General features: G+C 38.5%; 2 protein-coding genes across 18 annotated transcripts; both read right to left on the reverse strand.

Moving 5' to 3' along the window:
- Window positions 1-26084: 26084 nt before the first annotated feature.
- ALDH8A1 (aldehyde dehydrogenase 8 family member A1) lies at window positions 26085-37746 on the reverse strand. The gene is made up of 7 exons (XM_074862561.1): window positions 37545-37746; window positions 33310-33457; window positions 32746-32901; window positions 31198-31347; window positions 30284-30540; window positions 28965-29126; window positions 26085-27581 (listed from the first exon to the last, which is right to left on the reverse strand). Exons 1-7 carry the CDS (start codon window positions 37680-37682, stop codon window positions 27129-27131), a joined length of 1464 nt encoding a protein of 487 aa, XP_074718662.1. The 5' UTR covers window positions 37683-37746; the 3' UTR covers window positions 26085-27128.
- Window positions 37747-40074: 2328 nt separating this feature from the next.
- HBS1L (HBS1 like translational GTPase) lies at window positions 40075-101031 on the reverse strand. 17 transcript variants are annotated; one of them, XM_074862566.1, is made up of 21 exons: window positions 100882-101019; window positions 99051-99151; window positions 97948-97992; window positions 97449-97514; window positions 95581-95746; window positions 95339-95476; window positions 92880-93074; window positions 65822-65930; window positions 57670-57926; window positions 57028-57193; window positions 54694-54811; window positions 52679-52825; window positions 51920-51994; window positions 51013-51130; window positions 50764-50832; window positions 47432-47536; window positions 45324-45414; window positions 43612-43720; window positions 42907-43007; window positions 41839-41983; window positions 40075-40738 (listed from the first exon to the last, which is right to left on the reverse strand). In XM_074862566.1, exons 4-21 carry the CDS (start codon window positions 97473-97475, stop codon window positions 40727-40729), a joined length of 2148 nt encoding a protein of 715 aa, XP_074718667.1. In that variant the 5' UTR covers window positions 97476-97514; window positions 97948-97992; window positions 99051-99151; window positions 100882-101019; the 3' UTR covers window positions 40075-40726. The 17 variants fall into 17 exon arrangements, with proteins under 17 accessions (XP_074718667.1, XP_074718666.1, XP_074718665.1 ...); XM_074862565.1 differs by having other exon boundaries at window positions 97948-97999; XM_074862564.1 differs by having other exon boundaries at window positions 97948-98037.
- Between the last annotated feature and the right edge of the window lie 39026 nt (window positions 101032-140057).

The following is a 140057-nucleotide window of genomic DNA, read 5'->3' on the forward strand; positions in this document are numbered from 1 at the left end:
AGCTGTTCATTTTTTTTCTCCTTTTCCGCCACTAACAATGTCATGAGTTAATTTAATTAAACTCAGCCACAGACTGCGTGATGGTGAGATTTCCTGAATAAAATCAAGAGATACTTCTTCATTTGTAGATCTAAATTTTTAAAAAATAAAGATGTGGAATTTAGAGTAGTCAATAATATTCAGAAGGGCTAAAGCAGTACAGTCCCAGTGATTTGAATGGCTTTGCTACTGCTCCACGCTCCTCCAAAATCAGCTTCCACATGTCTCAGGCTCTGCACCCGAAGAGAATGAAAGCATTTGAAATAATGGTCATTAGCTGTCCTTAAATTAAAGAATAACTCTAATCACTGTGCCATGCTGAAGATCAAGAGAGCATGTATGACTCAGATAAGTTCACCTATGTGCTTAGAGACTCAGAAGAGAAGGGGTTTTGTGCTAACAGGTTAGGAAAACAGTATGAAGAACATCCCGAGGGCAAATGATCTAACAATTGTGTCATGACATGTATTTTAGAAAGAAAAAAATATTAACTGCCATGGTGAGCTAAGTGATCATTTAGACAATATTGCAGACAAAGGAACTAGTTCCCTGCTGAGTTTTTAATGACTTGAGAACAAAACAGTCTCCACATAGACACCAGAAGCATTTCAACCCAACAACCCACTCTTGCTGTGTCCACCAGGTTGTGCCCATACTGCCTTTCTAGTTCTGTGTGGAAGTGAAATGCTGACTGTCCTATTTTACCACCTGCCAGTTGGGTTTGCAGAGTGGTTTTAGCACATTCAGACTAGATTCTCTGAGGGGAACTCACTCATCCAAGAGCTGTCCTCCATCCACCTATGCACCAAACTCACCCCAGTCCATAATGGAGAAAATAAGTGTCTAAATCAGTGATTTGTCCTTCAGACAGCATCAAACCATGTATGAGATGGGGATATCAGGGAACCAGATTAAATCTAGTCCAAAGGAAAATACCCAAACCATTAACAATTTTAATATATTAGATGGTGATCCACCTGCCCCAGTCTACTGATCTGCTCCTTTTGCACAGAATTACTTGCTTATGTAAACATGGCCACAGAGACAAAAACATTATTTCTCCAGGTGAAGGTTGTGTGTTAGTAGCCTCATAAGGTCTGTGATTACCATTGGTTTGGGGTTTTTTCCCAATGGTGAATAGAAACTCACTTTTACCTCAATGAAGTGATAATCAATGTTTCTTCTGCCTAGCAGATATATACCTGACCAAGATTCAATAATGTGGACTATTGACTGGACACCAGCTTTTCTAGCAGATACCAGTACTAACAGAGAGCATAATGACAAGGCTGCTGCTTACTCCAGCAATTGAAATGGTTGTTCAGAAGAATTTCTTTGCATTTGATGATCCTATTGCATGATAGATACAACTCAGAAAATACAACACCTTGTGTCACAGATCAGCAGAGAAGAAAGATTCCCACCGTTGAATGATCAAGCCTTCTGTGGGAATGAAAAGATCCTTCAACAAGACTTACAGGCACCAGAGATTAGGTTTAGAGTTCCCCACCCCAGTTTCTACAGGCAGATGTTCAGAAATGTAAACTGCATTTTGGCCTTGGGTATAGCCCTCAGTGTCCCTATTACAAAACCCTAATGCATGCCTCCATTTCAGCTGTCTAGCACTACTATAATTTTATGGCTAAATATGTCTGAGTTTTCTCCCTCAACAATCTGTCTAGAATAACTCTTGCAGTATTGTAAAGTTGGGCCATTTCCGATTCTTGTTTCATCTTGTCCATTTTAGTTGCAGCACTGAATCATATTAACTTCAGACCATGTAACTGATTATCTACATGAAAGGTAAGTAGCCTTACAAGCCATATAATATGGGATCCAAATGGGGTTGCCTAATGCCAAGATACCTTTGCACCAAAGTACCAGGACAGCCCTCCTTGCTGCTGCTTCTCTGCATGTCTCTATCCTCAGTGAGTTCTCCCTGCATCCCAATGTGCTGAAAATGAGTTTATTTTGGAACTGAGCAGAGTCTGCATTCATTGAGCCTGTAGCTCTCCTCCCTCTCTCGCATAAAACATGACAGTTTCACTACCATCATCTATTTCCCCCTATCACTACCCTCAGACTACCTCAGCCCAGGCCCTCTTGGTCATGGGTCTGGAACACAGCTTGAAACAAGCTCTGCACCACTATGGGAAAGCACCATGATGTACCTGCAATAATCACACAGACCTGAAACATGGGTCTGTGCAACACCAGGTGTCTGAACATGTAACCTCTAATAGAACCTATAGCAGATCCAGGGGATGATCAAGGTTTAGTGATCATCAAAAAAGCTTTTCCATGATATCTCTTGGCTGCAGCACTCAGTACTGTCCTGCAAAGCATCATCTATGGGAGCTCCAGGTGAGGATAACATAGGGCACTGCGAGGGCAGACTCCTGCAGCTGCCTTCCCATAGCTGCTGCATGCCAGGCTCCACCTGTGTTTGACCCATTTACAGTTGCCATGGAGAGGCTGAAGCACACAGAAGTATCACATCCCCCAACTGCAATGAGATTTCACAGAAGTAAATAGCTATTTGTGAATTTAAAAGGAAAATACAATAAAATAGTTATGAAAATCTGTCCAGTGACTGCTGGCAAACATGAATTATTTGACAAAGCTAATCGATCAGCCTTCATTATCAGCAGGCTGCAGCTCTAGCCTAACCAACCCCCTTAATAAGAGAGGAAATTGGGCACAGCTGTGGCATCTTTCCTTTTAAGACTTTCACTTTTAAAACTCAAATACTTGTCATCTTAATGGTCTTGCAATACAAAAATGGATTAAAGCAGCATTAAGCCAAGAACCACATTTTCGTGTGCAGTGCAATTTCTCACAGATTTTATAAATAGGATGGTCTCACCTCCAACAATGAGATTTCTGCCCTCTCTAATTGTGCTGCAGCTACAGCAACTACTTAGAACAGCACAATGATAAGACTGATTCTCTGAGATTGCAAAGAGCTCAAACACCCACTCCTTCCAAGTGCTACTGCTTGGCAAGGTTTCTTGAAGAAAGTAACACTAGTATATTAAGGTTCATTGAGCCGATAGGAAACGACCAAAACCTTTTCATTTGGGCTTCAGACCAAAGTAAACATTTTATGTATTTTAATGCTTTTTCATCAGTTTATTCTCTTTTTTCTGCCAAACTGTGAATTTATGGATCCCAACTAGGTATAGAAATGTTAAGCTATTGCAATCAACTCTGTAGTCATGAGACAACCCGATTTTGCAAGCTTGGTGGCTGAAGGTAATTTTGGTCAAGCCTCTGATTAAGGATATTTGCAGCACATAATAGCAATAATTTATTGAAACTACGGCTCAGTGAACAATCCTATCTATACTCATGTGTCAATGGGTGGCTCTCAATTAGCCATTTACGTACACGTAGCTAATCACATCCATTTATTATTATTTTCATTTGTTTTAAGAACTTAGAAGCCTAGCTGGGGACCAGGATACCCAAACATCACCCATATTTGGGGGAGTTTAATCTTAAACTAAACATCCAATCCCACTTTTTTCCACTGAGCTTTCTGAGTCTGTTGCATTGGTGATAGCAGGGAGAGAGAAACAGGCTAAAAGATCAAACTACAAAAATGAAGTCATATAAAGTGTATTATTCTAACCAGAAGGTCCCATGGGCAAATGATTCGGGGCTAGCACTCTTGAAGCTAGAGAGGGAAACTGTGCTAAAGCACATTTTATTAACACAGACGTAGCCTTTTATTTCTTCTACTTTTTTTATTTCCTAGTAAAAAAAAAATGAAAGCAGACAGCTGAAAATAAAGAAGTAGGCAATGTCTTTCATCCATCCTAGAGACAGAAGGAGGTGGCTTGTCCTGCGGTGATGCAGTGCCATCTAGTGATTTCTTCCTTCAAGGAAAAAAGAAAAACCCATTAAATTACATCTCCAGGTTAAAAACCACCTAAATTACACCTCGGGGTAAGGGAGGGAGCCTGGCAGACATCCTGTTCCCATAACAGGGTGCGGGTGTGAACAGGCTTCCCTCTCGCAGGCAATAGCTGCCGGGCAGGTTTGGGTTGAAAGTCACCGCCACCTCCACCACCCTCTGTGGGGATGGGGATGATGGGCACCCAGGACACCACCTCGGTGCCTGGTCCCTGGTCTCCCCATCGGCTCCCCAGCATCAGGCAAGACAGCACATCATGACGCTCCGGTTTTAAGGATCCCCAAGGCCCTTGTGAAAGGCAGCACAGCCTGGGCAGATGTAGCTGAGGTTCACTTAACTGGCACTTTGCTTCCCAGGGTTTAATTAGCTGCTGCTGTGCTAAATAACAGCTCCCAAGAGGCAGCGACACGTCAACGCTGTTACAAGCTGGTGCCTGAGCGAGCCTGAAGGAAAAACTGCAGCTTGGTGTCAGAAGCAGCATGGTCACCCCAAAGCGTTCAAAGGACCCTCTTCCCTCTCCTCCCACCCTCTGCCCCTCAGGCTGTCAGCTACGGTTGAAAATGCAAACTTTTTCAATGAGTGCTGTCCAAGCTCTTACTCTGATTTCTAGATTCCTGGTCCCTTAGTGTTTAATTTGTTCATGTTCTCAGGTTTTCTCTAACCAGTCTCTTTTTTTTTTTTTTTTTAAATAAAGACAGTGACTAAGATATTACTGTATCATTCCAAAGTCCTGGAGAAAAATACCAAATATGGCCAGCTATCCTGATTTTTACCATGAGCTTTGCAATGCTGGAGCTTACCTGTCTCAACTACAAACAGCTAAATATAGCTAAATCCAAAGGATTTATTTCACAGGTGTGAAAAACTACAAAAATGGGAAGGAACAGATTTTTTAAAAAAAGAAAAGTAAAACCAAAATTTCTCAACGCAGACTTCACAAACATACAGTGATCTCTGGATGTTGGCGGTTACTCAAAAGCTGATTTATCCCCGTCCTTGTCAACTGAGGTTCAGGTGTTGGTGTGGGTGCCTTCCAGAAGCCACATGTTCTTACAAGTTCAGTGCTGGGCTGGGTGCCAGGAAATCCACATATTTCTGTTTCTGCTTCCATCTGGCCTGAAGAAACCCATCCCTTTGTATTGCTGTGTAGCTGCCCCAAACCAGGAGACCACTACAGGCTGCACATACAGGTGGGGACTGGGGTGCAGTTGCATGGTCTCAACTTTGGCATGTGACCACCACGTGCGTCCACTGCATTAGCAGGTGCTGATATGGGAGTACTACCTTTCCCTCACCAGTAAATCTGTTTCCTCTTTATTACTTTATTATAACTGAGAGGAAGATGAGTGAGAGGAAGACTAGCCAAACAGCCTGGGAGTTAGGAGTGCCAGATACAGCTCACTGTCTGCCACAGATTGTGGTGACCCTGTGTTTCCCTGGGCATGTGAGGCACAGGGGTGCTGCCTGGCTCCCACATCCAAATGTACTCTCTGGCCATGTCCAGTCCTTACTCTGAGGTATGACCCGGAAGTTACATCATTCCCTTCTGATTCCCCTGACTGTATTCTTCCCCTGTTCCCCATATCCCACAAATAAAGCCCAAGGCACCTAGGAGGCACCAGAGCTAGGAATTGGAGGGCACAAGGCTCTGCCTTTGAGATGGGGGAAGTTAATAATACTGTCTTATTCTGCAGATGGGGAAAATAAGGACCAGAATGAAAAGTCAATCACCCAAAGGAATAAAATAACCAAATAACAATCAAGACCTCAAGGTCCTAAGCCATTTCAAAGGCTGGCAGACAGCTGTGCCTCCCATGGCAAATGAGTAGTTCCACTGGCAAATCCATAGTTACCTGGTATGTATAATATATAGATAACCTGATATACTAGATATATCTAATATATATAAAACAATAGCTTAAGATAAAGTATGAACTTTTAACCAAGGTATTCCTACCTACCTGGAATTCAATAAATAGCAAACTAGACCTTTCTTATGGGTTTCCAGCCATAAATAACAGATGTTGAGGAGAACTGGTTCTGCCAGTCACTGCATTCCATGATGAAGATGTGCTCAGCATGCAACTTGCATGTGAAGGGACACACTGCCATTCTTCGGGAGCCTGGGGCTGCAATAGGGCTGGAGGCCAACAAGAGCCGCACAGGATTGTCCATTTTATTTTTCATCAGTCGTGTTCAATGCACTGTTACAAATAGTACCACCTCTATCACAGCTTGTCTAATAGCACTATAAACCCAAAAATGGGTAACAGAAATTTCCTGACAACTGAACACAAACTGAAAAATCGTGTTTAGAGGAGCATTGTGTCAACAATTTCGTGATTCACACAAAAAAGGATTAATTTTATATTTGGAGATAAATAATCAATGGGAGATCACTAAAATACCGAACATTGAAAAATATATTGCCTTTCAAAACCATTAAGAATATTCAAGAACACAAGTAGTACCATTCATTATCACCTCAATAGCCATGTTTCATATTGAAAGTCAAAGTAATGAACTCAAGCATTACTGGAACTTGCTAATACTCTTTATTGGAGTAAAGGAAGGAAGAAGGACTCCTTATGAACTCAAAGCCTGGATCTGACAAAAATGTTCCAGCAAGGTTGACGCATTTTTTCTGTCTGTGTGAGGACTTCAGGATTAACCCAATACTGGGAAGAAGAGTTTTCCACAGGGACATGATTTTCTCTCTCATCATTGTAAAAAGAGTGCTGGTGAGGAAGGAACATATTTGTGAAAGGATTACCAGTAACTGTTTTTTCCCATATTCTTTCAGTGAGAAATAGCAATATAACCCAGCAGAAATCAAATTGCTGGTGCAGAACCAAATAGGAACTTGTGCACATTTGCGATTGAGCTAGCTTTTCCTCACTGATGTAGAATTTACCTTTTCCCATTGCTAACATTTTTTTCCTTCAACTGGAAATACTTTCCTGAAAACTATAGTTTATATATTGGGCCATAATACCATCATGGCCATACAGAGTCTGATAAGGTCTATTGAAAAGAATGGGGAAAGGGCTTCTCAAATGGTAGATGAGCAGATCCTGAGGGCTTTAATAGGTCAAAACTGATCTTTCTTCAGCACTAACATGTAATTCTCAAATTACATGAGACACAGGAAGTAGTCCCTTGTCCTGTCCTGGCAAGCTCCCACTTGGATACCATAGCCAGAATTAGGTGTCACCTTCATGAAGTATGTGAAGAAATCCAGTAGAAAGCAGTGAACAAGCGAGATCCATAAAGCATGACATACAAGGAAGACTTGCATGGGGTAAAATCATCGAGCAATATATAAAAATCTATTGAAAAGAGAAGTAATAACATCCTCCTGTCCATCATGGATGGGAGGAAGACGTAATGACGTTGATTTGCAGTTAGGAGAATTCAGATTGGATGCTAGCAAAAGGCATTTTAGCAGTACAGGTAGCGACACTAGAATAGAGTGCCTGAGAGGCTGTGGAGTCTCTATCATCAGAGGTCTTTAAGGGCAAATTTAATAAACGTACAGGTATAATTACTCTGGCCTGAAGCAGAAGCAAAGCCTAGGCAAGTTCATGAGGCTCTCCAAGCCCTAATGTTCCATGAGCCTCTGATATTAAAACTCTAGCCTAGAAAAAATGAGCTTCCTTCCAACTGCAAACACAGAATCGAATCACAAGCACAGCCTGATTTCACACACACTAGTGTAAATCAGGAGGTAATAACCTAAGGGTGATGGAATTATGCTGCTGTAAAGTCCAAAAAGATGGCGTTCAAGATCATTAAGCTAGTGGATTTTAATGTAACACAAGGCAATTTCAAGATATTTTTTGTACCCACACTAGTTTCTTTTTTCTGTTCTAGTCTGGGTTTTATAGCAATAAAGATATCATCACCTCATTACCCTGGCACCTGACTAGTGTAGCAAGGTAGAAAAAAAATATTAGCCAGAAAAAATAAGCTGATTTGTTGCCCCTTCACCATGTTTGAAACCCAGTGATGAAAGGTTTAGAGATCAGTACATTCTTTATATAACTCCAATTAATAGACCAACTTCTCTGACTTCTGTAGCTAACAGTTTCACACAACTTTCTTTTTTTAACTGGCTAATTTTGTACATGGTAAGTATTAATTAAAAACAGAACCAAAGGGCCTAGCTAAATCTTTGATCTTCTCTGTGCCCCAGTTTCCCCTGTCTGTAACACAGAGATCGTATTTTTCTCACCCCAGATGTCTGCTCGATGATTAGTTCATTAAGATTTGTAGGGAATTTTGCATATTCCTAAATTATTAAATTAGATCATAACAGATATTCCAACCACCATTTTAGAAATTAATTCCCATTTACCTGATGTTTGATGGAATTCAGAAAATGACTGGGAGATCTGTTTTTTCTTCCAAGAGACACACTGTCAGCGAGTGTGACTGCCCTTGCTGAGATCGGTTAACAAGTCTCCCAGCAGCCTCAGTGGGAATGGGATCAGCTCACACTTCCTCACTTTGTCTCCCAGATGCCTGACTCCTACCGACAAAACCAGTACCTTCCAACAGGTACCTTTACTTCTGTGTTTGCATCCTGTCCCAGGGGAAACGCCTTACCCATCACCTCCCGAAAAGCAGGACTGCCCCTTTGTACACCTGTAGGCAGCTTTCATTGCATACAGGAGCATTTAAATGTCCCTTCTATTTAATGTGAAGGCCAAAGTAGTCAGTACAACATCATTGGTTTTAAGGCAATTTACTTACTGACAAGGACCAGCCTAATATCATCTACTGCTGGGTAGAAATCAGCTCTCTTTGGGGGTAAAGGGGAGGCACGGTCTGCCTAGCTACATGAATGCCACAAAGCATCACATGTAGTATTGATTATATTTAACTCTCCATGTGAGGGCCCTCTTACCCTGGGAGTAACAAGAACATTTTCCTGTTTAACCCACTTCTGAAGATAAATGTTGAATGTGAGTAAACTAAGCAGGAAGAAGACACTCATATGCCAGAAGCTAATAAAGGAAAGTTCATCAGGCTCAGCATGAAGACAAAGCCAAGATAAAGTGAGACACACCTGAAGCTATGGATATCAAAAGCCCAGGCTCAAGGCGTGAACAAATCACCTTAAAACATCTGACCACATGTGAGTAGCCTGCGTACTAGGAAACAGATGTTTGGAAGTGTGAGGCAATGGCCACTAATTCACCAAGGGTATCTGTGACAAAATTTCATCACTTTTAACTGTCAATGTCTTTGAGTCAGGACAGCTTGACGTATCATTGGTGAAGCTATTCACATGTCCACAGCTGAGAGGGTACTGAGCAAGGACAACTTCCACTGAACACTACAGTAACGCTCTTGCTTGAGTAGTACAATAACTTTGCTATTTCTCACATTATTTGGCAATTGTGTCCTATATATCTGCTCTAGCAAAGCTCCTTATTTTCCACTGTTTCTAAATATAATATAATTCTGAAATACACAAGCATTAACTTCAGGTTATTAACTTTGAATGCCAGATTATGTTTTCCATTGTTTATTGCCACAACAGACTTTTAAAGAGGCACCTCCACTCAGCTATATTTAAGATTTTGTCTTCAGGCATAATAGTATCTCTGAGAGTTGCTCAACTCTAATACAATATTTAAGCATATGTTTAAATTCAAGCATGCAAGTTGTCCTCTGAAGTCAGACAATTTTCTTTAAAAATAAATCTGTGGTTAACTCAGTATACAGACTTTTTTTTTTCCCAATACAATATAGCTGCTATGGCAACAATCAGTAGCATAGCACTTGTGGTGAAAGGCAGTGTGTTTTGATAATTAAATGAAGATTCAAACCTTCAGAATGACATTGTTCTACTAGCAGCTAATGTCCCTCCCGTTGGCTCAACAGACCGCAATGAATCTGTATTAGTTCTGATAAGCAGCACCAAGACGACGACTGTACAGCACGCTCTAAAAGACCACTTAGTACTGCAGAATAAACAAGGCATTGACTCCCTGTACAACAGCCCAAAGATGACATTATAGAACCAATATTTAATCTACAAGGAAACTGTTTTGTCTTGGTAAGGAAATATTTTCGTTCACCTCCTTGAAAATTGACACCTAGTAGACTCTATTATGAAAATGCTAATCATGATCAAAGCAGGTATAAGAAGGGATATTAAATCTCTGATCATAAGACCATAGGTTTTATTGTCTGTGCACAATATGCGTCCAATTTCTATCAGAACCTTATAGAACAAAGAACAGATATAGTATCAACTTGTCCACTGAAAGCAGAGAAATATCCCCAGCTAGCCAGAATAAAAAATAGATATGTGAAAAAGAATAAATAAAAAATATCGATGAATACAGAACAGGAAGGGAGAAGTTACTGAAGGTAACAGGGAAGTTTGTACAAATTTCTGAAACTATTTTCAGTGCTGAAAAACCTCAGACCTAAATTGTCTGCTTTTAGGAGATGCTCTCAAGGCTGGTCCTGAACTACCTTCTGGGAATTTTAGGAGGAAAACTCAGTTCCCCAACAGTATCCCCATGACTCAGCTGAAGCCTGGTTGGGCTTTTGCAGCTTCCAGCTATCCCCTCTGACCTTTCAGTGACCATGCCTGGTAGAAAAATGTCAGATGTCTTTCCTTGACATCACTCTAGGATAAACGAGGACCAAGTGTCTTGCTATCACCTGTCACAAAGGAGTACGGGATTTATATGCAATCTGAATACAGGTCGCTACAAAAGACAACAGCAACAGAAACAGCGAAGTCCCAAGGGTGTCTTGGGATCCAGCATGCTCTGCTTCAAAAGTAAAGCACAGGCAAATCCCTGAAATTCAATTCAAATACATCTCTGATAGCAAGAGGCATACACTAAGTCTCCAAAATTTAGCTGAAAAAAAATGGTAGATACTTTCCATAACATATTCCTAAAGGAATCTGTATTTATTCTGACAGTTTTCATGTAAAAGAATGGTCACTTGTTAATAAAAGAAAATAAATATGTAAAAAGACTGAACAGTGTTCATAAGTGCTATCTCACAGTGAATCCAAAAAGCCACGTTAACTCTGCTTAACTAAGCTGGCTCTGAAATGGGAACACATGGGTGGAAAATTCTTTTGGCTCTGCTACCTATTTTTGGACTTCTCAAAAATAGTTTCTCATAAAATCAATCATATCACCTAGATTTTTCCCGTTTTCAGCTGATAAAATGTTTATTGCTTTTCCCCACATACTTCTTTCATACTACTATGCTTCTTCATGTACAGTACCTGAGTTTGCCTTATTTTAAACAAACTGTGTTTTGTAAAAACTGTTTGGTCCAATTCATAATGTTAGAGTCAGGTCTTATACAACTGTATACCCTTCCACTTAAAAGACACTAATTTAAGTCTCAGCATAGCCAGTGGAAGCTGAAAAAAAAAGAATATAATAGGATTATAATCTGCCACGAGATGTGCCTGAACATTTTGACAAACACAGATTCACATCAATTTCAGGCAAATTTTCAAAGATTTGAAGTTTCAAAGTATATCACATCTGGATCTGGTCTAATACCAATCTAAAACCTTAGGGACAAGGGTTCCTCACAGGAGAAACTTTCCTGCTAGTTTTTCAGTGCTTTGTCCTTTTGCTGTTCAGTATTTCAAACTTGCAGAGGCAAAGGTAAAGCAGACAGGAATAACATCACGGTAAAAAGCTGAGAACAAAGGGTTTGAATATCAGAACCAAAATCTGCTTTGAGAGCTTCAGGTGACTACTTTTTTAAAAGTCACACGTTTTTAAAACATTTTAAAAGTCTTTCACTGTCTTTAATACGGGACACACACCCCCGTGATAAAGATCTGTAGGCTCTGAGGTGGAAACCAGTATCTCCTCCTTGTCCAGAGGAATGTTAGAGAATTACTTGCTGGGAAACCATCTTTGGCAGACACATAGGAAAGCCTCAGGAAAACATTCGTCACAAACCCTGGATCTCCTGCTCAAAACGAGGAGGGCCTCCAGCTGTGCACCTTCCACATTTTGAAACGGTTATATGGGATCCAGTATGAGAACTCAACATTCCTTTTTGTTTTGACATTAATCAGCTTTTGCAGAAGTAGCAGAACTGTTTCATCCATTCTCTTTTTCATTTATATAAACATTAGAATTATAAATACATAACCAATCATTCTGTACTTCTGAAACTTAAATTACTACAAGACTGAAATATAACTTCAAACGAGACTGAAAAAAACACCTTATCAAAGGGGGAGCAAAAAACCTGAGAGAACTTTCCTCTCCTAATATAAATGATATGATATGTCAGATAAGTTTTCTATAGCTATCAACAGATTTGATTCAAGAAGATTTCCCTTTGAAGTTCCCCATAAACTTAGTCCTTGCCATGTTTTGTCACAGAGGCTTATAACTATCAGAATATACACTTGCTCTAGCAAAAATCATGAACACACACAACACTGTGAATTATTTTATTGGTAAAATTCTCTGTGGTGCTTGAGAGAAGAGATATCAACCACTCTTAATTCTACAGACTAAGTCAAAATGTTTCTCAAATAAAGAGCAACTGGGCAGAAAGAAAAATTCATTGCTTGGCTCAGAAGTTTGTGAATGCTGAGGAGAGAAGACCTCTGCGAGCAGGGGGAGTTTCTCAGTCTCCTCCCATCCCATCCAAATCAATCAGCACTACAGCTCTACACACCCTTCAGGGCTGTTTTATACTTAATAAAGAATAAAAAATAGCAACTCATACACCCACTCTGCTTTGGGGAAACAAATGTGCTAGTCAACGGAAGATATAAATAATCACACGATGACACAACGAAACGCCTCATCCGGTGGCTGCAGTGCAAACTGCTGTCCACCAGCCAGCAGAGCTGCTGGATGTACTCCATTAATCTCTCTTCCAAAGTGACGGATTCCTATTTTGGGAACTAGCCCAGTTCACTGAGGAGTCATTTTTTCCCCCATCAGCTGAGATCAGTCACCAGTAACTCATCATTTTTGATCCAGCCCGTGTTCTTCACTTGTAACTGAGACTTTCCAGCAATGATAGAGCAGCTGGCCTACAGGAAACAGCTCCAAACTCCCTATTCATAGGCTGGGCAGGGCAGAGGAAGGAGAGAGCAGGCCATCAGATACAGAGTGATAGGAAAAGTGTGACCTTCCTTTCCCTTGATAATGACACCATTTTCTCCCCTCAGTTTTAACCTTTCAAAAACATTCAAGAAGCCATGTGAAAACCCACAGCCCCATGCAATCTAGGCATAGTAACTCAAAATTTTTAGATGCACAGCAAAATCCATAGTGTTGGGCATGGATAAATAGGCCAGAGAAAGTGAATGTGACTCCTCAGTTCTGGGGAAAAGCCAGTCTGGGTTCCTACTCCAACGACTGCGGGCTTTTATTAGATAAGTTGGACAAACTGTCCTGAAAGCAACAAAACAAGAATTTTGTGCACCTAGCTTTCCTGTTCTGCCGTAATTTACCTTTAGGGAATGTATAAAAAATAAAGCTTTATCAAGGACTTTCACGTCCCTTCCCATCCAGCTGCTAATGTGTTTGGCACGAGGCAGTAGTGATGCTTCTAGACACGCACATGAAAGGATCGAGAAACCCAGAACATTTTGATGCTAAATGCAAAGAGGATGGCAGGTTTATGTGGTGGCTAAGCAGGGGCTTGGGAAATTGCAACGTGAGAACTCACTGTCTAAATAGCACTAAAAGTCTTGCCTTGTTCATCTGAAGCCTTTGGTGAATCTGGCTCTATAAGTCTACTCAGTCTCACAAGTGCTTGCAGACACAAGTGACTGGGTGAGGGCATTAAAACAGACTGCAGTGTATTTTTGTCCTGGTAGAATTCCTTCTGAACTACCTCAAGGAATGGGGTCAAAGTGGCAACAAGTGTGAACCAATAAAGCTCTGCCCAAATGTATCACAGAAACACAGAATCATCTAGGTTGGAAAGGACCTTGAAGATCATCTAGTCCAACCATTAACCTAACATTGACAGTTCCCAACTACACCATATCCCTAAGCGTTATGTCGACCCTACTCTTAAACACCTCCAGGGATGGGGACTCCACCACCTCCCTGGGCAGCCCATTCCAACGCCTAACAACCCGTTCTGTAAAGAAATGCTTCCTAATATCCAGTCTAAACCTTCCCTGCTGCAACTTGAGGCCATTACCTCTTGTCCTGTCGCTTATTACTTGGTTAAAGAGGCTCATCCCCAGTTCTCTGCAACCTCCTTTCAGGGAGTTGTAGAGGGCGATGAGGTCTCCCCTCAGCCTCCTCTTCTCCAGACTAAACAACCCCAGTTCCTCAGCCGCTCCTCATACGACATGTGCTCCAGACCCTTCACCAGCTTCGTTGCCCTTCTTTGGACACGCTCGAGTAATTCAATGTCCTTTTTGTAGTGAGGGGCCCAAAACTGAACACAGGAATCGAGGTGCGGCCTCACCAGTGCCGAGTACAGGGGTAAGATCACTTCCCTGTCCCTGCTGGCCACACTATTTCTGATGCAATCCAGGATGCCATTGGCCTTCTTGGCCACCTGGGCACACTGCTGGGTCATGTTCAGCCGGCTGTCAATCAACACCCCCAGGTCCCTCTCTGACTGGCAGCTCTCCAGCCACTCCTCCCCAAGCCTGTAGCGCTGCTGGGGGTTGTTGTGGCCCAAGTGCAGCACCCGGCATTTGGCCTTATTGAAACTCATACAGTTGGCCTTAGCCCATCGCTCCAGCCTGTCCAGATCTCTCTGCAGAGCCTCCCTACCCTCGAGCCGATCAACACTCCCACCCAACTTGGTGTCATCTGCAAACTTACTGAGGGTGCACTCGATCCCCTCGCCTAGATCATCAATAAAGATGTTAAACAGGAGTGGCCCCAAAACCGAACCCTGGGGGACACCATTCGTGACCGGCCGCCAACCAGATTTAACTCCATTCACCACAACTCTTTGGGCCCGGCCATCCAGCCAGTTTTTTACCCAGCAAAGCGTGTGCCCATCCAAGCCGCGAGCAGCCAGTTTTGCCAGGAGAATGCTGTGGGAAATGGTGTCAAAGGCCTTACTGAAGTCAAGGTAAACAACATCCACAGCCTTTCCCTCATCCAATAAGCAGGTCACCCTGTCATAGAAGGAGATCAGGTTTGTCAAGCAGGACCTGCCTTTCATAAACCCATGCTGACTGGGCCTGATCCCCTGGTTGTCCCGCATGTGTTGTGTGATGGTACTCTGGATGAGCTGCTCCATCAGCTTCCCAGGCACCGATGTCAAGCTGACAGGCCTGTGATTTCCCGGATCATCCTTCTGACCCTTCTTATAGATGGGCATCACATTGGCCAGTTTTCAATCTGTCGGGACCTCCCCGGTCAGCCAGGACTGCTGGTAAATGACGGAAAGCGGCTTGGCGAGCACCCCAGCCAGCTCCTTCAGCACCCTCGGGTGTATCCCACCAGGTCCCATAGACTTGTGTATGTCTATGTGATGCAGTAGGTCACTGACTATCTCCTGGATTGCGGGGGGGTCATTCTCCCAGTCTCTGTCTTCTGGCTGAGGAGGCTGGATTCCCTCAATACAACTAGTCTTGTTATTAAAGACTGAGGCAAAGAAGGCATTAAGCACATCAGCCTTCTCCTCATCACTTGTTACCATGTTTCCTCCTGCATCTAGCAGGGGATGGAGGCTCTCCCTGGTCTTTCTTTTGCTGCTGACATACTTATAGAAACATTTCTTGTTGTCCTTGATTGCTGAAGCCAGAGTAATTTCCAGCTGGGCTTTAGACCTCCTGATTTCTGCCCTGCATAGCCTCAGAGCCTCTTTGTAATCACTGCAAGTGGCTAGCCCCTTCTTCCAAAGGCTGTAAACTCTCCTTTTCTCCCTGAGTTCCAGCCAAAGCTCCCTGTTCAGCCAGGGTGGTCTTCTCTTGTCGTCAGCTTCACCAGCTGCAGAACAAACCCCTATCATCCTGAATGTGACTGGAGGTGTACAGGGTCAGAATAATAAAAAAATATAATGGGTTTATAGGGAGGGAACTGGGATATTTATTGCTTTCCAGCTGGCTTACAAGAAAAGAGTGCTCATATGGCAGGCTTGTGCTGTGAGGGTGCTCTTCACTGGGGTGCAAAAAAATTGGGGAGTTTATTTACAGACTCAGTTGCTGTCTCTGACCACTAATAGGAGCAAAAGCAGCATGAAATGAGGTCCAGTCTACTGTGGACAATTGCCAGATAATGGGATTTAAGGAAGAGCACATGTGTTTATGTAGACCCCTCAGTGGTTAACCACTGTATCAAGCAAAAGATATGCTGCCACTTCAGGGGTTAAAACAATTAACCAATTATCAGAAGGGAGATTACAAAGACCCTAGTCCAGTTCTAATGTGCAGGAGTATGTGTGTGTGTAAACACCTCTTCTTCTCACAACATTTTTTGTTGCACTTTCCTGGATACCTCAGCACCAGCCATAAACTGCAGGACCTTTTGTTAACTGGGCTGTTGGTCCAGTCCTGAATCAAGTTAGTTCTGTAGCTCAAAAGCTGGTGCTGCCCAATGCCTTTTTGATGAGCAGCACCAAGTGAATGATTAGATCAAACCCTTAGCAATAACATGGCTGCCAGCGCCGTTTCTGGCAGTTTCTGTAAACACTGAGAATAGTTTCTTCTTTTCCATCCTAGCAGGGAAGAGCAAAGGCCCTCCTGCAGAAGTCATTGCCTTATCTGCCTCCATTTGTGGATGAGCAAATTTACAGCTCTTGGGCTGTTAATTCTACCAGCATTCCCTTCATAACTTCCCTACAGTTTCCTCAGAATTAGGGGTGGTGGAGGAAACTAGTCTGAATAACTGCAATGCAAACATTTTACAGTAGAAAGAAAGCACAGAGAAATAGCACAGAGCCATCATTTTAAATTACACAGAGCAAGAGCAATGCCCCTTTGGAAACTGTAGTTTCAAGGAAATTAGGGTGGTTGTTGAGGAAAGAGTGTGTGACTGCCGGTATTTCTTCTCCAGAAATGAGCCCCTCCTCATTCTTGCACGGCACACTCTGCCTTGCCACCAAGGGACAAAGCACAGCCACTGCTGTGGTCACTCTGTACGAGCAGCTCACAGCCCATTTATCACTGTGAACCCATGGCAGGGAGCTGGAAGTGCCAAAAGGCAGAAATAGCAGCACTCCTTTTGTCACCCAAGGCGGAGTGTGTTTCACACTGCACAATGCAGTGCCAAAAGGTCCATGGATAGGGTGGGGAGATTCCCCTCACCTTTTCACAGGGCTCATCACTTAAGTCTTGACATTTACAAGAAGCATAGGGAAAGGTTTCTCGTTTCCATGTGTGGCAACGTGACTCTCACCTCTCAGTTCAGGACGTGGACTTTTTATTATAAAGATTAGACTGCACTGGACACATCCTGAGGAAAGGGTGCAGTGCCGCTCTGCTTGACTGCTGTCTAGGAACATGAACTGTATTAACCTTCTGGGGGGCTTGTGGAGGGAAAGGGGGAAGATGAGACAGTTGTTGATCCAGGATATACAGTCACCTTTAAACAATACTTTGGTCACAGTCTAATGACTGTCTCTTTACCTTTGCCCCCATCTTACTCTAGTGGAGAATTGTAGCTCTAAGTGGAAAGTTAAGGGCTGGACCTGCAGTTTTAAGCCATGCTCGGTCAAGCTTCCTATTGCGATGACCTGAATCAAAGTGACGAGAACAGGCTGAGTCCTCCCAGCTCTGCAGGCTGGTCTGAGCTCCACAACTATGCTCTCCCACCCAGGACTGCCCCTGGTGGTAGAGATATCCATTTATATTGGAAGAACAACATGCTGCATTCAAAGTCCTCAGAACTAGAGACCGCTTTACTCATTCACACTTCTTCATTAACAAAATATGGACCAGTCTCTACAGAGAAATAGTTACTCCCATTCCTGCTGTTTCAGATGCCAAGTGTTTTGTGTGGGGAGCTGCAGGCTCAGAAATTAGACCTGCAGCTATTCAAAGCATGGCAAATTGTTCAAGGCCACATAGAAAAAGAAAACAGATTTCACATGAGGTTTGTGAAACCCTGGGCAGCTTCCAGTTTAGATAAGACAGCACAACCCTGATTTGACATGCCTAATGCTCATGCTGCTCTGACCATGCAGGGCTTAGTCCATGAATGATCACTGCTTTGAGTGATCACTTTTCTTAATTTTAACTCAGAGAATAGCTAAGTAGTCTGCACATGGAAAAAGAAATAATGCTATGAATTAATCACAAAAATGATCTGACTTGGCTTCAAGGAACAAAGCTCTTGAAAGAGCTAACAAAATGTGACAGCATCCCAATGGCAGCTCCATGTAGTGCAAGTCCAGCCCTCAATGCCTGCTTACTTAAAATGAAATAAGTTAAGCTCCTACACTACTTCATGGCAGTGAAATTCAAACGAAAATTTAGTATGGCTCAAAATATTGCTGTAGATTTGTGATTTTCCTGTCCTGAGCATGGATGAGAGTCAGCAGTCACTTTTTCTTTGTGTACATGACTTGAGTGCTCTCAAAGGCAAAAAGCCAAAACACCTGTAAAACCTTTTTTATTTTTTTCTTTTCTGAGCTTCATCTGAGTCTAGTTCTCACTTATATTCTGGCTTCTTTACATGTATGAATTCACTTGTGGTATAAGTACCACCTGTTGTTACTTCAAGGTTTCTTTATGATTTAGAGGTATATAAATGGATTTACAAGAGTCACCTGCAGTGAAATAAGAACTACCCAGACAGACTGCCTGAATTAAAGCAGTCTGACCTCCCATCTTTCATTCTTACTTTTGCTGCCTCAGCTCTGCTCCAACTCATTCTTAGCAGATACACAGCAGCCAGAGTGTATACCAACTGACACCTTTTTCCTTGAGTTCCAGCAGTGAGCATTTTCCAGGATGCTTGGAGATCACATAAACCACATTACACCTAAAGAAAAGAATATGCAAGAAAATTTCAACCAGGAACCTTCTGCCTCCCTTCTCCAAAGTAACTTTCTTCTCTGGCAAGGTCATTCAGGATATGACAGCATGAGGAAAAAAAACACCCTCAACTCCCTTTTAAGAAAATATCTTGCCAGTATTAGAGTATATTCTGTCCATAATTTGCCTCAGAAGCAAATGAAAAGTGCTTCACACTTCCAGATGTAAGATGTGCCAAGAGGCTTAATTAGGTAAAGTTCATATACTGCTTTGAAGATGGGAAGACCTCTGAATGAAGTGCTAAGAACAGATAACCAAAATTCATCTTTTCTGGTATAAAAACATAAAAAGCAGATTGATGTTGCACAGAAAACGTATGCCAGAAAAATTGTCCAATCATAGGATTATTCATCAGAGTTTTACTTGGAGCCTTAGGGATTGTTTAGAAACTGGTATTTCTAAGCTGTATCTCAGTCAGAGATGTGATTTCACTACCTATTTTTGATAGGCAACTCAAACGGGACATTAGAGTAAATACTGCTAGAACACTATGACATTTTCTTCAACATTCAGGGCTTACAGTTTTGATGTTTAAAATACAGGAGTTTTCAGACAGCTTCCTCAAAAAGTGATCTTTTCTGTGTCTGTCCAAGTACATCGCAGCCCAGCTAAAAATGCTGTTTCTGAAGCACAGTATGCCCATTAAATAATTCACATCACTGATGAACACTGGTGAGAAATGGTATTTAGAATCAAAACAACAAGTGAATCTGAGTGTATGAAAGCTCATTTCCAAATATTAATTAGGAAGGAAGGAAAGATTAAGCTTATTTAAAAATCAGACAGAAATGCACCTCTCGCTGAATTTTGTCCTTGGACAGAACATTATCTTCTTCACATCCAAACTCCACAAACTGCAATAACCTAGCCAAACCTCAGGGAGAATGACTGGAGGACTGACTTTCCTCCCCCAGTGGTGAAAGGCCACATCTCTCAGGCAAAGGAGCACAAGGTGCTTTGGTAAACAAAGTTCTAACCCCATTGGGGAAAAGCGGTATTGATCAGACCCTGAGAGGAAAAGAAAAGAGAATCCTAAGCAGGATGACAGCAAAACCAGGACCAAACCATCGGCTGATGATCAAAAGTAGACACTGGTTTGTATCAGCTAGGAGGAATGTGACCTCCCCTGGACCTCTGTTCTTAAAATAAGGGAATTTTATTATTTAGATGAGTCTATGGTGTTAAGCACTACAAACACATAGCAACTTGTGCTATAAAGAGCTCAGGAATCTGAAAAACTGTTTTTCTTTTAGGCTGCTCATGGAAGGAAACTGAGCAGGAAGGTAAGGTCTCAGACCAGAGTAAGATTTTCTTTGGAAGCACATGGATCAATAGCTCAGCTTGCTCTTCTTACTGGAGCACCACACTATGGAAACTACATATCTGAATAGTTATGCACATACACAAATACACATATTTATTTTTTAAACACAGAGCAAAGGTTTCAAAACATATCACCAACAGACGAAGCAGCCTTCAGCTCCTTGCAGGGGTCAACTGATTTAGAAGAATCTCAGAGTGCTGTAACAGCAAATTTCTCTTTGAATCACCAACAAACTCTTGTGCATGTGGCTGTTGCAGGATGCCAGTTTTCACCCGTCCCATATGACTCAAATCCACAAAGTCCGGAGACACATTTGATGATCAAAAAAACCCTCCACACTGTGTGTTTGAAGAAGCAAAACTGACATCTCTCAAAAAAAATTATTAACTGTAAGAATATAATTATGGACTACAAAAATATCATTTCCATCCTCAAAAGGCTTAGTGCAGTTCTGGGAGATAAAAAGCACAGGAAGAAGCTAATTTCCTAATCAAACTTCTAAGACTATCTTATCACAGCTACTCAATGTCCTCTACGTGGAAAACTGGCTCCAGTATCTCCTTGGAAAAGGGTGACTGAAATACAACCATAAAGCAGGACTGAAATTACCTATTTTCAGCTAACAAGTACTTATGTGAAAACATGGATATTTTAGCCCAGGAATCCCAAACAGAATCCCAGATTGACATTCTGCTATTTCCACCAACAAACATTTTGGTGTTCCTCCTGACAAAATCTTGCATTTTCAGCAGGTAAACACTGTTAATTCACTCAAGCCAAGTAAGTGTATTTTTTAAAAAGTAAGGCAAGATTAGGAAATGTTCCCCTTTTTTTTTTTTAAAAAAAATCAACCCTTGAAAATGCTATTTCACAGATGCAGAATATGTGACTTTTGCCTGACTTCTGTGTTGGGTCAGCCAAACTTGAAGAAAAACAAGAAGTCTCTCTGTAACCGAGGGTAAACCTTCACTTCAGTATGCACTGTTCCCAAAGGAGAAGAAAATTCAATTACTAAAATGAATTATTAATGACAGCATAATATTTTCATTATTAATTCAGGAGCTCAGAGTTAATTGGACAAGTTTAGCATCCTGTGAATGAGTGTGTGTCCTTACTTCTCCACAGTAAATGGTCTATAATTACTTCAATTTTTCTGAAACCAGGAGACAGCTCTTATTAGCATTACTCTAAAAGAAGCCTTTCGCTCTTTTGGGCACTTATATAGGCCCCATCATTATCATATCTGAGCACTCCACATCACCTCTCATACACAGGGAAATGTTCTTATTTCATCTTGTGCATAACTGTGCAAAGGCCCCACACGCCTATAGTGAAGCTGCATGAGTACTTATGCCTCAGTCTCAACCGTGGTTTAGTATCTGTCTCTCACCTACTCATGTCCCAGCAGGTTCACTGGACCAGGCATCCCTGCCCTCACCTGAGCCAAGCTGAGAGGTCCAGCATGTCTTCCCAAAGACCAGGACCAAGACTGAGTGGTCACCACCAGGTGAGAAACCTTGGCCTGATCTACCTGACAGGTCGCAACTCCGCATCTACCCCTTTCCATAAACAGCATGCTTTAAACCACAGGCCGCAGCCCATTCAGGACACTTGTGCTCCCTTCTGTGGGAGCATTTGCATTTTCTAGGAAATTATTAAGGACACCTGATGGCACAGGGAAACACCATAAGCCAGGCTGTGCCACGGTTAACTCGTCACCCAACAGAGAGGACATCTGTCAAACGTGCTCCACCACCTCCTGTGTTTTAGAAGGCAAATCTTGCTCTTCAAAATACCAGCCCAGTAGTGTGCATCTGCCCCTCTGGACTCATCACTGACCCCTGTAATTGCTTCCCCACGTCTGAACACACACACATAGACACATACCACTTGCCTTCATAAAGCAAGTGGTTCTTGGTTCGTAAAGGTTCATCAAAGGATGCCAAAACATATGGTCCAAGTCCCACACTGGGACTTTTTTCAAAATTGGGAATAATTTTCCTCCCTCTATATCCTTTAAAAGAGATCAGAAATAGATGCACAACATGACAGTAATACTACATACAAAGGTAAAGATTATTTGCAGTTTCAGCAGACTTCTGCTTATCCTCTCCAGGATCATGCTGGCTCCCCCATTATTTGCAATGATGTGGCAGAGCTCATGCCAAGTTCTACACTGTGGGTTGGTTTGGCTGAGCTGGTATGCTCACACTGACTGTGCTTTCCCTCATAATCTCCAAATCCTTTTCAACTGCTCCTTTTCAGGAGGCAGCACCATGCACATACAGTTTCTGGATGCATAACTAGCTTTCATCTGCATTAAAATGCATTCAGTTTACCCAGTTACAATACTGCAGGACTTCCCTCTTTTTCTCATTATACACCACTCTTCACCTAGAGTACAAGTGTTACCAACAGGGATTTTATATATTCTAGAACAACGAAGCTAGTGCACTGAGGCCCCCTAAGTACAAGCATCACCCTCCAGGTGCAAAAACAAATGCTTGGAAAGGAGGGGAATAGAATTCAATGAAGAAAATGGCCCAGTCACCAGGATTTCCTGCAACTGTTCTGGGTCTCCTCTATTCATTACATTTAGCTTTCTACAGAATACTTAACTACTAACTAGGCTGAAGACTGAGGCCCAGGTCTTCTTCCAGTCCAGGAAAATTTCATTTTCATTTTTCACACTCTCACCATAAAGAAATTCCATAGGCTTAATAAGAAGCTTGAAGTCAAGTACTTGGACACTTCAGATGGCATCCCTTCTAGAGTCGAGATAGGTGTTGAATTAACATCCTTCCAGACTGAGCAAAAACTTATACCTCAGCCCTGAGGACAAGCCTGACAGGAAAGTCCTCCCAGTTCCCTCAGGATCCCTCCTGCCTTTTTTTTTTTTTTCCTCTTCTTCTTTTGTTGTTGTTGTTGTTAGAGGAAAGACTTAGGGATAAGAGATCTGACTCTACCTATGAAGCTGAAACTTAAGGTATAGCTTTCTGAAGTTTGGCAATTCAAAGCTAAGGTTTGAAAACTAGGCTAGCTTACATTCTAGTTCTGCACATTTAAGTTAGGCATGAAACTTTCTTTGACCCAAAAAGTCAAGTCTGTGTTTGTCCCTGGGAGTTTTACAAATACTTCTTGTTTTGCCTAAGTTACAAATACTGTGAGAATAGGGATGTAGCTTAATTTGAATATAAACATTAGAGATGTGTCAACTCTCCAAAGTACGCCCAGAGTCTCCCTAAGCAAAGCTGCTTTCAAGCATTATACAATAGCTGGATACAGATATAAACATGCTGAGAAAAGATCTGAAATAGAACAAAAGTTACCCTATGCTAATTGAGAGCTGTAAAGTATGACAAATATATTACTATCTACCCATATAAAGTAATCATCTCACACCAGTGAGATAATCTAGTGTTAAACAGAACTGTACTTGCTCCATCTGTAAGAATTAACAGATGGAGCAACTCTTGGGGCTTTATATAACAATAATTAAACAAATCATCACAATGGCCACATGATTTCATGCACAAGCTGGGGCAGTCTACAAAAAAACCAGCTTTGTTGCTGGGTTGGAAAATTCCAGGCCATGTAACCCAGGGAGCTCCATGAGAACCATCAGTCTGATGCCTTGGATCAGCCTGCCTCATCCTCCAGGAGATCCTCTTTGCTGCACACAGGGACTGAGAGCAGAAAATCCAGAAACAAAGCAGCTGCAACAAGTACCTTCATTCTCTGCAGGAAGAAGTTCTTTGACTACTTTGTCTGTAAGATGAGAGACAGTTATCCATGCACATTGCTATACTAGAAGTCAGCCTGAATGAAAAAAATAAGGGAAAGTTCATAGCATTTGGTGTGAAAGAGAATTCAGTGTCCCCACAGGCAGCCCCTGGTACAAGCAGGTAACCTCTGTCATGTCACCTCACAGTCACCATTACCAGCAGATCTCTCATGGGCTAGGACCTGAGGCTGCAGGTGAGCATGTGAAATGCAAGAATTACCCATTACCACCCAGATAACACCCACCCAGCCACCCATGTGTATATATACATATGTGAATCTCTACTCATCTAGAAGGGCAAGAAATAGCAGAATAATCAAGGCACTTCAACTGCACCTTAACTGGAGAAGGAAGGAGTCCATTACAGATGAAAAATGCAGAAAGGGACAGTATTTTCTATCTTCACATGAGCTCTCCCTCCTACCCAAAAGTAAGCAGCAGCAGCAGCACCAGTGGACCTCCCTTATCTCTGAGGTACTGGACACAGCGATGACCAAATGGGGCATCCCAGGAGCTCACCTCTGAGAAACCCCCAGAGTCATGCTGGACACGGAGCCACCATCTCTATACCACTCACCTGGGGTCCTGCAGAGCTCTGTCCCCTCCCCACCTACTGCTCCACCTCTCTATAAAATACCTCAGATATCTTGGGCCAGAAACACGTAGATGACACACAGGTCTTTGTCTCTTGTATGTGAAAAATATACAGAAATCTCCCATCGCAGCTAATGCCAAGCCAAAATCAACACCTGAAAGAAAATTCAGCTCATTAAAACTGAACCTAGACCAGATCCAGGTGGGGGGAAGGAATCCATCCAAATCTACTAATTGTGTAATATCCCATCTGCTGTTGCTGAAAACGCCTGCCCCTCAAACTAATGAAGCATTTCACAGCTTTTGGGTGCTTTTGCTCTTCCAAACAGGATTTGTAAAAAAAAAAAAATAAAATTGGCAGAATGAAACATGCACTGATATAGCTGTTCATTCCCCTCCCAGCAAAAGGATGGGGATAAAAATACAAAGCAGGTGTTCTGCTGCCACCACACGGTCATGAATAGACCCAGACAGAATTTTAAAACAAAACGTGCTTCTTCAAAATACATCAAGTCACTAAGCCTATCATTTTTATATATTTCCTTAACTCATCTCCAGTTGGGGGTACTTGTTCCAAATCCATCAGATGACCAGGTTCCCAGCCTCCCTGGTAGCCCTGCCGTGCAACCAGGTTGGATCCAGAGATTTCAAGGTTCATCACAAACTCGGGCCTCAGCTCTGGAGTACAGGCTCTTTTGAAAAAGTCTTCTGAAAGCGAAAATCAGCTTTTCAGCCAACTCAGGACACATGTATCAAATGCTCCTGGAGAATTAATGACTCTGGAGCGACATCTGGAAAGGGGGAGGTGGGATCCATCCCCCACTTTAAAACCTCTAGAGCAGTCCCTGGCATAACTCATGCAAGGTGAGGACACCACCACCACTATTTATTCCAGTGACTCCTCTCACCAAAAAGCACTTAAAGAGAGAAAAGAGTGCCTTTCTGCAGCTGTAATTTAAAACACCCCATTGGCATTTTTATTTTTACTAAAAAGTACAAATCCACCAGCATTAGCTTGGTCAAACTCTGAAAACAAACAAACAAAAATCCTCTCGGGAAAATATACTCTTGAAAAGTACTATGCAAAAAACCCATCTTAAATAGAAATATCAAAATAAAGGCATAGATTCGAGGCCTAGAGACTCCTCTGGACTGTCTACATCAGTTTTACAAGGTATTACAGCCCTGCATATTATTATGGCTGCTCCATCCCCCAAAAATGTTATAAACTGTACAAAAAATAAAACTGCATTTTCTATTAACCTCAAATCTCTCTCTGTATTTTCTTTTGGGTGTGCAGAAGAGAAGCAGAGTAATTTGCTACTCCATTCTTTCACATCTTACCAGTAATAATTATTCAGCAGCATTTTTATGTTTTAGAGGTCCCCTTTTCCCCCCCCACAGCCCTGAAAAAATACCGCAATGACTCATTAGCTCTTCTCAGAATACAGGCATTTATGAAACTCCATGCAGCTTTGTTTACTGTGAAATTCAGCTCAAAACTTGAAAACAAATCATGAAGGGCTGCTTTAAAAATTTGATAGCGACATAGCCATCTCAGGGAGGGGGAAATGTGTATCCAACTTTATTTCTCTTTTTGTGGAACGTGGACAAGTTTGTGAGATACCTGATTAAAAAAACCAAAACTCTGTAAATGAGTAAAGGAAAGCTGCCAGTGGTTTTACATTTTGGTGACAAATATTTCCAACAGTTAGTTCTCTTAGGAGTCACTTCCAGTCTTTATTAATGAAGAATGACACTGTCTGTGATGTAGCCAAATCTTTGTTCAGGGATGTGAAAAACACCATCACTGAGGCCTAGAAGTGACAAAAGGCTGTAATTTCGAAATAGTTGGAGAACAAGTCTTAGGATGATTCAGCTGCATACCATAATGCAGGTTATAATTAAAACATTTATGAATTTATGTGAGAATTTCATGACCCCATGGTTTAACACTACTTAATAGATTAAAGGTACTGCCTTGGGCATTTAGTGTGCTGTAGCTCAGTCCTTGTCTGATATCAGTGAAGCGCAATATGGATTGTTATGTGGAACATACTGCTTATAGTGGAAACAGGCTGATTCCCATTACAATATCAGTCTCACAGCATGCTCGCCACTTTGTCCCTCAAGGTAATTCACCAGCCACAGGTACAGTCATATATCATCCTTTCTCCAATCTGCCTTAGAGTGATAGATTTTTGAGACAGGAATACTCAGAAACTTTAGGATACATAAGATAAGCAAATAACCTGGCTTGGGTTGGGTTTATTGTGGAGTCTGCACTGATCCCACTTAACACAAGAGACTGAATTCAACACCAGCACTTGGGATGACTATTTTCAGCTGTCATTGATATTACTTGACCAAAGTTCAAGAAAAAGATGGCCACCAGAGCAGCCTGTGTTCCAGAAAGCCATTTACGGTAGCGCAAATTACTGTCATTTATTTTATCCTAAAATACTTCTGTTGACATATGTCAGTGCTTTATTGTGATGGTTTTGACCTCAGTGAAGAACTCATAGGAATCCTTTGCTCCCTCCCTTCCTACACCTGAGGCTTTCATCCCACCAAATGGCAAGTTCAGATCTCTAACAAGCCAGCAGTTGGTCCACACCAACCCAGACTGTAGTCTTTTTGCCACCCGATGAACACGTCCCACATTGCTGGACCACACAGTGGCTGCCAAGCCGTATTTCACGCTGTTGGCTCTTTCAATCACTTCTTCTTCTGTATCAAATGCTACTACACATGTCACAGGACCAAAGATCTCTTCTTGCATGCAACAAGATTCATCCTTGACTTCAGCAATAACTGTGGGCAACATGAAGTAGCCTTTCCTGTTGCCAGCTGGGAGAGCCAAGGAATCCACTCCCTCTCCACAGAGGACTCTGGCTCCTTCAGCTTGGGCTTTCTTCACATAGCTCCTTACCTGGGAAACGAGCAGGAAAACATCACTGCTAAAGGACACCAAATCCTGAGGGTCTGGATCATGCTGCCTTTACTTCCCTCCCTAGCTTTTGTTATGTTTCTGTAAAAGTAAGGCTGGGTATTTCTTGCTGTAAAACAATCTTTCTCTCTCTCCAAACACTTACTAGCCTAACAGGCAACACTGCTGGACCTTCTCGCTAAGTATTCTCAAAAGGGTACGGCCCCTGGTGAAAACACAACTGGTCCTGGAGCCTCCCTCCAGTCCTCCAGGAGCTTGGGCAGTTTGCATTGTATTCCACGCCACAGTTCACTCATTTAGTCGAAGGGATGAATAATATTTTTCTACCTCACAGACAGGCTTATTCAATGTTCACATGCCACTAGGATAATGAAGCCATGAATGCTATAGAAAATCTCATCAATAAATAATTAAAGCTGTTTCCATGGCTGCTGCTAGCATATGCTACTTTGAACACATAGGACATGCTATTGATCTACTTCAGCTGTTCTGAAATCATTGCCTGGTTTCTCTCCCTACAGAAACACCACAGAGATACCACTGGGCTTCTTTCTCTTTTTCTTCTTTTAACCACCTCAGTAGGTTAGACTCGGAAGTCCTCTGTGGTGCCACAGACCGAGGACCTCGGGAAGTGGGTGTTTCTGCCACTCTACTTCTGAACAGGCCTGGAGAGCCTGCTGAGGCATCAGGAAGCATGACAGAGGTTTGGCTTTCTCTCTCACTCTGCGGTTTTCGGTCTGCTTCTTGCTTATGCTGATTGTGTCAGATAGTTTTGGGATGTGAGCATCTGCTCTCCTGAACTCTGACACCAGAAAAATTCATTTCATATAAGCCACTAAAGCAGACTACATTTAACTGTGCACCATCTCAGCTTCCCACTACACATATGCAATTCCAAATTACGGCGAACAGTCCTAGAAAATTGTGTCTTGTACTCCCCAGGATTTGCCAAAGAGTGATATAAAAATAAAACTTTTACCTTGTTAACTACTTTATTAGGCAAATAAGTGATCTCAGCAAACACAATATGAAAATCCATGAAAATGTTGCTGCATTATAAGATCAGTTAGTATAAATTCAGGATTTAGATTTACACATTTTTAATTATTTCACTTCAAATGGGAAATTATTTTTTGTCATTTTAAATTATTTTCCCCATGGAGTTGATTTTTCTGGAGTAATCACATGATCCCAAGCCACAGGCAACAGAAACCTTATCAAAAAGATACCTTATAATGGCTTTGAATCATCATCCCTCAGAGATCATCTTGGAGAGGACATGGTCCTTTCCATACATCTCTGAAATCACCTTTCACAGCCCTCTAAAAAATAAGATGAGATCATGTAAACTGGATGTAACATTACCTTTTCTAAATGCTCTTTACTTATTAGTGCTCCCACGTCGACTGTAGGATCTGAGGGGTTCCCAACCTTCCACTTCTTAGCCTCTGCCACAAACCTCTTCAAAAACTCACTGTATATGCCCCTCTGAACAAAGATCCTGGAGGTGCAGAGACAGATCTCACCCTACCAAAAAGAAACAAACAAGAAAAACAACAATATTAGTTCATATTACATTGTACTACTGATGAGTATTGAGTCACATGTCAGTATGAGACTTGTGTCCCTGCACCTTCAGTAGTGCAAACTACATTCACCAACACTGCAAAGGAGGATTTTTCCCATCTTAAAATGTAAAAAAGAAAGACAAAACAGCAATAACAGGATTGTACAGTCACTTACTAATGCATATAAATTTCATTTTTCCATTGATTACATGTTGTCTTCTCCAACTTTTTCCATAGGAAATGTGATTTCCTGTTCTGAATGATTTCTGTCTTCATTTCCTGATAATCCCTTTCTGATACCAAGCTATTTTTTCTGAACGTTTGCCCTGATACAGTTTCACGGCGTTGGTGATCTCTCCTGAGGGTGGTGATGAGGGAAGAGGAACGTTGACAGAGTCTCCTAATTTAAAATTCAGAAAATCAGCAAGCTTCCTACTTACCTGCAGGGTGGAATTTAGAGCAGTTGCTTTCTGGAAGGGTAAGCAATATATCTATTTTGGGAGGGATAACACCACTGTCCTGGTTTAACCAGGATAGGGTTAAGTTTCCCCAGCAGTGGGGGGGAGCTCTAGCCGGGTTATTCAGATACCATGCGGACGTCACATCCTGGCAGGTCACATTTTCCTGGCGCGGAGCGCGGTGCACTCGTGGTTTTGTACATCGTGCTTCAAACTGCTGTATTTGGTAGCTATTTTGCTCTGTTCATTGCTATCACTATTACTGTTATTGTTGTTGTTGGTTGTGTTGCTATTGCACTGTTGTATTAAACCTTTCCTTATTTCAGTCTTGGGGCTTTGTATTTCACTCCCTTTGTGGGGGAGGGGCAGCGGCCGCGTGGTCTCAGACCCCGGCAGGGGCTAAACCACCACAACCACCTTGTTATTTTCTGATGGAGAGTACTAGGAAAAGCCCTTTATTATTTTGTTTCCCTGCTTATGGAATAATGAAAATTTTTTCATATTTTTCTATTTACAGTTAGCCTACCACACAGAACCTTGAAACAGACTTGACAATTTAGGATTTGGAGCCAAAGGTACAGGCACATGCACACACTCTCAGAAACATGCACACCTCCTGCTGCAAACAGGGTTTATACGCTATGGAGGTGGGAGGCACCTGGTTGGCAAAGCTGGACCTCAGGGTCGTGGGGATGCATTGGGCCAAGTCGGCATCGTCAAAGACGATCGCAGGGTTTTTGCCTCCCAGTTCCAGTGAAAGCCGTTTGCAGTGCGGAGCACTTTTCTCCGTGATCCGCTGGGCCGTCAGCGTGCTTCCCGTGAAGGAGATCAGAGGCACGTCAGGATGGCAGACAAGGGCTTCTCCAGCCTTGGTGCCCATTCCAAACACCACGTTCACCACCCCGTGGGGTACTCCTGATGGGAAGAAAGGCACATGGTCATCATACTCTTTCCCTTGCTCTGCAGGTTTCACTTCACTGTGTTTTGTCTCTGAAGTTAGAAAACTACCAGTAGCTCCAGGGTGACAAAGACTGACTCTTAACTTATGTAGTAGCTGAAATGCATGATGTTTAATAACTCTGGAGGTCATGGGTTAAAGGATAAAACCAATTCTACTGATCAATCAAGCTTGCCTGGCATCCATCATCAGAGACTCAGTTTTCAGTCATTCAGGGAAGAAGCAGCTGTCCTCCCAGTTTTTCTTAATAGTGCACTAAATACAGCCACGACAGCCACCAAGAGCTGATTCTCACTCTCTTACACCCTCATGGTTCCTCTGCTGGCACCTCAGACTTAGGACATCCTTAAGTGGAGTGCAGGAGGGGGAAAGGATGCACTGGAAGACTTTGCATGAGAAGATAGTAGAAAAAACTGGGCAAGAGCTAGGGTGGGGAGATGGGATAGTACGAGGACAGGGAGAGCTTTTTGTTCTCCAGTGCAACATTCAGCTACAGCAAACAGTTTTTCCCAGATTCTTTGAGTACTTTCTGATTTCTGCAACAACAAAAAAAAATGGTGCACAGGCAAGTATTCCCACCCTATTCCCCCTCCCTAGCATGCTATGGGACTCACCCGCTTTCTCCAAGAGTTTGCACATCATCCAAGCTGTGACAGATGTCATTTCACTTGGCTTGGCAACCACAGTATTTCCACATGCAATGGCAGGAGCTATTTTCCAGGTCAACAAATATAGTGGCAAATTCCAGGGACTGATTAAACCAGCTACAGAGCAAAACCACAGAAGACAAGAGTTCATTCTGCTGGGAGATAAGATGTCATTCTCTAACCTCAAGCAGTTATACACCAATTCAGATTTATGAAGGGAACTTGGCTACAGCTTTTACTTCCAGACAATTGTGCAACAGATTTGTGGCTAGAAACATTTCTTAGAGGCAAATAATTTTAAAAGATTTGTGCAAATGATCCTAAAGGTGATCAGCTGAACTCTCTGAATAAGTTTTGGTCCTTCTTTACTGCAGAACCTTACATTCACAGTAAGTGAATTTTCAGTGGTTTACAGAAATATTAATGCAAGGTTAGCCATAACAACTATTGTACATCAACTGGTCTGTGGTAACATTCTGTGTTAGCCAACAGCAAGTTAAGATAATGTGTGTTAGTTCAGACCACTCTTGCTTTCTCTTGCTCTTTAGAGCTTTCTTTCCCCCCAATTTTAATACAAAAAAAGAGCATGCATAACATAGAGTGCATATTTTCCTGAAAAATTTTAGCCTAATTTATGAGTGCCAAAGTTTATCAATGTACAAACTGCTGTTTTCACAAACTGCTGAATGACCAGAATTGTTTCAGTAGTTGCTTTTGGGAATACTTCCACCTTACATATTTATAGGAAATAGTGAAAAACAATCTGTAATTGTTAGGTGTGATTGCTGACAAAAGTCACAGGATTTCTCACTTTTTGATGGAGCAGATGCAGGGAGTGACTTTTCCTTATGAGAGTAATTTTACCAGAAGTACTTATGTTGTCCACTGCTCACAAAAACTTTTAAATGTGTCCTCTAGGTTAGCCAATTTTATTTTTTTAAATATTTCAAGTGTGAATGTGGAACATTCATCCATATTTAGATAAAACACCTAATAATTGAAACATTACAACTCCATTCCTCCTCGAGTCAGCACAGCCACTTTATTTATGAAGCCTTAGCAGCATCTAGGGGCTGAGTTCAGCAACTCCCCAGCTAAAAGCAGTTTAGCCACTCATGCACGTTCCAGTCACAGGCTGAAATGTCACGTTGCAAGCTACTACTGCTTCCCCAAAGGCGAGGAGGATCCAGCTCTCCCTGCAGTGCTTCTGAATGCCTCACTGATCTACAGCAGCAATACTTACCTACACACACAGACACACATGTACAAAACACAAGAGGTATTTTGAGAGTGAGAGCTACCAGGTTAGAACAGATGTTTAAGGCATATAAGTATTCTTTTTACCATGAAGCAGCATGACTGATTTTACACAAAGTTGCTCATGCTTTAGCAGACTGGTTGTGTTTAGCACATGATTCAGAGACAATAAAGGTTTTGAAAAATACTCTTTCTTTGTTGAGTCACTGCTGAGGCAGACACTCTGCCAAGCTTTTCAGCATTTCAGTAACACCATACCGACTCCCACAGGTGCCCTTGAGGTGTAATGCACACAGCCCATAGATGCCATCTCGGTGCACTCTGTTGTGTGATGAAGGATGGAAGAGGCAAAGAATCGGAAGTTGTACACGGCCCGAGGGATGTCCACTGTTCTAGCAAACGTAATAGTTTTTCCTGAAACAAAACCAAGTACAGTGCTCTTATCACAGGCAGAAAATAGCTCATCTAAACACCGCTGTAAACAGTGCTTCAAACTCTGCTCTGAACACTATGGTTTCCGTGGTTTTTGGGACACATCTTTTGTCCTACACCCAAGTAATCCCCTGCACAGTATAACCATAGTCAACAACAGTTCCCCTGTAGTATTGCATTACAAATATCTAATAACTGAAGTCAAAATCAGCAATTCTGAAAAACAGAAATGTCCCAGGAATCCAAAATCAGCAACTTCTACAAAGTTCATGCACATCAACTCCAACTTGCACCAACGGCTCATACCATGCTAAAAATCTGGACCATATCCTCCCATTTCAATATTCAGCATGACACTCTACATTTGAGATCAACAGTTCCAATTTTTACCCTGATCCTTTGACTCTGCTTGTGCAAATGCTTCCAGGTCATGTTCAATCAAGTCTGCTAATTTGTTCAGGATCTGAGATCTTTCCAATGGACTTTTTGAGGACCAAATTGGGAAGGCATTTTTGGCAGCTTTGACAGCAGCTTCCACCTAAAAAACCAAAAGTGGAATGGTGAATATTAATGGAAGGCCTTAGACAGACTATCAAACAATCAGCAGCTGAACTCATATATGAGAGGCTAATAATCCAGATCACATTGTTGGGAAGACTTCAGCTCTACAAAGTTGTGACTACTGATAGCTTCTCCATTTTCATCTTCTCAAGACACTATCCCATAACTCAATAGTTTCTTTTCTTGATACTGTATTTTGCTGTAACTCTTGCTTTTCTCTAAATTCCAGAAACTTGTGGGCAGCCTTCCAGGCCTGGAGGAAATGCCAGACTGGTCAACTGGCACCGCCAAGTGCCACTGGCTGAACGCATGCAGAACCTTGTTTTTCATGGGGGAAAGTGCAAGCATCTCCCAGAGCAAATGCAGCCTCAGTCTAAACATCCAGAGTCCTTGCAACACGGGACTTCAGCCACACCGGGCAACGATGAAAGTAAGGGATTGGGAAAGGAACAAACTGTATTCCCTGCCTCTGCTTTCCTCTTCTCTTTCCCCCAGCTGGTTCAAGCAAAGACTAAGAATATATTTACAGAATAGACAGAGAATTTTTTTGATCTTACCTGATCACAGCTAAAAACTCATTAACGCCCTCACATAAAAAAAAAATTAGCTCCTTTCTAAAACTCTCGGGGTTTAGTCAGTTCTCTCATCAGATACTTAACAAAGTCTACAGATGTGAAAGCTCATTAGATGCACTTCATATACATGCATATCAGTCTTGCCAGTATTTTGCCTGAGATGTATGTAACTACTGCATGGTCCTTCAGCCTGACCTGTCTGAACTGTGGCAGAATACCACCATTTTTCTGAATCAGACTAGGCTTCAAAGGATTAAAATTCACCAGAAAGCACTCTCTTCCATCAACCACTTCCTCTAGGCTCTTAAACGAAAGTTACCTGCATCTATTGATTTATAAGCAGTTCCTTCTTGAAATTGTTTACCAGTCTAAAGATACTTACCAACATCCTTCCATATTTTAATTTACTCCATTTCCCAGTTTTTGCTTCCTATCTATCACTTCTTAATTGCTTCCAATATCTAACGTATGCACCAAGGTGGGCTTTTAGCCAAAGCTGTCTTAGTTGCTTTCCCATCATCTTTGCTCAAAAATTTCTTCAGCTTTTGGAAATCTGCCCAAGTCAATAACTAGGAGGATGCTGATATAATAATAATCAGATAATTCTGACCTCTTCTAATGCTGTCACATTGCTGGTTCCCATGCAGTCACTGAAGACTCCATCAATTCCACAGTTGCGAATTTGTTCCTTCAGATAGTGATGGGTGTTATAAAAACAATCACAAAATAATTTATAGGCACTCCAGGGGCACAAAAATTCAAACAGGTAGAAATCCTAGTTGTTTGTTTGTTTTCTTCCATGCACATCAAAATTTATAGTGTCCCTAAAAATAAGGACCCAAGCTTGAGGGCCAGAACTATACTGGTAGAGAGGCCTGGGTGGGAGTAAACCAACTTGCACAAGGTCACACGGATCACTGGCCAAGTTCAGACTCTTTCAACTGTAGTTCAACAACCTACCACCCAGGTGCCGACAGCAGCAGGCTGGCAGCCACCAAGCAGCTGGAGTAGGGCCAAAGCAGGCCTGGGAAAGGGGAACTGCAGCTTACTGAGCAAGTCAGGTGTGGATGGCACACTACTCTGCAAAGGTTCACCCTCTGTGAAACCATACCACCCTTACAAATTAACTTGTTCTTCCACCCTCCTGTCATTAGGTGCCATTGTGGTGCTGCTTCTCATCTGTCCTCTTCTTTGTGGCCCTTTCCACAGGGTGCTTGCTGCCTGCCTTAAGAGAGGGCTGGTCTGCAGTTAAGGCTATGTGCCTTTTTTAACCCTGGTTTAAAATAAGGAAGATGCTGCATTTTCACAGACAGCAGAAAAGAAAATCAGCAAAGGAAGGAATGAAGTGGCAGTAGATTGATCTAAAAAAATCAAGAGGAAAAGAAGGGGAAAGATTTGTACAGTAGTAAGAGTGTGTCAAACAGTTCCTTAGTTTGACTAGCAAAAAGCAGCAAAGAAAGTCAAGTCACAAAGAAAACATGCATAAGAATTCAACTATGAATTCATGTGTCTGAAACACTTCCTTCTGCTTTTCTCTTTCTGCACAAGACAGAGAAAGAACACACAATCCAGAACTATCCTAAAGGGTTGACAGGAAAATCCCCCAAACTGCCCTCAGGACGTGATGTTTGGTTTCCCAGTGGATGATGCACAAGATCAAGGTCCTTTAGAGAGAGATCATTTTAGAGGAGATATTTGACAGGACTAATTAGCCCTCACCAGCCTGTCTTTTGGAGATACAGGGCACCTGTTCAGCCTGCTTTGGTACTGCTATCTGGAATTTAAGTCATCTAGCTAAGGGACAAATTAACCCCTGAAAAAACATTTGATATTTTTGGCAGAAACTGGATGAAATAGCCCCTTTAGCTGACCTGGTGTTAAATTCCAGGGTCAGCAACTGATTCACTGTATGTCTCTGTTCTGCCTTCTAACCCTCCATTAAAATTAACCAAGAAAAAAATCCAACAGAACATTAAGCCTTACTAGAAACTAGCATCTTGAGTTCTTTGTTGAGCCTGGGCCTAGAAACTTATTTTGAAGTCTCCGGATAGCCTCTAAGTAGTATGTGATTGCACTTTCTCCTACAGCATATTCCCTCAGTCACTAGAGGATGACAGCTCTGCAGAGCCTGACCCTCTTGTATAGTTGTCTAAAGGCAGCAGTAAAGCACTCACTGACTTTACGGCTGTTTTAACAGGGTTCCTACTGCTACACGCAACCACTAACTCAGAAAACTGAAAGAGAAAAGCCATTTCTCTTAATATACATTTGAACTATAGCTCCAGAATGGCCAGAGCAGCCTATTTTTGTTAGGCTGCTCTAGCATTCTGACATCTCTCTGGTTTTAGTGATTTTGCAAATGAGTGAACGGGAAGATTTGCACCTGCACATCAAAGAGAAGTCTCTTCAGGCATAATTAGGGTTGGAATGAACTTACACAGATGTATTCTAGCAAACCCAACCTGGTACTCTTTAACCCTTGGTCATCAGCATCTAGCAAATATTTACCCAGTTGAAACTACAGTGCAAAGGTTTCTGCTGACAGAAGCAAAGAGAAAAGATGTCAACAGAACTGAAATGCAAGTGAAGAGAACCGCTACACAGAGCAGTGGTTTGTTTAAAAAATGTTTTGAAAATATCGTACGCTACTTGTCAATATTTTCTAAGCCCTTCGCATTATGCAAGCTTTTCCAGTCATTTCTCTCTTCAGTAAATCTGAAACACTGTTGGACACACACTCGTAGGTCCTTTATAAAGTAGCATCAATAAAACTGCAGCTCCCCAGACGAATGCCACACTGCCCATCTACACCTGAACACATATAAGCTACCAGGGGACATTCATCCCACTAGAGAACACGGAACGAGGAAACATTACAGCAATGCAGAGGACAGGCAACATTATAAAGAAACATACACGCATCGCAGCCACTTCATACCCTCCACTTAATATTCAACTGCTAATATCAAAACCAGAGAGGTCTGGAAGCTTTTTACCATACTTCAGGGAAGATCCAGCAAGCCAAAAATCCTTTTAAATGACAACTGCAAATCATCAAGACACTCGGGAAGAACACATTTAATTGTATATGGTGCCTTTAAGTTTATTCATATAAGAGATCAATAAACTCTCTTCTCTCTTCCAGATTGTTTATACTCACTGTCAGTCTAAGTGCTATTGTTAACTTATGTACAAGACATCTTCCATGTGAGCTGAAGGAGCTTCCCTAAAGTAACTGAAACTTTGTTGATTTACACCAGCCTAGGATCCAGCCTGTAACTTTCTAACAGCAAAATGTAAAAAAATAACAATATTCTCTGCCACAGCAATAGATTACACAGTGCTACAATACAATCAAGACCCTACCCACTTAAGCATTAAAGTCTTCAGTGTTTTTCTGTTCTCCCACCTTCAGCCTCTCCCACTCAAAATATTACTTATATGCATATTTAACTTTTTCACTTCTTTGTACATTTGGATACTACTCACCTCTTCTTTGCCGCTGTCTGGCACCCTGCAATAGACATCCCCAGTGGATGGATTATAGGAGTCTATGTAGGAGGAACAAGGAACAAAATTGCCAGCTATAAAGTTTTCCAGCACTAAGACAGCCTTTGAGTGAGCCATTGTTTGCTGCTTTCTTCATCTGTGATTTTTTCCCTACAGGGTATCAATTTAGATTAGTAGGTCTGTATGTATTTGCACAGTGAATCTGAACTCCTCCCCCTCTCTCTCCATCTTCCGTGCACCGCTCCTGAGTGGGAATGAACCCTGGCAACAGCAGCAGAAGAGAGGAAAGCAGGTAAGAAATTACTACTTCTATGACACTTGGGTCTCTTCTAGGAGTTGAAGGAGGGAGGCAGGATCAGCTAAGATGCTGGAAAACAGCTCCTCTCTGTCTACAGGAAATAAAATACTAAAGGGGAGAAAAAGAATGGTTTGATAGGGAAATTTCTCACTGTATCAGCTTTTCAAACTCAAGTCTGAAGAAAGACATTTTGCAACAACTACACAAAATAATTCAAGACCTAAATACCTAGCCAGGGACCTGCTCCTCACCATCAGTACACAGAGAGAAAAGACACAGACTAGTATGTCTGCAGCTCATGTTTACTGCTTTCATCAATACTTTCCCTTGTAATTGCAAAAAAAAAAAAAAAATCATTCTGCCAAAACAGAAGATTTTAAACATAAGAAACTACCTTTTTTTCCACCAACATCCCCAAACATTAAACAATACAAGCAGCCGAGTGGCCCTTCAATTCAAAACAGTTGAGAAGCACGATCCTACCTGGTACACTCTGTGGTAGGTTGTCAAAAATCTAGTTTTTAAAAAAGAAGCAGGACACCAGCTTTCATGATTTCCCTTCCATAGATATTCCAGTGGAAGCTACCTTACTACAAAGAAGGCTGTTACATATACTCAGATTTTTCTTTAACTTCCCAAGAACCTGCAGTGCCCAATAACAGCTGTCTAAGAGACATTTTTCTCCAAGAGAGAATGCTTACATTATCAAATTGCTTTAAGATTGCATGACACCTTCTTGCAGTCCAGAGATATTCAAAACACTACATCCATATTAGAGAGCAGTATGTTGTCATCATGAGATTGTGAATATCTCAATCAGCAGTTTAGAACGTTTTTGCACCTTAGACCATTGCCAAGCTATCAAGTTTCTTGTGGATCAACAGGCAAACATATTTTGATCAAATAATGGTGGTAGGTTTTTGTTGCACAACAACAGATCATTTATGCATTAACCAACTAGTTGGTGCCTCTGGGCAGAGTTCAGTTCAGTGCTGGAACTGGATTAGGTAATACCTCTGGCTCTCCCAAGCTACAGACTGGGAAAGCATGCAGTAGCTTTTCTGTAGTCACAGAATACTGAGTCTCAAAATTTAATGCCACCATGTGTGAGAAGGGTTATCAGAGGCTCATTCCATTATCACACTTCCTTGTCCACAAACAGCAAGGGATTTACTGAAGTCTTAAAACTAATGACACATTCTTCTGCCTGTAGCACTTCAGCTGTACCCTGACTTAAAAACAACCTAAACATTTTCAAGGTTTAAAGGCAAGCGGAACACGTTCAATGCAAGAGCTTGGCAGTACAAACGTCTGGAATTCAACAAGTGCACTGAGACCTTCACGGCTGTTGATAACTCATAAGCTTCGGTTTTGGCAATAACAGATTTCAGATATTTCAGATCCATAAGATTTTACAAAAGTCATTTCCATATAAAGCATTACTGATACTTCTACAAATGTGCATGCAGTCAACCATTTATCTATGTGGTCAAGTGCAGGTATATGCTGAATTGGGGCTAAAGCAGGTAAGTGTAAAGAAAAGTTACCTACCAAAAAAAGCAGGTGAGAAGAGTAGGTATGGACCATAGAAAACTTTGAACTAAATAATCATATACTTTTTGTGTTCTTCACTACACAGGACACAGATTTACTTTGGTTAACTCCAGTGACTGATGCTCTGGAGCAAATAGTTTAGTTCCTTCCCCACACTACTAATTTGAGTCAAACTAGAGTCATCTCCACCCCATGCTCATGTACAGGTCCTGAAATACCTGAGGTCCTCTCACACTTCCTATTGAAAAAAAAATCATCCAAGTTGTAGTAAAGCGTGTCTGTCCTGACCTTAAGCTGGAGGAGGCAGAAGGACCCTCTTTTCAGTTGGGAGGTTTCACCTGCCCTATTACTGAATAGCGGAAAGGAGGAACTGGCTTGAGTAAGCAGAACAATCCAGCTTTAGCATACATCCCAAGACTAAACTGCCAGCTTCTGGTCAAAAGAGCACCAAGTCTGGATGAAAGAGTTGTATATGCGCAGCAGCTGCGCCAAGTAACATGAGAAAAACGGAAATTATTTCCACAGAAAGATATGTCGCATGCCAGTTTCGCATTTTAACTCATAAGTTTACTCTGAAACTTTTGAGTTATGGAAAGTAAAGAATGATTTGACACAATCTAGAAGTGTTTAAATAACAGAAGATGAAGGAGACAAAAATTATGCTCAGACAAAGTTATTTTATTATCCTTACAGTTTAAAAAATAAAATTAGCCAATGTTGGCACAGCTTCCACTACACAGCAAAAGAAAACTTTTTTTAAATAAATGTTGGGACAGGGAAAACAATCCTGGGATAATACTACATGCCATTCTCTTAAAACCGAAGTAAATAGTTCTTTTTTTCCCTGAATATGCATTCAACTCAAACCTAAAAATATATTAGACCAATAAAGTTACTTTACTGAATTAATGTGCAGCAAAAAAGCAAATCAAAGAAAATATGTAAACAATTTATGTCTGGAAGTAAGAAGTTTGTTTCATGATGATTCATCATCTTTTTCTCTAATTCAACTTTCTAAGATTTTTCCCTCAAGCTCTCTAAGGGCTAAATTCCACATGGAGAAACACAGGAGATTCTTGAGATCAAGAAGTGTAATGTTTGCAGTTCCTTGTCAGTTGGCATCTTGTTCTGCAGTGGGGGAGACTGATGAAGGGCTCCCCAGATGTCTCACACAATTTAACTTTTGCCATCATCATCTTCTCCCCAATTAATTGCACTTGTTCCTTCAACTGAAGTAACTGGATTCCTAAACAGAAGTTTGGATATCTGATTGCATTTTGGTTGGACGGTAGAAGTTCTCGCACCACTGTCATTCTTTAATCTAAAAATATAAGCAAATGGCAAAAACCCTATGGTGAAAAATGAAGTACTCAATGTAAAATGATTACTGCTTTTTTCAACATGATATAGTTAGCTGGAAAAAATAATTCCTTTTGCTCTGAAATTCTCCGGAACACAATGACAAGTACCAAAATAGTAATTCCCAAATAACAATCAAAGAGTTACTTAGTCCCCAATTCTACAAACAACAGGCATCATAGATCTAAACAGGACCCCATTCACTTCAAGTTAAATTTAATGAAAAATGGGTGCAAGATTAAAGCCCTAATTCTGGATCCTACTTAAGACCAGACAGATTGTTAAGAGCATTAAAACTCCATAAGGCCCAGAACCTCTGACAGACTGATTGCATCATTCCTACACACAGAGGGAGAAGCCAGAAATTCTCACGCTCTAGTTCCAAGTTTTGACATTAAATGACACAGCTTTAAGTCTCAGTACCAGAACTTGGTTAATGCAACTACACTGCTCTCCCTCAGACCTAGAATTAGAACTTAAATTCTAATCCAAAATCATAGCAAGATTTTTCAAAGCGACAGAGACACATTCATATTTTTTTTCCATAATAGAAGGCAAAACATTTATATTTACCCCCACAGCCTTTGCTTCCTCTCACTTACACAGGATCAAAAAATGTATGTAGGTATCGGTAAGAATCAAATCTACAATTGTCTTTAATGCTAACAGAAAAATATCTGGGACCCAAACTACTCACAGTAAAAATGGCCAACACTTCTTATTTACAAACTACTTCCAGTATATTTATACAGGCAATTCAATTTCAGAAAGATTCACGTATGTTAAAATAGCGAAGGATTATTTTTTTAACTCGAGAGAGGGGGGGAAAATGCACAACATTCAAAAATTCTAAATAGAGTAATTTTTGCTCCTAATAAATTGAACAGAACCATGGCAAGTTTTCCTCACATCTTGCTGAAGCACTGTCTCTTTTATAGCAGAATAAATTCACTTTCTAGGCCAAAGGGTGTAAAACAGGTCTTAACCATAAAAACTAAATGCTATGTGAAAGTTAACACGGTTCCTTTACAGTATAGAAAGTCCATTACAAAAATGCTGTACCTCTGTGACAACTCCTGCAGCAATAGTGGAACCACTGTAGCGTAACATAAATCTCCCAAGCTCTTTAAAATCTTTATACAACTCTAAAGCAACAGGTCTTTGAGTCTGTAGTTCTATTAGAGCATTCTGCCCTTTAGTCAAGAACCTGCAGGTAAACAAGGAGAAAATCCTATTATAAATATATGCATGCACAAATGAAAAAGAGATAACAGTAAGTAAATGGAAAAAATCAACGTAAAAAGACAAAAGTACAATGGTCAAGACTGATTTCAAGTATGGTCCAAGCCACCAGACTGAAAACTCACTTGCCTGGAGCATGTCTCAAAAAGGGCATGAGTTCTCTTAAAACATGTCTATCAACACAACCACAACATCTATCAAATTGTTTTGAAGTTAATTATCTCATTAATACCTGTTTTTTCATGTCTAGTAGAAATCAAGTCTTGTTTCAAACCCAATGACTAAAGAGCCAATTCATTGCTCTATAGAACTCATGACTTTTCTTCCTATTACCTTTCAGCAACAGTTTCAGCCATGCAATTTCTGGAAAAGGATTATTCTGATAACACTGTATGTATCAAATAGCATTTCTACCCAAATCCAGCTTTAAATAACTAGAAGGATGTTCCCATAGTTTAACTTCCATGGGAAGACTCCCCAAATCTCTTTTTCTCTGACCCACTCTCTAGTTGAGTTTATTTTAGACAGTAACCCATCTCCAGAATTATACCAAGGATCTCATGCTACTACAGGAAGAGAAGAGATAACGTTAAAAAAAAAAAAAAATCTTTTAAGTGCAGGACTGGTGATCTAGGATTCACTCGCAATTTTGCAAGTGACCTTAGGCAAGTCATTTTACTTCTCAGTAAAATCCGCATTTATCAAGTGGGCATGAGGTTTTTGACTTTGTAGAGCACTCTGAAATCTAAACATGAAACCAACTAAAACAATGAATGCATATTCTTAGAAACACATTATTGCTTCATAACAGAACCTGCTTGATATACTGTATATTAATCAAAAGTCAGCCCATTTCTTGAGTAATTATTAACTATTCAAAACACTTACTTAGGTTTTTTCTTTGTCACTTCACCAGTGCTTTTGTGCAGGACACTCAACAGTCTTCTGATAGTAGCAGGTTCACTTACAGTTTGATAGTGTAAGAGCACCTAAAAATATTTGTTTCAGTTATTAAACATAACAATAATCAGAAATCCTAGGTGTTAATACTTGAAAACATCAATTTCTTTTCAGACTGATTTTTTAAACAAATACTTATAAATCTTCTCTCACAGGAGTCTACTTCACATTTATTGTTTTTAGTTCCTAAACTTCGTGGTCTCTACAGATACGTCACAAAGGCCATGTATTAATTCATCATAAATACATTTTTCATTCTTAAGTGTTTTGATTTTGCCACTTCAGTGCAGTTCTGTAGCATGAACTGATACTTTATTTATTTTAAAAGGCATCTTGCAACTAAGCGCATCATTATACTCCTACAAAGCATGAGCTTTCTAAAGGACAGCCTAGCCTGACTGTGGTGGAACTCATGTTCTCTGAAATGGCTCAGCTATGTATTAAAAGCCAGTAAGAATATGCAAAAGCAGCCACAATAGCCCCTTACACATCCTCTTCAAATTACAGAAGAATCAGTCTGGAGAGACAGAACCATTTCTGGACGCTAAACACCTCTCATATTCATGAGGCTGAACAGGGAGAGGAAAAGATCCGAGCAACCTGTAGTGAACACAAACTTTCACAGAGACTTACAGGAAATCCTTTAGTGATTGGAACCTCAATATTGAAGACGAGAACCCGAGCTCTGAAACGAGTGCAAACTTTAATGGGTTCCTTGGGATCACAAAATACACAGCCAACACTACAAGAGAGGAGAACAAAAGAAACTGATATATATCTTGACATACAAATGTTAATCACTGCACTGGAAAAAGATAAATATTTAAGAGAAGCAAAGCAAAGACAACACCACTTTAATATAATCATGTGGGGGAAACCAGGAACACCGTATTAAAGCCAGTAACAAAATTAATTCCTAGACAATGACTATGGTATTTTGTGGGTATGCATGAAGAAGTCTGTCTAGTTCAGTGAACAACTACGTCCATTGCTAATCAGTTTCTAAAAATGTCACTGTTTCCTGTGCGTAGGTACTTTGAAGAATTAAGACTTTCATTCAGAAATTAATTGTTCCAGATCAAGACCATAAAATACTGCAGGGTGCCCAAAACTGCAGTGCTGCTGCCTGCAAGTCAACTATTTTGCAGATAAAGGGACATCATGATCAGGACTCTCAAAACTTAAGCTCTCAGCAGCACTCATTTAAAAAAAAGCTCTACATGGAGTCACAAGAAAGCTGCTGTTCATTACAAGTCAAGAGGGTAGACAAGACACAGCTTTTTCACAGTGGCTAGTTTTACCCCTCTAAAATGAAAGGAAAATTAATCCCACCCAGCAAAACATGACTGAAGAGAAGAAACAGCATGACTAAACATATACACCATATGTAATCAAATTTCATCAGTATCAAAAGGACTTAAAACTTCATACCCTTCCTTGACAAATCTAACATATCTCCAAAAGATTTATAACAGCAAGGTAACAAATTGACTCAAGCCATCATTCAACAAGTAGAACAAGACTTCCCCCCCTCCACCTCCATTTACCACAGAAAATCACACCCCATTATGAAATGGCAATACTGAAAAGCCTGTACCTTTCCCCTAAAAGCAGAGCATAAATTTGCAAAGCTATCAATGCAAGGAGTTTTCAAACAGTAACTTGAACATCTGCTGTCTGAAGTCCAACTGGAATGTAAAAAAGCTGAACAAATAATAGTTCCAATTTTCTGAACTGAACGACAACTGACACTTCCCTAAAAAGCTTGAGGCTAACATTTAGCATGAAACCTATAGACTGATACAGACACAAAAAGATCTGCTGTGTCTCACTGAATGTATCTGACCCTGCAAAAAAAGGGTCAGCAAAACATTTACCAAAACAAGTGTTACAAGCAGCTAAATGTGTTGAATTAACAGCTTCCATCAATTCCACTCGTCCAGATTTACTTATTGGTATGCAATGGCAGTTGTTTGGATCTGTTTTGTTAGAATGACTTATGATTCAATAAGCTCTTCAATAATATTTTATTTAGCAATAAGGATTTACTTAATTCAGCAATTAAAATGTCCAAGGACAAGTCTTAAGGAAAAAGGCTTTGAAGGTTACCAGTGTCAGCACTAGGGCAAAGTATGAAAGCTATTCTTCTGAGGTTGCCGTTGTACATGTAGCAGATGTTTCCAACGTTTGTACATGCAAGCCAGGTGATATGCATCACTTTGGTTTTAAATATCCTGGTAGCCACATCATTCTTCAAGTAAACCGCTGAATTGTTAAGTGTATTAGTTATAAAGCTTTTCATTAAAAACAAACCGTTACTTAGACTGAAACCCAGTTTTGCTCACTTGATTTTGATGATATCCATGCCGGTCAAAGTGAGACTAACGTGATCTCCTGCTGCAGCCCAATCAACTGGTTCATCGTGCAGTGTGATTCCTGGAAATGAGTAAGAACAGAACCTCACAGTGAAGTACCTAGGTTCTGAGCTACAAACAAACAGCTCTGCTTGGGCCATTTGTGCTTCATCAACCATTACTCATCAATTTTCAGTATGAATGGGTTGAGAGTAAAAGCTTTTTAACTGAGAAGACTGAGGAAGCCTTTTTCCCCCCGTCTTGTTGAGGACTCACTGTTCTCTCACCCCACCCTGCACAATAACATGGCTTTATTTAAGCCAGAGGAAGGGACCTGGCACTTGTCATACTGTGCAATGACGCAGTCCTGAAAATGCCGTAGTACTAATATCTCCATATCTGCCCCACCCATCCTTTGAGGCACACGCACACCCTAGACCGCATCTTTCATATACTTTAATGGTACTATGTCAACTTTCATTTACCTTAAGTGGGTTTGCTGACTCTTTCATAAAAAAGCGTAACCAATGCCTTTCGTTCACAACATCGCATCTATTAGAAAGCATCTTTAAAAGTAATTTTATTCTGATTTTGGTGTATTTTAATCACTTTAAAAGATAACCTGGCTGGTGGGTGAGGACAAAACTAATTGTTCCTGACCTAACATTCTGAGGTTTCTGGTAGACAAGAAGAAGCAAAGAAAAAACCCTACTTTACTTTATAAATACTGCATACATTTACAGGATCTAGTTCTATTTTGCTACAGATTGTATTTATTGATTTGCAAATCTGTTCCCAAAACCACTTGTCAAAAACACGCCAGAAAGCATCATTCAACTACAAGCATGTTAAGTACTGTTTTTTAAGCAGTGTTGATAATTATTTCACATATACGTGTCATTCTCACGGAATAAATGAAACCCAGCCTCTTGAAATGAAAAACTGGAATCCTAATGTGCACACTACCTTTAGTAAATTTTGTATGATAAATTATCTCTTCTTTACACTAAATATAAATAGTACCTGCTTAATGAACTAATATGCCCAACGTTCACCTGCATTTCAGCCATACGAGAGGGAGTACAAAAGAAAAATCATAAAATTGTACCACTGGGGACACTCAGACAAAAATACATCTGTTTCCATGCTACTTCCTCCACTCCCAAAACAGAGGAGTGACTACAGTGGTCTGATACCCATATTCATCCATGTTATTGTAACATTCCTGTGCACACGAACAATGTACATACAACCCCATAAACAGACACATTGAAGAGCTTCCCAAATTAGTACTGAATGAGCTGGGTCTGGAACAGAACAGAACAGTCAAACCAGTTCACTGCTGAATTCAGGCTAAACAGATACAGAAACTTATTCACTTATTTTGAGGGTTTAATTTTTTATTCATTGGTCAATGTAGAAAATCACAATTTTATCTTTGTTTGCATATGACACAAAACCAACTCTGCAGTACAAGACAGCAAGCTTAATCAGGAAACTGCAATGTCTTGACTTAGTGATTCCTCTTTTCAGAAATCAAATGTATTGAAATTTAAATCCAATTTTCTTCTCATTTGTAGTTGCTCATGATAATTACATCTTGAAAGTTTGTACATTATGAAAGGATCAGTGACAAATCTCATGAACATGAAACAGCAGAGACTTAATTCTCAATCTTTTTCATAGCTAATTCATAAGATTAATTTCTAAAGGTTGTTCAACATCCTCACACTTCCTAATAGCAGTAACATTCCACAGCAAAGCTGAATAATAATGAGTCCTGTACTGCATATTTTTTTACAGACATTGCTGGAACTCAAGTATTTTTACAGGTTCTTCATAAAGCAATGTCAAAAGTCATGAGGCTGTAACATCTGGAATATCTGATATGGTAAAAAAAGGTAAAAAAAAACATGCAAGATCTCACATACTCTTCATAGACATATTTATACAGACACAGTCACATCTAAAGAAATTCGTTTTATGCTTTCACATTTTATGTTTGACAGTTAGTATCAGTTTGACAGTCTGTTACCATTTCAGTAACTGCTTCTAGCCCAGTATTGACCTGAAAGTAAACACGCTTCTGAAGACTGTACCTTTTGCAGTGCAAGTTTCATTGGGAGGCATTGCCAGAAGTCGTTCTCCAACTTGAATATAGCCTGCTTCTATTTTACCAGTCACACAAAATCCGGATCCTTGGTCTGTAGTAAAGACAGTAATAATTTCCAAAAAACTTCATAATAAGGTCAATTTCCCATCATAAGTTAACCCTTCAGCAATGCATAGATAAGTTTTTAATATCATAGAGGTTTTTTTCCCCCCTCAGTAGTATTCAGTACTTGCAAGTTAGCCAGCTGTGTATCATAATGAAAATGAAACATTAAATTCAAAACTTCTACATCTTAAGTTTTTCAGAACTAAGGGAGAAATACCCTTCTTTAAACAAATGCAGGTACCTGAAGAAATATTTTTTATTTTTCAATATTAGATTAAGCTCCTTAATTTCTAGCAATTTTATTTAATTCAGCACTTTCTCACTACAGTTACAGATAACAAAAACTACAGACCTCTCAAGAATTCTCATGCACACAGGTTCAAATTCCTACGCCATTTACTGTCTAACTGACTCAGAATCCTACATGCTCTGTCTGCATATTACTTTTACTCCTGGCAAGTCAAAGTTGATTCATCACTATTTAATATGAGGAACTATTATAATTGTGGATGACTTAAGTATTTCTAAATAAAAGATCTGCAAAGTTTTTCTTCTTCAATGTCCTTATACTCTGTTCATTATTTGAATATGTCAGTTATTTTCAATAGATGTGCTACATGTGCATATTTATGCACCTTAAGAAATGCCTCGTCTCCTTAGCATGTTTGCAGCTGTGTTTAAAAAGAATCCTCTGAAGTGATTCTACAATATTTTCAGTATCCATACAAACAACAAATATACCTTTTGCTGAACATCAGAATTCAGTGATAAGCAAGAATCTTGGTATTTTGTGTGTCACATTAGATTAAAAGCTTAATTTAAAGCTGAATTCAAAAGACCAAGTTGACCTCAAATATTGAGGTCACATACTACCAACTTGCTATTTTGCATTCATCACCATTATTGATGAATGCTTCCATCTATCTAGCTGGAAAAATATTACCAGTATGCCTGCAAGCTAATTTTCCTCTATTCATTCCAGCAAATGAGATGAATGCAGTCAATTAACAGATGCCATCAGATGGCAAAAGAACAGAAAACTGGAGAAGCACATACTTGCTAGAAAAGGCATCCCAAAGTCATGGTACAAATACCACCTCAGTATAGTACACAAAAGAACATGAAGCTGGCTCTGCAAGCACTTGCAGGCAATCAGAAACATGAACTGGTTCCAGCTTCCCAACCACTCCCAAGCACAGTCAAGAACCATTTTTCTTTTTTTAGAAATCACCAGCTCTGGCTTGGTAAACCAGTGTGGCATTTGAAGCTTCATCATCTCACATGCTGATTGCTTCCTGCAAAGTATCAAGTTCCTTCAGCTCCCCAGGAAATCAACACAAATACAAAATGGATAGTGGGTGACAGAATCAGGGCATAAAAAATGGCCTGATTTCTGTGTATCATGGTATTCGGGTTCTGTCAGGACATGTTCTTTGTCCTCAGGATTTGGCTGCTGGACAAGGCTTTTCTAAAAGTCAGGTCAAGTCATACCCTAGACAGCATTATAATATGGCAAGAGGGGACTGATGCAGCAGTGAAGGAATTTACCTGATCCTCTTGGATCAGGAGATAGTTTGCCTGGAGAGAATAGGAGGGCTATGGAAGGCAACAGCTAATATCAAGCTGAGGTAGATGAATCATATGTGTGGGTAACCTTAATAAAGAAAGGGGTTTTCCAAACTATGTAAGAGTACACTCAGCACTCTCACTTTTTTACACATTTCTATGGACAGCTCCTCCTGAGCATGCACAGGCACTGGAACAGAGCCGAAAACAACTGTTGCTTCATGTACTTGTACCTGCAGCTACTTCCTCTCGTGACATCCAAGTTAATTAAGTTTTGAGATCACAAGATAAGAAAAAAAAATAGTCTAAAAAACACCTAAAAGGCCACATTTAATGATAAACTCTGTATATGTAAATTGAGTCCCTTCCAAAAGCAATTTTTTTTGCATACTTTAGCAAAAAGTCAGACTTTTCCACAGAACAGATTTAGTCAAAATTGCTCATTTTGTGACACTTAGCTCAACACAAAAATGATTATTGCAACAAAAAAGTCGTGATAATATTTTGAAAGATCTCAATCAATAATCCTAACACATTTTCCCACAGCTCACAAAATTAAAAAAAACCCAACATACAGTGACAGCCTATATGATGAAACTAGTGGTAACACACAAGGGTAAATTCTCATGCAAGGTTTCAATATTTAACATTACGGCTTCGGTACGTTAAATCAGCTAACCCAGGGCATGTACAGCATCCAGTGTTTTCTCTAAGACCCACATGAAAATTGCACAAAACTTATTTTTCCAATTACAATCAGTATTTTGATCTGGTTTATTCGTATTTCCCCTATAAACACCCTATATAAAAAGTAAAATTTCTTTTAAGATATGAATTTCAATAATAATATTTGATTACAAATATTTACATTTCAAATCATGCTGTCATCTAGTTAGCAACATTTTTCAAGGGACCTACAGGACGTTTCAAATGGGATGAGTGTTGCAAACCTTATTTCTTCTAATTTAACTGTAAATATAAATGCATTTAACTGAAAAAAGCATCAGCTTTATCATGAAAACCTTAAGGGCTCAAGGCAGTCTATTTTCTCCAGACAATGGTAATAAGAACTGGTTATAGCTACTTGCTGTCCATATCTCTTTTAGCGTTAGGGAACAGCTAGCTGCCTTGCATTAAATCCTTGGCTGGTTATAACAGTCTCACCATCACCAACCTTTTCTTCCACCTCACCCCACAAATTTTTGTACAAAAATGAAGGAATTTATCATTATTTACAGCTACAACAGCTAACATGAAAGAAACAAGTCAAGCTTTTTTTAAAATCTAGCAGTGGAATGTAAAAGAATCCAAAGTCACATTTGTAAAATTTTGAGAAACATTGATTTAGGCAACAAGAACAAGTTTGGGAAAGAGAAACTCCCAAATTCTGTCCCACAGAACCATCAACTCATTAGCCAATTAGCTGGTCATGCAGATTTTATTCCTCAATCTCTTTTCCAGTGTGTTTCTCTTTCAGCAGTACTATCGAAAATTTGACAAAGAACAGTGCTTGAAAACTTACTATTCCTGTTCAAGACTACTGATACACATAAAGCTCCTACTTTAAACATTATTTTTACATAATTTTTCAACACTTGTGTTAAATATCAGTGAAATGATGGTAAAAATATTATAAAAACAACCAACCTTTAAAAACATCAGCAACACACAACCTAAATGGTTTATCCACTGATCTCTGTGGTGGCTTGAAAGAATCTGCAAATAAATTGATAAGACTTCTTAGGGTTTCTGTAGTCAATAACTGTCTCAACAACTCCCACTTAAGGATAAATCAACTATATTGCATTCCAAAGACTCTGTCCCACATTTCCCCCAAAATAAAAGTTTTGACATGCACAGGATAATTAGTTTTTAAATGAGGAAAATTGTACTCACCAATTTGCTCTAATAAACACTTTCCTTTGTACCACTGTGTGAGGTCACTTGACTGACTCCTTGTGACCAGATTGTCACCACCAAGGCCACTTGTTGGGATATAAGCCACATCTGAATCCTAATTAAGAAAACAAACAGAATTTAAGCATACATTAACAGGAACTTCTAGCAGAAGCAAGAAGTGAATTTTTTCAATATTACGCATCTAAGCTATAAAAGAACAGTTGGCACATTCGTATTCCCCCTGGAGAAGTCAGATTACTTGGTGGATCCTCTTCCTTTCTGTTTACCTCTTGCCTGATTCACAGTGCTCCAACAGAGTTGAAGATATTTAAACATGATGATAGCAACATTAACAACTAGAATCTGAGTTCAGATAAGAAACTCCAATTCCACATCTGACAGGCAAAACTGGTTTGAATTACTGGTTTATGCACAGGGATTTCAGGAAGGCCACAGCCATTCTAAATGGATAGTAGTTGGAACTGAGGAACCGTGAAAAGAACAGTCAAGAATGGCAAATGGAGAGTGTTCTTATGAGTTCATAATCCATGCTGACACCCGCTCTGGTATAAAACTCTCTACTGTCATTCATGTAATCCTGAGCATTAAAACAGACAATTCTTGGTCTGTTCTGCTCTGTAGAGAACAATCTCAAGAAACTATAAATGAGGCAAGTGCCCCAAAGATCCAACAAATCTAAACAAAGATCATGACAGAAAGAGTATTAAATAACTGACTAACCTTAGGGGCTCAGTGTACACCCCACCAGTAAGAAAAAAGATCTGCTATACTATGTGCATGTAGTAGTAGCAGGAAAGTGACACAAAATAATCTGACCATAAGAAAAGTTCATCCTACCCAAATGCCTGAACAAAGCAACAAAGACCTCAGAAATTTACTTTACCTTAAAGCCAGCTTGTTTAAGAAATTGGCCGAGCTTACTTATAATTTCCTGAAATCTTTCCTGTTGCCAATTGACCTAAAATAGAAAACAGATTATGATAATAAAATTGTAGATTTTTAATCACGAGTAGAACATACAGCTGCGTGTCATCAACTCTGTAGTACTAGTAGGTGTTCTTCACACACAGCACTCAATGAATTTGTAAATATGAGATTTCCAGGTGGGTTCATAGTTGAATACACAAGAACATACACATTAACAATTACTGATAGCAAACAACACACCACTTGACTTGCAAGCCCCTTTAGTTTGATTTGTCCTTGAACAGCACCTTTTTTTTCCTTTTTTTAAGTTTACACAAAATTCAGATTCAGCAAGAACATATACAACACAGTAATAATCTAAAACACAACTAGTAATATTTAACACACTCTACAGGTTTAAATAAAGCTCTTAATGTCTTGACCTGAATGACCACCAAGATGCTCTTTCAGATGCCACTGGGTTAACTGCTTATGTGAGATTTTCAGAAGTACAAGACAGACCCCTACTCATTTTAGCACCAAAACTATCCTTCTGTGTTTTGAAAATACACCCATAAATAAAAAGTAATGTAAAGTCTAAACAAAAGAGACAGAACTGAGAATCAAAGAAAGAAACAATGCTTTATTATTAGTTTCACAATATTAATCCTTAAACTTAGGGTCCACAATCCTAGATGGAAGCCCTTCAATTAAATGAAAAAAATTAAGCATGTACCTGGTCCATTTTATTGACTGCAACAGCTAACTGTGTCACTCCAAGAGAGCGCACTAATAATCCATGTTCTCGAGTCTGTCCACCCGTCTCAAACCCTGCTTCAAACTCTCCTCTGCTAGCATCCACAACCAAAATAGCCACATCAGCCTAGATTAAAAAAAAAAATACAATCAGTAGTTGTTAAGAGATGGAAATAATCTGGGTGACTGTCTATCAGCAACATTTCACACAAAATGTACTTTACATGAGAGGAATACTAATGTACTTCAAATGTAATTGAAACTGCTCAGTCCTATCTCTGTCATGCCCATTTTGGTGAGATATTATGGCATTATGTCATCTCATGTCATAAACCACCATTTGCTGTTAAACATGAGCCAACTCTTGGTTTTGGGAACGTGTCCTCTTCAAACTACCCACTACGGATATGTTGCACAGACCTCAACTGAACAAAAGCACCCCATGCTCCAGAAGCTTAAGAACGGGTGTGAGCTCAACATCCAGTTCTCCCTGACTCATTCTGGATATCTTCATAGTGAGAGGCTGCAAAAATTACAGATAAATCGCCTCATTATACAACTGGGACAACCAGTTGACTGTATGTTGGATGTGGATGCTTCACAGTCCACTCACACTGGAGCATGCCAAAATCACAAGGTGGAAAAGACGAGGTATCCTATTTTATCATCTAGGCAAACTCTGTCACAGCATTAAAAGCAAATATGTATTACACAGTCTACAGCACTGTATAAAAGTCAGCATGTAAGCATAGGGAAAAGATTTTGCTGGTAACCTTAAATGCTGCTAATATTTCTCCTACTTTTCCTGCTTTGGTAAGTAACAGCCAGTTACCAAGCAATAGCAACAGATGTGAACAATAAAGGTACTGCTGTCAAGAGGCAGGTGTAAGACAATTTCATAGGTCTGATAAGATGGACATAGTGGAAAGAGAGGAGAAAAGGGGGTACTTTCTCCCTTTCCTTACAGGCTTATGCTTCAGGATGCCTGGAGAAGGATCAGAGACAGCACATTGTCCTGGCCCTGAATTCCTCTTGCCTTGTCCTAGGCATGAAATCCCCACAGCTGATATAGAGATGGCACAAGTGTGAGAACAGGAAAAGGACGAGGGATGAATTTCCCCACAGCTCTCAGCCTCGTAAGTGCTTTGTGGTGAACTTCTCCCTTAAAAAAAGGACATCCTGCATTTTCTAAATTATAAAAACTGTACCTCAGGACTTACGTGAATTAATCATATGTATCAAAAGCCAGATCCTGGCCCTGATAAGGTTGATTTGCATTTTGCTTAACAGCAGTTGGGGATTCACCTAACAGAATTCTCCATGATAAAAAAGCATCAGAGTATCAGTCTTGTAACCACATGTTTTTCTTCCCTCCCCTCTGATTTTTATTTCCATAAATTAAATAATTAACCTATAGGAGAATGGTAAGTCCCATACTGAATTCAGTGAGTAGTGCCCAATACTTCCGACTTTACCTACTGTTCCTAAAGCAACTGGCATGTAGTCTCTGCAAATGTCCTACTGATCACACTGATGCATTCTGCATAAACTTTGTTAGCTATGTTGTTTTCTCATCCCATATAAAAGACAGTGTTAAATAGAAGAATGCCTTTTGTTTGACTTCTCCAAATCTTTTTTTTTAATCTCAAAACCACTTAAAATCTTTACCTACAAGACCATTTTCACAGAACTTCTTGTTGACATATGCCACGTTTGAATAGCTTTCAAACCCAACGTTCATTTTATCAAACTACAACTTAGTATTCAAATTAATTCCCTAATAAAACTCTCCTCCAAAAAGTTATGTCCAAAGAAAAGGAACTGCCTTTAAAGTTAAACAAATTCTTTTTTAAGTTTAGAAAACTCATGAAAACTTCAAAGATACCTTAGCACCATCAATGATTCTATTTCATCTCAGATTTTAAAAGAAAACCAATTCAAGAAAAAGTTGTAAGTAATAATGCTATTCGAAAAAGAGTTTTAGACCATCTCTACCTGTGCAGCTCCTGTGATCATATTTGGAATGAAGTCCTTGTGGCCTGGAGCATCCATCAATGTAATTACTTTAGTCTTTGTCTCGAATTTGGTCATACCCACATCCATTGTCACTCCCCTTAAAACAAAGCACAAATGTAATGCATCATTAAAACTTCTTTGAAAGCTTCATAGAGATATAAAGTAAGCTATTAAAAACACAATCATGAAATTATACACTCCATAGCTTTCATTTGATTTAGTCTGCTTTGCCAGTAAGCAGACCTCTAGAGCTCCCTTTCAGTAACTCTAGTCATGAAGAAACACCCAGAACTCACAGTACTAACTCCATGCACCCATAGACTATGTCCCAACAAGCACAATGAGAACATGAAAATGGTGCTGTGTATTTAAATCATTAGTAATTGTACTTTTAATACTTAGCTCTTCAGAAAAAGGCATCACAGAGTAACAGAAACATAGCCAAGAATGAAAAAAATAGAAGGTATGGGATTGTAAGGAATACAGTTACATATTTGCAAAGATTCACATGCAGAACTACTAATTATCAAGGAGGGATCGCAGCACTTTGACTCAGTTCCACTAATTACATGTTCTACACAGCACATAGGATAGGATTCATCTGATGAAATGCAAACACCTATCATGCACGTGACAGATATCTGGGTTAGTCATCTGCATTTTCCTTTATAGATGATGAAGACAGGCACTTTCGAGGGACAAAACTTCTCATGTTAGTACAGATACTTAAAATATACTACGTCCAATGACAAAAAAACCACAGCAAAATAACCCCACCCAAAACCCCAGACATTTACAGACGGCTCCAGAAAGTTTTTCTTTAAAAATACAAAACTCAAAGAGAAAACAGAATCAATCAAAAATACCAATTCAGAAAACTTTTCCCTTAATAATTACAATTTATCTTCTGAAGAGAAGCCTGGTACCTAAATGCACAACTGTTGGACACTAAAAGAAATCATAGGTCAAGGGATATTACTTTTAAGGCTCATGACCATTTTTCCACGAACTTTACTTTCTGTTAACATTTTACTCTTTGCAGGCAATAAATACTTGTCTCTATTTCCAGTTTCACATGTTAATTACCTCCTATCAAGGGTAGCTTGTGTTAGTAAAATAACATACTTAATGTGGTGTTTAATTACTCTACTACAGAGCTGTGAAAGGAATGGATCTTCAAAGTTTGTCTGTTTTACACCCAGCTACATCTACAGGAATTAAGAAAAAGACCCTTCCCCCCATCAGCTTTTCCTCTTTTACATCCTTAGACTATAATGTAATGACAACACTACCATTACAGTATCATCAGCCTTAACTGATGTAAGGCTACTTCTAAAATTTGTGTTTGGTCACTTCGGGATTGTTTACCCCTTGCCCGTACCTGCACACTGCCTCCTCCCCACCCCGCAGTTTTGTATGTGCACTTCATAAATTAAAGGACTCACATACACAGAAGTTTAGCCATATACAGGGCCACTGCAAAAGTGTATTTGCCTTTAAAAAATAACAGTTACACATTCAATAGGGACTGCCTTACTCCATGTTCTTCAGCATCAGTTTACATCGTGAAGGTTACCTTTCTAACCAGAAGAGCTTACGTGCTACAAAACCATGGGCGACGAGTGATTGTAAAAATATAAACACATAAGAAAATGCCTTTTTAAATTATTTTGTGAACACAAATATCATGTCTTTAACTTCCCATATAGTTCTAAAAGTTCTCACAGATTTTGTTTTTAAAATTAGCTTCATTGCTTCCCTATTAGATACTTTTTCAATATCATAAAATTTCAAATTTTGTATTTCAAGTTAATAAATTGAAGGCAGTTTATAAAGAATACAATTTATTAATTTAATTTATAGATTTTATATTTGATGTAATGTAAGTCACATGTGATGAACTGACATTTCACTGCTAATCCTGATACCCTTTCATAGAAAAATTTAACCTAGAACTTTTCCATACAATGATAACCAAACTGAGAGAAATTTGGCAGCAATAAACCAGTAAGACAGCTTCAAGTGAACTAACTCAGCTACTAGAAGCATTCCACACTAGTCCTACACTGCACTCCACAGCACAGAATCACGTGAAGAAATACTCAACTTCTCATTCACATTTCTTATGACCAAATGAGGATATTATGTTTTCTTTTGATAATATGTACTTATATAGACAAATAAAAATATTTGGTAACAAATATTAAGTAAATACTTCTAAACATTTTAGTAGCATTATTAGCGGATTGGTATTTCCTAACAAATGCTGGTCTTTCAGGAAAAAAGGTAATTCCCATTAAGAGATATTTCTACCTTTCTCTTTCTTCACCAGTTTCATCCAAGACCCATGCATAAGCAAACGAAGCTTTGCCAGCCTTCTTAGATTCCTGTTCATATTTGTGCATAGTTCTCTTGTTCACATTTCCCAAAAGGTAGAGCAGATGACCCATTAAAGTACTTTTACCTGCATCAACATGTCCTATGGAGGGAAATAAATACATAAATTTTATTAATTTACACATTTTAAATATAGTACAAGAAGAAATATAATAAAACATATGAAAATCACATGCACTAATAATGCTTATGCAATCCACAGAAATTCACAATCCTGCAAAATAAGAGGTACAGAGAGACAGTTTATTGAAACAGTCAGCACAACAGCCATACAGCACCTCAAAATTCACACTAAAAAGAACACACTGCAAGAATGAATCCAAAACAAAGTACTTTCAGCTTCCTTTTGACAGTATAGTAAAATCAACCTCACTGTTCTAGTCAAGGACATCTGAATGTACTTCATCCAATGAATAACAGTCAAACAGATGCAACTAAAAACAGTGTAAGATTTTCCTTCCCTGGAGAGAGGACAGTTTTGCTTCTTTATCACTTCTAGATTCAATCAACAAGGTTTTAACCTCTCTGTTTGTCAAAAATGTAATTTTTCAGTATTACCTATTACCACCAAATTAAGCAGCTGCTTTCCTCCTTGTCTCTTCTCCAACTCTGCTTTCACATCTATTTGTGGTTTCGTCTTGCTTGACTTTTTTACTGGAGTAGGCACCGTACTCTGCTCTTCCAAAACCTGCACTGCTTGAGGTGAAAGAGTAGATTTTGAGACTGCCTCAAGTACCCCAGAAGCCACACTGGCATCTTCCGTTAACAGTCCTTTCTGAGGTGTGTTAGCATGGCCATTTTCTTCAGCAATCACACTAGGGAAAAGAAGAAAACACAAGGAATGCAAATGACAAAGAAGCTGTGGAAATACAGGAGAGAAATTGAGTTTTCCCTTTGCTATCACATAAACCCCAGACAAAGAGTATGTGATAAGCCCATTAAGGTGGAAGTGATAAGCAGCTGGATACAAACTGCACAGATACCAGCTCTGAACATCCTGTCTGAAAAGCACTGTATACAAAAGCAAGATAAGAAATAATCTTTAAAATACATGAAACGGAAACAAAAGCTTCCCGCAGCCACTTCTTTTAACAGAGAGGGAAAGGACAGTTGTTCAGAACAACTACAGAGAGAGAGCTAGTCATCTCTGAAGTAAGAGCCCAAGCCAACTTTGAAGCATCAATCCTAAAACAACTTCCACATACACTACAGGTACTGAAGCTGAACGTAGCTATGTTCTATTGTGAGAACAGCAATACAGCACAAAGAGTAGATACTAAGAATATCTGAGCTGCAATTTAAGGTGCAATGCTTACACAGAGCCATAACAGATGAGTTACATTTATCAATACTGAGAAAATTTGTTTTATGCATAAAATAAGGCATCTATGACTAAGGAGATCTGGATTCCCCAACTCCCCTTCTCTAACACCCTGGTCTCCCACAGATCACCACACTAACCCTAACAGTAAATAATCCTAAATATATTATTCTCTTACACTCACTCTTTTTGTCTCTGATTTGTAAATGAGGCTATTTTCCCAATTTACACAAGAGTTCTGAGAATATACAATATGATTCTTCAACTGTTATGGCAAAGATGACCACTAAAAACAAACATGAAGTAACATCTTCAAGAGAGCAAAAGCTTTCTTGCTGCCTGACAGAGCTCCATGGTGAGGCATTAATGTAAGCAGCAAGACAGGAACAGAAGCAGTTAATACAGGTGTGACAACATTATATCATGGCACACTCCAATATACAAATCACTGACCATTACGGTATATTGAAAATACCTACAAAATACTGTATTTTTAGCCAAGCAGAAGAGGCTTCTTCCCCTGGAAGCCTAAAAATCCTTTCTAATGCAGTACCATCATGCTGCGGGCTGCTTTCTATGGAACAGATTCATTCAGGCTCTCAGACTCAAGTGTCTCCACAACCAGTGTGAATTTTTCATTCTCCACTTTCTGTTTACGTACCACAATTAACTTCCCAGTTTTCCTCTTTTTAACTTCTATAAACAAAACTGCTTATTTCAGTACTTCAGTATCGCACATCATGACATCTCTGCTTTTATTTGACATTACTTCTCATTTTCTGTCTGCATAGGAGATTTGCATTGCATTAGTCCCTTTCCATTACATATATCTCAGGAAACAATATAGTCCAAGCATGTTAGTCTACTGAACAAAGCCGTTCAAGAGTTATGATCTAAAAAATATATAGGAAATGTTCAGACTGAATGCAAAATTAGCCTCTCACTACAGCACTAAGCAACACGGGACATTTTATAGATCTCCCTTTCCCCCCTCAGTTTCAGAACCCACCTATGTAATCAGTACTGCAGCAGACTGATTTTGACACCTTTTTCATAAGGCCCAAAGCCAAGTTTTTCTCCTAATTATGAGACCCCAAAGCAGAAATGTGAGCACTCTTTTTTTTTTTTTTTTTTTTTTTTCTCTCTCTCCCCTGGCTACAGCTCCACAGTTCAAGGCCAGGGTCTTGCATCAAGGCTGGATACACAAGCACATTTCTCAAATTAGCTAAGCAAAGACCTTAGTTTATGCCAGCTATGTCAGTTGCAGGGGCACAGATGGTACTTGTGCTTCTGCATAATGGATAGACAATTGTGTTTAAAGTCTATTCACAAGAACTATAAAAATATTCTCAACCACTTGAAGGAGAAGGACAAGTTTATATCAAACTACTGTCTTAGGTCACACCATCATGACATTTTAGATTTGACAATATGAAACCAGCTGTACTGTATGTCCCAGTATAGCCTTAGACAAGCTCCAGTATATAACATTGTATCTTGGCAAGCTATAAGAACCCTCTACAAGAAGATACACTCGATTCCCTAAATTCCAAAAATTAGCGTGTCATCATTGCTTTAGATGTAGCTATGGAGAAAGGTGATTACACATGAACTATTCCACAGAAAAACAGTCACTACAGTTATTTGTGCTTTCTTTTACTGGAGAAGATAAGTGCATTTCTATAAGGCTGAAGACTCTTAATTTTTAAAATTCCTTAAATAGTACATTAAGTTCAAGCTGAAAATCTACTTTGGAATGGCACAACAATGATGTTCTCCAATGTCTCTTCAGGAAAATTTTACTTCATAAAAATTGACTGAAAACAATCAAGTTGCTAGAAGGTAATACAGAGAATTGTGGTGACAAATTTTTCTACATGTTTTAATAATGTATTTAAAATTATTTGAATGATATAAAGTACACTGGATCATTTTTGCCTGAATCATATATTAAGAGAGCCTCATATTTACAATTAATTTGCACTGGACATCTTTCATCAAGATTAAGACTTTCTTCCATCTTCTTCCATTTTTTCAGATAAACTTCAGTTCAGCATCAGTATAACATTTAGCACTTTCACACTGAAGTACTATGACTAGTGCCAATATGTAAAGGTCACATTGTGATGCAAATATGGTATTTTATATTGGTATTAAGTTTTCTTCCTTGAAATCCTAATACTTGAAGTTCTGGAGAGAAGTATTTGATAAGAAGCCATATCAAACCAGCCTTTTCAGTTGGCAATAGTTTTATCTCTTTTTCAATGTCTGCATTTCTTCCCAAACCAAATTTTCAAAAATGAAAAAAATTAAAAGGAAGATATTTAGATGAAGCTGCAAGTAATGTGACCCAAAAATATAACTCTCATGTTTTTGTATGGTTTTCCAAAATATATTCAAAGACTGTCACAGCAAGCCTATTAAAAGACAAAAATGTATTTTGAAAGACAGATTATTTGTAAACTTCTAAATTCTATTTTGTTTAGCTAAGTAATAGGTTTTTTTCTAATCCCAGGTGCTGAGATCTTCTCGCAGTCCAAAGCCTCTGTCAGTAAGGATTCCAAAAAACAGGATGGATGCCGAGTGTAGAATTCAAACTAATTACAGCACCTGAAAGAATCATGGTTATTGTCAGATACAATAACCACTCTCTTAATTCTATCTTTTATTGTGACTACCACTACTTAAGGCTGCCAAAAAGTTTTTGTTTTGGGTGGTGCAAAGAAGTGCTAGATAGGAGTGAAACAATGAGTGAAACATGACTCCAGCCACCCTAACATCAGGCCTTGCTACTTTTTCATGGGTGCAATATTTGAACAGTCAGTACATTGCTCCATTTAGAGTTTTACAGGTTTCAGATACTACCATGTTATGGAAACCTGAAAACAATCTGTGCCATGATAAACTAAGACTTGCCATTTCAGAGAAGAAACATCAGAATGCAGAGAGTATATGATCTACATACAGAGCATCTCTGATGAGATAATTCAGCTTTTTGCTGACTGATGCCAGGGAAAGGGAGAGCGAGTTTATTGCTAGGTACCTAACGAGGAAGACGGGCAGATGAAATGTGCAATTCCAGTGGAATCCCACTCATGGGAACTTCCATCCCATTGAATTTCATGAAGAGAGATGCAGCAATAAGACCCTGACAGTTAGTTATTCCTCATGGCAACCAGATGAGTAGTTTATTGAAAGCCTGGTAGCAGCTCAGAAAAATGTCTAGGAGCTTCAACTCTAACAGTCAATGAAAAAATGAATGCCATTGAAAATGTTTTTCAGTAAGCCTTTTCCACTGAGATTTTTCAAAATTATTGAATTGAAAATTTCTGTCAGAAGACAGAGCGTACAGGATAACATACTACTACCTAGTACGTCACTAGTGCAGGCAGTCAACTGCATTAGCAAGCATCTTCGGTAACAAAGTTCCAACTTGGTTTGAGTTGTGCTGAATCACCGGATCAAGAAAAAATTTGTATTTGGAGAAAGAGCACTTCCTAACCAATTGTTTGCATTTTCATATGAGAACCTGATAGAACTACCAGGAGCGGTCTCAGTTTGCCAACATCTGAGCCTGTATGCCACATGACTGCTAGCTGCTAAGGTGAAGCCATTGATTAAACAACTCATGACATCTTTGAAATGACAGAACCATTATGCACCTTGTATGTGCACTAAGGTCATGTACTCAAGAAAGCTTGAACACCAGCAATTCAGGCACAAATGTCTAAAGAGCTTACCACAGCTTTCTGTTAGGAAATCCGCAGACATACAAAAGCCTGACAAGGACCAACATTTAGTCAAAATTAAAACTGCCAGGCCAGAAACTTCCTATGTTGTCTTGCCAATAAGGACCACAAGAGTAAACTGAGTAAAATGTCATGGTTACATCACTGTTTTCTGGGGAAAATTAAGAAACACAACATAGGTTGTTGTAAGACATGTCAGAAGACATTCAATCTCACACAACTGTTGAAAGGTTCACACTGGTATGCATTCAAAGAACCACCTGAAAGCTTATCTGCTGAAGATTAACTCTGCATAATTTAACTTTTAAACATTATTTTCAATTTTCTAGTCTGGATGCTTAGTGAATTATTTTTATACAAACGACTCTTTCGGAGTACTTACAGTCATTACAGGAATGTCTACATTTATTTCCCCTTTCAAAATTATTAATTACACAACATTGGTCAGGCTGGTTAAAATAATCAGCCTTTTTTACTAACTTCTTCTGGCTTCCTTCATGACTTAAGAGGAAGAAAAAGCCTGGTAAACAGTTTTGCTAAAGCATCAGAAAAACAGTTTATCAGAAGTGAGCAAACTCCATTTTCTGTAGATAATCCCACTAAGAATACCCAGCAACAAAGGCAACCGATGCTTAAAGCAATTCATGACTTCTAATAATCCATTCATTTTAAATGAGATTCATTTATTATTATGAGGTTATACCTCATAACAAGACTAAATCATAAAGACTGAAAAGCTAGTCAAAAAATTATTACTTTTGTTAATGCTAGGCCACTGGTTTTAAAAACACGGTTCATGAATTACCTTTAAGGTCCCATAAAAGGTGACAACAAAAAGTAGTTCATACTTACTATACAATCACATTCTAATGGTGTATGCACTAACACCATACAAATATTTGGGGGTGAAAGTAGGGGGCACAGTTACAGGTATTTTAGAATCCAAACTGCTATGAATAATATATAACACTGTGCTTTTGGTCAGTGATATAAACCATGTGCTTAAAAATCTGTGTTATTATAAACCCTCTGCAGTACATTTATCAATGCAACAATAACACAAAAAGGGTCTGAAGAGAGCCAAAAAACCCAGCCTTTCTTAGGTGTTTATTAACACAGATTCATTCTGCTCCCTGACAACTCACCCTTATGCTGTGAATAATCCAGAAGATAACTGCAGAAGAAAAAACCCAGCTCTGATACTCATGGAGTTGAGGCAGGGGTTTATGTTTTGCTTTGTTTTTCAAGTTTAGAAATGGATGTGTACAAAGTCATGACAAGCTTGCAAGACAATGTTAGTGCTTCAGCTAACTACAATATATTTAGCAGAGACATTGCACAGAGACTGCAGAAAGAAGCTTAGTCAAGGTCCAACTGTTAGGAAAAAAATCAGGAGAGCAAATGCCACCATCCTACAGCAGAGAAGGAAAAATATGATGCAAATACGGTCAAGGCCTCCTCCCCCATTCTTCCTGTCAAGGTCCTAGTGCCTTGGCAGCTCCTCCACAGTGGTCTGTAGGACCAAAGAAGGAGGCGATCACTGACTCCTTGAAGCAGGGGTCTTTAAACATGCAGATAACTTCACAGCTTAAATTGAGCTTTCTTCCATATTTATGGATTGGTTGTGCTCCAAATCTCATGCTCTTTTACAAATTGCTCCAGTTCTTACTATTCCTCTCACTTAAAGCTAAATGCCTACTGTGCATCTAGTTTTTACAGCAAAAGAGGTTTGTTCTTGATTAGTATTTCAGCAGTACCATGAAATAAGTGAGGTGAATTAAAAACATCTTCACAATATTGAGGATTTATCTAAAGGTATTTCCAGAAGGTCCTGAAGGCTTAATTTTTGTGTGTCACAAAAATAGTATGTCACTAAACTGGAAGCAAGCATGATACAAGCTCTTCCAGGGTCCCTGAAGAGAAGCAGACTGGCTGAGAACCATGTTAGAGCCAACCATCTTTCCTCAGAGACTGAATCATCACTAGCCTATCCAGGAATTACTCCACTCTACAGATGAGGAAACATTCTTCTTATCTCTTCCTTCCCTACAGAGCAGGCACACATACCCAAGGTGTGGCAGCAGCTGCTAAATAAGCATCAGAGATACAAAATTCTGTATTTGCTCTTTTTTATAAACCAACATTTTAAATAGTCGTTATTACAGATACAAAATTCAATCACTATTATCCAGGACTAGCTGGAAGATCTTTTTCACTCAAGATTCCTTTCTTTTTATAAATTTATATCCAAATTAATTTAATCCACGAAAGTCCCCACGAAAAACTCCAGCTTATAAGTGTAGTAGAAACACCGGAGATGAAGGTGCCATGATATTGACAGGAATTTCGTGATCAAGTCCAGTTGTCACTCCAAGTCACTGATTAGTAGAGGCCAGGGGGGGGAAAAAAAAAGTTCCCTTTTATATATTGCAAATCTCAAACAGCACAGAAAGAGGATTTTGAAAGGCCCAGAAATTTTTCATGTAGAGCTTATTGCATCTAAGCAGCTGAAAGTCATGTGTCATAGCAATCACATTTAGCAGTACAAAGGGAATAACAACATCAACTTCACACTTTGTATTAAAAGTGCTTAAGAGGCTAAGTAGATGTAACTGCTTGTTTTCCACTCAGTTATCAAACATGCACAAGATACTGTAAAATAAAGACCATGCCGCACTCTTACTCCCAAAAATGCTTTCCAGATCAGAACTACAAACACTGCAGTATGAGGTGAGGATGTTGGTACTGTTATGCTTCAGGAAAACTTTTTTCCTTAGGATGAACTACGGAATTTCTTGCCACAGATTAGGTGGCTATTACAAGATTGGGTTCAAAAACAAAATAAACACATCCAAGTAGGAAAAATCCATTAACCATTCTTAATAGAAACAGCCTAATCAAAAAAAAAAAAAAAAATGGTGTGGAGCCACTGAGCACTGTATGTAATGGCATTCTACAGACTGTATTCCCAACATGCATGCCCTTTCCTTATATATTTCTTTAAGTATTCACTGCTGGCTACTGTTGTAGCTAGACTCTGATCCAGATGTCTGTTTTCATGCTCTCACAAGACATCCCCCCAAGATTTCCAAGTCAGGATAAAATTAGAACTACTGCTCAACCACTCTAATTTAGCTAAAGCATAAGGAGGACCAATTTCTTCTCTACAACAGTTGTACCCTGGACACCTGTTAAAGTTAATAAAAGCTGCAGAGGAAGGCAAACTTTAGCTGTAAGTGATTGTTCTCCCCATAAATTATTCTTAAATGAATTACTTCCTTTGAAGAACTCGCAATTACAGTTAAGATTTATTGATTTCATAATTCCACTTAGAGAACTAAATTTAAAATAAACGAACCTCAAGAAAGTTCAGTATTCTATGAAGCGGATGTTTAAATAATCTGACTAGCCGATATCTCTGCACTATTCATAGTGAAAGGATTTGTTAAACTCAAAACGTGAGGTACTATCTTCTGAAAGTAATTCTGAGTCAAACAAGAAGCTGAGATGGTTAGTTCTGAAGAGTGACACTAAAAACTGCTGTAAAAAATAGAAAAAAAGAAGAAGAAAACTTGCTACAGGTGCATCAGTCTGAAAGAAGAGCCGCTGATGTACCTTGATGTGCGAGGGCTTGGCTTACCATGGAACTTCAAATCCCATAGACTGTTTCTTTCCAGAGACTGTCATTTTGGTAATTTTTGGCACAATTTCAGATTCCATTCTGGCTGACTGGCAATCCCTTGTTTTTCCTAGTAATAGACAAAAAGTAAGTTTGAACTTAAGGTTGTGACTAACAGGCGTTAAAGTTTAACAAGTTACATTACTTCTCTTCAACCCAAAGATACCAGTCTGTGATGATGAATTCTCACACTTCAGTGTCTTACTTGCATATATTACATATTTATTCAAAATAACCTGCAAACAGTTGCATTGTGAAAATCTCATCTGTATCTCCAAGCATTCACATGACACCTATACCATTCAAGAGCTTTACTTGCAGCAGTTCTGCAGGATATCAGAAGCATTTCATACAGTATGAGGATGAAAAAACACTCTGCAGCTGCTCACTAGCTGATTAAGTTAATTCTTATTTAGAGTTTTTCTTCTGCCTTAACATTGTGGAGCCTCCAGGCTGTTGTAAGGTAAAAAAATGTCTACCTCAGGTACTGCAAGCAGCAGCACAAGCTATGTGTGGGCTACCAGGCCTTCCCTGAAATGTGGAAACAGAGTTGCCTTGTACTGAATTACACTGAAGCACCCAAGCAATACCCAAAAGTTAGCTAATTTAAAGGTTATTTAGAAATAATTACCAGAGTTGAGTAACTTAATTACTTCAAAGGTATCAATTTTTACCATAACTTAAATGAAAACACAATTACAGTAAGGTTCATTCTTAATTTTGTGAAACTACAGTTTCACAACTACTAGCACTACAGTGCTATTGGTTTCTTATCAAGCTGTAAAAAAAAAAAAAAAAAATTGCTCTGGGGAGGGGAAGTTTAAACTCTTTTTTTCCACAATTCCTCCTTTAATATGTTAAGATTCCTTCTGTCTTCAAGGAAATAGGCTTCCAGCTTTACAGCATGAGTGACAGTGGCTGTACCTTGTGTTCTAAAGAATGTTATACACACAGGAAAGTAAAACAATAACCTGAATTCAGAATTAAGCTGCAAGTTTTAAACAATCTTCATCTACACATGTATCTGAAAACTAGAAAAATGCCACTACTCTTCCAGTAATAGACCCACTGGGATAGAGTCAAGTGAATACTTACTTTGAATAAACAGTTAATATTTTAACTATTTTAGATTACTACTGTAATCTGAACTGTTGGGAGTCATTTGGTCCTACTCATTTAAGTTAACTCTTTACTGTGTTCTAAAGTACGATGGGTACACCTTTAAAACCACAGAATCATATTGCTTCGCAGGTTATATATAAAGCTGCGGTCAAGGCTGCTGAAGATTTCAGGTAAGGAAACAGAATACCACAGACATGTCTATAATAGACAGCATACCAAAAAAAGCTGTTGTGCAACTTTTTCTAAACAATCACACTATAGATTGAGACATTCTTATTTAACTGATGACTTGGTCTTCATCTCCCTCACTTTATTATCTGCTGATATTCATTTTATTTATATGCCACCTGGAAATCTCTGGAAGAAGTAGACTGTATGTGTATTATTAATAGTTGCGTACCAAGTACACTGTAAATAAGGAAAAACAGTAAAACAAATAAAGGCAACAGCATAAATCACGGTTTACAATAATCACAAATTATGTAACTGACAAACAAATAGTAGAGATTCAGAATATAAAATTATCACATCACTGGACAAGGACTACTAGTTAAGCACAAAGATTTTTGTTTCATCTTCAAGCTCCTACATAGATCACCTACAGAATTTTTTAAATATGTACTAAATCACCTGAGTTACAGTAAAAATTACATTACTTTTGTTGCCAACTTGGTATATTTTTTTCCACTTCAATTCTAACATTTTTCAAGCAGCCATCACTTTCAACTGCCATTCAAACATGAATGCTTTACATGTCATTTGAAAGCTGAATTACAGTTAATTCTCAGAAAACACCATGTTTGAAATCTTGGTCCTAGGAACTAATAATTACAAAAAACACAATTAAATTGAAATGAGATTAATTGAAATAAACCAAGACAAAAATTCATATCATAACTTGAGAATAACTTGCAATCTGTTAGCAATATTTGCTACATATGATCCAAAATCAAAAGTCAAAGGTTTTACAAAATACATCTTCTCTAATCAATTTAGAAATTAAGCTTCACTCTGTATAAATACTGTTGGGGTGTTCAACACTGATCCAAAATTAAATGTACAAGGAGACAAAATACATTCAACAAATCAAGTATTCGACACAGAAAACAGAAATTTAAGATTAGAGATTAGGAAACACTAAAAGTTGAAAGAAGATATAAAAATAATATTACAAAGAGCAAGAGAAATAAAATAATGGTCCAGCAACAGCACTGACAGTTTGCATGGGTTTTTTCCTTTCTTTATTTATTTTTATAAAGCACCAATACTTCAGCACACGTGGAATGAGGAAGCAGACCGGGATCATATAAAGACAAACCAAACCATAGAAGATAATCCTGGAATGGTGGCATTCAAATAGATGCAGACAACATAAGAATTATTAGCAACTCTACTGACAGAATCAACAAATATCAGTTTCTGACTTCAATGTTTTTATAACCAAGTACAATAAAATCAAGCAGCACATTTGAGATAAGGACCAAGTCTGGTTTTTGTGCACTGTGGGCATCATTAAGGATTAGTAATTATGGGCTTCATTACAAAGGACACAAGGGTGGGGAAAGGAGTATACTTTACTATCTAATCTATAGGGCACCAGAGAAAACTGCATGATAAATTCTTATCTGCTTTAGCAGGCAAAGCAAAACCTATTCAGCACTTAACAGATCGTATGCAAATCCTTAAACTACACCTTGGAACTAAAAGGAAGTCAATGCACAATGCTGATACAATTTTTAAAACACTTCTTAATCAACAAGCAGAGTATCCTATGGCAACTGAAGTACACTACAAACCTGGAAAAAGCATAGGAGCAGTAATCCCAATCTGATTAGGGCAAGAGCAACTGTCAGGAAAATTGGGAAAGGGAAAGTATATAAAGGATATATAAGTTTTTGTCAAGAAAGGCATTGGACACTCTTAAACACAACTTAAGTAATTCAATGACAATACGTTTCCTAAATCAAGAGTACACATAAAATAAAAACAAAGAAACGTCTTTCAAACTCTTCAAGCCCCAATACCTCCTTGCTACATTTCATTACTCTAGCCTTGCAAAAAAGTAAAAATAAGAGCGGATCACATGCAAGTAAATGCACCAATCAGTCAATGGTGTCAACTGCAGAGCAAGAGATTTTACTGAAGAGGACAGTCCATAAAAATTCTGGCAATTCAGTAAAGAAATTTTCCCTCCAGGAAAACAGAAAGTATACATTCATAAATTATAAAAATGTAAAGGCTTGTCAGCATGATAGTTCTCACAATTCAGAATCTTTAAAAAACAAAACTTCTAGCCAATCTTAAGCAAACTAATTTTCAGACAGATATTTGGTATTTAAACTGCACTGACATCAGAGTACCTTAGTGTACTGTAGTTACAAGTCAAATATTATTCCAGAACAAAATATGTACTGATGCACCTTGTCTCACTGTTAAATTAGGATAAGCCTAATACCAAAGGAAACACACAGACCTGCACTGACATTACTCCAGTACAACTATGTCAGTGTGTGACAGCTTGACAACCAAAGCTCTCTTCCCCTTTACTATTCTTCTCTTTGCTTTTACCTTTCCTGTGACTGTCACTTGGTCTTCTGACTTAAGAGCATTTTCATATAGTCAAAAAGTATTACTAATGATGCCTGCTATAGCTTCAAAATTATAAAAAGTACGAGCCCAAAATCTGATGGCACAATAAAGTACTTGCAGACTGATGAACAGGACACAGACATATATATGCAGGAAGCAAGTAAAACATAGGGACAGTCTCTAAAAATTAAAACTCTCTCTGGGTGTTCAAGCTGGAATAGCAGAAGTGTATGGATATAGTTAGCCATCTTCCTTTAGTGTAAGCAACTCCCTAGATTTTGGATTTCCTTTGTAAAAATGGTTCTAAGGAGTACCTGTAAAAAGATTTAAACAAACAAATCAAAATACTATTTTGGCTTCTTTATCACACATAACAGACTTGAGAAGTTCTTTTTTTGTTTGTTTGTACACTTACATTGAAAGTAACAGGAAGATAAAAATTGATCTTTTCTCTAATTCTGTTGGACATATGGAAGTTATGTTTCAGTACCTGAGAGACTTAAGTGTCAGTCTACTCTGTTCCCAGGTAGTTTAGAGGTGCATAAAAACAACAGGAGTCTGTTAAATAACCACCATTTCAAGAAAGACATGTTGATACCAAGTGAAGTAGAGATACTGGCATATTTGGAGAAACGCATACTAGCACTGAGTATTTAAATCCACACTGCTTCATACCTTTTCAACAAGAGAAACAAAATGCCATCATTTTCGATTCTTATACACAGAGGCTTCTCCTCCCAATTTGTCTTCGCCTCATCAAATTGTATAATGGCACTGAAACTTTAAGCTCAACTACACCATGCACAGAGAAGCCCGCTTCTAGTAAGATGAAACAGAATTTTTAATACACCTGAACTCAGCTTGAAAAACAATAAAGGAAGAATGTCAACATTTAAACATGTCTTGAATCTATGCCTTTTTAGATGGCAATCCCATTTAAATAAATCCATGCCTACACACAAAACAACTACTAGTAGTGTATCAGCACTGGCAAAGGAATGCACCTCCAAGGGAATTATGTGCTAATTAACTCTGACCAGACTGCAGTTTCTTTTTCTTTAAAGCTTTAAGTCATTTACATGCTTTTGAAATTTTGACTTGGTTTATACTGATTCTTCTATTTTCAAAAGTGGTATGAGCACTTAAAGAAGGTGGCTGCATACTATTTCAATTTTAATGGGGCAGGGGAGCCTAGACACTATTGACACTTCATAGACAGAATTAATTCACTTAGTCCTGTCTAAACCAGCGCTGCCATGGAAAAATATACACGCAACACCATGCCTTCTGATCTAGAAGATACAGTTTGCAACCCCTGCTCTGCTACAGTCTTTCTATACAACCACAAACAAGCCACTTACACCTTTGTCTACTGATTATATGGCAACAGCCACCAATTGCATGAAAGAAAAAAGACAGTGCACTGGTTTTGTGCTGGTTTTGAGCACCATGTCATGAGCTTCTTCCAAATATGTTTCGTGAGTCACTGATTAAAAAAAATATTTTTTGCATACACTACTGGCAGTGCAACTATTGAGTGTATTAGTAACAACAGAAGCACAGACACAACAGAGTTCTGTCTGACAAGCAGATTTAATAACTGAGGCCTCCATCAAGACAATACTTCCTTTCCTATATACTGTGCTATGATTTAAAACTAATTTTAAGGCCCTACAATTGTGAAAACATTGCATATACGGACTACACATGAGAACCAGATGCAGAGATGCCAGCCTGATTACATACAATTTCATGCTCAAAAGCAAGTATCACCCGTTTGCCCACATGTATGTGAGTTCACATTAACAACTAATACAACCATCCATCACTGTAACCAGCTATTTCAAAATTTTATTGTAATATAGCCCAGCTGACAAATTTCAAACTGTTTATATACTTCTATTTATGCCATAAACCTCACAAGCTTCTAGCCTTTAACTGAAACCTTTAATTTGCCTTAAAAACAGTAAAGTGTATTTTTCTCCCTTCAAACTTCACAGCAAATAGGAAAAATAATAACATAAGGAAACGTAAAAATTTGTCAAATTAAACAGATAAACTACTGAAAATAATATTTTTCTAATTCAACTGAATTATTTGACACTCATAAATTCTACAAAATGCTGTAGGACATGGTGGCAACCTGCAGCACAGTTTAGTTAAGTTTGCTATAGAGCATGATGATCTCCAGTGGCAGTGGTACTGAGTATTAGTATTACCAATACATCACAGCACTGGGAATAATATCAGAAGTCCAGGACTCTCAACCATGTCCTACCAGTACTTAACATGACTACTGAACTTGGAACATCCCAGATTTCCTAAATTTACACAGTTCGCTAATCTTTAAAACATTCTGCCTGCATCTAATTTGCCATGCACTCATCCCTATAGCCCATCATTCAAATTTCTTTGGATGTAACAGTTTAGTGACAAAGTCTGCTGCATGTGTGAGAAGTAATTACAACACACAGGAATGCTTTCTTATGCAAATATATAAAGCAATATAGGATAATTGCTAAAGGAAAAGTTAAATGATTTAGAAAAGTCTCTCCCACTCTTCTACGATCCTAGAAACATCAGCAGCCCTTCAAGGAGCACCTCTGATAGCAAAGAAACACCACCTAGCTCTAATAAAACTGTCACATGTGAAAAAATTTCAAATTAAATATTACTTTAGTATTTAAATTATACCAGTTCAAAATACCCATTTTTAGAAAAACGCATGACATTATACTACTATGAACTGCAATATACAAATGGATGCTACCGAACATCCACAGCACTTGTCAAAATAATGCAACAGTCCAAACTAATAGAAAAGGCAACTTGCTAAGTCACCCCCAGTGCTGAGACACAGCCATTCTAAAGATACTACAGAAAACAATTCTCCAAACAAGAGCACTGAACTTTTTCTTTTTAAAAGAAAGGTTATTTCCTAATAGAAACCACAGTCAGGGGTTTTCCAGGTAACTTTGTCTTGTTGTTATAACTATTACCTTCTTCTGCAAAGTTTCAGACGGTGAATATGACTTTTTTTTTTCATGAAACTGGGAATAGGCATTTTCACTGAAAAATGCTGAAAATAAAAATGTCTACTTGCTCCTGACTACAAGAATTCTTTGTTTTGTTTTTAAGGTTTGATACAGCGGGAGGGAGGAGGGATAGAGCATGCTATTCAGTGATATTCCTAAGTATCTCCAATATGGGGCAGTTCTCTGTGGCCCACAACACACAAACAGCACAGTAACTTGCTACCCCAGGACTGAAGTTCCAGAAACAGTTTGCTTCATTACATGCAGCTGCAACAACTTGATGTGCAGTAGGCACAGTCAGAAGGGCTGGCAGCCTCGCCTGTTAGTTAGCTGTCACTTCTCATTGCTCAGGCTTTACTTTCGATACTTTTACCAAGTTGAACTCTTTAGTCTGAAAATTTGTTCAAGTGAGGTACCTGCCTGGGGCTGGCTGGCTGTTTTTTTTCCCCTCCAGACAGGGAGGGCAAAAAACAGTCCAGGAAACTAGAAGAGATCAGACAGAACCTCTTATTTTCAAAAATGGCACCTGAAGAAAATATTATTTGCATAATCCTTCAAGTGATCTTTTCACCTTCTGAAAATCCACTCAATTCGGTCTTAGAAAACAGTTTGCACTGGCTCTTATGGCTTAAGTTTTAACAACTAAAGCCTCAAAACACTTTTTCAGCATTCAATATGTAGATGCTGTTGGTATTTTTGACCATGCTGGACTTGGTTGTGTCATCTGAGAGCAACTCCTACCTCTCCTATGGTCTCTGAGGTTTTCTACCACATCAGTAAACTGGAGGTGTGAATCTGCCCCAGATAATCATAAAAAGTAAACAAAACTGGGGGGCAAGAGAAAACAACAACAGTATACGGACCACTGGCAAGCAGAAAGACAAGCAGATTATCAAGGACAGACAAGGACTACAAGAATGAAAAATCAGTACAGCAGAGAAAATTAAATGAGAGCTACAGCGACCATGAAAAAATTGACATTAGTTAACAACTGAACTTCGGGAAAAACTGCATGTAATTAGAGAAAGTAAGAGGCCCCGTACTCAGTGACAAGTTACATGCAGAGCTAAACATGAACAAAGGAAGCAGAAGATCAGAACTGAAGATGAACACAAACTACGGGTGGAAAAAAGTGAACGTGGAAAATAATCATGGCCAATGACTGGAAAATAGGTAGGAAACTGGGAACAGCTAGATAAGGGGTTTGAAATCATGAAGTGAAAAAAATGGAACTGCAATGAAAAATTTGGAATGACATGAGGAAATGTTGTGTTTAGGGCACAAACAGGAATTAAGCAAAAAAATCTGAACATTACTAAATAAATTAGAGGATGAGAAGGCCACAGACTCTGACATTAGATCAAGTTGAAGTGAATGGGGTGGTATGTGTTGTAACAAGGCAGTAACATTTTCTTCCCTGTCTGGAACTTAGCCAAAATTTCTGGACTGTCACCATTTCTCTTGCCATCAACATTTCCTCCCCGCCTGAAGCCAAATGATACAGAATACCGCAGTCAGCTACTGCTGCATTTTCTTGCTCTCCTTACCAAAAACACAGAGCTTCCCAAGGAACTTTTCTGGCCATCAGGACTTATTCAAATTACATGTATTCAAATACTCAAACAGCACAAAATTAATGTTACCTATTAAAGCTATTTCTTCTCTGTGACTATTGCAATCATTTCATTGAATGGTGTTCATTTAATTTAGAATGTCTGATGTACCACACAAACCTTATGTCTCTGAGAATGATATAACATACATTTTTATATAAAACTTTTTACTGACCTCTATTACAACTGTGAGCATTCAGCGTTTTAGCAAATTAAACTCGTATGTCTCAATATCTGGATGCTTAATATGACATTCCAATCAGCATCTATCTCCAAGAAGTTATGTTTAAGCCACACATGTCAACAAGGAACGCATAGCTCAGCTCTGTATGTAGACCATTGGTATGGTCTTTCCAGAAACACAGATAATTGGTCTGCTTTACATTCACAGTTAATATATTAGGGGAAAGAAAGGCACTGCCACTGGAGTAAAACTCTCAAGATTTCCAGTTTCACTAAGTCAACACCTCCTGCGTAAAAGAACAGAGATTTGCTGCACAGAAAAGGCAGATGGGGGAGGGGGGTGTCTGTTTTCTTCTAGAGTCTACACAAACATCAGCTGCCTGCTTTTGATGTTTCTGATACGTAAACATGTAAAGGTCCAATAGGAATTCACAACAATAAAACCAGCTGCTTTCTCATCCGTCAAGTTTTCAAAAGAATGTCCCTGCGGTATTTCTCATACCTACTGCTTATAGATAAATGGACTAAAATCCAGTCCTTCACATAATCGTAACTCAGTACAACTCATCCTGTAACTACTGAAACCTTATTTGTGGGAGGTGTATTGCTTTGCACTCTAGCAATGCCAACGATGCCCCTTCTCAATCCGTAACTGAAGCTACGATCTGCTGTAAAAATAATTTATTAGCCATTTGCAGTTGTTCTGTAACAGCACCTTTACTCTCCCACATATACACAGCCATAAGTCGTTGGTGGTGTTTTCTAATTCAACGAATTTTTCTTAAATGACTGTGAATTGTCTTTCACTGAGATTTAGAAAAAGCTCGGTCTGATATTTCTGAAGTGCAACTTCCTACCATAAATGGTCATGTAAAGAGCAGAGTCAGCACTATGGGCAGGATAACCCTAAAAAGATATCCCCTTTAGCCAGCCACTTAGTTGAAGAGAACACAAAGAGTCCATGCAAATTACAAGCATTTCTGTTAAAACCCTGGCCCAAAATGAGTATGCAAAACTGAAAGTACAGTATGTACGTTCTCTTACAATTATATTGAATTTCCAAAAATAACAGACAGCAATTTCAGGTTTAATTCTTAACTAATATTAGAATGCCAGAGGATGGTGCTATTTCCCTGAACATCATCCAGGTAATTCAGAAACAACAGCATGTCTTTTACACACTGACATTATCTACACAAGTATGTTCCTGTTAATTGTCCTACAGGAGTACAAGGCATTCTACAAAAGAAAGCTTTCCTGATCCACAACTTCTATTTATGCACCAAAGTTACTTCAGTATGAAACAGAAGTTTAAATATAAGAATAATAGTGAACAAGAAAGGCATACCGGCAAACTGATAGTATATAGAAAGTAAAATCATCTTACATCTGTTCAACTCCTCCACAACCATTCTGCAAACTTTCTCCAGAAACTTAATGAGGTGGCCTTTTACGGTTGCAGAGAAAAAAACGTATTTATTAGTCCTGCATAATTAAGTATGCTGAAGCTGCAAGAATTTTCAGCATAAGTTCCAGAAAACTGTATTCTACAAACTCTTAGCGTAGTGAGAACTTCAAGGTAAGATTAGCTAAAACCTTATATAATTTAATTTAGGTTATCTGAATTCTTAACTATCCCACTCTGCTGATGACATTACAACCACAATAGACCCTGACTGGGCCAGGGAGCTGACATATCTGTGGGAGAATTAACCAATTTTTTTCTTAAAAGTCAGTCAAATTTGCAAGTTGTTACTTGTCCATGAATTCACTTCTTTTATTTCTTTGCAAAGTTAGCTGTGTTACACTTACTTTATGACCCTCCATGATTTCAGGGATGGCAGTGCAGATTGCAATGTCACACCATAGCACATTTCAGAGGGGAAGATTTGTGGCTTCAGAGGACCAAAAGAATAACCTAATCATTTATCAAAAATTTATCAGCTATTGAAAAAAGCAGGACTTATGTGAGACATGATTTCAAAGAATCAAAAACGTTCAACAGATTGAGTACTATTTAAAAGAAAAAAAAAAATCAACATCCAGCAGTAGAGCAATTATTGAAAACACTAGCTATACATACACCCACCCCCCCTTACTGTAAATTTAAATACAAATGCATTTAATAACAAAAAATAGACATTATTCATGAGTACAAGGGACACAGACTCACTGACTGACACTGACTTTTGCATTTCTGCTTGCAAGATTATGGTAATTAAATAGCAAATCCTCAGAGAGGTCCCCTTTTAATTTGTGCTTCTTTCCTTAAAAAAACAAAAGATAGACATACTTTACTTACATATTTTACAAAAAGTCAGCCAAAGACTCCAATTTTGAAAGCTTTACCTATAATGAAGATGAAAGGAAATGACAGTATGCATTAGAATTTCATTAAAGGTAAAGGCAGTAGGAATGGTGGTATGGGATTGCCAACAGAAATGGGACTGAAAAGATGGAAGCACATTATGTGGAACAGTTCGTATTTCAGGGGTTTTTACTTTGCATAGTGACAAAAACTGACTTCTTGATCATCCTCGCCATGCCTACCGCCTCCTACTCAATAGAGATGGAGACATCTTCCCAAGCCAGTAGTCAGGGGATTTCTCTGGGATCTGGTAAAACAGGGTACGAAGTCCTTATTATAACTGACACAAACTGTAAATTACATCATTCACAGCACAGTAAATGTTCAGACTCTTGACAGTTTTCTGGTTGCCTTTTTTTTTTTTTTTTTTTTGCACTTTGGCATGCTACAATCTTCCAATTAAATGTTATTTTGCTATAGACACCTAATCAGCTTTGGGCGTGAGCCTCAGTTGAAAAACAACCATCTTTGTGTGGGATGCTAGTTAAATGCTAAATGCTAGTTAAATAGTTAAATGGTAAATGCTAGTTAAATTCTACAGTCCATAACCATAGTGGTGACTTGAACTCAACAAGAAATGCTTTTAGTACATTGATCTGCTTCCAAGAGGACAGAAAACTATTACTGAAGAAAGAGATACTAAGGTACAAGGACAAATAAAGTTACAGAACTTTTTCTACATAAACCATAAATATTCTTATAAAAAACAACATACCAAGGAGTACAGCAACTGTCTATACTGAAAACTGCAGTTAGACACAAGAACACAAAGTCGTTGCCAATAAAAAAACCTGTAATATGGTGAAAACTATTTTGCTATTATAAATCCCAAAATAAAAATCACTGAAAGATATTATTTTGACCAAAGAAATTAGACACAGTCATTTTCCAAATTGTCACAGAACAATGTTTAGTGCTTGTGTTTCTTGACCATGAGCGATTCTAATAAATCAAGGAAACTGACAAGGAAAAAGCTGACAGTATTCACCAGAATGGAAATAATGATGCTGGAAGGCAGGCTCCAATGAAGATGAAACCAATAAAACACAAGACTGATATTCTACAAGCTTGCCTGCTTTGCAGAAACAATTGTGTTCTATGCAAGGCCTCCAGCTCAGTGAATAAGCAACGCCTTTTAGTCTGGTTGGAAAAAAGCTTCTGAAGAAACAATAAGCTGTGAAATAGGAACTAGCATGTTACACTTAATAGGCGCTCTCACTTTTTAAAGTAGTTTAGCAGAACAGTGCCTGCCCATGCGCCCCCAAGACAATGGGAACTTTTTTCAGAGCAAGTATCTCTAGCTGTGCACATGGATGCCTTCACTTAAGTAACCACTGTAAATAAATTTTTTTAAAGAAAAAAAACAAGATGTCTGCTCACATGAACCAATAATACAGCTGATGGAATGATGCAGAAGGCACCTCTGACAGCTGATAAACCCGAACTATAGAAGTACTTCCAGACCTAGCACCTGATAAACCCCTGATTACGACAGACCTGGATTAAAAGATAGAGGATAGAGTGGAAGATACGGTATTTTACAGGGTTTTACAAAACAACATAGCTCAAAAGGTAACGTAACTTGAAAATCCTACATCTATTCCAACTAGGCTCTTGATATCCAAAACTTAAGAAGCTACGGTAAATGTACAGCCTTGTAAAAAGTTAAATGATACATTCACTGAGTTTACTTTGAAAAGCTGTGAATCTTAAATAGATTAATACATACATTTAAAAGCCACCTGAACAATTACTTTGAAGAGAAAAACGTTAAACATGTTCAGCTTTTTCTCATTTTTAATATATCAGAAGGAATAAATGTTAAGAAAGGACAAGTTGGAAACAAAGGCATTAAAAATGCATTGTTCTCCTTTGCACATGTAAATTAGGTAAAGTTAAACATTTCACCAATCTGTTCAAAGGAAATTTGCTGAGTGAACATATACCTTTCATAGTACTTGTTTTACTAGGACTAAATGTAAAATAATGAAGTAAAACACATACAATTAACAAAACCAAGCAAAATAATTAACAAGGTGCTGGTTTTCCTTTGGTTTTTTTTTCCTCCATATTAGAGCCTAATATTTATCAGGTACCTGTTCTTCTCCTCCTTAACTATTCCAAGAGTACAGATTAAGTGATGATGTTTTATGCCATTAGATCAATCTTCCATTATTCATCAACTACTAAATATTAACTAGCTTTTTAAAAAAATTTAACTGCAGGATCACAATTCTGCAGTAGAAATTTCAGAAAAGCTACTTAAACTTTTTCTTATATCCAATTCAGCTTAAGACAATTAAAAAGAAATGAGATTTAGAAATTATTTCTATGCAGATGGGACACTTTAAGTATTCTGTTAAGTATTATTAAGTATTTAACATTAATTTTTAAAAGATAACACCAGGAGAAAACACTCAAAATTTCCTCCCTCTAGCTAAATTTTGTTTTCAATGTGTTCGCACATCATGAAATGAGGCTTAAAGTCTAGTCATGGTCTTATCTACCAGTTCTTGGTACTATGTCCATAACAATGGGGTATATGAAGATGTGTTATTCCATATGTGACTCCTCTCTACTGGAAAAGACCCTGACTGGTCATAATCATTCTAGAGAACCAGCGTTTTATTCTGCCTTACTACTGGGATTCAAAGCTCAGTTTTTCTGATATAGCTAGCTACATCACCACTAGCAGCTCTTGCTGGTACACCTTCCAGATACTCCTGTTCTTAAGCACTTTTTTCTATATGTACCTCCTAAACTATAGCAACTCCTGCCATTTGGAAAAAAGTATACAATCTCAGTTTTGTCCTCACGGCTACACAGATTGAAGTTCAATAGATCACAGACAAACCTACTTAACAGCAGTTGTCTTTTAACAAAAGACAAAGAATAACTAAATAAATCCACAGGAGAGGATGACCACATTCTCAAAGTATGGCTTGAGATGCAAGCTGCTAAGATAAAGCAGTTTGAAACTACCAAGGCATACTTTACTGCCACAAAATTTTCTTCTAGTTCGTTTCTGCCAGATTTTCTGTTTGTCCTCTCTGTAATATCAACAGGCATCAACATCTACTTCAACATCTCCTTTAATTCTAAAACAGAATTAGTTTGCCACACTGCTATTTTGCCCCGTTCATATATACAGTACATTTGAGGGAGGGCAAAAATGCAGAGGAAGCAATGGCTATTAAAAAATATAAAGAATATGAAGAAATAAAAGCTTTAATGTTCTTTGTTATTTAGATGTGTACTGGCAACACATTTACAGACGAAGAATCTTTGAAACCTAGGTGTGAAACTGCTAAAGATCTCTGAATCTAACTTGCAAAACAAACTCAAGCTGCATCAATGCAGTAGGCTGATCACCTATTTAATCTGCAGTCCAGATCTTCCACAGTATTAAAAACAACCTATTAGCAGAAAAAAAGGCAAACGAGTTCACACATCTATTACTACAATTTTATAGATAAATCTTTAGCTATCTGAAAAGCCACGAAAGCAATTATCCTGTACCACCACTGTACACCACACTGTACAAACACTTGGCTACAACAGATTAGACACCAGAAACATATCGTTCCACAAGAAACACATTATGAATGCTACCACTAACAATGGACATTATTTGGTATTTAGTTAATCTAACATTAATTAGACGATTAAGCAGACAGTAGGGTTTTCAGTCACTCACTGATATAAAATCCTAGTATAAAGTTCTAATCGTATTTATCTGGGAAACCATTGCAAGGAGAAGTGCAGATAGTGGCCAAACAGAAGCAAGCTAGCTAAAAGTAAGCTACTTGACATACATAGAAACATACATTTGAGAAGTACAAAATACATTATTAAATCTGTTCTGCATTAAAATCTAGAAGTCTATAAAAATTGCCCCACCCTTCAGCATAAGAAATGTATTCACTTAACATAGTTAAGTTCTCCTTTTCTAATTGCAACGTGGTTTACATTATCTGCGTTACTCATCTACACTTGCATTATTTATATATATTATTACCCTGAAAATTTCTTCATTCCACATTTTCCTATGAACTCCTCTGGCACCAGCCAAACATATCTGAATTCCAGAGTTATCAAAGACAAACTTGTTTAAGTCTAGAAAAAATGGAGACTGAACATTGCCATAATCTGAATAAGGGAGACCTGTATTTGGAAAATAACAACCTATGTATAGATGTGATGTGAAACATAGCACTGGAGGCTCTATTCTTCATTATCAAAATCATTCAGACACACAAACTGATTTATAAAAGGCTACGTATCCGAGTTTAGAAGAAAAACTGAATACAGTAGAATATATCCTGTGGTTTTAAATAAGCTTTGCAAGATTTATCAGATGCAGATGAATACCAGGAAAAGTTGATTTGCCAGTCTGAAGCAGTGCATTTCACCCTATTGTGACTTTAGAGAGGAACCTGCATGGACTCAAGTGCATTGCTTAATGTTTTTCTCTTCCTTGAAAGAGTAGTTAGACACTTCACATTTACAGCACTACCTGCAAGCACACCGATAGCATCCACAACTACAATCTGAATCGCATTTTTGCCTTCAAAAATGTTTATTTAAAATCTTTCAGTGGCACTTTGCCTCTTTTTTTCAATTTAAGCATAGCACTTGGTATATAGGCAGTTTCACCATCTTGCCTAGTTGACAAGCAAAGTTAGTCATTTTCCTGTTTATGTGGGTCAGCAATAGGGAAGAGGAAAACCTTAAAAATAGGAAAATGTGATTCTAAAACCACAAAAAGTGGTAACAAGGACTCAAACAAGGAGTACCCAAAACAACTTCAACTCATATTTTGGAATTAATTAGATACAAAATTTCCATTTAGGCTGAGTTTTTATATGCAGTAAAAATATGGAAGAACTACTGAAGCATCAACCACTCAAAGCTCTTTCATGTCTCTGCCAACTGGGCATCACAGCTTCTGCAGACTCAGGTATTTTCCATATTAAAGTTACCCAGTTTCCCAAGCTTCTGGCATTTTAAGCACGGATTTCTACCAGGGATTCTGACAACAGACTCAAGAGTAAGCTGAGACGATGAAAACCAGACAATATTTTGTCACCCAAGAACAAACCAGTTCAGGTAGAGGCACACAAGAACTGAGTGGGTGGCATTTCTGTTGGTATGTACGTGGTACAAATACACTAGACTATGTAACTAATGTTTTATAGCAATATTGAATCACAGAGAATAGAAGGAATGTTTGATACACATCCAGAAGACAGTACAGAGGTAAAATAGGTATTGATAAGAAATTTTACAGGGAAAGAACAATAGTATTTGTAGTGAAAGACACCCAGCATAAACAGACATTGTAAAGTAATTCTGGGTTTTAAGCTTGCATTTTTACACCTTCCTGGCTTTTACCTTTTAACTTCACTTCTGATTTTTCACACATGCTTCCTATTAGCATTCAAGCTCCTTTTCATCAGTAATTGATATTTTTTAAACTGTTTCTTTTGCTCCGATAATTTTGGATTTGATATGCCTACACTTTTAATGTTTAGATGTCTTACTAAGTTTCTAGAGCTGAAATGCATTGGTTTACAACTGCAAAATACTACTGTCTGAGTCTTGTCAACAGCCTTCCTTTGAGTACTCAAGTGCAAACTTAGGTAACACTTACAACGTTTAAACTGATATGCAACAGCACTACAGCAGCAAACATTCATCCCTAAAACTTAACAGGATTTTAAAAAAATGTGACTCCAACCATACCTTCCTGGCACTCCAGCAATCACATCTGAGAACTTAGTAAATTCTTCACTTTACCTTCTCAAGACATGGAGAAAATCAACTGATTGTTGATCTTTACCATGACCTGAAAGTGACTGAGATAGAAGTCCACTCTAAGAACAAGCGAAGCTACTGTTTCCCCAGATCTCTGGTTCTTCTGGAATGCCGAAGTTCTAAAAAGGACAGAACCATTTTTACTTTTACCTAACCTCTTGTAGCTTCCAAGCAAAACACCCCACTTTATGATATAGTCAACTACGAAAACGATTGACTTTGTGTTGGTTTACATTTTGTCCAAAAAAAAAAAAAGTTAATCAAACTAGTGTTAAAGGACCATAAAAGAAAACTCAGAAAAAACCTGGAGTGTCACTTTTTCCAGTGTAGGTGTACAGTATGTATGAGGAGAATCTTAAAAAGGTATCTCAAAGGATTTTAAAAAGCTTTTCATTGCTGGTGACACATTTTTCCCTGAAATAAGCCACTTCCTTTCTAAAACCCACACAGTACCTCAGAGTCAAGATTCAGTAACTTCTCGAAGTCTGTGTATATATTTTTCTTACACAAAACACGGAAGTCTTAAATTCTCATTACTTTCCATGATTTAAGACAGAACTATATTATCAGTCATGTCAGATTTCAAACATTTTCATTCAGTAAAGAACATATTCTCTTTGTCACAGACTGAACGCATGCCATATCTGAGGATCATTAAGTACAACAGGCTCTTATCACTATCGCAGGCATTTGTTACCGAAAAGTTAGCACAGCCAATTGAAGTTGGGGACAAAAATTTCTTCTGAGCTACCTGGGTATAAATAACTGATTTTCAAATGTGTGAAATCAAAGCATTAGAGCCTCGAGTATGATAAATGGAAGTAAAACCTGAAGGGACTCTAAGCTAATGAAAATATATTGTACATCACCATTAAACTTCAGAATGTTTGCTCCTTCAGGATTTCTTTGGAATTCTCCCTATAAATAAAATGCAAAAGCATCAGTTTGTTTGCTTTTTCATTGAAGACTCCCAACTTCACTTGCCCATTAACCACAAGCAGAAGTGACAAAAGTTACAGGTTAAAGCACAATAATCTGCATTCTGATACTTTGCACTAGTAAGCAACTGCTATCAGTGTTCATCTGTAGTCTAAAAAGAGGACAAATAAGTATTTGTCCATGGACTGAGAAATGCCCATCATTCTGAACCAAAACCAAACCTTGCTGCATTCAACTGAGTGAAAAGAAGCAGCTAATTAGATTGTCACATTGTGGTGACATTTGTAGGATTTTTGTTTATTTATTACTGGTGTAAAACAAAAGTGAAGGAAAGTATTTATACAGGAGAGGCAAAAAGAGGCAAAAAGAGCTCTAGAAAATGGAAAGATAAACATTAACAAAATGCAAGTTAAGCACCTCCTAATTTTACTTGTGACTTGTATTCTTGAAACTGCCCACGCTGTCTTAATAGCTACATCAAAAACTTGAATACATTAAGTATTAATAAAAAACATAAATTAAAAAAAATGCCAGTGAAGAAATACCTGCATCTCTATTAACAGCTGCAAGCAGAGTAGTATAGTCCAATATTTAGAAAACTAGACTTAAGCTTGAGACCTGTGCTCTATTCCTATATTATCTGGCATATCATGAGTAAGGTTTTTCAACTTCCTGTGCCTTACTTTCAATTTTGACTCTTTACTATGAAGCTCATTTCTTATTAAATATTTATAATATAGCCCTATAAAGACCCTGTTCTTGGTATTATTCCTGAGAAATGACCATAAACCAAAATAGCCAGTGCCCCCACAAAGATGGCTCTACTACAGGAAGGAATTAATTAAAAAAAAGACTAGATGCCTTGCTACCCCAAACAACAATCAAACTAAACATGCTCAGGTCACAGTAGTTTTTATTTCCTGCAAGGACTGCACATTTCCAGACATCTGACCTCCTTCCTGCTCATGCATCACTAAAATCAAAAATCTTAAGTGTCATAAAGTGGTTAACAATTCCGTTAATGGTGCCTGAAATGGAATAGAATCTAGCTCACTCACCAGTATCTGTATTTGTTCTGCAATACTAACACGGACAAAAATTAGTTTAGCCAGAAAAAGCAAGTACAAATGAAACAAATATGCACAGAATGCACATCCTTTTGACTAAGAAGGGTACATTTTAACATAAACATATTTTAGAAATTTGAACTTTAAGAAAGGTTTCTCAGAGAACCCATAAATACGAGCTAAATTTCATCAAACAAAAATCTTTGCTTCTCTTGACTGCAGTAAAAGGAAACAATACAACAGTGCATTTCAAAGTGGAATTTCTGAACATCACTAATACCCACTGCTGAAACAGAAGCAAAGGACACCTGAGAAATGCTACATTTGTCAGGAACATATGTCACCAGTTAAGAAGTAATTTCTGTTAAGATTTCTTACTCTGATTTTATGAACAAAAATATTCAAAATAGCCAGTTGAAACATTAAAATAATGTCCATCTTCATCAGTTATTACCTCCATATGTTGACATGATCATGAATAAATACTTCACAGGCAACTCTTCTCTAAAATCTCCATATTCTCATTATAAAAAGAGTAAGACAGTTTTCACTATGTCTTCATAAATCTGAAATTCTTAACAAATTGCTCATGAGTTCTCTTTCATTTTCAACAGTGAAAACTACAACCTTTTACAGGTTCTAGTCATCTTCTGGTCATTTTCTTACCAGAAAGTTGTAGAGAAGGGCAATAGGTTATTTTCTAAAGGAATCCTACCAACACTAAACACCCAAATCAATTATTTGACCAACAAACCACTGACATACCTCAGAAGCCACCAACAATTGTTTTTAATGAGTCATTTTTAAGTATGCAACATAATGTGTCCACAAACAAGATAAAGAACACTTCCACGACAACATAAGACACCAGAAACTCATGAACCATTTCATAAAAATTGTTCATGTCAACAGTCACCTGAAATCACAAACTGCAATTACGTTTTACTTTCAGTAAAAATGTTTACTTTTGATAAAAATGTATACTTCACAAGCAGTCTGCATAAAGGAGCCACTGGCTGTATAGTACAGCAATACTGAAAGAGGGACCCATTCCCTCTGAACTGCATTAAGAGAGCAATTTGGGAAGAGCTTGCTTCAATAAATAAATAAATAAACAAACAAACAAATAAATATATCACTATTGGCTTTGATTTTTGTTTCATCACATTGTTTTCTACTGCAGACTAAACACATCAGTTTCACAAAAAAAGTTTCTCTTACTTTCCCACAGAAAATCCTGTAAGGTCAAAACCATTAGCACACACAAGTATCGATAACTTGGACTAATGATATTTCCTCATCATCTAAATAGCTGTTTGGACACAGTGAATCAAACATAAGATCTACTTAAGAGTTTATCAGCTGTCTACACTTCACACAAACCAAAAAAGGATGTAAGTTATGCATAAAAATTCAACTCAATTTTCAAAGAAACAGAAAAGCAGCGAAGCATCCCCTTTCAGCACTTCAGGAAGCTTATTTTTACTGCCTGAACTACAATGTGATTAAATTCTTGCTTTGTTTTTTTTTCCCAACCACAATTCATAATCAGCATTTAATACAAAAATGTTTTAACAACTCTAAAAAGCTGAGCACTTTAGATTTTAAAGAGATATGAATGATTGTGTGTATAACCCTAAACTACTGTCCTTGTATAAAGGTAAATTACTGCCTTTGTATAAAGGCACTGTAATAAACTATATACATTTCATAAAGACAACCTATATCCTATCTTCATACAAACCTTTTGTATAGCTATTCATTTTTGCAGTAGCAGTAGTTACTCTTTAACTTTCTGCATAATTGTAGATTTTCAGAAATTGTTGATTACTGAAAAACGTGTTTGAGTGACATGATTAAAGGAAATAGGGAAAAACAAAATGGCAAACACTACCTCACTGCACCAGTTAGTCTCTTAGAAATAAGATTCTGAAATACTATTGTGCAACAGTTCCAGAAACTCATGTAGCTCACTGTCTGAAGCTTAAGATCATGAGAATTGTCCGAATAATTCAATGAGAAATTATTCATACAGTTATTTCTGAAAAAAAAGTAAAAACCAGGTATGTGAAGTTTTAATCCCATGGGTTTTTTTTTTAAATTTCAAGCTTATGCTCCTAACATTCTATACTTTTCTCAAAACAAAAGTGTTTTCTGTTGTAATTAAAAACCAGCTAAATATAATTATGTTAAATCGCATCTCAAAGGGTACACAAAGCATCAATCATTTTTGATATTCCAGTGGGGGTTGTTATTTTCCTACTCTTCTCATACTTTTCACTTTCAATTTGCCCTGGTTTTCCAAAACAAATTCAGATAGAAATCAACTAGAAAAAAGAAACCTAAAAGAGAAAAATGGAACAGATATTTAGAGACATTTTAAGAATGTTGATTTTAAGAAATGAACTGCAGTAGCTCTAATTGCTACTGCAACAAAGAGCTTAAGAACTAACTTTAGACAGTTGTTTTTTTCTTATTTCACTGATAACCTTTCCACTTTAAGATCCAAATAAGGTTTAAAAAAATACTATCAAAATGATCTAAAGAAAAATTTACGAACTCATTTCTAACTGAAAGCAAACTGGAGCCTCAATATGGTATCTGAAGATGCACGACTTGATGACAATTTTTACCTTACTTTCTCCAAATGAATCTTCCATGGAAAGAAGCATGACCATGCAAACCTAGACAAGAACTGGAGCCTGTTTCCACAATAGATACAATCATTATAGAACATTCAATCACAACTCTATTTCTATCAGGTAAGTTAACAAAAAACTGTAATTAAGTCAGTCCTTTAAGAATACGCATTTTATTTAGGTACAGAAAGCAATGTCCACAAGTCAATTTTGTATTAAAAATATTCAACAGCCACTTAAAAATTACATACAAAATAAATTTAATGTACAAAATACCTTAGTAGTATACAGTCTGAATACCAGAAGTAGTATGTCTATGTAGTTTAATGTTATCTTTATGTCCATATGCAAACACAGACACAAGTACTTTGCAATCTTAATATGTGAGTTCCAAAACAACACAGTTGACCTGTATTACACAAAGATCCACACTAACAGCAAAATGGGGGGAAAAGGTTATATACATACATCAATAAAATAAGCTCAGTGTTAAGCATAAAATAGACATATTTAGTTAACAAGAATTCTAACATTCATTAGGCAGAAACGCTTCAGTGCAAAGGCCAAACACAGACTTGTTATACCAAAATGCCATATACCATAATATCACGCAGTATTCTAAGACAATTAAACCTGTCACTGATGATACAAACCCGGTTTTCAGTAAGAAAATTAAGGAATAATTACGGAAATTATTAAAATACCTGTTACATTTAAAAAGCAAATATAGTAACACATTACCTTTTGTTTATAAAAGCAAAACTGTAAAATCTTCCAAGCATAGAAATAAATAATCTCTGCTGAAAATTAATTGTAATTAAGGTTTATCCACCACTTACACACCTTCTGCAGTGTTCAGCCTGCAGGTTTGTGCTAATTCAAGGCTGACTTCAGGATTCTGGATTGCAAACTGAAGAAAAATGCCTCCCCCACCCCTTATACACTGAACATCATGTACCGCTTCTTCAAGACTGCTAACAACACTGAGACAAATGTAAATGAAAAAGTATTTTAAAATCTAGCTACCTAACAAGACCCAAAGTTGTTTACTAAGTTATCAATCCCACAGTAAGATCCACGATAAACGTATAATGCTGATGCCCTTTGGCTTCAGTCACTTGTTCAAACTTTAATCAGCATGAAACCTATGGCAAAACTGAGCTCCAAGTACTACACATTGCCACCTACTATTTGCACATGCTTTCTAATGGAATCCATAGGACATATGTTTAGGCGTATGTCCAGTTCAGGCTCCAAAATTACTAAAAATGCTAAGAAGTTCTATGCAAAAAAAAAAAAAAAAAAAAGAAAAAGAGCAGCCAAGGGAATGAGAAAACAGATTAAAACCAATGAACAGTTCAACAAGAATAAGAGAAAAGATTTAGAGGGGAAAATGAAGGTATTCAATGAAAATTTAAAATACCCACACGTATTAGAAATCTCTACCTACATTAACTAGGACTGCAAGAGTATTTGGAACATAAGAAAGCAAAACCACCTAAAAATATACCAGGCATGACAATGCCAAACTTTGCACTAATATTTTACTTCTAAAACTTAGAATTTCTCTACTAGAAGAACACACACAACTTTGGAAAAACTGAACTTTAATTATAAACTCTCCAAATAGGACATTTTATCTCAGTGGGAAAAACAGACTTGGACTTCTAAGTAGTGGGAAGTTAGTATTTGGACTAACTACAGAGAAACTGATCACTGAAAAGCATTTTGTATTGTTCAAAAAGCAGAATTTGTTATTAAGACTAACTAAGAAAACAACCAGTATACAAACAGTATCAGCCAGACTTCTACAGGAACTCTTCTGCGAAAACAAATCAATTATGCTCCTGCTCATGAACTTATCAGATCATAGTATGTACACTGGATTGTATTATTTACACTTTAAGGCACTCAAAATAGGTAAGGATACAGATGGCTAGATTAACATGTCAACTAGAACATAAACACTGCAGCACTGTCATTATATAAAACTTTTATTAGTAAGGGTAAGAAACATTCATTTCATTCAAGAAGTCAGAGGTCACACTGCTCATAGTCCTAAATAACATCAACTAGACAAACAAGCAAAATATACAGAACATGAAATTTGTACCTGAGAGCACTGGAACATGTTTTATTTTTATTTAGAAATAAAATTGTAGTGCAACCTGAAGACAGGAATAAACCTAAAGGTTTTATCTTCTTTTTGATGTCACATGCTCAACAAAAATTAGATTAAAACTAGATGAAAATCATATCTACTGTTCCATACTAGCTGCCAAGTTTAGCATGAGTAAGTGTATGGCAGTATATGAACAAATATATTTTTCAAGTTGCAGCAGTACCTTTATTGCACTTATTGCTGTTCAGGATCTAAAATACTGACACTGGAAATATATTAAAAGTAGTAACTTGTGCTAAAAGGTAAGTTGAAACATACATGCAGTTACTGATTTGACTAACAGTGGCACTAGAATCTGGTAATTATCAGCTAAAAAAATAAGTCCAGAATGTCCTGTCCAATCTTCTGTCTAAAGATTCAAAGTAACAGCAATGGGTGCAAACAGTAAAAGAGAATATATTTCCATTACTAAAGGAAGCTTTCTTCAAAACAGACAAGAGACAGACACAAACAGCACTTACGCTTTGCCTGAATTTTTTTTTCCATTGAGCAAAGACTCTCATGCTAAAGTTGAAACAATTGTTATTCCAATACTTTTCTGAAAGACTTGAAAATAAACCATAGAATCCTAGTGAAACTTCTCATGAAATACATGCAACATGTATAAACGTACAAAACAGCTGGTTTAAAATTCTGAATATCACATTTTGACAGCTGATGGGGGGGGCAATTTTAATTGCTTGCTCCCCTACAAATTTGGTCCTATGAAAAACTATACATGTCCTAACCCAACAAAAACTGTCAAAACCTGAAGTTAGTGAGGCTCTTGAAAACTAAAGGTATTTCTGTTGTAATCAATATAAAGATAGAAGAGAATAATGACATTGACTGTCAATATCAATTACAAGACTGGCAGTTTAATACCATACCTTATCAGAAAATCTAACTTTAAGAACATTTAATAAAACAGTCATAATATAAACTGAGGTTCCTGTTACCCAAACTATACACCATATAGCAAAACTAAATTATTTTACAGAATAATAGTTCAGTGTTCTTCCCAATGAATTGTACCTTCAACACGTAGGGAGATGTTTCAAGAAGTCTAATGGTGTTTACAGAATTTTGTACATGCAATATCTATATACTAAAGTTCAAGACTTTTCAAAAGTTAAAAATGTTAAATTGTCAGTGAAAATTAGGCAAAAATATTCAGTGCAACAGCTTAGAAGTTCACATACAAATTTGTTACCAAACAATGAGAACTGCAGTATGTCAATTAAAAAAATAAAAAAATTCAATTCTGGATTATAAATAGGTCCTATATATGATTTTTTTCTTTAATATACCAAGATATAAACATCGATTCCCCCCTCCCACACACTACTCTCTTGTAAAAGCTCTTTTTTGGTTAGCTTTCACAATGTCATCAGGAGATGCTGATTTGAAGTCAAATGGTGTTATGGCTATTATAGGACCAGTTTCCTTGGGTTTTATGTCTTGTACTTGTCTACTGTATAGGAAAGCTTTATGTATACCAATTGTGCGCCGCTTATAACCTTTTGGAGGATAACGGAGACACAAGGTTAAAGCAAAAGCTGAAGGTCTTGCACGCAGTGCCTTCATCCATGAAAGGGACAAATCCTGCCTCTTAGGAGTAAGCCCTCTTTTAGTTTTTTTATTTGTTTTGGCAAAACCAGAACATTTTCCTTGTTTTTCTTTTAAAGGTTTAGTTTCAGGGCTTAAGATATTCAACTGTCCTACCTCATTTTGTCCTGCAGATACATCTGCATTTTTCACAAGGACACTTAAATCAATGCTGGTTCTTTTAGAGGGTCTCAGTTCAGTTACACTGAGCATGGGGAAGTCCGTACTTTGTTGAGTTTTATCTATTTCAATAGTCTCTGCTATTAAATCCGAGAGTGATAAATTCTCAACCTCCTTTAGTGGAGAAACTTTAGAGAGGGCTAGAGAAGACAAAGATCCTGTTAGCTCTGGCATCCCACCTGAAGTTTGGGGTTGACCTACTAGTTTTGATAATGGTGAGGTTCCCAATTTCATACCAGTGAGACTTGCTGTTGACTGGGTGTAAAGATCAGCCAAAGAATAAGAGTGGCTAGCACTTCTTTCCTGGTGTTCCTGAAGTAAGTCAGCCAGCGATGTACTTCCAGACCTTAACACTGGCAAAGTAGCCACGTCTGAAGAGAGGCTTTCTTGTTTTCTACTTTGCACAAGTGAAGAAAAATTTTCAAGTTCATTCTTTCTATTTACAGTATGACTAACTTCATTATCAAGAGCCAATTTTCCTAAAGCACTTGTTAAACATGGAGGACTGTAAACATTTGCATTACTATTACACTCAGAAGTATTTGAGGAAACAAGAGGAATGCTGTCTTCAGGACCCAGAGAATCACAAACCACATTCTGCATCAGCAAGGATTTCAAGTCCTGTGTTTCCTTGCATTCCAACTTCTTAAAGGAAGAATTTCCAGATGGGTTACTTCCTATGCTAAAGTAAGTATCATCACTGTCAGGAATCAAACTTACTGCATTAGCACTTTCTGGTAGTTGACTCTCTGCCTGTTTATTCACAGGTTCACAAAACGATCCTTTACACAAATCATCACTGAAAGAAGATGACAGAACAAGTGAAGAGGATTTCAATCCTTTCCTTTCAGATGAAGGTATATTGGATTTTTCAGCATTGAGTAGCATTTTGTCATTTGTAATTAAAGAGTAACAAGCTGAACCACTTTTGGCTGTAAAGTTTCCAAACCCAGGTTTGCTGGCATCAGCAACATTTTCTACTGCACAAGAGAAACTGTCTGTATCAACACACATTTCTGGACAACAAAGTAAGTCTCCTTACCTTACAATAGCCAGTAATTTTCAGATGGAAGCGCAGTCACAATGAAATATCCAATTTTTTTAAAGTTGACAGCAGCAACAAAAAAATCAAGAAGAAACATGAAAAGGCATTTAATTACTAAGTGTTATCCAAAATATGCAATGTTACAATTAAACTACAGGTACCTACTGAAATACCTAGGAAACTTTAAGAATCGGGAAAGAATGCCAGTAAAGATTACAAAGAGTTAAGAGTAAATCAAAATAAGAAAGTTAGTGTACAGACACTACCAAAAAAAGGGAGGTATTGGGCATGGGAGATGACAGTTCACCAAAGAAATAATGGAAGTACATAAAACTTAAAGATGTTGTCCAACTTCTAGGACATGTATTCATTCAGTTAAGTCATATATTAGAAATCAGAAATTTACTGTGAACTGCAGGTGGCTGCAGGTTGAATTTAAGCTGACACTAAGGTTTTATTTTGACTTCTAGCTCAACAAAAGCTACTGTTTCCTTTAAATGTTTATAGAGCACAGAAATAGAAAAGTTGGTCTTTTTTGATTTTCTAATAAATGACTAATGCAGTAACAAGCATTTTCACAGCTTGTAAAGCCAAAATTAAACTGTACATAGAAATGAATCATCTTGAATATAAACAATTAAATAGAAGTATACCTTTTGTCGTCTTTCCTACAATCACAGCATCCTCGTTCCTGGTCTTCACATTTTGCTTACTGCCTTGTGAAAGCACAAGATCCAAAGCCTTCTGTGCATCAAATTTACTATCCAGTACTGCTTGCACCATTGTTTGCTCTGGTACAGATTCTGCCAAAACTTCTCTCATTTGATCAAGGCATGAATTAAGACGGGCTAAAAGAGACATATTACTGTTATAAGCTGCACAAAAAAATGTCTTAAGTGGCCTAACCACTAGTACCACACATCTGATTAACAACAACAGGAGAAAAGCATCACAGTGAGAGATAAAACCTTTAGAAATTAATTTCAATCTCACTTATTGCCATGATAAACTTTGCCCCCAAATCCTGCAGAATATTTGACTAATTTCAGATATTGCTATAAGGAACATAACACTGACTACTATTTATTAGTCTATAAAGTCTCAGTGAAATACTCTGATGTTGTAAAATTAACTATCTTTACTGCAGAAGAGAAATACAAATAATCACCTTAAAATTATCCAAAGTAATTTAGTAAGTCAACATGGAATCCCACTGAACAGCACATTTTAATTGTTTACAGATGCTACACCCTTCTGCTGTTTAAGTGTTTACACCCAAAGTAAAACAGCATTTTCGGGGGACTCAGGCCTTAACAATTGAAAACTCTGGATCAACACACCAGGTTTGAAACTATCTGCAATCTTTACCTTTCCTAAAACTATAATACATTTTTTGGCTTATAAAATCAATTTTCTTTGGAGCATATTTCTGCAACTAGTATATGCCTTGACTAAGATAAGTTTCTTAAGTCTTGACTTAACACACAAGAGACTGAAAATTCACCAGGCTGCCACTCACTGGAAGTAGTGTGCTGATCAGACATACAAACACAAGAGACCAGAAGAAAGTCTTCCTGAGTACCACAGTTCCTGCCTGTTCAGATTTTAGAAAACAGGCACTGAACAACAGGAAGGCTACTACAGATTCTTTATTTGAACATGTCCTCAAAGATGGTGATGTTTAAAGAACTTTGCTAAGGGAATTCAACACCACAGAATTACAACTTCCTCAAGGTTACTTAAATCCACTCCCTCGACCCGTAATCCAAACAGCAAGTCAATGTTCCCCAGACATTTGCTCTGCAAAACAAGCACTGGCAGAGCCCTGCACAATGTGTTGGTTGGCCATTTTATTATCCAACACTCAACACAGACAATCTTGCCAAACTCTTTGCAGCCAGATTGACTGCAATCAGTAATTTCTTATTAATGTCTAACATAGCACACACTATCAAGCATAACTAGTCTTGTGGTACCACTGCTGTTTGGTTATTTCTAGGCTTCTTTTCCATCATTTTTTAGTCCGGAATATTACTTTCCTTCTTGTTCCAATATCAATTCTTAACTGATGGAGTCTGTCAAAAGCATTGTGAAAAGCCAGCGTATTGTATTGTCTAGATCACCTGTATCCACATACTGGATAATTCTTTCAAATTTCCCTCTACACCATTACTTCCTGTTGTAAAAACACGTATATTACACCCCAATTTATTATATTTACCCATATGTCTATGCATTAGCATAGCTTCTACCAATTTACTTGACATGGAATCTAGATTGCTTCTGTTCTATCTATTGCTTCTGAATTTTCTGCAACTTGTTTTAAATACCAAGTATCATTCATGCATTTTATTGTCTATTCATTCACCAACACACTTTACTCTGAGCTTATCAACATTTTAAAAACAAACTTTATTATTTCCAAAACATTAAAAACTAGGTTACCTATTAATACTTAGGAAGGAGACTTGTGAACCTTTTTCAAACAAGTTTAAAAAAAAAAAGCAAATATTTTTTCCCTAACCACTCAGCTCAGAACTTGGCTTGTAATGTGGAATTCACAGCTGCAGGATTGAAACCAGTCTAATGAATTCAAAACAGGATAAGAGAAGATTGTAGAGGACACAGGTATCTAAATATATTAGCTACTGTTTCAAGGAAATGCATGACTGAAAACCTTTCAAATACTGCTAATTGCCATATTTTGGAATGCAATACAAGCAGAAGATCATTCTACAAATACTATGTTCCTAATACTCTTCCCTAAGCATCCATTTGCTAAGTCAAGACCATGAGCTACATAGATGCTTGGCCTGAGCCAGTACAGCTGTTCTTATGTCTGAATTTAATACCAAATCTCATTATTTCTAATGAGAAACTAAGAACATATTTCAGTGTATGCAACCAAGTTATACAAGCAGTACACAAAAGGTAGTTACAAACTTGAAAAATCACCACTGAAGCTATGCTCACAAAGGATGTTGTTCTACAACAAGATTACAAAATTGTGAGCAGTGTCAGTCAAGTAACAAATATTAATTTAAGACAATTTTAGAAAGTCCTTAATTTATAAAAGAGATTGTTCTGAGAATTATTTATTTTCTATAATTACCTCTATCAACTTCAGTCAACTGATGATTGGATGTAAAATAATCAGCAGTATCATCTGTACCTTCATAGCCATATTCTTCTTCTAATGGCTGAGCAAATGTTGCTGGCTTGTCTCGTCTGGAGTAGATAAACTGAGCTGCTGCATTAGGTAAAAAGCAAAGTATTAAAAAAAAAGTCAAATCTTTTTTTTCTCCTTTAAAAACAAAACATCTCTACAGGGAAAAAAAAAGTTAGGATGCTTACCTGTTGCAGTGGTTTCGGGGCAGGGGGAATGGGACACTACTGTATAATGACTACTACCTGAAGACTGCACAGAAAAAGCATACAGCATGCTAGAATATAAGTAAGTCCTCATCACAATGAAACCACAGGCTGGGCAACATCCTTGTATCCATGTAATGCAACAATTCTGCAAAGTGTAGTATTCAAACAAAAGAATATACTCCAGGTCTGAAAAACAGTATTTTCTACACCAAATTACCATCTACAGCCTAATGTCTCCAGAACCTTACTCCACAATTATATTTTTTTTACCTCAGTTACAAGTAAAAAAAAAAAAATAGCATGAAAATAATGTTGTTTTGACAGTATGGCACTGTCAAACTACTGGTAACAGTTTAATGCAGTTGAACACATTCTTTTCTACTTGGAATTTCATTAGAAATACAGCCCATGAGTTAAGAATGTATATTCACAGAAAACTTTAAAAAAGTGCAAAATTCCACTCTGATTGAGCAACACATTAAGACATACATAGATAAAACTTCTTGCTGAACATGAGCCCCAGTCATTACATACTCTCAGAAACGTACCAAGTATAATCTAAACAAATTTCCTTATGCTAAGTAATATTCTCCCCAGCTCTAAAAGCATATGTATATCCAGAAGTTAAGTAGCATAGCCTTAGCAACTGTTTCCTAAATGCATACCATTTCATATTCAATCACCATAACTTGAAGCAACTATTAAAAGATTGCTATACAATCTAGATCAGATTATTTTATAAATGAAGCTTACGTAAAAAGAATTCTTAGGAAAATTACTGGGCACAAACAAGAATTAGTTTTTCAATTTAGCAGTTTATACTTGATTAAAAAGTAAACACGTTGCATATTTTTATCACAAAACACAAGGCTACCTAAGGCTACCTCTTAGAAAAGTCTGAAAAATTCTAGGAATTAAACTTAGAAACCAAATGCAAGACAATAGGAATTTAAATCAGGGAATGTGACTACAAATAATAAAAATACACACCTAGATTTGCTTATCTAAAATCAACAGTATGACAGAGGAACAGATTTTTAAAGACCTAATTAACTCAAGTACCTGTGGCCAGAGGTCACAGACTGCATCACAGTCGCAGCGGATTTAGATCCAGCCTAGTTACCTGCAGTAGCACAGCTTCACATCAACATCAGCCATACTGTTTTCAAGGCCTGCTAAACTCTAGAAACACTTCCACCAAATCTGGGGAAACCCTGAACTAGTAATCTTGCCAGAGATTTGACTGGAGAACACAACCTAATGGTTCTACAGTTGGGTTGAATTCAGCTGGACTGAGCCACTCCAATTACATCTCACTTGAGCACACAGCATCACTATTTTTATATCTAGTTTGCAACATTACAAATGGCAGAAGGCTTATTATTAACTCCACATGATCTTACATAGGAACAGAAGTCAGCGAGGACCAGTGCTGCATCCCACAGTAAGACACCCTGCCCAACATTTACTCAAGGTTGTGTAAAAGACATCAACTACCAGGTGCAGAATCACAACTGTTAAGACCAGCTAGATCCTACTAAGAATTTTAAAACGCACCAAATGTTTCAAGACTATCAACACATTCCCATAAACCAGATGTTTACATTATCAAGTACATTCTGACCATCCAAGACAATATACTTGTACGACTGAAGATGTGCCCAGTTGTCTAATATGACTTCCAAAAGTACAACAATGCCTAACACTATTTAACCAAATTTAACAGGATTATGGTCACTAGGCACTTTTCAAAAGTTTCACTAGCTTTTAAATATTGTTTTATTCTAGAAATAAGTATCAGACTAGGAATCAATGGACAATGCTTGTATGTAACCATGTGAACTAACCTGTTGAAGGAGAAATGCAATAATCATCTTCTACTGATTGGCCATACACATCATCATCTTCAAAATCTAAGAAGCAGAAACAGTAAGATTAGTCTGCATAGTTTCTAAATACTTAATATTATAATGCAAACGGTAGTTTTTACACAAGGTTTTAAGAAACTATGCATCTCTAGTATTCCAGAAGTGCAGTTAAATACTGTTTATTTACCTAGGTAAGAAATTCTAAGTTACAGTAATAGAATTTTAACATTTAATACTCTATTCATGAGAAGAGCTGAAAACTTTCAAGAGCTGCCATGCTTCACACCTCCTCCTTCAGCATCTCCTTTGGAAGGCTGCCCCCACAGTCCAAACTCAACTGTCTACAGTTCCACAAATCTTTACCCCTGGCACTTCTCTCCATATTTCTGCTTGACCTCTCAACAGTCTCAACCACAGACAGTTCAATTACAATCTCTGCTCCAACAACTCAGGATCAGCATTTCTACTCCATACCTACCTACTTCACAGCTCTCTTCTCTGGTCTGTCCTCACGGCCATCTACCTTTCAACTCAAGTTCAGCAAAGAAAAAACACAATTCACAATTCCCTTTGAATACACAAAATTGTTTCAGCCATAAAGCAAGAATCTTATATAGCTACTTAAACACAGCCATATACTTTCCCCAATAAAACAAAGGTATCAGGAAGCAGTTATCAGAAAACACAGAAAGTAAATTATCCCCCCCAAATCCTAGCATTACGTAAATCTTGAAAATAAATTTGTAATTTTCACTAATAATGAAATACATGGAAAAAGTAATTAAGTATTTTTAAAGATGTTATTGCATACACTCGGCAGTTTCATAAATAATACGTATTGTTCATTGTTTTAAAAGAGGGAGAGATAAAAAGTAGCTAACAGCTAAAAAAAAAAATCTAAACTCTGGTGTCAACTTACAGGCCACAGAACTGGGACACTACAAACACTGTATCCATCTATAAAAGGCTTAGAATTTGGGGCATGAAAGGTTCATTTATCTCTCAACATGGAATAAGAAAATTGAAGTAAACTCAACTCTATAATTTTCAAACTGTAATTCTCAAAAAAAATGCCAACCAAAAGCAGTAGCTAAAAGGGCTGGCAGAAGTGTATGAAGTTTAGTGAAAGACCCAGGAAGCTACTTTGGAAATTAACTATCATGGAATAAAGAAAACATATTATTGTCTTGTTCTGATTGTTTGTCTTTAAAAATTAAAGAGCATATTGTCATCTACTTTTTGATGATGTTGGAAAGAACTCACTGTCTCCTGGTTCCATGCTAGGACCAACTAATCTATAAGTCTAGAGAAGAGATAGACTTTTTTTTCAAGGTAAGAACATCTTTTTGTAGTTTGACCAATACTTGGAGAGCGTCAAGGAGAACTCCTAGATGACTTCTGTGAATGGTTAACATTCACAGTTAGTAGTAAAACCAAGGTGAGTCTTCTCAGTGTGCTTTACTTGAATAACTTGTGTATCCCATACTGGTTTAATTTCTAAACTAAGAAAAAGACACCTCAGTGAGATGGCTCAGCTTGCACTGACCATAAAAATAATTATTAAAAAATGACAGAAATTACAGAGAACAGAGTGGAAGTCACAGCTGTTGATACTGTAGAATACTTCTGAATCATCAACATGCTCTCAGCTGGAATATCATATTCAGTGCTGATCACAATACCTCAAAAAGGAGAGAGCAGAAATAGAATATGGTCAAATAAAGGCCACATGATCTAAGGCCTCAGAAGCATTCCTAGGAAAGTAGACCAAAAAATACTACAAATATTTATTTTTGAAAGGAGACAAATAATTGGGCTAGACAAAGCACTACAGAATCCTAAGTGGCATAAAAAGAACATATGGCTTTATATTAAATAAAGAAGACACAGAAGTGTACTTCATTTGGGTCAGAAATGATTATACGCAACTACAAAAGTAGTATACAGTGTAAGTATAAAGACTACACGTATACACACTTCTAATTAAACCTGATGTGTAATGCAACAGTAAAGTTTCAAATAACAATAGGAACTTGAGCCTCATATGGCTACAGCAAATTACTATGTATCTCAGCAACCTTATTAGGAGATTCTGAGTGTACAAACACTGAAATGAATTCTACAGATTGGGCACCCAACTTCACCGACAACAGATTCAGTTGAAATCAACATTTCAACCAATCCGTGGTGAAGAAAATCTCTTGAGGATGAAAGAATCAAGCAGTCTAAGCCCCAATCCAGATTAAGATTTTGCCCGTATTAGGTAAATTTGCACTAGTAAAACCTGCAAGGTAGGCCACACAGATGTCACAGCTCACATGGATTCACATGACTTCCCCAAGAATTCCAAGATCACAGTGGAGAACCCAATTTGTTCTGCTATAATACATATACACATTACATCTGTCCACTCAACAGCAAAAGACCAGAGGCAGGCAGAAGTATTTCTTGCAGTTTTTGTATATAATCTGACAGCTTGAGCAAACAAGAATAGCTGCTCCCATACCAAGGGGCTCTTTAAAATACTAATATCAATTAGAAGTGTGCCCATTTTTCCACAGCCCAAGCCAACACAAACAAAGCCATTTAGAAAAAAAGAGTGCAATTTACAGTTTGCCTAAGTTAATGGAACAGGGCACAAAGAAAACTGCAGCACTGCAGGTACGAGCCAAGTTCTTACATAAGAGCTCGTTCATTCCATGCAAGCTTAAGTCAAATAGAACAGAAAGATGTCTGAAAAACAGGTTCTTCCTTAGATGCTCAACTCCATCTCCAAGAACTACACTTCTTCTCCAAGGAACGGCCGTTGCCTCTCATCTATTATTATGGCTGAACATCAGCAACAATTTGCTAGAGCTAAGAGTGGGAACACAAACTTCTCGGCTTTACAAAACTAAAAAAGGGCGGGTTCAATTGTACTGAGGTTGGTTTTCAAGCCTGAAAAGCGGTCAACTTCGGCAACTTAAGGCAGCGCAGGTAACCCCTTCCGTGACCTGGCCTGCTTGCCAGGGCCGCGCTTTCCCCGTGGGGAAGCTCCGGGGAGCCCCCGGTAGCAGAAGGTGGCCCTGAGGGGCGGCGGCAGCGCGGCCACGTGTGCCCGACCCACCACTCGGGCGGGAAATGGGGGGGCGGGGCGAGGCCTCGCACGGAGCCTCGGCCAACCCCGCGGAGGGGAGGGGGATGCTTCTCCCCTCCCACCGCCCTTGACAGCCCCCCGCGCCCTCCCCTCCACCCGCTTGGGCCCGGGCACACTCTCCCCCCCGCGGGCACCGCCGCGCACCCCTGCGGGGCGGAAGGACCCGCCGAGAGAAGGGGCGCAGGCCGGTAAAGGGAGGGTGCGGAGGGGCCGGCGGTTGATGCGGCGTCTGAGGCGGCCCCCGCAGCTCTGCCGCCGGTTCCTGCTCGCCACTACCTTCGTCGTAGTTATAGCCACGGACGTTCCTGTGCCGGGACATGATGGCGGCGGCGGCCGCCTCGCTCGCCCGCGGTGACGCTGGCGCGGCGGACCTAGGGCGCCATGTTGGTGTCCGGTGGGGCCTGGCGGAATCCCCCTGCGCAGGCGCACAGGGCACCTTCCCGCCCTCGTTGCGCTGTTGCGCATGCGCGGCGTCTCCCGCCTCGCCCGGCCGCTTCCTGGTCGGCCGGTCGCGCGGGGCGAGGGGGGGTGCGGTCCTTGCGCCGCTCGCGCTCCGCCCCTGCACGGGACGGTTGCCACGTCAGCGGCGCGCGCTAGCCTCGCGCCGCGTGGCCGGGCTCGGCTGAGCGGCCGGGGAGGCCGTGGCCCGCCCACCCCCCGCCGGGGCTGCGCCCCTCACCGCGCCCTCGGCCTCCTCAGAGACGGTGAGGGAAGGGCGGCTACGGCGCCGCGCCCTGGGAGGTCTCTGCGCGCAGCCTCCGGTGGTGGCGTCGTGCTCAGCCCATCGCAGAGCAGGCCCGGCTCCGTCTGGCCTAGCCTGACCCGTCCCGGGGTAACACTGGAACGCTTCACCTGCCCCCCGGCGGGGAAGCACCCCCGTCTTTGCGATGCTGCAGCCGACACTGAGCGTGCCGGCATCCAACCCCCCTGCTTCTGATGCAGCCGTGAGGCTGATCCTACAGTCGGGTGCAAGCTTGGTGCTTGTAACCATCATTGCTACGTCATTATTCACACCTCAAACTTAAAATACAAGTGCTGCAACCATATGTGCCCATATGGAAGCAAACATATTTGAGCTTATTAAAAGCAGTGACATCACTGATGATGACATAACATTTGGGGTTGGCCTAAATTCATTGAAGGGTATGCTTATGTAAACACACTTTAAAAATACCATTTTTCAATTGGTGTACCACCCCAGGAGCAGAGGTTGAAAGGCTTTGAAATGAACTTTTTTTGAAATGGTTTTTCTCAGTTCTGGGTCTTGAAACAGCTCAAGTTGACCTGGTTTGTGGGTGACTAGTAGCCACTACAATCCAGTGACTGACTAGTGGCCTGGATTAAATGAGCTGGCTCTAGGTAAATGCAAACTGTTAATTAGTATTGCTACTGGCAGTGTTAAGCAGCAAAATGTCAAAGCATTAAGCTCCACAGAGGTCCTGATCTGACTTCGTTGGCACATTGCTGGAGGCACCATCTAAAACTGAGTTTCAGCCTGCAAGTGCTGCTGCAGTGCCAAGGGACCAGGTAATCAAGGAATGTCCCTACAGCTGCCCGTTGCTGGGTCAGAGAGAGAAGGGCAAGCAGAGAAGACTGGAAGCTTCGGTGGTGGAGGGAGATGGGAGCAAAATCCCAGTTCACAGGCGCTACCAGTGCTCCCTGCTGAGCTCCAGCTCTGACAGACTCAGCTACTTCTACATCCTCCAGCCCAGCTGCTCCCCAGATACCTGCATTCATCTACATGCAGCTCCTCAGGAGCTGCCAGGCAGACAATCCCATTAGTATTTCTCAAGTCAGATGTCTCCATCTTCAAGACCTTTAATACTTTCTTTACCATCTTTTTACCCAGTCTTGAGAACACCAGAAATCCAGCCTCTTCCAGCCACCTGCATGCTCCAGGTGTCCTCCAATATCCCACCGCGTAGCCACACATCCCTACAGACACAAACACGCATACCCAGGTTTTGTAACTGCCACCTAACTATTGTCTCATCCTGGCCCACGTGCCAAAACTCTCACTATCTGCAACTCCACATCCTTCCTGGTCACTGCTGGAGGCAGGGTGTGTTAAACATAAGCCAGTTTGTGTTCATATACAAATTGTATGCAAATGTGCAGATTGTTCCCTTATGTTATTTGCATATTTCTAACTAATTTGTAAAGAACAGCACATGCAGCTGCACAAACTTAGGATCTATATAGTATCTTTCATACAGTTCTAATTTTAAAATAGAATTGGAAACAAAGATTTCTAATTAATGCTGGTGTCCTGTTGACCTTTAGTGACCCAAATGTTCTGTACAGCAGAGGTTTGACAGAAGTTGTGTTCCTCCTTATCTGTCCCAATCTCTTGATATGGGTCAAAGATACAAAAGTGAAGAATTGCTATCATACATTATGATTTAATATTATACGTCCAGGGTGACACACTTCTAAATTCAAAACCTGATTCCAGCATGTGCTATCTGAGCTTTTGATGAAGTAACATAAGATACTGTAGCACTACAACCCTCACAGTGTTCTGCCAGTCTGTCTCCCAACAGCTTTACTTTGGAAATGGTACTCTTTCCAGCCTCCAAATTACTTAGATCCCATTTTTCAAATGTTAAAAACTCCAGTAAATCTTAATCATGTAAATTTAACATTTTTTTCCTTCAAGTAGTGACATTTCTTGTTTCACACCTGACAATCCTATTGCAAAGATGTTTCTTTCATCCTTCCTATTCATGCTTTTTACACAAACCACCAAACGCTTATCAATAATTTTTCATGTTTGAATTTTATGTTCACATTTACTATGTTATCGCTCTTGATTTTCAGTGACGGTGGCCTCCACAGATATGACCCACATTTCATTTGCTTGATAGTCAGATGTAGTGTTTTCAAGATTTAAAAATTAGTATTTAAAAGAAGAAAATAAATAATAGTTATAAAAATATAAAGATGATCTAAGCCCAGTATAGGAGGTGATAAACTATGTAGCCTTTCCATGGCATTAACTGTGAACTTGGAAGGCTGCTATTTTTCTTCATTTAAAGTGTAGTAGGTTATATAATGTGAAGACCTGAGGGAAAAAAAAAAAAAAAGAGCAATTTCACACAGAAGCACAATTATCTCATTTTACAGCAGTATCTTCAAATAAAGTCATAAATACACTGTGATCATCCCTTGCCTTTCCTTAACTCTGAGACCTATGTAAATGTTTTAGGGAAAGGTGTTCAAGAAATAATAAGCTTTAGTCCTCAAGCCCCAGCTATACCTCAGTGCTATTTGATAGTGAATACAAGGTTCATGAAAAGTATTTGTCTGATAGCAAAGCAGCCTATAACTAAACATTATTCCTTCAGCAGCAATTAAAGCACCATGAGAGAACCTCACCAGTCTGGAACCTCATCAGCCTGTCTCTAGCAGCTCTGACCAAGCAATGACTAACATGTCACTTCTGGTAAACACTATGAGCATTCATGTCCTTCCTGCCCACTGAGATTATATATTACTTTAAGACATGTGCATTAAGAAGTGAACTGACACCACCCGTCTCAGTCCAGATGGCAGCCCTACTGGTAATCCAGTTTTTCTCAGCAGTCTCCGGGGCACTCCCAGTCCCAGCACTACCAATTTTTTTTGTAACAGTAAGAATCAATTAATAAAATATTCAATAATTTCTTTTAGCTAAGCAGAAAGTCTTTTGAATGATGTTATTTCTTCTTAAAGTGAAGTTATCCAGCTTTTTAGTAGTTTTAAAGTTCTTAGTTAAAAAACATTCAGTCTATTTCAATATTCTTTCCTTTTAAACCAAAGCTAAGCAAGACCTGGTCTGGGAAAAAGTAGCATAATTCCAGATGTTATACCACACAATGCAGTGTGGGTGTTAAGTTTTAAAATATAGATATTATCAATGTCACTAAGCACTATTCCAACTGATAAATGATCTCACTAGATCAAAAGAACTGCAGCCAATAAATACATGTCTGGTTTTGTTTAAAATGACACCATCTAGATCAGAAGCTGATTTAAGAGTCAGAAAGCAAAGAGTATTAATAAATGATCATTTTGTACATATGGTAAATAGCAAGTGTCCCCAATTTTCCACAGTACGAATGAGCCTGTTAAATATATTTATTATTTCTTTGAGAATGGATCAGTCTGCAGAACAAGCTTTGCATGTGAGTTAGTGATTTATGTTAGTTGACACCTTATACAATTTCAACAGGATCTAGCTAAGTTAGATAGCAACTGATGGCAAATGGTAATGTAATAGCAATTTGATCTGGAAAAGCTGCCTATTTGGACGGTTTAACAGAGAATCATAGAATCATTTAGGTTGGAGAAGACCTTCAAGATTATCGAGTCTAACTGTAAACCTAACACTGCCAAGTCCACCACATTCGTGCTCCTCACAAGTATGTACACTTACTGTTACAATAAAGAAATACTTCTGTGACTTCAGCTATGTCTATACTTCCCAAAACACTTTGGGCTCAATCCCCCATTCCCCTGTCATCCTGCTGCCTCCCTGCTGACTCTCAGACTGCTTCCCACCTGCAGTGACCCAAACGTTGGCCCAGAAAGGGAAGTTCAGTCTCTGCAAGGAGGGAACCGCCTTGAACCACATGGCTGCGAGAGCAAGAGTTCAAATCCAAGCAGGGTTGCCAAGAGCATGTTAGCTATAGCCACTGTGAAGCACTCACTGAAAATCCCTAATCACTTGTTTTTACCACTGAGTGCAAATAAAAAAAATAAGATATGATTACAACAGAGTGGCATTCACTTCTACTTGGTCTATGAAGTATGTCGTTGATACAGAGTGAGATAAGTGGTGAGAATCACCAGGGGCATGGGAAATTTCTTACATGAAGAAAGATTAAAAGGATTAAGAATTTGTCTTACAGAGGAGATGTATAAAATGGGACATGACCGAAGCATATACTAGGGGATGTCTCAGAAATGCCATTGTTTTTTTTCCCTCATAGTAAAAGAGAAAATTCTGTGAGATTGAAAGAAGGCAAATTTTAAACTGGTAAAAGTAAAGAATTTTCATTCAGCACAGAATTAGACTCTAAAATTCACTGCTGGAAGAAATAATCATGGCCAAAAACTTAGCAGGATTCAAACAGTTTAGAAATTTGTGTAGATGACAAGAATACTTAAACATGATCACAGTAAATATATAAAATCTATATAAAAGTTCTGCAAGGTATGGAAATCTTCATGTTAGTGATTCAATCTACTTTTAATTGTTACAGGTGACTGACAGGATAAATTATTGGGAGCTACAGACAAAAGGAAGAGACAAAACAGAAGGCTGTCATTATGACTTGGTTGAATATGATGCACATGTCTGCGCTAAAGCGTATTATAATGACTCACATATATATGTAGTGGCAGCATTCTGTTGTATGTGATTGTACACACCAATTTAGCAAGCACTTTTAAAAGTTTGTCATGGATCCTGGCTACTACCATAAACTGTGTCTTCACCAATACGTCTGTGGTGAGGTATGTTTATTGAATATAAGGATGCAGTCAAGCTTCCAGTAGCACCAGCAGGATCTTTTTCTATTGCCTTGGTAGGAAAAAAGATTCTGGGAAATATCTTTTAAGAAACATTACACAAGCATCCACAGGTGCAAATCAAAGCAGGATGAATACAGTTTGAAAAGTCTCTCGCTTTTCTGGATAAAGTAATTTGTGATAAAAATCTGAACGGGACATTCCACTACTGATCTCTTCACATAGACCTTAAATGAAAAACAAATGCTGACACATGTATGCTTGTGGGAGGCATGGTTATGGTTGGTTTGTTGGGAAGGCAGCTTGCTAAACTCTAAGCATTATCTTAGAATTATTCTGATTTTGGTTTTACATTTTTGGGACCTGTCTTCAGCAAACCCAATTGTGTATGCTGGGCAGAAAAGATGGAATATGTTGTTAAGAAAACTCCATATGCTAGTCTCTCAGAGACCTACTTTTTGCCCTTTCTGGTTACTGACCTAAAAAACCCCAAACTGTCCTAGAGGGGGACGGGGGGGAATTACCTAAGACATGGAAAACACAACAAAGACTTCCAGCAGAAGAATAAATTCAGACTTCCAGAAGACATCCAGAAGAATTAGCATTTGATATTAATGTATTAATTGAGGCTATGGCAAACTCAGTGAGTATGTATCCATTTTATTTGAAGTGCAGACTCACACATGGGCTCTGGGCAAGTCTTGGGGTATCCTGAAAGAGAAATCTCAGCTACATGGTGTTTGCTAGGCTCATTTCGAGCACAGCCTTACTGGGGGTGTGCAGAGTCTGCTGCCCTCTGTACTACTGAGCATGGAGCATTGCCATGCATCCACGTTGCAAGGCTGTGCAGCCATCTGTGGTCTGCAGGCAGCCTGAGATTCGGTTACCTTTATGTGATGCAGAAGGGGCAAACTACAGGCATCCTAATGGCAGGGATAGCATGGCCACTGAGTCAGGAAAACCCTCTGTACTCACCTCTCTTGGAAATCTGCTACCTGCAGGGTTTTCCTGAATCATATTCCTTTACACATGAGACTCAGAACTGAATCTGTAAAATTGGGATATGTCAGGCTGAAAAGAGATACATGGTATTATTAAGTGTGACAGGGAGCATCTTTAGGTGAATAAGAAATGTGGCTTCATTCAGACTGATACTATACTTTGGTCTTTGACTAAAGTCTTTGTTTTCTTCCCCCCCAAATTCTCATGGAGTAATTCTTCATGAAATTTTCAAGGCCCTCTTTATCTCTCAATCAATTCTTATGTACTGCAGACTGAAGAATCCCATAGCAGGGATTGCTAATTCATCCTGCAATCACAGGAAATAATGCACTTCAGATGTTCTTTTATTTTGCTTTTCTTGCTTTGTCATCTGGTTATGTTTTCTGTATCCTAGAGTCAAATGTAGTCCTGAAGCATTAAGCGGTGACACTAGCAGGGAATGGAAACTTGGCCTAATCTTTCACATTAATATCCTTTTAGTTCGGTTTTGTTTACCTTATCTGATAACCAGGAACTACTTAATGAGATGCTCATTTACTATCTAGTTTGCTTCACATGTATAAAATTCTATCACTCACTATTGGAACAAATGTCTTATCTTCCATGAGCTAATCTTGTATGGCAGATGCACTGTCTTAAATGTATAAATCTACTTGAAAACCAATCTGATAAAATTTTATGCCTGCAAAATGATGATTCACTTATATCAATGTACTTGTCACTCAGACCTTTAAAAAATACATATAATACCACGGAGTTGGGTGGGTGCTGAAAATATGCAAGACCTTGATAATAGGAAAACATTAGCCACAAAGTGTAAAGGAGAAACACCAATTAAAGAAACCCCAATACCAGTCCAAAGTTCCCTAGTGTGTACACCATATATTACAAAAAAGAACATGTCAGCTTTTGGTCTTAGGGTGCTGCAGCAGCAACCTCGTGGGTGATGGCAGGATTTCAGTTTAACTGGAGATATCTTACTCATCTCCCCAATTCTTGTATCTGCACTGTTTATAAAAACAAACATGGTTTAGGCCTTATGAATCAAATAGTTTAATACTAGTGTCAAAAGCCTAATTGATGTAGCTGTTCTATTTAAACATTATGCTACCTCAAAAGTATCTCCTTCTGAAAAGATTATTGTCTCACTTTCTAAGCTCTCTCTGAGGACAGGTTAACTACATAAAATTTTGCTTAATATGCTTAAAATTGTAATTGTTTTATGTGATCTTGTTGCTGATTGGAGGTGTGGTGAACTTTCATCTTTGCACTGAAGTCCACCTATCTTTCATGTTTGTATCCATGCAATGAATTCCCCAAAAGACACAACAATGTTGCAGTGTAAGACAAATTTGTTTAGCACTAAAGTAATTTTTCCCAAATCATGCATGGACACAATGGCAAGAAATGGTTCTTTCTGTCCCTCTGCTGTGGATAAAATAATTTCCCACAAGACTTCATACTGAATCTGGTATACCTTGCACCACTCATTCCTGCAGACAACCCCTGAAGAGGCTAACACATCTGACTTACAATATTAACTACATCATCTTTGAATGGAACAAATCCCTGCAGCAACAAAGTCTTTCTTTGCTCTGTACTCATGGAAATTAAAAAATAACTTCATTTTACTTCTGCATCAGTAATCTGGATGGGGTTTTTTGCAAAATTCTACAGAAGCAAGGCTTACGGAAAAGCAGTTTTCATACATTCCTTCAATCTTAGTAAAATTCAGTGACAAGATACAAGAGACAGCCTCAAATTAGTGCTCCCTCAGACAGAAGAACATCTAAAATTGAACTGTTACATGTTCTGTGTATATGCAGAATTTCACATTAGCCATAGTATGGGCCCAAAGATGGTGTCACAGAGATACATATAGAGACAGCTCTGGTTACTGCTGTGAAGTAGTAGTAGTAGAAGTTGGGGAACAACAGATACAGTGCAGAAGAGTCCGGGTTTCATCCCTTCGCTGTGTGTGGAACAGCTTGTTTTATCTGGCAAAACTATTTCTGGACTCTGAAGTATTTAATAGAAATAGTCACAGTCTATTCACATTACTTAGGTTGATGGTAGGATATTCAGGAGTTAATGAAATTACTTCTATTCAGTGTTTAATAATTGATACTCAGCAGTATTAAGAGTGGATGGAATCAAGTCAGTATAATTTATTTGACAAGGCATGTATAAGTGACTTCAATTAAATTTAATCAGGAATGAATTTTACCCCATAGCAATAAATTTTAGTATTTATTTGCCATTCAGAAACCTTATTCTGGCAGAACATTAGATAGATGCATCAGTGCTTTGCTGGATTTTATAAATTTGAGATTGTAATTTACAGCTATGATGCAATGCCAGCACTCTGTATTGGTCACTTAACTTTGTTAAAAGGAAGTTTAGAATGATTGGAAATGTTACAAGCAGGATCAGTAAGTACATTATTTGCAATAGAAACAAAAAATATTCTTACTTCATTCTAACTCAGCTGTGCTCATGTGGAAATCCACATTTCATTCTCAATAAATGCTACAGCAGAATTCTACTAATACTCCCCAACTAAAAGATTCTGGTAATCTTTTTACAGAAATTCATTTGGGGCCTGATCCAAATCTCATGCAAGTCAACAGAGATAATTGCATTTGCTTTCCTGAATCAATTTGACGCTAACCAGACCAACAAAACATATAAAGGAGAGGATTTTGGTAGAACAAAACTGCAAAATTGTACATCGAGTTCCAGTGGAGTAAATTGTTTTAGAGAGACACCGTATTACTGCTAGAGGAACCATGAGCTGAGCAACAAAAGATAATAATAGGTATAGAAAATTTCTTATCTGTGTTCTCAGGCAGTGAGAAAATGTCAATGGATGTTATCTGTGAAAACAGAAGATTGAGTAGAAAAAAAAAAAAAAAAAAGTGAAACATAGCAAAGAGGAGGCAATTAACCAAGGATGCCCCTTTGAGCCTGAGGAGGTGGGAGAAGAGCACTGGCACCAGTCAGTCCTGAGCCATTATTTGTCCAAAAGGGAAGGCATCAAGTGAGTCCTGCTAAGGACCGAGAAACCCAGCTGGATCCCTTGACTCCTGGTTGTAGGTGCCCCTGGGGGTAGCTTTAGTCAGGGGAAATAACCTTGTGTTGTGCTGCTTGGTAAAGTTTGCATTTGAGATAATAAGTTGTGCCTGAGGGAAGGGCCTTAAAGAGGCTTGGGTGTGGTACCGGATTTTTCTCCCTGGCTGGTGAGGGAGCCTGCCAGTTTACAAAAATATATGGGTTTAGCAAATACTGTGTACTTGTACGAGACTTCCTTCACCTTAGAATAAAGGCATGATGCTTTCCAGTATTTTAAATCAGACTTGACACATTATCTTTGAGTGCATATCAAGAAAAATGATCACCTCTCAAAAGAAGAAGAAAAAGAGATTGTTTGTGATCCGTTGATTTGAATTTTCTTAAAAAAACTTTCTGTGTGCTGAAAGGTAACTATTCCTCAACCAGAAACAATGCTTGTCTCAGGTTATAAACTCTTTGGAAAAGGATCATCTTTCTTTTTTCTGTATTTTTACCCTACTGGGTACAGCATGGTTCTTCTCCATGACTGACACACAAGAGTAATGGTAATAAAACATTGGTATCTCAAAGATGGATATAAACACATATATATTTATGACCAATCAAAAGATCATCAATATATTGAAAGTCATTTGTAATCTTAGAGCAGTTTTGCATTTGTACAAGTTACATGACTTCTGTAGGCTCCTGAAATAAATTAACACTGTTCAAATAATTTCTTGAATGTGCAGATACATTTAATGTGGCTGCACGTTAAATTTGCAGGATTTAAAACTTCCACTTCATAACCTGGATGCAACTACCATACCTTTTTAAAGAAAATTTGGTTCAGGTATAGACCCAAAGGAACCGATTTTCCTGTCTTTTACATCATGCACTCATTCTGAGAAGAATCCTAAGCTACGCGTGAAATAGTATTACCAACATACGTTACAGAAGCCCTAATTCGTCACATCAGTTCCAAGCTTTCAAGGCACAAAATGAGCTCTTGAAATCTTTTGGGGATGTTATTCTATTGAAAATAACCAGGGGAAAATCAAACAAATGAGAATGGAGAGCAAAGATTTAGCCACAAGAAAGATGCATACATGAAGAAAGGAAAATAATAATTGAGGGAAGTCAAAATGGTTGCATCTGTTTCCTTCAGTAAGGGCAAAATCTGTAAAACTAGGTCTACATTCAGTTTCGCCCAAACACATTGCTAGTCTTTATGCTATCCTGTCTCTCTGGAAGCTAAAGCTGTCTCTTACAGTGCTTTATATCAGTAGCAAAAAGTAAAACACAGACTTTAGATATAGTTTAAATGTGATCTTTTTGCATCAGCAGCTTTGAGAAGAAAGTTACACTCGTTTTAGCTGGTGAATGGATGAACATGTTGCTTTGATGTAACAAGTTTTATTCAATAAGAATGCTCAAACAATCTGTTCAAGTTATAAGCAATATGATTATTTATAGTCTGAGCCTAATACAGACCTAACATGCTTAACTGTGTGAACAGTAAATACTTCGTGAGGGTAAGAAAGTGAAAAAAGTGCTGTTTGCAAGCACTGCCACATGGTGTACAGCATTTGCTGAGAATGATAAGGCAACATCTCCTCCAGATCCCCACAGGATGTGTATTCTTGTTATTTCAGGGTCTCTTCCAAATTTATTTGACATTATTGTAAGATTCACATAAAATTCAATGGATTTTGGTCCTTAGCTTGTCATGTAAAATACTGGCTCAATACATAGTTTATTTTTGGAGAGGTGAAATAAAACCTTCCTATTCCCACACCCTGAATAAGTACTTTCACCCTGTTTAAGATCATTCCAAAAATAACAGGAAGCAGGCAGGTAATAGGTACGATCTGGGCTAACATTATAATTGCAGCCCCAGGGAAGGAGGCAATAATGGATTCTTCTATACCCATTTTCCTCATGACCGAATATTCAAGGAAAAGGGACATTTGTAATAATGAAGATTCCAAATCTTTAAATAATCACCTTCTAAAAGCCCACTAATTTAATCATTACTTAAAAATCAATCATTTCTACCAGTTCTGTGCAGTACTTATGTAGTTGTTTACTATTTACTCTGTTTCCCTTCTTAACTTGAGGGATAAATGTCTAAAGAAAAACGAAGTACAGAGAAACTTTTATAACCACGGCTTAGCAGATATGTGGAGAAAAGTGTGTTCTTCAAAACTGAGATCTCAGTTGTCAGAGTGTGCAAATATTAGTTTGTAATTACTCTTTATTAGGCTTTCTGCTGGTAGGAGTTAGGGGTCCTCTGTGGGGGCTGGGAAGGCATAAGCAGCAAGGGAATCAGGACCGCTGTGCTCGTTCTGGGGAACACATTGTACCTCCATCCATCCATCCATCCATCCATCCATCCATCCATCCATCCATCCTCTGTGAGTATAACCAGCTACAGGTACATTCCCAAATATTGCAGAGCTCTCATATTAACAGTGTTTGTGCCTTCAGCTGGTGATTTCCTGCTGTTTGCGAGTGACCTTGGCTTCACCCTTAATGACTGTGGTGAGCCCCAGCTCCAATGTTACCTGTTTGTAGTTCAGCGGCTTCTCATGAACTAAACTTAGCCCAGAAAGCCAGGAAGTGAGGCCAGCACCCAGCCTTTCAAGTGGTGAGGTGATTGGAGGTAGAACAACAGTGCTGCTGTGACTCACTGGCAGGAGATTCAGACAGGATCACGGGAAGAAGCAAGGGTCAGACACTGGCCTTCAGGTGTCTGTCTGTCTGGGGTGGGGGAACAGACATGACTGATCTGCAGGCAGCTGTGTAAGACCATTGTCTTAATGGTGCAATCAAGACTTATGACAGTCTCTTCTAATAAAGGATTATAGCTAAGCCACCATCAATCAAAAAAAAAAAAAAAATAGCTATATGCCAGAAACTTTTTTTTCGTTGTTTGATTCATGGACGTGAGAATTCACGTAACAATGTTTCTCAAAGAGTGTCCCCATTCATTAGTGTAGATTTGTTCTACTGAGCACCAAGTGGTTGGTTATGCAATTTTAGTGTGACAATTCCTGTGGGATTTGTATACCATCAACAATAAAGGCTCTATACTCATCAAATACATGGCCTGCAGATCAGAGAATATGTTTCAGCCCTCACTTCACACTATCTTGCTAAACTTGTCTGGGCTGAGGAAACTTGTTTTTGCTCTTCCCTGTGGGCCTCCCACTAAGAAACAAAAATGAGATGATTTCAGTATTTCCAACTCTGCTCTCACAACCCACCTGATTCTGAAAAATCAAAACATGTCCCCTCAAAAATTTGCAAAGCAAAAAACAGTGATCTCCACAAAAGCAAGAAAACATTTACAAAAAGATGAATGAAACCTCTGGTCTGTGTGCAAAAGACAAAAAGTAATCTATCAAGAATAATACGTGTGATTTGACTAGAAATATTCCACTTCATTATGCTTCATTCAACAGCCAGTGAAGACTGCGAGGCTTTTCCTGGTAACACCAGTGAGAGCTGGAAGACAATACTTTATGTTCATTTATGACCCACATGCAGGTTCCTGCTGATTTTCTACTTAGCTCCCACATTCAGTAATAATGGAACTACCTTTCACCTGGAAGCAGCTATCATCTTCATGCAAATTAAACTTACCTGTACATGGTTTCTCTGCAAGTTTGTTGTTCCTTTCTGGCAAACTTTGTTTTCTGTCTTGTCCAGGAATACTGATCATTTTATAGATTATAAATCAAGAAGTGAATGATGTTATCACATAATCTGTCCTCCTACATAAACTATCTGAATCAATTCTTATTTGAATTGGTGCATGGATTTCAGATGTATTGTTTTATCCTGGTCTCATGAGTAAATGCTTCAAACTCAGGAAAAAAAAGAAATCGAGACCTGCATCTAGAAAACCCTGACCATTCTGTTCTGCTTCCCTTTCTACAACTGGTCTTTTAGGCTACATTTATACTTCTAAGTAAAACAGAATGGAGACTGTGCTTTGGCCCAGAAGACACATGACATGGCTTGAATCCAGGTCCACAAATCCCCACCACCCCACCCCAAACAGATTCATTTTATTCAGACCTCCTAATGGGAAAGGTTCATGTAACACACTGTCCACTTAGCAACACCCACATGTTTTCCAGGGTAGTAGTGCTAGCTGGCGAGGACCAAAGTTATGCTTGCAAGTGTGCTAAAACTGTAGAAGTATCAGCAACCGCAGAAGGGTGCATAAGTATGAGCTCTGACCCTGTTTTATTTGCAAGTGTAAGAAAAGCTCAGTGACCTTTATCTAAGTTTGCAGTCATTCTCTTAGGTTTCTCCATCTGCAATTTACTTCTCTGTCATTTACACAACACTCCCTGTGTACTCCCTTCATTCCTCCCTTCTATTTGGCTTGAGTACTGTGTATCTAATAAACTTATCTAGTATATCCGACCACAGTCTGGGGGCCTCAGAATCTCCAAGATGTGTACTCTTACAGTTTAAACTTGCATCCCAGTTCTTGCCTATTTTATTTCCTGTTTCCCCAGGTAAATATGTGATGTGGTAGCTATCCTTAAAAGCAGGCTGACAGCCAGCTGAGCTGACTGTATGTGCTGAGGAAATGGACAGGTGTTGTCCATCCTGATTGACGGTAGGTTGGGTTTACTCCAAATGAAAACAATGTGTGAGGAAACAGTCACAGCTTTGATGCATACAATTGTGAGATAGTGGTAAATGTAATAACATGACAATGTACCACTTTGAAGATTGAGAATCCTGAGCATTTATGGGAAGATGAATGATTCTGAAGGAGACAAACTGATCACAACTCTATACAGTTGTCTTCTGAAGCTGTCTTAAAATCAACCTTATTTTTGGACTGTGAAGGGGGAAATAAAGATTTACTATGTAGACGACCTTTCAGTATGAATTCGAGTATAGTGTTAATTTTTATGGCATTGAATTTTCTCCATTCATTCAGGTGGGCAGATGGGAACATCCATTATTCCCATTCATGTGGAGGGAATAATAGAAAATATTTGAAAATTGTATTTAGTCATCCAAGCATCTTTTGGGGTTTGTCATTATTTTTCATGGTTTGTGGGTCTTTTTGGCAGTACCTTTCTTTCAAAAAGCATCATACCCTCTAGTAAAAAGTAATGATGTGAGAGAAGACCCAGCCCTGCAGGCTGAGGTACTTGGACATTGAGAGATACTTACAGATACCATCCTAGTTTTATCTAGCTCTGGGGAGGAAAGAGGGAGTCCTTGACTTTTGTTGCCCAATCATAATTCTGTCATGGTGGTGGTGAGTTTTCTTCTCAGGTAGGCAGGAGATCTCACTTCCTTCTTCACTCAAGATGGCTGAAGACAGGGAACGAAGTTTTAGGAAAGAAGATGCTCACAGTACTTGAATAAGGAGCAGCTCAAAGCAAAAAGACCTTCTGTCAATACAGCTGCTACTGGGATCCCAAGGTAGGATGGGAATGTGGTACAGTTTGGTGCTGTATTTTTTTGGGAGAGAGCTAAGGAGGAGGGGTCATGACATGTGAGGATATCACTAGGGCCTCAGATTACCTTAATGGAGGTAATTGACTTCAGTGCTTAAAATGTGTTCCTTTTTTCTGGCTAGTGACTAACTTCTTTAAAGACAGCTAATTTTCTTTTCAGTGTTCTACACTGGACCTCTGACACTCATGCAAAATCAGATGTGATTCACGTTACTTTTGAGACTACTTCAAACACAGACGCAGGTGGCATCACGATTGTGTTGGATGTCACCCTCTGCAAGATATGCCTTTCTCAAAACCACAGTCTGCCTTTGTGGTTGTTGTTTTAGAAGAGCCCTTCAGCTGGTGTTATCACATGATGACACAAAGTGTGGGAAATGAGACAGTCAACAGGTGCTAAGAGACCTTGAATATTAGAAGCAAGAAAAAAAAGAAAGAAAAAGAGACTAAAGTTAGATCAAGGCGATACAAAAACACAAGAAGTTTTGAAAATTATTTTCAAGGTAAAAAGAACCAAAGCCAAGAGAATTACAGGTCATTCTGGCTAGACCAGAGGAAACACTATGCGAGAACAATGTATTTATAGCACATATCTTCATGTGGTTATAAGATTACCCTACTCTATTACATCAGACTTTCTCTTGGGCTAAGTAGAAAAAAACTTATTTACTGCTCTTTATTTGGAAGATTTTGCTTGCAACAGTAAAGCCATGGAACACTTTGTTGTTTTAGTTGTTGCTTTTTCAGTGAAAACTTAGTTTCAGGACATGGGTTCCAGGGCAACCATAGGGTCTGGGGCAAACTCAGTCCTAGAGCTGTTGAAAAGTTAGGGTAGATACTGTGTCAAATGTCACAAATTTTCTCTTTGATTTTTAGCTTGATTTCCTAAGGAAATGAGGATTTGATTATGCTATCTGTCCAGAAGTCTGTCTATCTCTTCCTTTGTATGTCTCACACCCCATACCTTCTGATTTCACTGGCCAGTTTCTAGAAATTTCAAAGTGTGTCAAGTATCTCAATGATAATTATGATCCTAAGTGTTTCTTGGAATTCAACTCCTAGGCAGAATACCATCCCACATTAATGCTGCAGTAGAGTGAAAGGAAGGAGAAGTCAGCAGATACAAAAAATATTTGCCTCATTGGCCAATGAACCTGCATATAGTGGCCGGCCACCAAGCACATTAATATCTCTGGGTTAGTCACAATATCAACATCTGCTTCGCACTGGACATGTTGAAGGAATTATTGTTGAGCAGAGGGAGTTGTGGTGGAAATGGTTAAGGGACAAAGGATTAAAATCTGTAGGAAGACAACAATTCCCTTTGGTTATGGAACCACCTATTAATTACACATACAAAACCTCTCTGCAATCAGAAATATTTAGCATGCAGTAGGCTATTCAGTAAGCATATGCATGAAGAAGTACCCCCAATGCATCCTTAAATGCAATTAAATATGTGTACAAAATACCTAAGGAATATGTTGATATGTTTATGCATCAACTCTAAACATTCAAATGCTTACTTGCATATACAAATGCAATGTACAATTACAGGACTTGTAATATAGGCACCCAGAAAATTTGATTATCATTTTAGTTTGATTAGCATTATCAATTTGCTCCAGACTATTGACAAAAATCTCAAGTCCTATTAAAAAATAATAACTGTCCTGGAAGTATTTTAATATAGTGCATATGTATTTACCAAAGTAAGACTTTCAAAATTCAGGTCAAAAGATCAAAATTGAACATAATTAATTGTAAGAATATATTTTTCAAAGCAAAGACTGATAATGAAAGGTATCTTCTGAAACAAAGGCTGAAACAAACTTTCAGTTCAAGACATTGTTTTTTCATTGCTATCTCCAGTGGGGCACATGGTCCATCGTGGCTTCTCTGCCAACTCATTTTTTAATGAGTCAGCAGGGGATCAAAAGTCTGTCTAACAACAGAAAAGAGATAACACATCCGTAGACCACACTGTTTCATACGTGTCTCCACAGCTTTATTCTAACATGTCAGAAGAGGAGAATCAAAATGACTGCTTCCTCAAGCTGAGCCACATGCCACTCTGTGCAAGCCTTGGTGAGACGGACAAAAGGCCAACACTGTCTGTAAACAAGACTGACATTAACAAGGGCAGTGGGCAGTCACCTTGGTCACTGCTGCAGGTTAGCCCATGCTCCTGGCCGTTCTACCCAGCAGAGATGCTGTGGTGCCTCAGGAGCTGTTCCCCAAGATGTGCTTATTCCACCTACAGCAAACCCTTGGATTTCACTCCAAGAATGCCAGGAGGGAGAAGCGTGGGGGCAACTACTGGCAAAACTGCATTACAGCTTTAATCTTATTGTTTTTAAATTGAACCTGCATAAAGGATCAGGTCCTCTATCTAAAACACTGTATTGTACTGATGAATATTTCTCCCAGATCAACAAACCAGCAATGAATTACTCTAAACTGAAGTCATTACCTTAAAATTAACCAATAATTAATTTATTTAAAAATATCTAGAGCAACTTTAAAAAAAAATATATTTTAATTTCTAAAGAAATGTTCAGAGAAATTCTCTGGCCCTTTTATTATATATGTTCACATCTTCCAGATGTGACTGCAGGTATAAGGAATAACATTGATAGATCACATTTATTAAGTACAATTCTGCACCAATAGTTAAAATAATGAAAAATTCCAAAGATAAGCATGTCATGTACAATACAGAAAAGAAGATTAAAAAACAAACCAAATGAAAAATCATCTTTAAAATCAGCAGCAAGACTCTTCCCCAGAGACTGAGTACAGTCAAAATAAAATATTCTACTGAATAATTAACAGGTGTTATTGAAAATCGGGTGGAGTGGTTTTAGGCTTATATCCTGAAGGAAGTAGCATGGTACCACACTAAATCATGCATTACAGTAAAATGAAATCCTACCCACCTAGCTGCTGTTGAACCTCTAAGAACTGCTATTGCACAGGTGGTTAATAATGCCAGAGCTAAGAAGGAAGTCTGGAGCACAACTGCATCCTTCTGCTTAAAAGAGTTTTAGCATTGCTCCAGCAATGTTATAGGTGGAAATGTCAACAAATAATATTGCTGCTACACTCTACATGGGAATCCAGATCCAAAGCTCAGTGAAGTCAAATGTGAGTGGGCTTCAGAGAGCATTGGATTAGGTCCAGGTTGCATGAGGCAGAGAAGCTTCACTCAGGGCCTGGGAAGGGAAGAAGCCCCTAACAACCCATCCTATAGCAAGCAGCAAGAGAGTGCTTCTTGGATCCCTACACACAGATTTCTCTCTCAGAACACTGTAATCCAAAAGCGAGTTCAGCTCTTTTTGTTGTGACTATTCAAAACTTGTAATACCTGAACTGAAAGGGGTACAGAACATAGTGTTGCATGATTAGTTGTCTGACAGACTGAACCATATGTGCTCACAGTATGGACTGCTGTAGGAGACTAAATACAAAGTAATATCCTAAATAACTGAAAATAAAAAAAGAAACACCCAAAGGTATTCTCTGAGAAAAGTACCTGCTTGACATATGAAAACTCTGACCACAGTATGAGTCACTGCAAGTGACTTCTGATGATTCACTGCCATTTTTTAAAACTCTGATAACAATCTCTGGTTGTTTCCAAAAACTTTTTTTTTTTTCAAACAAATGACTTGGGCAGCTTTTCATATCAAAAGCCTTCAATTTAGTTTTCTTCTTTTTAAGCCTCTAAACAGCCATAGTAGTGGGCTGTAGTAGATTAAGATTGCTTATATTTCTTGCTCCTCGTATCTTGTAAGGCCATTTCTAGTGCAGAACATCAAGATCTTGACTGATCCATCTCAGACTGTAAATTACTTGTAATTCCGGTGGTGGTGGTGATCTCCCAGGAACTGGACCAAAGGAACAGATCTCATACTAGTAGACCACTGGAATGACACCAGATTACATCTCTTGGTTACTAATATGGCCTCTGAGTAGTGACTCGTGCCTTACTTATGCAGGAATGTTTAGTCACTTGCTTACACCAGTATCATTGTTCAGATAAAAATAGCTCAGTGGAAGTTCTGTCAGGTATGAGAACGTTCCTCCCAGTCAAGCATGAATCCCTTTCCAAATGACATAACATAAACTGTAAAAAAGATGTTTTTCCATACCAGAAAGGGACAGTTGTAGGTTGTTTGAGTCTAGCTAAATCAAAGTAATTTGACACAGTCAGCAGTGCCCATGTGGACAGAATTTAGCAGTGAAAAATTCATCTCTGTAATTACTAGTCCTCTTGACAGCCCCCACAGTCTTCTGTCCTAAACCTTTTCTTTCCTCACTTGATCTGAATTTAGGCATAGTAAAAAAATGTCCCAGCAATCTCAAGGTATCCAGACAAATTTTGCAGGCAACATTTTTGAAAATTGACATTATACAGTTTTAGAATAGCTTTGAATAGTTTTGGAAAGTCATTCAAGTTTCATCTCTTTGCAGAGAAATTATTTGAATAATATAAATGATACACTTCCTAGTTCAGACCACAGGAAGAATTTTTTCAGTCTGTTCATTCTGCATCTTATTACACATAGGTAATATGAAAATTTTGGATGGGGAACACCAATAGTCAGATAATTCTTCCAGTACTTCTGCTCTGAATTTTTATTCTACTCCAAGGCATACATCAGTGACTGCAACCATATGGGGGAAAAAAAAGCTGGTCTTGATTTATTTGTTGCTTGTATCATTGATGACCGTGTGAACACTCATAGTCCATTTCAGTACAATACCAAAGAGGCTATTTACTAACTAAACCACTCTGAGCCTGGTTTGAGCTAATCTGTTTGACTTCGTAAAGGAATGCTTATTTATTTAGTTACCGAGTCTCAGCTGGAAATCACAGCTAAGAGTAAATTTTTCCTAAGTTATTTATTAGAAAAATATGGCAGAAATACGATCAGATTATAGGAATGCAAGAGTAGACTGTAAAAATGTTCATACTGGGTCAGACCCAGAACTGATCTGGCTCAGTATTCAACATCTGCAATGGGCCACTAGCAAAATTGCTAAGGGGAGGATATAAGGAACAAGGCCAAGTACTGAGTGATGGTGGTACGTATCAGCAGTCAATAATCAGCAGTTCACAGGTCTCTCAATCTGAAACCTCCTGATTGACCCATCCTATGCTGATTTGACTCATCTCTTTTAATTAATCTATACTTTGGCCTTCTTGCTATCCTATGGCACTGGTTTTGCCACAATACGCTTGGACATCACATAGAAAAAATATTCTCCTTCTCTTAAGCCTACCATCTGGTCATTTTATGGAGTGGCTCAAGTCCCTACATTGTAAGAAATAGAAGCAGAAGAAAAGAAAAGCTTTTATTAAATGTAAAACCAATTTATTATGACATATTTAATGTATTAGGCATTATTGTTTATTTATAAATCAATATAATTGTGCAAGTCCTTACTGAATTTTCCATTTGTTTTTAATGCATGTAGACCTGGCAGTTTATGCCATTTCAGTTACAGTATGGAGATCAACGCTTTTCTGATTCCTATGGGGACATCTGTTCATTAGCACACAGGGTGGCCAATATTGCTTTAGGTAAAGATCAGCTAGTTCCTCTGTTCTACACACTTGGGAAGAATAGCGTTGCTTATAAAATGTAACAAATGTTTCCTGGACTCTAGCCAATATATTTTTGATCCTTTCTTGATCTTCATTTTCACTAATCCCTTTCTTTTTGTATTCTTGCCTTTTGTGGACATGCCAAAATTCTGTCAGTCTTGTTTCCTCTTTCAAAAAACGTATTTTTGTTAAGTTGAATTAAGCATTCTACCCTGTTGCCAAGAGCAAATTAAGTTCCCCCCACGCTGAAATCAAATTTCGTAAAGTGTCCGGGCAATTAGCTCTAATATGTGGTTGCTGTAACTCTTAATTTTCCCCTTTCAGGGGTTTTCTTTTTTCTCTGTCTTTGTTTCTGAACAGCAGACGTGAGATTCCTTCTCTTCCCTCTGTTTGTGGCCTTTTAGTTCCCCAGCATCCAGCAACCATCCACTGATACTTAGCCAAACCTCATTTTTAATCTATAACCCAAAGGCATTTGAAGTAACAAATTGTTCATTCTTCAACCAGAAAGCTGAGCTGGTGGACCAGCCTGCTGGAACTGGAACAAAACTTGAAGAACAGACTTCTGAAGAGCTCTCCCAAGCACCACATTTAAGCACATCATATGCACACCAAGAGATTTCCCATGATGACTGAAAACTGGCACAGCTCACGCACATAACTCAACAACAGAAGTCTTTTACATCAGAAGTTATTTTCTGTGCATTTGTTGTCAGCGGTTTGATTCCAACAGGTTCAAGGAGGACAAATATGAGCACATAAATATTCAAAGTAGATGGGAAAGGAAAGGCCCCATTTCAGAAACATCACAACAAAATCCTGCTTGGTGTTATATTGTGGCATGGCCCAACTCGAGCTTAGCCTTCTAGCAATGCTTTAGCATTCTCACATCCACATTAGCCTACTGTAGGCTTTCCTCTCCAGGCTGCCTTCAGAGAAGGTTTTTCCTTATGCCATTCCCTTTGTATTGATGCAAAGGCAGGATGCATAAGACAAGGAATAAGACTTCTCTCTTGCTAGCCATACCAAGCACTCTGTCATGAGGAAGGATGTAATCAGAGCCAAGAAAGCAGTTGCTTCAGTTCCAATAAAAAGTCATCTTATATAAAAAAAAAACCTGGATAGTTTCCCAATGTCAAGTAGATTAGGATCAGCTAATTTGTTCATAAGGAATTTGACAGTTTGAACATTACTCAGTCAGCCACCGTCACTCTCTTTCCATTACATCCCCATTTATTTTGGCAGACCTAAATAGTCCACATGATAAAGCTGTGTTATAGTAATAGCCATCGTGCTATTTTAAACATAACACTAGAAGTCAGAGAAAAGCTTCTTGGACTCCAGAGGATATCTATATATATATCTACAAATTGGCCAGCCACACAGCAAACGCTCTAATGAAACAATGATTGATTTTAACACATTAAACCTTCAATTACATTAAATACTCCTTTGTTCAAAAAAATTACTTCTATCCACAGGTGCATGCAGAAGTGTTTTCCTGCCTCCCATACTGCCCATCACTGATTGCCAATCCCTGTCAATGTAATACTCCTTTCAGCCCAAGATGTGAGTACGTTTTGCTGTTCCTGTCCTCCCCCTTTTCATTCCTACTCACCCCTGCAACACTCTTTAGTCTACCTCTTCCCTAATTTAATTTTCTGTTAACCCTGTGATTCAGAAGGGAGGTGCAGATGAGAGTCAGATGTTTAGCCCTCATTGACATTCACTGGGGACTAAGCATTAACTGCCCTTCAGTGTTAGTCTCTATTTCAAGTTAAGGTGGCCAGCATCCAGAAATTCATAGCTAGTCTTTGACCTGGCCTGTATGATACCCATCTATTGCAGCCAATTCTCCTGCTCCTTCAGGCCACTTAAAATAATTTGCATGTGGCCAAGGGCAAGAAGCTCAGTAGGTATCTCCAGAGAACAGGCAGAAGGATGCTGGGGGACGATGTGACAGGTGCAAAGTGAAGCATCTTTTTCTTCAGCTGTCCCACCACTGCCCCATGGAATGGGTGGGAAGGGGCTTGGAGCTAGGTCATGAGGCAGCTCGTGTCTGAACCTCCTCTCCTTTTTACTCTAGACATCCTGGAGCACTTAACAATTAAAACCCCAGCACAGACTCATATCACTTGATCTCACCATAGCAGCCACATGTGACCTGCTCCCAATTTCATGCAGTACAGTAATGACATTAGCCACCTTTCTCTGTTGTAATCAGCTCCAGAACTGCAGTGCCTACACTCATAGTGCCTCTAAGAAAAGGCTGGGATGTCTGAAGGCAAGTCTGATAGCTTGTGGATTCCCACAAAGCCTGAAGTTTCACAGTAACAGTCTGTTCCCCATTTTCACCCTCCTTCTCTATTTCATGAGCCACCCCCTACTCCTCTCTCTTCATCTTTTCATTTTTCATCTGGCAGACCTGATTCATGCTCTATTCTATCCCACATGCTTCAGCTTCTTAATCCTCCTTGATCCTCACCCCGATAAGACTGACTTCTTTATTATTAGTGTTATCAAAAGGATGAATTAAAACTAATGCAAGACTTGTAATTCAGCTGCATTGTTGAAGTGAGAAGTCAAGCCAGTCAAAACAGCAAATGAAACATGCTCAAAGGCATATCACAGCAGCTTTTAAAAGAAAACACAGCCTCTTTAGAAAAGAGAAAGGTGCATGAATATACAAGGGACAATAAGTATTCACAGAAGCTATTTATGAAGTATATATGATACTTTTCAAACATTTTAGGTCAGTTACGTGATCAGCATAACCCATCTTATGATATAGCTATGGTATTCCTATGTCAAACCTACAATATAATCCTCTATAGAAAAGAAATGTATTTTTAATATTGTAATCTTAACGCTATTTTCCTAATAACATCAGTCACTATTTTTTCTATAATTTCCTTATATTAAAAGACAAAGGCTAAAGATAGAAGTGTTTTATTCAATATCTTTGAGTTAGTTCATAATGCCATATAATATACAGCTACTGATTTTCAGCTTTAAGTGAAATGAAAAGGTCACTTCCTTTTTGAATAATGATTGGAGCCTGTTTCCCATTCACTTTAATTCTCATTGCTTTTGAAAATTTATTTTCCAAGTTAAGTAGTACTTAAACTTGTATTTCCTGGCCTTTAGGTTAGGATTTCCACTGCTACAGCAAACACTCTTGAAAGGCATATTATTTTATAAGCATTATTTCCAAGCATGATCAAGTGGGGACAAATCAGAAAACCTCAGATAGAAAACAGATTTAAATTATCATGGGGCATGAAAGGCAAGAAAAAAGTAGCTATGAATGTATCAGAAAGAAGAGGAAAACAATGTATAGATCCATTGCATAGTGTAGGAAGAAAGTAAGCATGGCTTTACATACACAAAAACACAAAAAAAACATTTCAATCAGCCACTTAGAAGAAAATATATTTTAACAAGGACAGAAAAGTATGAGACAGAGCACAGAAAAAGCAGATTAAAGAATATATTTAGATAAATGAGTTATGTTCTAGCCAGCAGAACTAGATGAAATTTATTCTAGGCAAAACTAGCAAAACTTGGAAGCAGCCAAACTAGCTGATTTTGGAACCAACCAGGATACTTTCCCAAATATTAGGATTGCCTGTAGGAACCTGGGGAGGACAAAGGAGGCTCCAGAAAACAAGAAAGGGGAGAAGCCTTTTAAAGAGGGAGAAAGGAAGATGTGAAGATGCCAAGCATCATGAACTAATCAGCCTATAAAAATCCTGGAACGAACTACTGAACAATCCATGTCAAGTGCCTTAAAGATAATAAAAGGATAAAAACAGGCAACAAGGGTGTGCCGACAATAGCTCACTTCAAACCAAACTAATTTATTTGATAGGTAATAGACGTAGCACAGAAGGAAGAAGCAGAAGATAGGCTATATTTCAACTCCAGTAAAGCTTTGTCCACATGGTGTTCTAAGAGGGAAGCAGAATCTTGATATAGTCACCATCAGGTAGATAAGGTTGGCTGAAAAAATTGGTTTCAAATCTACGTATCAACGATTCCCCACCAAACAATGAAAGTATCTCAAGTGGATGCGATTCTGCCATGGGTCTTCTGAATCCAGTTATATTTAATGTTTCTGTAATGACTTGCACAGTACAATAGAAATCATACTTTAAAAACTCGTGGTCAGCCACAAATACTTTGGTGAAAAGGATCACAGTTTGCACCAATCTTTTTAAATGGGAAGAATGGTCTAAATTTAGTGCACTGAAAATCGAAGAAGAACCCACATAATGCTGTACAGGAGCAGAACACCTCAAACACAAAAGGAGGAACAGTCTGGGCAGTGTGGCAGACCAGCAACTGGAGTGCCTCAGAAACTGGGTGAGAGACAACAATATCACATGCCTAGGGAAAAAAGCAAATATTGGTTTATTCTGTAATGGAGAGATTTCTGATGGTTCCCTCCCTATCTGTGCTGATACTATGGGCCCCCAAAAGTATCCTGGTCACATCCATATTGCATACTAGACGTACTCTGCTTCTCAATCCTCTTGCAAACCCTGGGAGCCATCCTGGTTCTCCTGTCAAATAAGATGTTGAAGGATGTTGCTTGTGCTGAGGAGTTTTGAAGAGGCATGTGGTATTGTGAAGTTGATAAATGGATCTATGGATCTGACTCAAAGATCACTTCAGTTAATACAAGTGATAATGGTATTAATTATAAAGATTAAATAAAGTCTTTTGGACAGACTCTGGAAGACTTTACTTACTTTCCTAGTGGAGTGACTGAAGTATTTCAAGAACAGGTAGGACAATCTGACAATTACACTTGTTTTTACTTTAGTGGTGATAGTCTTTGGGGATGGCTCCACACTTCCATCATTAATTTCTACTCAGGTAATTTAAAAACAGTAGTCCAGATGCTCAGTAAGGGAAAATTGGCTATAGTTCCACTTGGAAAAAGTAAGTTTGCCTTATTTATTTATCTTATTTATTTATTTGGGTCGTGGATCTGGCCCCAACTGTTCAAACCAGTCTGTATTATGTGAATTTCTGAGTTTTATAGAAGTCTCTTAAAAAAGAAAAAAATATATATATGTTTCTGGTTTATATGTCATCTTTTATTGAAAAAAAAATATTAATCAATAATTAATCAATAGAGTTGGGTTTGCTTTTGTTTTTGCCAAACATTGGTATATATCACATACTTAGGCCTTTATATCATAGGCCAACAACCACTGAAGTCAAGCTTAGGGGGAGGATTTCCTTTAGGGGGAGGATTTCCTTTAGTCACTGAATCATACCTATACATTTTGTTAACTTGAGTCAAATCACCTTTAGTTCTCCATCTCTTTATTTGACTATCACAGACTGCACGAAGAAAAGACTAGGCTTATTCACAGGCATCAAGGCACAAGAAGGTTTGATCCAACACAGTGAACTAAAATGGCAAGCACAAAGATTCTGTATCAAAGACTCAAAAGCCTGCTCAGGCAAAACACCATCCCTGCATCTTAGCTGAGTACAAGAGTTTCCCAAACAGCAAGATACTGGCTTTAAGTAAAAGGGCAGATCAGCTGAATCTTAAAAATTAGTGTCATGCTATTTGGCCCAAAGCCTGGACAACTGAACAAAATAAAGGAACCTAGATTATCTTCCAGGTTAGCTGGCTGAGTGTTGTGGGGACTCTGTGGATATTGCTTCAGAAAATGTCAATTATTTTTCATAGCAACCACAGCCTGTAGATGCAAGAACAGGATAAAAGGGAGGAAAAAGAAAGAAATATTTACAGTTGATCTTTTTTTCACCTAGCTCTCACACACAGACATGATTCATTTTTACCAACAGGGAAACTAAAGGCATCCTTTTCATGAGTCAGACTCTTTTTTTCTTGTGGAATTATCTGTTTTCAATGTTTTGTTTCTTGATTTTGCTTTTAATTCCCTGTGACAGAGATAAGCTTAGCAGTAAAAAGATGACCACCAAATGGGCTTTCTCCTCATCCTTCTTTCTTAGTATTTTTGAACTAAGTTGCAGTTCAGGACTTCTTGTCGCTAATAACAGTCTGGAGTGAGCGGTTCAGGTCAGTCTTAAACTTAAGTGCCTAAAGTTATGGAAGCTAACAAACACACATCTTTTTCATCTTTGGCCAAGAGATAGAAAACCTCATCAAAGCAGGTTGTATTCCATAGACAGACAAGTAGATTAAGGACTTACCTTTACTCCTTACAGTTTGAAGATCTTGATCAGCTTTTCTGAAAAAAAAAACAAACCACTCAACAAATTTTATACATACAAACTTAAATTTCACAATTTAGCACTGATGTAACTCATCTGGGCCTCCAAAATCACACCAGAAATTAATCAGCCATACAGAGGTAAGGCTGAAAGGGCTCAGAAGTATTCACTGACTTTGCATGCTTCTGTTTACGGTTGTCTGGCTTTAAACACTTACCAGCAGGTGTCTAAATTAGGCTACCTAAAAAAAGAAGAACCCAAAATGTGGGGGACTTTTTAGAAAAGATTTCCGCAAGTGACTTGTTCAAGGATTTTGAGTGAGCCAGTGCTCAATTCAGAAAAGGCAACCAAGGACCCAATCCAAAATGGACTGAAGGACACAGTTGGCTTGTATGACTCTCACGTCTCTGTAAGTGGCAATCAGAACGTACGCCAGATTGTGTAGTATAATGCATATGTTACAGGGTTCTGAGGCAGAGAGGTGATCATTTTCATACTGAAACTATATATTGCTTTTCTATGCACCTGGCTAGATACTTGGTATACAGACCTTGTCTTCTCTAAAAAGGAGAAGAAAAAAAAAAGTAAGTGAAGGGTGGTTTTAATTCAGTTCATTCATGATCTATGCTACAATCCTGAAACCAAGGGAAAAACAATCTTTAATCTTTCTCAGCTAGTCAAGGAGTGCCCAAGAAACCTACTATAATCATTTTGACTGGTATTTAAAAAGTACGCCTAGCTTTTTTGAGTTTTCTTGGACTTTCTGGAACTAAAAACAAATCTGGAAAATCAGTGTCACTTGGATACCAGCCATTCAAGTATTCTGATGCCAGATTTCTACCTCAGTTTTCATCTCCCTCAAAGACTTATCGCATAAGATTTAAAAACTCAAAACATCTTAACCTTTTTTTTTAATATTTACAGCTTTATTAAAATCCTTAGCTCCCCCTCACTGGCTAACAGGGCTTAAAAACTCCAGTTGTTTCATCTTCCTCAAGATTTTATCAAAGATTCAACATGGCTTGAAATGCATCCCTTTTCTTAATAAAAGAAAGGCTGTATTTGGTTGTTTTTTTTTTTTAAAGTTACCACCAGGAGAGTCAGAGAATGAAAATAAAAGATTTTAACAATACAGACAGAAAAACAGTTTTGGAAAGTTAGATTAACCACCTGACAGTGGCAGAGTGCAAACAGAGGTGAGAAAGGAGGTCAAATGTACATCAGTTAAATACAGCTGTGAGAAAGTAGGTCTGGAGAAGAGACGACTTAAGAAAAAACAGGGAAATATAGAAGTCTGTAAGACAGTGAAAAGAGACTGCTAAGTTCCCATCCTTCCCCAGCCATCTTGTTGGAAAAACAGGACAGTATTGGCCCGCTTTTTAGTAAAGGAAATTGGGGCAGATTAACAGGTTTTCTGATTCTTTTCCACAAAGGTTTAAGTAGAGGAAGGAAAATTCAAGGACCTTGGTCATTACATGTATTTAACTAAGCACAGAATTCAGCCTAACATTTATGTGTGTAAGAGAGAATTTTTTTTTTCTTTTCATGAAATCTTTACTCAAACAAGATAATACCTGACTTACAACCACAGGGTGAAATCCAGTACCTACACACAGGATGGGTAGAAGAGCACTGACATCCTCATTCCTGGGTGGGGACCTGAGCTACGGAGCATTTGAAGATTAGGTACAAAAGGGACCAGTTGAGCATCTCCGCACTTAATTCCCACTCTGTCTACATTAGCAAGTAGACCAGCTCCACAGGCATGGATTCGCTGCATACCATGGTTGATGTTGAGGACCCCATGTCCACCTGCTGAGCATTTCAGGAGTTTTTAACTATGACTAGCTATGGTCTGGCACCTCAAAAGTGTGACCATAATCTAGGGTGAAGACACTGCCTGTCCCCTTGCCTGGGACCCAGCCGGCTGGGCTAGCAGCAGGTGAGCCTGTCAGCCAGGCCCCGTCCCCAGCAGGAGGTAGGTGGAGAAGTGCCAAGGCTTTTTGGCCAGGCAAGCTCAGGCATGAGCCAGGCACTGAGCTGTTCAGTCATGTCCATGTTGAGGCATTTCTTACACAGGCAGAGAGAAACAAAAGCTTAGGGGCCTGATGAATTCCAGGCCACGACCAGCAGTGGTTTCAGGACTGTGTTTTTTGCTGCCTAAGTAACATTTTAGGGACCTGTATAGCACTTTAAGTAATTTGCCTGAAGCCACCATAGCCATTTGTGGCAAAACAGGAAAATACACTCTCATCCCCAGAGGCTCTGGCTAACACCATAACCGCACCAGTGTCCTTCCTCTTTTCTCCTTCCTCCTGGCTGGTCAGAATCAGCTTAAATTCACATAACAGCAACATTTTTTGATCACAGAGAGATAGGACCTTGAGAGGCATTGCAATAAGACAGCTCTTCCTGAAAGGGAGACACTTCGGTCACAAAAGAAAAGTCCATGTGGCACATAACAAGCTGCCCAGAGCAGCCCACAGTGGTCTATCAAATATGAAATGGTTGTGGCAGTATGAAGTGAGAGAAAGTTGTGGAGATACAAGAGTAAAGGAGTTGAAGAGGTAAAAGGAAAAGCTAAGAAAGATACATATTTATTCAAAAGAAAATCAAGTTGCTAGCTATCATTCTATTTCACTCAATGGCAAAATTTCCACCAACTTCAACAAGACAACTGGCTGACGAGCCACATACGTGACTGAAGAAAGTGGGCCACAGATGTGCAACTTAGAATTGTCATTCCTTGTGAGATGCCAACATTTTCCTTCATTACAAATCAGCAGAAAAATTTAAATATTAGATTTTTTTTTTCAAATTGAAACATTCTGTGAGTATTTGTTTTGATAAGTCACAGCATTTATTTTAGGCCTTGAGATTTTCACTAATGCTACAATAGAAAAAGCTACAATAGGAAGTATGGAATGCCCTGCATATTTAGTACATCAATATATTGAATATGAAAATTGAAATGATAGACCATTTTTTGTAATTTCTTTCAAAAGTATTACAAAAATCAGTACATTCACATGAAATCATTTTATTTAATTGAACAAGCACTTCAAGATTTCCACCTAACTTTCTGTTCATTACATTTTACTGGCTGTACTTGCATGAACAGGAATTTTAATCTCAAAACATAAAGCTTGAATTTTCAAAACTCAGGCAAGTTACCATGCTCAAAATCTTGCTTCTCCTGATGGAGCCTTGCCAATTAGTTTTAATGAAACTGTGATAGCACCTATTACCTTTCACAAGCTTTGGATCAGGCCTCTGGTGAAAAATCTTTAATTATATCTTTCATCACAGTAAAAATCTATAGAGATGGAAATTAATCAAAAATAATTAATAGATATTTTTCTCAAGGCTTGTTCTAACTTGTTTAGTTCACTTCAGTCAAGTATTTCATTTGTAATACTTTATTTATTGGGTGTTAAAATGGTGAAAAACAATAATAATTAAAATTAATGGAATATTTCTTTCTGTATTTATAATAAGCTTTTCAACAATTCACATTTTTCTAATTACAGTGCCAGAAGAATGTGCTGTATATTTTCATTGCACATGCAGAAGTAGCAATGTGTACACGTGAATTGCTACCAAATATTCTGATGTATACTTTTTCTTGTGGTATGTGTGCAAAATTAAGACAAGGTCTCATTGAATTATTCATCTCCCATTCTGTCCTTCATACTAATAGATCATGAAGAAAAGGTAACTCACAAAAATGATATGGAATAAGATGTGGTCCTGTTTTTTTCTGACTATCTAGGTTTTTTTTACCAGGCTCCCAGAGTCTGAGCTCCTACAGGAGGGGAAAAATGTCTCAGCTCTTATCCCAAGCAGTTGGGTGAGTGTACAGGGAAGAGGACTACTGTTGGTTTTATGGCTCTGCAGTTAGGATGGGAATGAGCAGGGTAAGAGGAATGAAAACAAGAGATGAGAAGGATGTCTGATCTCATATGCACCCCATGAAAACTGAGAAGAGAATGGCACTGATTAATGCCAGGTAAGAAGAAATTGCATTTCCAAATTTGGGGCAAAGAGTCAAAATATTCAGACTTGCTTTATAAAACAAATTCCAAAAGGTTTCTGGGTAAACATCAAAACAACTGTGTTGAAACACTAAATATTGGAATGGTTCTGCTACATGACATCAGTTCAGCAATACAAAGTGTTACCATTCTTTCTTATGTTGACAGAATACAGACATCATATTAGCACTATCATAAAGGTTTTAAAAAAATAAAAATATGAATCAAAAACTAAGTAGCACAAGAAAACTGAAATAACATATAGAAGCTGATATTGCCAGTAAGGTGCAAACTATTTAAAAATTAAATAAAATATTGTAAATTACTTGTATTTTGACAGCAGAGTAGCATTTTCTGATAATTTTCCAATATTTTGAAGGAATCTGATAATGAAGATCATAAGGAGATGATACATTTGGGTCATGCTTGTCCTTCTGTCATTTTGGTTTTTGGACAATAAAATGTGCAACTGGAGATACTAGTATTTAGTTCTTCATGTATAATGGAGATAGGATATAATAGGATACAGTTTTAAAGATCTTTTCCCCTGTGAATCATCTTTATTCTAAAATAATATAAAACAAATGCCCATCCCACTTACAGTCAGCACTTCCCTACTGAAATGCAACACCATGTAACATGGTTCTTACTTTAAGAGCAAAGCAAGCTTTCTTGAGAAATGTGGGAGAAAGTATTCAGCAGAAGACCAAGCCACAGCAAACAGCTTAAGCTGGCCCCTGCTCTGCTAAATGTTTCCTTACACAGGGCTGCCAGTGTCCCTCCAGAGCCCCACTGCCAGTGATGCTATGGAAACTGATACGGTTTCATCCATGTGCCATAACCTTCAGCGTCTGAACTCCTGTTGCCTCGCTGTGGCTTGAACGCAGAAGAAAAAGGACACCAGGTGGGAAATTGCTTACAATCATTCTGCTACATTTTATGAGATTAAATGAGGGGATTTCCCATCAAGGTGAAGGAGAAAGCACACCTGTAAAGACTGAGCATCAGCAATAATTTGGCATAGCCTCCTTCCTGCTCTGAAACCTGCTGGAACATTTTTCACTTTTTTCAAATTCTCTTTTGTGTTACAGCTGAAAAACAATACACAATTTTAAAAGCTGCGAAGCTGTACTTTCCCACCTGCTCACGTCTTAACATGACTGAACTATTTTTGATTTAGAAAAACTGAAGAACTGCTTTTACACGTTCCTACATCTTTACCTTCCAGTCTTGCTCTATGATTTATTTTCCCTCACTCTGTCTTTCTCTCCCATGTGTCATTGTGTTGAAGCTCTTTAAAAACTGCCACACCCTCCGTACTTCACCACTGGGACAGCCTGGACTTTTCTCATGTTTGGATCACTCACTTGGATGTCACTCTGCTGATAGAAGCCCGGAGTGCAGAAGGAAGATAAAACCCATTTCTCCTATATGAAATAACGGTTGGACAAGAGTTGACCAAAATATGTTCTGAAAGGGCCTGATCTAATATCCCCTGCAATCAATGGAAGGCCTTTAACTGACTTCAGCAGGTCTCAGATAAGGACCCACATTAATATTATTACCATTATCATTTGTAACGGAGGCTCTGAGCACTGCTGTACAGTATGTTTTGTAAGAATAACAAATATGGGATGGTATGTTTCTCTCTGCTGCTTTAAAAGACCATTAATTTCATGCAAATTTTTACTTGCTTTGTTTTCTTTGCTGCTTTTACGTATCAGATGTTCCCTTGTTAGAGGTCCTCCATGTGTTTTGAGATCTCTCAAGCTTCAATAGAAAGATAAGAATATTAAAAACCAACAGGGAAGTTTTTCTCACAAATAGTTTAAGTATTTGCGGTGATTAAGTTTTAAAGAAAAAAGACTTCAGAATAACTCAGATGAAAGAAGAAGTCCCACCTTATTTAATCGGGTCTCACTTGTATGGGTGATGCTGATACCATTATCCTTCATGTTGCATTGTCTTCCAGGAAGAAACAGACCTAAATATCTGATATAGAAACCCAAGCTGAACTTTCTCAGGCTGGAGATGTTGAAGGCTTAAAAAAAGGCATAAATACTGCTCCCTTTTTAGAAAATTGCCTCAATACTATGTAATAAAAATATGTAGAGATCAGAAAAATTAATAGGGCTGTATCTGCCCCTGTTGACCTCCACTGTGTGGAAAGAAGGAACTGGAGCAGGAGAAACTGTTCTAAAAGAAAGATATCTCTCAGAGAGATTTTTGCTTCAGTAACTTTCCATTTGATTTATATCATATCATTTCAGTGACTCCCATGAACTTTAATGGATTAACTTTTGCAATGTCCTATAAGGAATGGAAATGTTACCATCCTTTGTACCAGTCCCTAAACTGGACCTGCTGAAGCTAGATGATATGCTTTGGGTCATGCAACAGAGCAATGGCAGCATGCAGTCCTCGTCTCTTAAGCCCTTAGTCTGAGAAGTGAGCTCAGCAACGCCAAGGTCACACTTGAGCAGTTGAGGAAGTTGTACTTGTGTGATTTGCTGCCGACCGTTGCTCCCGAAGTCATCGCATCTAGGACTGAGCTTCATGTGCTATGTTTCAGGCTTTGTCCTACTCTCATTTAGATGATTAGAAAAATCCTTTTTACTCTGCTATAAACAGAAGCAGGTGTACGACATCATGCAAGAAGCCTGTTCAAGAACTAACAACTAAATTCAGGATTGCATCTGAGTCTGAATTCTGTCTAAACTGATGTGTATACTTATGTATACACGTATGTATTTTTCTGTAAATATCTAACCTGTTTCTTACACCACTTTACTCTTTTACCTTCTCTCTCTGATTTGTCACATACCCTCACCCACCATCTCTGCCACTCTAAAGTTTAAGAGAGCTTTTGAAATTGTAGTTTGTATGGCCAAACCTTGATACAGGAATGAAGCGACTAATCAATAAACACCTAAGTCAGCCACTTCTTATCAATAGGTATCTAGTAACTTCTCCAAGTACTCTGGCTTGCACGTTTTGCTAATTCAGTGCACTGAGAAGCGTATGTAACTAGGGAGTTTAAATGAATGTAAGTAGTATTATTTATATATCAGCAGTGAGGTTTGTCTGTATTAAAAGTTATATGGTTTTAAAATAACATTTTCAGTTAAACTGATGCAGTAAAATTAATTCAGATGTGTGATTTATACAAATTTTATCCCAAATGGATAGTTAAAGCTAAATTAATATGAGTCAGGCTGAACAAAAAGACTATCATTCATACCATATTTTTCACTGTTTTCACTAACTTGTCTTCCAGTGTGATTTCAAGCTAAACAACTTTAACTTTGGTAAAGTTGAAAACCTCTGTCTGGCTTTAGTACTCCAAAGCACTAAAATGCTGATGAAGTTACTGAATATCCAGAATAGAAGGAATTCTCTCAGGTGGCTACCAAATTTTAACACAAGGACAGTTAAAGCTACGGGAGAGATTCCTCAGTTTGCAATAGGGTAGGAAGGGGAGAACATTGGTTTGCCAATCACAGCTTTCCTAATCAAGGAAGAAAAAAAAAGAAAAAAAGATGAAAGCCTTGAAAGCCTCAGGAATCTTAACTACAACTTTATGTCCAAATAAAGCTTTATGAGATGGTAACAGAGCCAAAGGGAGACTGGGAAGTATTTGCCAAGATGTAACTCTATGAGAATAATTAAATTTGAGACAGCCTGGTAATTGTTATTTCTGAAAAGGATTGATGAATGTCTTTCTAGTCATATACCACTGGCACACTAAAGAACACCACTGAGATGACCCTAAGGAATTTGAAGTCAGTCATTTAACAAAGTATTTGAGACGCACATTATGGAAGTATTTCCAGCTAACGAAAGGACACAGAAAAGCATAGCAAGCATATGCAATCAAAGCAGTAGGCAGTACTTAAAGACTGATCTTGAACACAGACATGCTAGAAATGCAAAATGTAGGACATACCAGAGGAAGGCTCATTTCTCAGTCATGTACTGAACAAAAGGCACCCAGGAGGAGCATGCACAGCCATTCTTCTCAGGCTTTATTACTTGTGTTGGTAAGTCTGATGAATGCTGTAAAGTGGATTTCCTACTTCATGGTAAGCATATGAGCTTTAAAACGGGCCTGGTGTTTCTATTGTCAGAGCTAGTTTACAATGACCTTCATTACCAATCCAAACTAAAATAAACTGCTGTTGCCCTCAGTAGCTCAGCAGAAGAACTCAACTTGAAAGGACAGTTTACAGAGAAGACAACCCACAGTGGCTGTTTGTTGAGACCCAGTGTATAGGAAGGGTACAGGTTAGCAGTCTGTTGAGCTGCAGTGTCATACCAAGGCAGCTGATACAGAAGTTCAAAGCAAGTGTCTGAAGAATGCGGGTATCTTGAAATGTGAGGGAAGAAGGATGAAAAGCTGGAGAGGCAACTCCCGTGTAGCAGTGATGCAGAGCATCGAATCTCATCTCTCAGCAAGGTCTGGAAGATATAGCCAAGAGATCCAAGTGCCACAGTAACAGATCCTGTAGGATGAAACACAGCATACATCTAGACCAAAAACAAACTGAAAAAATTCTGATAGGACAGCAATGTGTTCAGGTAACCACTCTCCCAAAGCCATCAGACAAGCAGGTATGTTTCCCCAAGATATGGTATTTTACATGGACTGGGGCAGATCTTCCTTCTTGCAAATAGTGCTTATTTTCAGATTTCTCCATTTGGCCGATGCTTTTAATTTTGAAATTAATCTTTTGGTACTAGCAATATTTCTGCCCTTCCAACACCAGAGGCTAACTGAGGAAGGCCTGTCGTACTTCTGTACTCAGTACACGTGCTTAATCAAAAGGAGGTCAAGAAGGTTTGAGTGTTTCCTTAAGGTGCGTAAGTGCGCAAGTGTTTCCCTGAATCAGGGCCTACATCACCATTACTAATACAGAGAATGCAGGAGATAATAGCAAGTGGAGAGCATCTTCCTCATGCAAATGGAAGTAGCTGGTGTGTTTTGTGCTGTTCTCCTGTGAAATGACACCAGTGGAAGACACTTATTCTGCAAATGAATCTTTTGTGAGTTTCAGTGTTGCCTACAGTAACCCTGAGGTCATTCTCTGCAGTCAGCTCATCTGTATCAGAAAGGAAAGGAACACAGAATGACAGGGCCTTTCCAACACCCATAAAAAAAGTATTGCGTAGTGTACCAAATTGCCTGAAAATGTTTCTTGTAAAACAAAGAATATTCTTGGTATTGCTGCTTTCCACGTAAAACAGTCCTGTTTCTTTCTTCTCTTATATGAAATCATGTGAAGCTGTTATGACTCGTTCCTTACACAAGATTTCTGCTAACAGAGTATTGGGGTAAGTTACTTCAAAGCCAGGCATGACCTTGTCCTATGGAAAGTTTTGATAACAGTGGATATCCCAACCTGTCATCCAGTTACAGAAAAAAAAATCTAAATATATTTATCCAGTGGAAGAAAGCACAAACACCCCAGGGTCAGGGAAATCTACAGGCCATTGCTCTTAGGGAAAGTCAAAACCAACAAAAGTACACTTGCCTGACCTTACAGAGTAGAGTAAATAGACACAAAATACCCCCTGTCTTTTCAAATAGTAGTGAATCGCTATCTACAAGCAAAAAAAAAAAAAAAAAAAAGCATATCTTTTTGTAGGTTTAGGGTAATCCCTAAAACCTGGAGAGGAAACTGAAAATAGAAGACAGGATGGCCCTGAGGCTTTTAGAAACTGCTGAAAAAAACCCCACTATTTCTAGAGTAGCCTACAGCATATAAAAAAGCCAGAGAATCACTGAATTCTGACACTTTAGTAAGGCAGTAAAAAAAAGAGTAATTTTCTGATAATACCAGCTTTGTCTGAGGAAGACCAGAAGAGTGGATATCAATTTTTGTGCACTAGAGGGAGAGAAATAGCCAGCTGGGCTAGAATATTAGCCAAAATACTTGTGAACTGAGTGGTTGCCAAGTACAACTAAAGTGTCACTGGGAAGGTTAAGAGTATGTTTTCTTACTGGGGAATTCCAGAGGAAATATTGGGGGGGGGGGGGGGGGGGGGGGGGGAAAGGACCATGGTTTATAGGACAAGGTTTCAAAGCTTTTTTGGCAAGATATAATTTCTACTGCATTATCACCAGTCCTCAATATCCTCAAGCAAAGGCAGAGACTGGAAGAAATGCGCAGACAAGATGATCCTTGCTTGGCACAGTTACATACAGATCAGCTCCTGTTATGTCAGCTAAATAAAACAGATTTCACAGGGAAACACTTGTCATCTCAGTGACTGACACTAGAAGAAACTCTGTCTATCTATCTATCCACCTATCTATTCACAGAAGATAAGAGGTTGTACAGACTATATTATGAACTATATGTTCAGCTGTCTCTGAAACATTTAGATTTAGATGGGAATTTAGGTGAGGAGCAAAGGTGAACGCTGTCTGCAGAATCACAGGAAAATTTGTCCCAGCAAAATTGTGAACAGTTTTTTACAACAGATGCTGAAGTGTTACCAGGAGTACCTAAAACTGCGCATTTAAAGAGAAACAGCAACATTGTCTCTATACCGAGAGGTATCTGAGGTTAAAAAATCACATGATTTGCACAGAAGCAGCTTCTGGTAGTGTGACAACAGGTTTAATACATATCTCCTTCAGTTGAATGTTTTTATCCCCTGCAGTTGCATAGTCAAAGGAACTTGTGCAGTATGAACTGGCATGGGATTTAAGCCCATGTTTAAAGCAGCCTGAAGAAGCAGCTCCTGTAATCAGCTCATGACATTTGTTAGGCTAAGTCTGAAAACTAGAGATGGACCATTTAGACATTGTCATTGACTACTTCATAATTTATGTTAGAAACATTAAAAATGTTTCTCAATTCTGTCCAAACTCCTCCAGAATTACATTTCTTCCAACCCAGAGTAAATGCCTTCAGCTTCATTCTTGACCTCCACCTCAGAGGAGAGAATATTTGTGTGTGTGTGTTAGTTTACTACATTGAGATTTAAGGCATCTGAGGTTAATTTTAGTGGCCCTTCCCATGTAATCAGATAGCTCCTACATGTCTGTCGAGAAGTAATTTGTCACAGTCTCATAATGGCACTTAGCTGGTGTGTTGCCACTGTTGACTTCTAGTACCTCACCCTAAGAGCTGAGTCCTGCTCTCCATTACATTTGGACATAGAGTGGGGTTATAAGCAGTTATTGGCCTCCTCATCAAATTAAAACAACATCTGACAATTGACAGATCAGTAAGGATGGATGCTTTACTTATTCATATGCACCCCCCAGCAATTTAGCTGGTTCCCTAATTGTCTTGTTTAACAAAAGTGAATTGCCTCTACTTGTCCTATATTTCTACCCACAAAGCACTAAGGATCCACCTCATTTTATCATTCTCAGAGCTACTAAAGGTACTTTTATCTACTTTCTTTTTCCTTTTCTTTTGCACAGCAATCACACCCAGTGCAAGACTGCCTCTCTGTTAATGACCAATTTAAAGAGTCAGATACTCAAGAAGATGGAATTGTTCCATAATTTTGCTTATGTAAAGTAGGTGTATTTTAAAAAATCAATCCACAGAGGAACTATGATCATACCTGTATTTCTGATTGAGAAAAAGGAATATCCCTGAAAATTGCAATTTACCTTAAACTGGAATAAAAAATTTCTGTGAAAGTTCCATGTGAAAACATAAAGAGAGGCAAGGCACTTAGAAGTCATATATGATTTTAAAAAAAAATGAGTATAAATAAAATTACTCTTGCTTCATTCTTAATGAACCAAGCAGTAAATATTTTCTTACAGACTTAAGACTAATAGGTGACTAAGTAAAGGAAATTTTTTCCAATAATAATGTTGCATGACAAGTCCCTCAGCCAGTTTTCACAGAAAGGAAAGGAAGAAATATCCAACTTTGTCTTAAAGTACAGACCAGAAAAGCTGTCTTTGGCTGCATCTGATTCTAATCTAGCAATAATGTCCCCATCAAACTGAAGTCCAAACAACTGCCCCCACAGCAAGTTCACCTCTGACAAGAAGTTAAACACTCCCAATGCTCAGTTTCTGTAGCATCTCCAAAAATAACTGAGGAATCAGAACCCAGCTGCTGACCTGGTGGTACAACAGGCAAATGATGGGCCAGGTCCCTTTTCACGGCTCTTTGTGTTTTACAGTGCTGACAACACTAGAGCTTGTTTTCATCAGTATACTATCCAGATATGACTCAGAACACATATGGAGAATAGATATGTGTGCTACCAAGATTCAATTTTTAAAGCCACTTTTCTGTTCATAACCACACTGAAAAAAAAATAATAAAACAACCAAAAAACAAACCAACAACCACCATGCAACAAAAATGTGCTAAACTGACAAAAACTGTCACTAATAGTTGTCTAAATCATTAGCTGGTCATCTCCTGTCCTCTAACTTCATTGAGGATGGGAAAGGGGAAAGGTGCTTGATGTGTAACTATGAAAAATGTCGATTTGGGGAAAACTCTTAGGTTAACAAACTTGGACACTGAACAC

This window comes from Strix uralensis, chromosome 3, assembly GCF_047716275.1.
Source record: "Strix uralensis isolate ZFMK-TIS-50842 chromosome 3, bStrUra1, whole genome shotgun sequence".
Taxonomy (NCBI): Eukaryota; Metazoa; Chordata; class Aves; order Strigiformes; family Strigidae; genus Strix; species Strix uralensis.

What these genes read in the sequence shown, in the direction of transcription:
- ALDH8A1 (XM_074862561.1), bottom strand. Translation starts at nt 37,682, where the DNA reads ATGGCTCACTCAAAGGCTGTCTTAGTGCTGGAAAACTTTATAGCTGGC. An exon ending in AAGGGCACCTGTGGGAGTCG is followed by an intron (nt 31,348 to 32,745) that starts GTATGGTGTTAC and finishes TTTGCTCTGTAG; the next exon opens with CTGGTTTAATCAGTCCCTGG. An exon ending in CAAACTCTTGGAGAAAGCGG is followed by an intron (nt 30,541 to 31,197) that starts GTGAGTCCCATA and finishes TCTTCCCATCAG; the next exon opens with GAGTACCCCACGGGGTGGTG.
- HBS1L (XM_074862562.1), bottom strand. Translation starts at nt 97,475, where the DNA reads ATGATTATTGCATTTCTCCTTCAACAG. An exon ending in TGTAGGAAAGACGACAAAAG is followed by an intron (nt 65,931 to 92,879) that starts GTATACTTCTAT and finishes GTCTATTACTAG; the next exon opens with GAAAAACAAGGGATTGCCAG. An exon ending in GTGTTTATTAGAGCAAATTG is followed by an intron (nt 50,833 to 51,012) that starts GTGAGTACAATT and finishes ATTTATTTGCAG; the next exon opens with ATTCTTTCAAGCCACCACAG.